Source organism: Podarcis melisellensis (genome assembly GCF_964234715.1).
Source record: "Podarcis melisellensis genome assembly, chromosome: 2".
In the NCBI taxonomy this organism is placed as follows: Eukaryota; Metazoa; Chordata; class Lepidosauria; order Squamata; family Lacertidae; genus Podarcis; species Podarcis melisellensis.
The window spans coordinates 61,662,958-61,806,629 of record NC_138529.1 but is presented as its reverse complement, the minus strand read 5'-3'; the positions used below and the strand labels follow the sequence as shown (position 1 = coordinate 61,806,629).

At 43.6% G+C, this 143,672-nt stretch overlaps 4 protein-coding genes across 11 annotated transcripts; 2 read left to right on the top strand and 2 right to left on the bottom strand.

Moving 5' to 3' along the window:
- Positions 1 to 5,703: 5,703 nt before the first annotated feature.
- DCTN4 (dynactin subunit 4) lies at positions 5,704 to 22,401 on the top strand. 2 transcript variants are annotated; one of them, XM_081892641.1, is made up of 14 exons: positions 5,704 to 5,915; positions 9,860 to 9,930; positions 10,693 to 10,871; positions 11,983 to 12,026; positions 12,854 to 12,961; positions 13,608 to 13,628; positions 15,267 to 15,340; positions 16,988 to 17,100; positions 17,227 to 17,336; positions 17,488 to 17,561; positions 18,108 to 18,162; positions 18,744 to 18,851; positions 19,324 to 19,421; positions 20,117 to 22,401. In XM_081892641.1, exons 1-14 carry the CDS (start codon positions 5,781 to 5,783, stop codon positions 20,328 to 20,330), a joined length of 1,404 nt encoding a protein of 467 aa, XP_081748767.1. In that variant the 5' UTR covers positions 5,704 to 5,780; the 3' UTR covers positions 20,331 to 22,401. The 2 variants fall into 2 exon arrangements, with proteins under 2 accessions (XP_081748767.1, XP_081748768.1); XM_081892642.1 differs by lacking the exon at positions 13,608 to 13,628 and having other exon boundaries at positions 5,705 to 5,915.
- A 2,939-nt stretch (positions 22,402 to 25,340) lies between these two features.
- Positions 25,341 to 34,111, top strand: RBM22 (RNA binding motif protein 22). The gene is made up of 11 exons (XM_081897231.1): positions 25,341 to 25,450; positions 26,191 to 26,244; positions 27,382 to 27,411; positions 27,855 to 27,987; positions 28,497 to 28,597; positions 28,713 to 28,885; positions 29,014 to 29,214; positions 29,366 to 29,530; positions 31,695 to 31,783; positions 32,459 to 32,593; positions 33,128 to 34,111. Exons 1-11 carry the CDS (start codon positions 25,397 to 25,399, stop codon positions 33,256 to 33,258), a joined length of 1,266 nt encoding a protein of 421 aa, XP_081753357.1. The 5' UTR covers positions 25,341 to 25,396; the 3' UTR covers positions 33,259 to 34,111.
- Positions 34,112 to 39,392: 5,281 nt separating this feature from the next.
- On the bottom strand, positions 39,393 to 55,739 carry MYOZ3 (myozenin 3). Of its 3 annotated transcripts, XM_081897298.1 has the most exons (8): positions 55,548 to 55,739; positions 53,089 to 53,232; positions 51,224 to 51,316; positions 49,792 to 49,949; positions 47,159 to 47,230; positions 46,126 to 46,273; positions 44,703 to 44,883; positions 39,393 to 39,730 (listed from the first exon to the last, which is right to left on the bottom strand). In XM_081897298.1, the coding sequence occupies exons 2-8, from the start codon at positions 53,129 to 53,131 to the stop codon at positions 39,562 to 39,564; spliced, it is 864 nt and encodes a 287-aa protein (XP_081753424.1). In that variant the 5' UTR covers positions 53,132 to 53,232; positions 55,548 to 55,739; the 3' UTR covers positions 39,393 to 39,561. The 3 variants fall into 3 exon arrangements, with proteins under 3 accessions (XP_081753424.1, XP_081753426.1, XP_081753425.1); XM_081897300.1 differs by lacking the exon at positions 47,159 to 47,230; XM_081897299.1 differs by lacking the exon at positions 53,089 to 53,232.
- A 5,389-nt stretch (positions 55,740 to 61,128) lies between these two features.
- On the bottom strand, positions 61,129 to 142,429 carry SYNPO (synaptopodin). Of its 5 annotated transcripts, none has more exons than XM_081896834.1 (5): positions 142,320 to 142,429; positions 122,086 to 122,270; positions 121,391 to 121,935; positions 77,322 to 79,660; positions 61,129 to 67,031 (listed from the first exon to the last, which is right to left on the bottom strand). In XM_081896834.1, the coding sequence occupies exons 3-5, from the start codon at positions 121,848 to 121,850 to the stop codon at positions 66,030 to 66,032; spliced, it is 3,801 nt and encodes a 1,266-aa protein (XP_081752960.1). In that variant the 5' UTR covers positions 121,851 to 121,935; positions 122,086 to 122,270; positions 142,320 to 142,429; the 3' UTR covers positions 61,129 to 66,029. The 5 variants fall into 5 exon arrangements, 4 of the variants coding, with proteins under 4 accessions (XP_081752960.1, XP_081752961.1, XP_081752962.1 ...); XM_081896835.1 differs by having other exon boundaries at positions 122,132 to 122,270; XM_081896836.1 differs by having other exon boundaries at positions 121,391 to 121,932; positions 122,132 to 122,270.
- Positions 142,430 to 143,672: the final 1,243 nt, after the last annotated feature.

Genomic DNA, 143,672 nt, shown 5'->3' with positions numbered 1-143,672 from the left:
CCACAGTGATATATGAGCTGCTTTACGCAAAATAAAAACTCTGACATACGCAGACATACACATGTAGACCTGGTGAGAACCCACCATCATAGTAAAGAGTTTGGTGGCACCTTAAAGACCAGGAAACATGCTGTAATGTGAGTTTTCTTAAGGAAGAGCTTACTTCATTGGATCCATTTCTCTCAACTTCCTGTTGCATGGAACATGCACATTTCCCACACTTTTACTTAGTATCAGAGAGTACATGTGGTTTTCCTATGCGGAAGTAAAATGCATTCATGTAGATAAGCAACTGCATAAAATGTGGCCCCAGAATGTGAACATATGCAAGACTTCACTTGAGGTTCAGCACTGGAATCATTAATGTCAGGACTTTGCCCTGTACTGCATGAAAGAATACAGTAATATAAAAGAGAATTGCAGCTTGCTCTTAGTTTTCTGAAATCAACAGCTGTTTTTTGTTTTTTTGTTTATGTTCTCTCTTCACTGTCAGAATTATGAAAATACACGTGCTGGATGAAGTAATGTGAGTCATGGAAGTCATATTTTCCTGGAAGCCTGCTATGGTGTCTGTTTCTGAGAGCTGAGTGGTGCACTCACAACACTATACTGAGACTCTTATATTGCCAGTGATGACTAAAACTCTATTCAAAACAGACAATTGTGCAGTGGGATTGACTAAATCAGGGGCAGTCAACCTTTTATACCTACCACCTACTAATGCATCTTTCTTGATGGTAAAATTTCCTTACCGCCCACCAGTGCTCGATGGAAGGAGGATTCAGCTTGTGCCATAGAACCCACAACCGCCCACCTAGAATCCTGAAACACCCACTAGTGGGCGGTAGGGACCACGTTGACAGACAACCCCTGGACTAAATAGTTAGCAAGCCCTGTACTTGGCAGAAGCATAAGAAAGGGAAATGAAATCTAATGAAATTCACAAACCTCACTCTCAGACACACACATCCCATTTCAGCTAAATCGCACACGCACACACTTTGCGGCCTTCTAACACATCCCTAGGGTTTCCACTGTCAAAGTTGTTATGGACCCCATCCCACACAATGATCTGGGCATTGCTTGAGAGCCAGTGTCTATATCTGCCCTGCCAGAAGCTCATCCACTCCTCCATGAGCAATTCGATTGTTAACTTGTTGCACCTCAAGGCCCCACCCTTCCTGCCTCCCTAAATGGGCAACCTGGGTGGACCTTGGTTCACCTCTGCTAACATCCTGAAGCATTTCAGGCCATGGTGTCAATTTCACAGGCATCTATACATGCTCAGCTAAGTCCTGTGCTGGGGATCTTCAGCAAGTGAAGCTCCATGAAGTCCACGCTGTTAATCCACAAGGAAGGTAGCACATAAGAGAAGCTATTTGCCTAGAACAGCCAGGGCGTGTTCAAAGGGTAAACAATCTTTTCTTCTGGATTTAAATTGACTTCAATGCTTTGTTTTTAATATGTAGTTAATATATAAATATTTTGTTTTATTTTGATACTGTAGAATCAAAATATTGCTCTGTATTCTACATGTGCTGGCAGCTAACGATTCATTGGGCTATTCTGTTGTGGGTTTAATCCTAGTGAAAAAGGTGGAACAGTTAGCTAAACTGGTCTTCCTGTTGACCCCAGAAGGTGCCATGGTACAGACAGGGATAAGAACTTCGTGAAATGCTCCAAGGTACATCACACCCTTTCAGAAGGAGTGTTCTTTGTCCTGATAAATGTCTTATTTCAACCATAGAGTACATTTTAAAAATCTTCTTCTATGCCTTCTAGTGGCTAAGGGAAGGACCTTACAATTTAGGTCTTGTCTGGTGTAGACATCATCCCTCTTTAGAACATAGCTTAAATATGATGACCATTGAAAATAGAAGAGAGCCATCACAAGTTCAAGTGCTCAAAACAAGTGGGTGAAGACCCACTTTGATTGGTGGTAACATTAACAACAACAACAACAACAACAACAACTTTATTTATGCCTTGCCCATCTGGGCGGCTTACAGCATATCTAAAAACATAATAAAAACATTAAACCTTAAAAACTTCCCTAAACAGGGCTACTTTCGATGTCTTCTAAAAGTCAGATAGTTGCCTATTTCCTTGGCACCTGAAGGGAGGGCATTCCACAGGGAGGGCACTACTACCCCAACTCAGGAAAGCCATTTGGTCATTCTGCTTCCTTCTTCTTATGAAATAATAATAATAATAATAATAATAATAATAATAATAATAATAATAATAATAATAATAATAATATCTTTATTGTCATTGCCCCCTCTCAGGGACAACGAAATTACTTGGCTGCTCCATCCACCCAGGTAGGGCACTCCACACAAAATCAAAACAACTATAAAAACACTAATTAAAACCATACAGTATAATACAGCAAGGAAGATTAGATGACTTTCAAAGTCCAGGCTTCCCATTCAGGGCCGAGATCGCTCTGGAGAAGAAGCTGTTCTTAAGACGGCTCGTTCTTGTCTTCATCGTCCTGTATCTCCGTCCCGACGGCAGGAGCTCGAAGAGACAGTGACCAGGATGCGATGGATCTTTTACTATGTCCAGTGCCTTCCTATGGCACCTTGTGGCATAAATCTACTCTACGGTGGAGAGTGGGCAGCCAACAATGCTCTCTGCTGCCTTAACAACTCTGCACAACCCCATCCTGTCTTGGGTAGTACAGCTTCCGTGCCACACACATAAGCCATAAGTGAGCACGCTCTCAATGGCACAGTGATAGAAGGCAAGCAGCAGTTTCTGCGGAAGATGGTTTTTCCTTAGAATTCTCAAAAAATACAGTCTCTGCTGCGCCTTCTTCACAAGCCCCCTTGTGTTGACACTCCAGGACAGATCCTCTTGTAATTCAATGCCCAAAAATCTGAACGTTGTTACCCTCTCCACACAGACCCCATCAATCAAGTGGCTGGACATTGCTCTTCTGTCTCCTGAAGTCCACCACAAGCTCCTTTGTCTTCCTTGTATTTATGAGCAGGTTGTTAGCTCTGCACCAGTCTGTCAGCCGCTCCACCTCATCTCTATAGTCCGTTTCACCCTCCCTTTCAGAGATGAGCTCAATCTGTCTTCGTCAGATGAAACCTGCTAGAAGCACATCCTGAGAGGAAATGATGACTCTAATTGAGCTTGCAGGGTTTGTGGAATTTCTATAGAGGTGAGCATGAGTGTGTATTTGGTTGGGATTTGAAAGAAAATGAGGAAACTCCACACCAAAGTTAATCGAGAAGGAAAAGTAAAAGCCCTTTGTTAAGATCTCCCTGTGATGTGAAATGTTTGTTTTACTGAAAATTCATATTAAGGCATTTCTCAGGATGCCAAAAGAATACCCCAGCCGTGGGAAACTGGATTTCCTCCTTATGGAACATTACACAACAATAGAAAGTTTCTCTTGGAATATTCCACTGTTGCATGATGTTAAAAGGCCAAGGAAATATGTCTATTCTTGGCTGACTTTATTTATTTATGTTTTAAGCAAGCAATAGAAACAGCTGCAGTTTTCAGTGGCCACTTCATACCAATTAGCTAACCTTCCAATATAGGGACATGAGAGCAGCTTGCAAGTGTATAGTTCAGAAATAATGCTAACCCACAGTCTGTTTTAGCCATACTTTTTTTTTGAAAAAAACTATCAGTTGTCCAACAGATGATCAAAAAAACCACAACCTTTCCCCCTGAAATATACTCGGAGTCGAGAGTGGATTTCATGCTCTTTATTCAGCTCATAGAGGTGAGGAGGAATGGAAGTTCCCCCACAATATCTGCTTTATATACATTACAGTGGTACCTCGGGTTAAGTACTTTATTCATTCCGGAGGTCCGTACTTAACCTGAAACTGTTCTTAACCTGAAGCACCACTTTAGCTAATGGGGCCTCCTCCTGCTGCTGCACCGCCGGAGCCCGATTTCTGTTCTTATCCTGAAGCAAAGTTCTTAACCTGAAGCACTATTTCTGGGTTAGCGGAGTGTGTAACCTGAAGCGTATGTAACCCAAGGTACCACTGTATTTACACAATGGGCTGCACGTGATTGGCTAATTCCGGGATTCTCCAGTAAGCCAATCAGGTTGTGGATTCACTTCCACCTGGAGCTGGATTGGGTGGCTCCTGTGGATCAATCATTCTGCTGCATTGTTCTAGGACCAATCAGACTGCTGCATTCTGAATCCTATTGTTCTAGGACCAATCAGACTACTGCATTTTGGATCCTATTGTCCTAGGACCAATCAGACTGCTGCATTTTGGATCCTATTCAACTCAGTACATAACACCCCCTAAAATTTGGTTTTTTCTTCCCAGCTGTTCTTGGCTTAAGGTACTTTTGTAGCTTTTTGAGCATCTGAAATGGGGTGGCCAAACAAACCATGGTTACGGATGGGTGCTGGATTAATATTATGCCAAACCACAGTTAAAACGAAGGTTTGTAAGCCAGAAACAAATGATGAAATAAACTGTAGAAGTATATAATGCTTTAGAATGGATGCTTTAGCTGAGATTCTTGCATAGCAGGGGGTTGGACCAGATGACCGCTAAGGTCCTTTCTAATTCTATGTTTCTATGATTCCAAGGTGCTTCTTTTGACAGGAACCTATACTTATATGGTTCTGATTACACTGTGTAAGATGTAGCATACCTCCCTGCTACACCTGGTACCTTAATCCTAAAACCAGTACCATAGTTCCACTAAGAGTTTTACTGACAAACTTATGGCAAAGCTGCCTGCTACATTAGATAGACTTCGCATACTGTATATGTATTTTTAGTTAATTAAAATGCTGCATTCTGAGAGGTTCATGAAAGCTTACAGTGAATGTGTACACCACCCTCCCCACAGTACCCATGCCACACACAGCAAATAAAACATATCTGTGGAAAGTCAATTTTCAACTCCATTTGGAGCTTACAGCAGAAGAACAAGGATTGGATAGTAGGAGGAGAGGAGTCAGCGACAGGTGGGGAAACACTGTAAATATATCTAAGCTTCCATAAACATTGCTATAGAACTAAGGTACTGGCTAAATGACAAAGTAAACACGAGTCTTCAGTTGTGCTTTTGCATCGTATGAGGTTTTCAGGGTGGACTGTGTCTTAAACAGTTTCCAGCTTGATCATCGGAAGGAATTCCAAAAATTTTATTTAAAGGGGGGGAAAACCATTTAAGAAGATTAGGACTGAGATGTGCTTCCTAATATATTTCTACCTTTCACAGAAATGTCCCCAGGGTGGCTTACAACACAGCTCTGAACAATACAATAAAATATATGGTCAAAGTAATCTCTTAAGTATCAAAATCCATAAAAGAGTAGCATAAAAATCACCAGCAGAGATATTAATGAATGTGTTATATAATTAATATATATATATATATATATATATATATATATATATATATACACACACACACAGCTACAGACTTTATCATGCAGTAAATTTTGTGGATTCTGTACAGAAACGTTAAAACATGTTCTGTGGCACCCATGAAATCAAATTTAAAATTTAGAATCAGATAGAGGTAAATATAATATTTTATATATAAATAAGATATAAAAAACATCAATCTATGTATCTTTCTGTTTTAACCATCCATTTACAGTACAGTATTTCGTCTCCCCTCCCTATGACGTTACACCAGGCGGAGATAAGAGAGCGTCACCCGGAAGTGACCAGCCCACGCGGTTCTCTTCCCGGTCACGTGGCGGAAGTCGGGGCGGCTGGGTGCGGCGAGCGGCTGGAGAGGTTGGGGCTGGTCCCCGTCTTTCCAAAATGGCTTCGCTGCTGCAGTCCGAGCGCGTTTCGTACCTAGTGCGGGGCGAGAAGGAGATCCGCATGCCGCTCTCGCAGCTCTATTTCTGCCGCTACTGCAGTGAGCTGCGCTCCCTCGAGTGCGTCTCTCATGAGGTAAACCGGGCGAGGGCTGGAGAACCGGGGGGGGGGCACATCCAACGCCTCGAGAGCCCGTTGATTGGCCCGTCCAGCTGCCACTCGCTGCTTCGCTTCATTCTGTTGGTTGGGGGAGATGGATGGATTAGAGGGAGGAGAATCCATATCATTCTTTGATTTATATATGGTGTGTGGAGGTAGCGTCGCCCTCTCCCTCATCTCTACCGCAGGATGCCAGTTCTGGCATCACTGGAGTTGTGTTGTTAATTATTGTCCTCCGTAGCCTCTCAGTTGCTTCCTGGGGTGGTGTGAGCCTGCCGGTTGCTCTGTTCTGCCAGAGCTGAGTTTTGCACAGGATAGTTAAGTCACAACAACCTCTATCGCATTCTGTAAGCAGTAGGCGGCTGTTACTCTGTGGGTGGGGGTGGTGGTAATTCCCTTTTTGCCTCCTAAACTGTATATTCAGCACATTAAAATAAATCTCTTCCAGTCTTCTTATTTGTTCTTTTAACAGCCTGTGTGGTGCTTGAGTTTTGTGTCCCATCCCTCCATTTCTATAGCATATTGTGTCCTGTGCAAGTCACAGAAGTGATTACGGATAAAATGCAGCACTCTTACCAACTGATTTATTATTATTATTATTAATTATTATTATTATTATTATTTCTACCCTGCTCATCTGGCTGGGTTTCCCCAGCCGCTCCGGGCGGCTTTCAACAGAACATCAAAAACAGACTAGAACTTCAAACATTAAAAATTTCCCTAAACAGGGCTGCCGTCAGATGTCTTCTAAAAGTCAGATAGTTGTTTATTTCCTCAACTTCTGATGGGAGGGCGTTCCACAGGGCGGGTGCCACTACCGAGAAGGCCCTCTGCCTAGTTCCCTGTAACCTCACATCTTGCAGTGAGGGAACTGCCAGAAGGCCCTTGGACCTAGACCTCAGTGTCTGGGCTGAACAATGGATGTGGAGAAACCAGTTTCTTTCTCTTCTGATTAGTGAAGTCATTTTCTGATTACCCATTCCTATCACAACCTCTAATTGATTGTCTTAAAAATTCTGTCTTCTTTCCCCCAGTTTATTTGGATGTAGAGGATAGTATTCAACTAAGTTTTACTCATAGTAGACTGGTTGAAATTAATGAACATAACTGAGATGGGTCCACTAATTTACTCTGGGTGAAACTTGGTTGAGTACCACCCAGGGAGTTTGACACTGTGAATTTTCTTGTTACACAGAATGGTCATTTATATCTTAGCTGAATTCTTTTCACTCTTAAATCTTTTTCGCCCTTTTAAGCTGTAGAGAATGGAGACAGCCAGTTCATAATGTGCCAACCTGAGTGCAGCTTCTACCTTGACCATAAGATTACCAAATAGGCCTGGACACATGTTTTACTTCGTTAGAACATCAAAATAAGTAAAGTAGCTGTAAAACTTTTAAAAAAGCTATGCTGCTTTGTGGCTTTGGCTTAACAAATGTCTAAAGATTAGAGCCTGCTTCTGCACCTAATTTTGGCATAGTTGGGGGCTGAAGTTGCAACTCTGTTCACAAGTCACACCTGCCTGCCCACACCTTGGTCCAGTGTTCTTTTATTGATAACTTTGACTTGTGTAAAGAACATCTGTATTATTTCACAGTCTTTCAGTATATAAAAAAAATCCACTGCAATAACATTTTAGATGAGTGTTGGTAAGCCTTATCTCTTCTATTCAAGTTTATAAACTATAGATGCCAATGTGATAGTTTGGAATTCATTTGTAAAGCCTAGGTAAGTGGTGGAGCACATGCTGTACCTATAGAAGGACCCAAGTTCAGTCCCTGGCATCTCCAGTTAAAAGGATTAAGTGGCAAGTGATGGGGAAGACTTCTGTTAGAGAAACACTGTTGGTCACAATAGAGCATACAGGCTTAGATATACAGATATCCTTACCTTTCTGTGTTCCTGTGTTTATGTAAAAGATGGAGAAAGACAGTGGCAGGTAATTAGCATATCACTGTTTTTCACCAGTTCTGTATAGCTAAGAAGAATGAGAACAGCATTAGCGTTGTTGATATGCATCAAACGCTGTGACTAGAACAGCCAAAAACCTGCTTTGTCCTGTCATCAGAAAAGGTTACAGAACAAATCATTGTATTGAAATGAATGTGAGATTCCCATACATCAAGTCAGTATGTGGTCTCAGAAGAAAGTGAACACATTTCAGGCCAAATAATCCAAAGGGTATATCTACACGATCAATTTATGGGTTTTATTCCAGTTCTGATTCATGAAAGAATCCTTGGAATTGTTCTTTGACAAGGTTGCTGAATTTTCTCTGCTAGAAGTCCAAAGGTTCCTTTACTGAACTATAAATCTCAGAATAGTTTGGGAAGAGGTAATAACTATTAAATTAGTTTTTTAATTTGTATATGCAGATACATTGTATCCCTTGTATTGATACCCAGTTGATTCAGAGCTGAGTTGGTTTCTTTGTCCTCATTCACACCTAGACATTTCTTCATTTTCATCTATTCTTTAGCTAAAAATTAATTCATTGCTAAATTATGATAAATGATTTCATTTGGGATAATGGAAGCATTCCTCTTTATTATAGGTCTGTGGATGTTGCAAGATACAGGATTCTATATTGAGAATTTTTTGTTTGAATAAAACATTGGATACATGGCTTAAATTTGATGACCTTTTAAAAATATACATAAATGGAACTGATGTTCCGAAAAACTAACATAATTTTATTAACAGTTCCTGATCTGAATATTTGCTCCTGTGCAGAAATCCTTATTTACGCTGGATTTAACTAAGATTATTAAAACTGAAATGTTTATTTTTGAATGCCTTGCAATGCAATTCTATACATGTCTACTCATATGTAAGACCTATTTAATAAGTGGATATTGAATTATGATATGCCTTGTTCTGGTGTATGAACCCTGAGTAAGCAAGGGTCAAGTTGCATGCAAATGCATAAACAAAGCAGAAAAGCTGAAAAACAGACTCGGGGGGGGGTGAAGTAGTCTGTGTATTTGACTGTCCCCAATGACTGTCCACTCAAAATCAGTCTAGTAAATCTGTTTTATTCTTAAGGGTTATGGAAGAAATTAAGCACTCCCCTTCTTTGCTGGTTCTTTTAAAGGTGGGGTTTTATTACATGCATTTGTTTGTAATGTGCCCCTTTCATTTAAATTATCTTTAAAATATACAGTGTCTCAAGAAGTAGCATTGTGTTACTCTGGAAGGACCGAAGGTTCAGACAAGTTGGGAATAAAGTAGTTTAGTGTGAACAAGAAATTATTTGCTCAGTTATTTCCACCAGTGTTCAGAATATATAGATGATATCTGTGAGAGTGGCAGTGTGGAAGGTTGTTAGCACATAGTTCAGCAACATACTGTTAAATTCCATCTGAATAGTAAGACAGTAATCATACTTGGCTTAGTTCCTGGGCATTAGAAAACTGAATATCTTTGCCAGAACAGTTTGTCTGTTGTTTGAAGATTTTTTTTGTGTTTAGGTCAAGAAATTCCCCAGACACCTCAGTTTTAAGATGATGATACTTTTCAGTGTTTTGGGGGGTTGACAACATTTCACATTCCTTATAAAGGAATCTTTGTATTCATTATAACTAGTCTGTAAGTAAAGAGTTATAAGGCTGTGTACTTATGCATGACTTCCTCCAAAGAATCCTGGAAACTGTAGCTTTCCCCACTCACAGAACTACAATGCCCAGCATCCTTAACAAACTCCACTTTAAAACTGAGGTGGAGTGGCTTGCCTAAGCCATCTGATGAATTCATGACAAAGGTAAGAAACAGACTGGGGACCTAATGTCTCATAACTTGAACTACCTACTATACTGCAGCCCTTAAAAAAAATCAAAATTGTGGGGGGTTTTTTGTATTGGAAAAGGATCTGGTGAAGGATAATGGTGCAAAATAAAAAAGACCTTTTTGTATTTTTTTAGGTGGATTCTCACTATTGTCCCAGTTGCCTGGAAAATATGCCATCAGCTGAAGCCAAGCTAAAGAAGAATAGGTAAGACTACATGCTACTTCTGTGCTTCTCACCTTACTCAATACTTTTCTCATGCTTTAATATAGTCTCCCTTCTATCAGTGTATATTTGTCCACAGCACCTTAGTAAGAATCTGAAACAATTTTGAAAATCCTCTAAGTGAGGATTTTATTTACAATGTGATCTCATTGTGATGAGGAAAGTGTTTTTGTGTGTTTGACTTAGCACTCTGTTTATAGTCTGCACTGCTAACTACTGACAGCACTGGAGAAATAGTGTTGCAATAATTTACACTTGAGCACGAGCCTGTTTCTTTTTCACACTCTCAATGTGTTTTTTTGTGAAATCACAAGAAAAGCACACTGTGGAATTGCTGGTGATCTCCCATGCTGCAAGAAGGCTTTCAGAACGAATTTACATCTGTCATACATTGACATTTGTGCTTTTGTGAATTTCTGTGAAATACATGCAGAGTGGATCAGAGCACTTGTGGAATTTTGAATGTTTACTGTGACCAGATTTGAAACTTTGCCTACAGATGTTTTGTGCCCTTTCACAAAGGGTGATGGAAGTGGAATGAAATGGCTTACTTTGTTTTTTGTTGACTGATTCTGTTAAGTCCTTTCTTTCATAGTAACACCTTTGGAAAGAATTTGTTTTTTTAAAACTTGTCAGAGGCAATTTCTGAGTTATAAAACAGAAAATCAGGAGCCTTGAACAGCAGGTATAATCCCTGGTGTACAAACTTGAGTCAAACTTCCATGCTGGTCTCTCTCTGTTCAGGTGTGCTAACTGTTTTGACTGTCCTTGCTGTATGCACACTCTCTCTACCCGAGCAACAAGCATCCCTGCTCCGCTGCCTGATGACCCAGCCAAGACCACAATGAAGAAGGCTTATTACCTTGCCTGTGGCTTTTGCCGCTGGACTTCCAGAGATGTTGGCATGGCAGATAAATCAGTTGGTGAGTGGCATTGGTTTTCAGATGAATATTGCAAGTGTTGTTAGAAAACTTTTTCATGACATGTTTTGCAATCAGCCTTAATTAGAATGTGGAGTGTTGTTTTTGTAATTCAATACTAAGAGCTGGGAAGATAAGTAGGGCTGTGTGAAGAGCTTATAGAGGTTAGCTTCCATTGGTGAATGGTGTTATTATTATGCTACCAAAATAGTCAGAATTGAGCTCTGAGGATGCGTGCCTATGTCCTTGGAGTACTGTTTGCTCACAGGCTGCATAATATAAACTAAGCAAAAAAAAGCAGGTTGTATCCCACAAAGTTGTCCTGTTAACACAAGAACTTCTGCCTATACCAGTGGTGGCCAAACTTTGCCTTCCAGCTGTTTTGGGACTACAATTCCCATCATCCCTGGCCACTTGTCCTGTTAGCTAGGTATGATGGGAGTTGTAGTCCAAAAACAGCTGAAGGGCCAAGTTTGACCACCACTGGCCTATGCAATGGGACTTCTTCATGGCTTTCAGTATAAATATAAGTGGAAATTTCATGTGCTGTAAAATTTTTCATGCAGTAGTATTATTTACCATGTATATATGGTGGAAGGGAGGGTGCATTATTCTCCCCCACCCTGGAAATATCTTCTGCACCCCTAGCTATGTTTCTACTGTGTTTTACCTAGCTGAATTTTAAAACGCAGAATAGTCTGCGTAGGGGAATAATCCTCAAGGAAGGGGAGCATTTGTAGGTGAAAATATGTGGGTGTCAGATGGGTTCAACATCTCTCTCGCCTGTCAGTAATTTCCTACAGATATTTCTCTGTGCCCCTGCATTCATGTTGACCTTCAGACACAAGTATAGAAAACACATCTTTGCTGGTATATTATGCAATTCTGCCATTTTCAGCTTGTGATGCAGAAGAACTTTAAGCTTTTGGTATCTGATACGTTGATACTAATAATACCAGATTTAATGAACCATGGTCTGGGTTAGGTGAGAGGAGGAGAGAAGCAGGCAGTAATTTTGGATATGTTTCATTTTCTCTGTCCAGAGCATGTATGATCTCTCTCTCCCTCCCCCCACACCCACCATCCTTTAAAAAATTGCTTTGTTGTGTTGCAGCCAGTGGAGGTTGGCAGGAGCCAGAAAATCCTCATACTCAGAAGGTACGTAAAAGGAATTGCTTTTTCTTTCATAGAGTAGCCTGAAAAAGAAGAGTCTTTGTGTTGGGTCTGCTCTTGTCTATCTCTTAACTCACAGAAGAGAATCAACATTTAATTAAACTTGAAAGAATGAGTCCTGCATGGTTGAGGCTAGACTGCATCTTTCCCCAATTGATTTAGCACTGTAGCATCAAACTGGGGCTGGGGGTGACATTATGTTGAGGAAAACATACCAAGTAGTCCAAGCCGTTTTCCACAACATGCATTCTTTGAGAAGTGGCCCATCTACATTGACCTCATTAGCTGCTGGAATGCAGTTTAAACTAGCAGTCATCAGGAATTGGCACAGACCTTGTGTCATGCAGAGGTCAGCATCTTTCCCCAGCTCCAATATACTACACTGATTTGAACCTTCTCATACAGATGCACTGCCACTAACATGAATTACTCTGTTCAGAGTAGTTATTTGAGAATGAGAGCTCTATTTCCTGCTGGCCTTCTTATCTGTCTGGCCCTACCTTTGAGATGTAGGGCGTAGCTCATCTCCACCTAAGAGTAGGATATGATGTAATGCAAGCTTCTTTTTTCCGTTTCTCTGAGGTTAGAGCAGTGGGTAAAATTGTTAGGATGTGCATGACACTGCTAGCTAACTGGGTCAGTTAACTGATGTCAGGAGTTGGGCAAGGAGCTGCTGCTGCAGCTCAACTAAGGAAAAAACAAAAAGGGACACCCCCCCCAAAAGTATTTCCACCATTTTGTTTAACCTTTACTTTGGCAGGAACAGCTTTTCTTCCAGTTCACATCTTAAACTGACATTCCTTTCTAATCAGATTAACAAACTGGTCGAGTATTATCAACAGCTGGCTCAGAAGGAGAAGATGGAGAGGGATCGTAAAAAGTTGGTTCGACGCAGACCCTACATGCCCCTTGCTTTTTCGGTGAGCTAGGACAATACAGAATTCTGGAACTCTTGGGCAAAATTAGAAGACAGTTTTTTAAACTTCAAAGGCATAAGTGTTGTTTTTAGTTGAGACTTGTAAAAAAGAAGCAAGCAAACAAAACAAACAAAAATCTTCAGAGTTTATTGGAACTGTCAGATCAATAATCTTCCAAGAACATGTTTCAATCATCTGTGTATGTTTTGCAGTTTATTAAGGGATATTGTCCACTACCCAAATGTAGACACCTGTCACTTGAAATCCCTCAAGTAACCCAGGATTGTATTAAGAAGAGCAAGAATTAGTCAGGGCTGGAAATCAGCTAGGCCGAGATGCTCCTGCTTTCAGTTTTATTATACTGACTAAATATTTGTCACTAAGTATTTGCTTGCCTAGCTCATAGTCAGCACAAACTTGCTATGTGCTAGAAATCATAAGATGTGACAATATTTCATTTCAGTTTTCAGCTGTGCAGCCTGTGTCATTTGAAAGGCTTACTTTTTGCTTAGCTGAATATGTTTGCATATGCTTCCTACCTCTTGGATACCCGTATAACCTGCTTGCTTTGTGCATTTGCTTTTGTCTTTATTGCTGCTTTTTTCTTGTCTCCGTTGCTACCTGCTGCTAATTTGGGGGCTCTCCGCAGCAACACACTATACATGTAGTGGTAAGTCCCTTCAGTTTCTGATAGTGTTAAAACCTTTGAAACCACTTGCGTTCTACTGGTATATCAATATTTAGTGTACTCAGCCTTCTGGTCTTGGATCTGCTTGTAGTACTACAGTTGAAGTCCAGTTTGCATATAGTTAATGAGCTGAGCTTTCAAAGGAAGATTGGTAGACCTATTGCTATGGACTTTGAGTACATTTTCATTGTCCGTATAAAGAATGATGTTTGCCGGTTCAAGTCTCTGCTAACAGAGTGAGCTGGTTCATACATGCTAAGCCTCAGTTTATCTTAAACCATGGTTTAATTGTGAACATGTCTTCCCTTATACTGCAAAAGTCCCTTTGCAGCTTCTCCCCCAACGCAAACCATATTTTGATTTGCTGTGATGTCTCAACTAGGAACATGCACAAGTAGCAAGCTAGAAATCAACTATTCTCTGACTTAGATGTAATATCATAGGTCATACAGGTAGAAAGAAGTACAGTCGAACCTCCGTTTATGTAACCCTCTGGTTACGTAAACTTCAGGATGCGCGTGTGGCAAACCTGGAAGTATTTTACCAGGTTTCGCCATGCACGCATGCGCAGAAGCGGTCCTCAGGTTGCAGAAACCTCAGGATCTGACTGGACCTCTGGAACGGATCCCGTCTGCAACTGGAGGTACCACCATACACCATTTTTTCTCCAAGTGCATGTTCCTTCTTCCTAAAATGACATGCACCACCACCATACAAAATGACACAGGATGTAACAGGACTGCTTCCTGGGAAATTTTCAGTTGAAATCCCCATCCCACGACCCCTACAGCCAATGATCTCCAGAGTAGCAGAGTAGCATTGGCCAAATCTTTGTTTCTCTGTTTTCCTGTATGTTGATTGGAAATCCAGTGACCTGAATTGCAGGGTGGTTATAGGATAACACTGAATCCAAAGAACCTTGAGTGGATGGAAACAGGTGTGCAAATAAATATTTGTGCAAGTCTTCTCTGTTGGGTAGGTTCTTGGTGCAGTGCTCTAGTACAAGAGTAGCCAACTTGGTGCCTCCAGATGTGGTTGGACTTACAGCCCCAGCCAGCCTGAATAGGAAAGTTCAGCTGTATATTCACCATGCTGTTTCTTTACGGTTGATACTGTTCTATATATTTGTTACTAGTTGAATTGTAGCAACTTGTCAGTGAATACCTTGCCTGATGGTAGTTAATCTGAGCTGTAGAGTGTCATACCATTATCACAACTATTTCTTTCTGTCCAATGGTGTCTTAACTGTAGTCAAATATATTTTTGTCACAAAATTATACCCAGTATAATTGTCACAAAATTATACGCAGACAGCTACATTAGCTGTCAAGTGGAGTATACATTGGAGCATCACATGAAAATAGGTCGAGATAGGAGGTTTTAAAAAATAGGGTTGTTTCAGTGGCATGCTGCGTCCGTCTTCCGGCATTTGATCAATTATTTTATTTTATTAACCAAGCTACTAAAAAATCATTTGAACAGAAAGAGAAAACCATATGCATTGCCTTTGTCTGTGCGTGTGTGTGCATACTTGAGTCCTTATGCCCCTCAAGCTGTCAGAAACCACGTGAACTTGTTTCAATCAACAGACCTAAATTTCCTTGCATACTTCTTTCCTAGGACAAGTATGGCCTTGGAACCAGGCTCCAGCGTCAGAGGCCCGGGGCCCCTATCAGTGCCCTCACAGGACTTTCGTGAGTGCTAGGCCTTTTTATATGTATGACAAGAGGTGAAATGATGTAATTTCACAAGCTTGCCAACTGCTGCTCATGTAGGGTGCAAATAAATTGCCTGCAGACTGCCAAGAGTGATCCAGAGTCTCCCTCTGCAGCTTATATTCAGGAAGAGTCTGTTCCCCCCTTTTTTAAAAAAAGAAGAAGTGGTCCATTGCTCAGTTTGGAGTGTGCTTTGGCACTGATGTGTACTTCACAGTTGTGCCTAAACCTTCTGCTTTGTTTTACACAACAGTGTGACTGCTACCAGTCTCTTCCCTTAAGTTTTGCGCCTGAGATTGATTATCTGTGTTAGTGCAGTACACAGCTAGTGTACGGTGGGCGTCATCTTTTCTTGCAAACCCAGAAGCATTTGCTCATTTTATCTCTTTGCTGTTGGCCTTCTCTTCAGAGGAAACAAACTCAGATGCTTTTTGCATATCCACACCATACATTTGGTGCATATTTAAAACACATGGCTTCCCCCAAAGAATCCTGGGAGCTGTAGTTCGTTAAAGGTGCTGGGAATTATATCTACAGTATGTCAAGATTCCTTGGGGTACAGTAATGTGCATTGGATGTGCCTGAAATGTATGGTGTGGCTCTCTTTCAGGTTCCCTGTGCATGTATTCTTGGAAGTAATCCCCTGTGTGCTTAGCGAGTCTGAACTCTGCACGGTTTGCCTTGGGATTTCAGCAATGCAGTTCTGTGTTGCTTGATAAAAGCCATTTTGTGAGGGAAAGGTTGAAAGCAGGGGGTGAGGGGAACTATGCTTAATCCCTTTCTATGTCAACCATTTCCCATTCTAAATTGTTCACTGAACAGCTCACCCCACCCCTACTGTGGGTTGGTTTTCTTTCTTTCTTTCCTAAGTATGTAGGGGTTTTTGTTTTTTTGCTGATTCCACCTTCCCTCTTCAGCTCTTTGTTGCCAGGAGGTTGGGAGATCCAAAATATTATAAGAGGTGGCATGGAGGGCTGTATATTTTTGTAAACTGCTTAGAAGTTCTCTTACAAGCAAGCACTATATAAATGTTATTAACAAAAGAAAAATAAGAGAGAGGAGGAATTTGTGGAAATTGCCCCCCTTCCTCTTCTGTCAGCAGAAGCCTTCTCTGGATCAAGGAGCCTCCATAAATGGGACAACACTAAATGCAATCTGCTTTTTTGTACCCTTCTGTATTTTTCCTTGTTGTTAATCCTCTAATCCCTAGAACAGCTGTTCTTAAGAAGTTTTTTTTAAGGGTGTGGCATTTAAGGATTGCAAAACGAGTGAAAATTAAGGCTAGTGAATGTCGATAACTTTTTCTTTATAATATTTACATGCCGATCTCATTTATGGTATTATCTTAAAGATGGGAAAATTTCAAGAAATGGTTTTGAAAAGCACATCAATTTTCACCTTCACCTGGCTGAGCAAGTTCTCTCTCCCACTCATTCTCGGTAGCCTTGTGTCATTGTTCTAGGTGTTGTAAGGAGGTCTGAATGTCAATCAGCAACTTGCTTACAGTTGCTCTGCGAAAGTTTTAATTTAGCCAGTTATTGTAATATTATTGAGGTTTTACTGTGCTCAGTTACTTCTAAGCAACTTTCTGATTATCCTAAGCAGCTGCTTTCTTTTTTGCCTCAGGCTGAAAGATGGAGAGGACCAGAAGGAGATAAAAATTGAACCTGCTCAGGCTGTGGAGGAAGTGGAGCCTTTGCCTGAGGACTATTACACACGACCAATCAATCTGACAGAAGGTAGTAGCTCTTAGCATGTCTCTTGTGCTCTCCTGCCCCAGCTTAATATGTTCAGGTGGTGGTCACTCTTTCGTATTGCTCAAAACTGTTTTTTGTTTGTTTGCTTACTTTCTGTACTGTGAACAGTGACAACCCTACGACAGCGCCTCCTCCAGCCAGACTTCCAGCCAATCTGTGCTTCTCAACTTTACCCACGTCATAAGCATCTGCTGATCAAACGCTCCCTTCGGTGCCGGGTATGTAGATTTTGCTGAAAAATGTTAGTTTCTACTTCTACTGCTTTTGGTGTTGTTTTTTTTTAAAAATTGTCTCAGTGGTAGCATTTGTAGTTGTACGTTGTTGTCATGCTGTTTGGCCACACATTTTGTTAATGTTTGTTTCCCCTAGAAATGTGAACACAATTTGAGTAAACCAGAGTTCAACCCTACATCCATCAAATTCAAAATTCAGCTGGTAGCTGTGTAAGTATTTTGGATATGGGTGGAAGCAACAATCTATAACACTTACGGTTGGGTCTGTATTCTCTCCTGAGTTGTTCCACTTCAGACTATAGGTGAGAGCTCCTAAAACAGAAATCACAACACATAGCAAACTGGGATATCAGAGAACAGGGACCTAGTCTAGCCTTCCCTCTGACACACTAGTGACTTGTCTTCTACATGCAGGTACATAATAGTCTATGTACAGAGGGCTACTTGGTTTACAAACTCCAGTTTTGAAATGTCATTTAAACCAACCTCTTTAATTAAGTCTGGCCCCATGTTCTCATTTAGTCTCATTTAAAACTTTGGAAGTTGTAGCTAATCTACAGTACAGTTCCCTTTTTAAAAAATTAAACCATGTTGTGTTTGTAGTCATCTACTTTTTAAAACATCACCATCTTAAGAACCCATTCTGGGTTGAAAAGTAGGAAGCCAGATATCTATAAGTGAAAGTGCAGTCAGAAGTCTAGAGATGTTGGGTTCATACTTGAATTTGCTATTTACTTTCTTTTATTTGTATTGTAGCAACTATATCCCAGAAGTGAGAATCATGTCTATTCCAAATCTGCGCTATATGAAGGTTTGTTCTTGTGTATTTTGAACAGTCTTTCTAGAGGAGGGATTTTAAATTAGGGATGGGGACCAGTGGCCCTCCAGAGTTGTTGGGCTGCAACTCCCATCATTTATGACAATTGGCTATGATGGTTGGGGCTCCTGGGAGCTGGAAGTTTTAAAGGTTGCATGTGAGTCAGTGTTAAACCAACTTATCATGGTTTGAGCAAGCTGTAGTTTCAGAAGAGCCGCAATTGATGTTTATTTGATTGGATGAATGAACTGGGGAGATCTTTAATCAACTAAAAGTCCCCCCCCCCGAATAATTGGATGACATTTAAAAAAGCACCATCTTGAAGCACAACTCCGTTTCATGTATATAGGAGGAAATGCCTTTTGCAGTATAATGCTTGCTATGACAAATATAAACACTAACTAAATCACTAACTGAATGACTGGAAGACTAGCTGTTTTTTAAATGTGAGAAATTTGTGAATTTTAGAGGCATCAGTGAAAGGCAGAAACGTGTTTTTTGCAACAGCATAAAAACAGGGTGAAAGATTCTTACTGAGAGTGATCGTTTCCTTTGTGTGTCTGTCATTTGCACAGGAGAGTCAAGTTCTTCTAACTCTCACCAATCCAGTGGAAAATCTCACTCATGTGACACTGAAAGAGTGTGAGGAAGGTGATCCTGATGACACCAGTAGTACTGCTAAGGTACTGCAGCTTCTTCCTAGCATAGATTCTAGGCCATACTTTGATGCTGTGCTGGAAGCTACACTGACTGTATGCTCCTATAAATAGCCATCTGTCATTGAAGACTTAGGGTGGATTTATATGTAGCTATGCAAAAAGAGACTTCCACATGGTATTGGTACCCATGTGGGTGCCATAAGCACTAAGGGGTTTGCTATATTAGGTGGGGTTTGTTTGTTTGTTTTAAAAAGTGTATGTTTGCTCCTCTGGCTCCTTTTGAGAGGAAGGATGGGATATAAATATATAATAAATGATGATCGTAACATGCACTGAAGATGTATTGGGTATTTTCATTTCAGTGTTGTATCTTGCAGTTGGCCACAGGCAATCTCTCCCGCTCCATTACTTGCCGTATATATACTACAGGGAAAGCAGGGTGAATGTTGGTTGGCTACTTGTTGCAAAACATATTTTCTACATAACTCTTTTTCAGGTGGTGGTTCCTTCCAAAGAGCTACTCCTGGCTGGCAAAGATGCAGCAGCAGAATATGACGAGCTGGCAGAGCCTCAAGATTTTCAAGATGATCCTGAGTAAGCTTTTCCATATGTTACAGACCTGTGTATCAATTTGTCATCCATGATTCATTGGCGGTTGGTGGTGTTGGCTTCCGTCAGGTTGGCAACTGATAGCACAGTATTTATTTTCCTCTGCTGTGTAGTTTGGAATTTAGAAAGTAGTTGATAGAAGAACATCCCACCCCCAATATAATACTAGAACTTGGGGTGATCTGTCAAATTGATTGGCAGGGAATTCAGGGCAGTCAAAAGGAAGTGCTTCATGTAAAACAATTAGAGCCTTCCTTTAGAGCCCTTTAAAAGGAAATATGACAGGTTCATGGAGGAGGGATATATCAATGCTGGCATGCCTCTGAATGCTAGTTGCTAGGAAGGCAATATGTATCGATTCTAGTTTCTAGGCTTGAAAGAGGGCTCTTGACTTCATGTCTTGCTTGTGGGATTCTTGGAGGTATTTGGCTGGCTGTTTGAAGCAAGATACTGGATTTTGTGGACATTTGGCTTGATTCAGAAGGGCTTCTCTTACTTTCTGAAAATTCAAATTCAGGCATACCCATGAACTCATCTTTTAGCACTGGGCAAGTCCATGTATTTGGTTAGTTCTGTCTAGCTATTCTAGTTGGCTTAAGCAACTAATAAACTTTCTTAGTGACATAGCTCACAGGGAAGTGTTGTGGAATTATATTAAAACCTCTCTTCTTCCTTTGCAGCATCATAGCCTTCCGGAAGGCTAACAAAGTTGGGATATTCATCAAGGTCACTCCACAGAAAGAAGAAGGAGAAGTTACTGTGAGCTTTAAGATGAAACATGAATTCAAAAACCTTGCCGCTCCTATCCGGCCCACGGAGGAAAGTGATCAGAGTTGTGAGGTCATCTGGCTCAATCACCACGTGGAGCTCAGCCTGGGCCCTGTGCTTCCATGAAACTCGTCTGTAACTGGAACCTAAACGATGGCCACACACTACATTGTGTCACTGTTCTATAGAAGAATGCATCCTGACAAAATGCTGAAGGCACTGCTTCACAGAGGCTCCCATCAGATATGAGCTCGCACACCACAAATTTCAGCCAAAAGATGCAGAGGTCGGATTAGAAGAGAAGAGCCACACTCTTGGATGACTCTCCTCTCTGCAACACCTATGAATTGATGGTCCCCCCCCCCGTCCCCCCCACGCTTGGTCAGCTTTGTAGCAGAAAGCTTGGTGTGCACATTCTGTGGTCATCTTGTATTGCTCCTTGATAAAACGGCATGGAATTTCCCAGCAAACGACCTTACTTGGCGCTCTCTGCATCGGTTTTGCAAAGCTAGTATTACATAATGCCAACATCTCTCTCCCTTGTGGTAGGTTCTGTTCACAGTAAAAATTATTCCAAGGCTGCAGTAGCACCATCTATAGTGAAACAGCAAGCAGCGGCAGCAGTATAATGTTCTCTTGCTTCCACCTTCAATTGGATGTGCCATCTGTTTCAAATAGCACTTGTTGGCCTTTTACTCATGTACCAGAAGTTGATATTTCATAAGATGTTATCTTGTCCTGCATACTTTGTTAAGGAAAGGCTCTTAAGAAAATAAGGCATTTGAATGCTCCTCCCAATATTCTGCAGGTTTTTTGTGGGGAGGAGGGCGGGTCTTCTGCCACTCTTACATTGAAAGATGCAGGTGTAAAAATGGAACAGGTTCTAGGGTAGTTCGTAAATGAAAATGCTGCTGTACTGCACTTATTGTAGCAGGGGTGCCATTGTGGGGAATCATTTGTGTGTTTTTTGTTAAATTATTTATTTAGGAATAGGTTTATGACCAAAGATAGCTGAGAATTTTGATACGTGAGATCACTTTCGGTATGCTTTGAAGTTTAAAATCTCTTGAAAAAGTAGCTACAAGCGCCCACTGTGCATCCTTGCACACAATGTACTTAATACATGATTCCCATACCATTATAAGAAAAAGTGAATGGCTTTCACAAGGCTTTGTTAGTAGCAAATTGAAGAAATAAATGGTTGTAAACTCTAATTCCCAGAGCTTGGCTCTAACCTTCCACCCATACTCAAAAATTCAGCATTGCAGTGTTGCATACACACAGAGACACAAAATGCAGAGATATGTTCCAACACAAACTTCTTGGCTAATATTTTTTGTTAGATTACTGAGAAGAAAAATGCATATGGTGGAACTCGGCTGCTTTTTCTGCTTATAATTCTCAGACTACGTAACAGATGTAGGTGTGCTTTGAATGGGGCTCTGCTGTTGTAGCCTGGGAGTAATGGGGGCATGTGCAGATCACGTGATTGAATACTGTTGTCAGCAGGTGTGCGTTACAATATGAGAGCTTATTTTGTAGCCTCAGACAGAAAGAGGAATGCTTATTTCCATCTTGGATTAAAGTAAATGGACTCAAGGCTGTGGGGAAACTGTTTTCTTGTAGATTGCAAGTTGTTCAGAGGTGTGTCTTTTAAAAGTCTTCATTTGTTTGGCAGCATTTGGATGAAGGTAGCACCTTTTCCAGTTTGTGCAATGGATGTAAAGAAAAAGAGAAGCTTGATGTTCACAAGACCTGCGTAGACTATACACAATATAAAGCATGAGTTTAAGAAGTCTAACCAGTGTTTATTCTTAAATGTGTAGTGTTTAGTGTCTGCTGATCTCAGTTTTTAAAATAACTCAAACTAACCCCTGATTTAATTCTGTCAAGATAATTCTTGGCTGAATAATATTTGGGAACTTCATTTTTGAGAGCTGTTGCTGTGCTGAAGTGATGCACACCCAAAGCTTCTTTGCAAAACATATAGGAAAGTTGGAGCATACATTGGAAGCTTTTTCCTTTTAATCTTTTAGGACTCTGTTCTGTATTACACACTTCTGCAGAAACATCTCACTGAATCCTCACTAGAGGGCACTGGAGACACTCTGCCTTTATCAATAATAATAAAATGACTGTGTTGCCTTATTGTTTTACTTAATGTAGTGAACTTGAAATAAAGAAGCAGACAAAGCCATTTCTTTATTGTGTACTTTTTCTGATAGCACCAATCCTTAGGGTGTAATGTAGAGAACAGTATCTGCCACTCATTTTCTCGCTATGCAAGCATAGTGGTGTTGGACTGGATTTAGGAGTGCAGTGATTTTAAGTGTACCTACTATGCCCTTATATATGGGCAAAACACAAGCTGCAGAAGCTTGGCATGAGGAATGCTGTGGGAGCACTTGATACAGTAGCACTGATGGACCTTAACAGGTGTCGGCCTCATCAGTGCCTGCTTGAGAGACCATTGAGAGCCACACATAAGCTGCTATTGGCTCCTAACGAAGACAGGTGTGTGTGTGTGAGAACAGCTGATACAGCCAACTGCCGCCATAGGGTGAGGTAGATCATATTAAGCTCCTGGAATTGCACTTGAGCTACAGCCAATTTTGGCTCAAGAGAAATGAAAGGAATATTGGAAGGAGACATGGGATAAAAATGGTTTAATGTTTTAATTGCTGACTATGGGGAATCCCATAGTCAGTCTGTGTCCCACTTCATACAAGGTAAAGGCTCATTTACACATTCCTTACTACTGTGAATTATCACTCTGCTTCGTCTGCTCAAGTTCTTCCCCATGAGAATGAGTATGTCTTAAATGCCTTTATCACTCTTGTCTGTCCAATTTTGTAGTACATTAGCATCTTGGGCATACAAGCACTCAAATGTGCTTAGACATTAATAATTAACATTTATATTGTGCTTTTCCAAGTGCTCAAATTGCTTATTTCAGTTATCCTTACATGATTGCTGTAAGGCACTTGGGTTAAGGATAAGAGATTACCTAATGCTTCCTAGTGAATTTGTGACTGAAGTAATATTTGAACTAGAAAGGTACAGCTCCTAGCTGCTGGCAGTGAGTCATCACTTGCTACTGACATTACTTGGTGATGGTTAAATTGCTATAAGACTGCCCCTTTTTACAGCCAATGGTTGCTGCCATGTAATGTTTAAATTGGCCCCATACTGCAAGTACCTGTGCTTAAATTGCCACCTATCGTAATTTTTTAAAAATTGCTATGTAAAGAGCCAATTGGAATCTTTGCTATTATCAGACTAATATTAATTGGGCATAACTCCTAGAAATTATAACCTATAGTTCCCATTTTAGGAAAAGCATCTTTCCTTGTAGACTCATGGAATGTCTGGTTATGAGATGATCCCTGGTGTGAGATACAAATTCCTCCATCTGAAAAGAATGCAAGAGCCACCTAGATTAGGCCAGTGGCCCTTCTAGTCCAGCACCCTGCTCTCAAAATGCCTGGGGAAAGCCTGCAAGCAGAATATGAGAACAACACTGCCCATCTGCAGGTACGATTTCATAGTGGCTCCAGTACAGAGCAGTTGGGATGCCTCTAGGTTCCATCTTGTTCCCCTGTGCTGCTTTAACACCTACATAAAACTGTTGGGAGGACTCATCCGGAGGTTTGAGCTAAACCCTCTTCAGTGTTGTTATAGATTCCTGGGAGCTAGGGTTAAAGCACTGATTATGCAGACTAACCTTGTTTTTCAGACCAGGGCACCACCTAGGTAGGAGATAAGCTGTCATCAACCTATCAATAGGGTGAAACCTGTGTGAGAAAAGAGGGGGGACTCTCATCCAACTGTGTGTGCCAGTGGGCAGAGAAAGAAAATGTTTAGGGTTTCAGACTGGATGATGTAGACCAGGCATGTCCAACAGGTAGATCATGATCTATCTGTAGATCACTGGACGTCTGTGGTAGATCACTTTATAGATCTTTATAAAGATCTATATAGATCTATAGATCTATATAGAAAGATCTTTATAGAACGAGTTGTTCGTTCTCACATTCAATTTAGCTCCCCCAAAGAAGCTCAACAACTTTTGCTCCCCTAAGAAAAAGCTCAACAACTTTGACCTGAACCCCCCAATGGGGGTAGATCACTGCCAGTTTATAACTCTGTGAGTAGATGACAGTCTCTTGGGAGTTGGCCACCCCTGATGTAGACAGAAGTAAAGGTTTGAAAAGAAGATGAGAAGGGAGGGCAGATCTCTTGGTGGGCTGGCTGGGACAAGCTGGAAAAGAGAGGTGGATAGCTGTTTGGCTGCCTTTGAATCCAATGCTGCAAGCTCCTCTTGAGATGTGAATGCTGGAGATCCCTCCACTGTATAAATGTGTAAATGGAACACTTAATCATAAAGACACCACAGTCCCTGCTGTACCTCATGCCGAAGGAAAAGAATCCCTGGGCAAGGGCCAAGTACTCTGGAATCTTGCACTGCTCAGAGTTTGGGGTGACCTGTAATAGTATGCAGACGACTGGTCTGGAGGGTAGGATTTGAACCCATGGCTACAAGAAAGGAGATTCCGACTCAACAGGAAAAGCTTTCTGACAGTAAGACAGTGGACTCTCCTTCCTTGGAGGTTTTTAAGCAGAGGTTGGATGGCCATGTGCCATGGATGCTTTAGTTGATATTCCTGCATTGCAGGGGGTTGGACTAGATGACTCTTGGGGTCCCCTCCAACTCTATGATTCTATGACACAGCTCTACCTCTCACGTCTCGCTTCTACCCACTGGCCTGTGGGGGCTGTAACTGAGCACTTTCCCACTAGGCATTTCCTACTAAACACCACGGAGGGGGGTGGGACTAGATGACCCTCGTGGTCCCTTCCAACTCCACGATTTTATCATTCTATGGCTTCCAGACAGGCTGCAGTCCTGTGCAAACAGGAGCAGGACACAGGACACCTGTGACCTCTCAGTACAGCTGAGCTCTCTGGACACCGGCCATGCTGCCTTGGGTTGATGGGAGAAAGAGGTCTCCCTCCCCTCCCTAAAAAAAGCCTCCCCCCCCCCCAAGTCTGTAGGGCCACCGGTTCCCCGTTGCAAAGGTGGGGCGGGGCACTGCCACTCTACACGTTCTATCTCTATGGCGAGGTTACGTGTGGAGCGCTTCCGGCGTGCCGACAGTCTACTTCCGGGCGCCCCTGTTCGGCGTGCCAAGATGGCGACGTCTTTGGGATCCAACACGTATAATCGGCAGAACTGGGAGGATGCGGTAAATACCCCCCGGGGCCGGGTGGCTCCCTCGGGTGCCGGGACGGGAAGGAGAAGGGTGCGGGGGGAGGTACTCGGGGCTCTTCACTCTCCCGCGGGCAAGGGATCAGCTGCCGCCCGTCCGCCCGCCCGCCCAGTGAGGCGGCTGGGTTTCTGCTTCTTGCCGGGTCAAGGGAGTCGGCAGCGAGAAGCCTCGTGCTAACCACGATTTCCCACCTTGTAAAAGAGACGTTTTTGGGGAGAATGTAGCTTAGCGAAGCTAGTGAGGTGTTAACTGTTGCTGCGCAACAGTGCAGCAGTGGGCGGGTGGGCTGTTCGCCTAATATGCCGAAGTGCAGTTAGGAGGATGTAGTTAACTGCATGCTTTAAACGTGAGAACTCATTGCTGTGCTTTCTTTCACGGGCTGAAGAAACCAGGAGATTTGAGTTGCACTCATTTGTTCTCCTCTTGCCGTTTTTTGCTATTGTGACACAGCACTTAAAAATAAAGCTGATACTGTACACATAAGTAGCACCCAGCCCCAGAAGTGCCCGTGACACTGAATGCTTTACATCAGATCCATTTACTGATATTAGGAATGTCTGAGTTGTTCGTTCTCACATTCAATTTGAAACGTCCTGTTTATAGACAGGATGTTTATAGACATCCTGTTTATAGACGTGTTTATAGACATCCTGTTTATGAATTCAGGGTTGGTGAAATGTGCTTGCAGTAAAATTATTTTCTTTTCTTCTGTGTAGGATTTCCCCATTTTGTGCCAGACATGTCTTGGAGAAAACCCCTATATTCGAATGGTATGTGTTTATTGTGGGCTATTACTAAAGATCAGCAGAATGAAACAAAGATAAGAGGATATTAACTTGCAGGGAACTTCCAATTCTGACTTCATTGTTATAAAGTATGTACTCTTTATGTGATGGATTTTGCTTCTAAGAAAATATTTCTAGACCACTGAGCCTAGGGCTTGCTGATCGGGAGGTCAGCGGTTCAAATCACCACAACAGGGTGAGCTCCCGTTGCTCGGTCCCAGCTCCTGCCAACCTAGCAGTTCAAAAGCACATCAAAGTGCAAGTAGATAAACAGGTACCACTCTGGCGGGAAGGTAAATGGTGTTTCCGTGTGCTGCTCTGGTTCACCAGAAGCGGCTTAATCATGTTGGCCACATGACCCGGAAGTTGTTCCGGCTCCCTTGGCCAGTAAAGTGAGATGAGTGCCGCAAACCCAGAGTTGTCAGCGACTGGACCTAATCAGGGGTCCCTATTGTTCTTGTGTATTCACTTGCAAGAATAAGCAATGTATTGTATTATAGTTTCCTTGGTAGAAGGTTATGCTAAATATATTGAGATGAATATCTTGGTAGGTATTTAGATCACTTGTTTGTCTGTGATTGGAAATTAAGCATTTATAAATCCTTTTAAAATCAGTTTGACTGATCATAGTGATGTGCCTCAATTTGTGTTTGCAGGCTCTCCATAAGAATCATTTTTCTCTGAAGTTATTCTTTACTTATGCTCAAATTTACACTCTGGTGTACATGCACAGCAGTTATGTAACCAGCCATTCCCACAAAGATTTAATGTAAGAAACATTTCCCTTTTATGTATAAAAAAAGACTACTTCCATTGAATCCCTGGCAGGCAGTATCCTTTATGCTTGGAAGGGAGATCAAGATAACATTTCTTGTAGAAATATGATTTTCAGTCTCTTTAGAAAGAGATGTGAGGTCAGAGGTTTTTGCATATTCTTATCAGAGAAAGTGTGAATTTTCTTCTGTTCCCTAGGACAGTCTGAGCAGATAAAGTAACATTCAGTACAGTTAACATATATTGTGGAGATAATTTGTAGGAGTTGACAAGGTAAACTGGATTTCAAAAGGCGTATAATCTTGAGATACAGTTATTTTTTCTAACATGTATCTTCCTTTATTTTAGACCAAAGAGAAATATGGAAAAGAATGCAAGGTATGTTTGTCATTCAAAAGAGAGTATGTTACAGTGACATAATTTTAAAGGGTGGTTGTATTACTGGTAGAAATATTTCCTGACAATTTAGTGTCACAGCAATAAAGGATAAGCATTAAATCTTACTCATGCAGTTGTTTAGTTTAGTTTAGTTTAGTTCAATTCACTTCAATGGTGTCAATAGAACATGTATACAACAGTGTTGCTAGATCTACAGAGCAAAACATATCATTCATTTCCACAATGGAATAATGGAGAACAGCAAAGATAGCATTGCCTAAAAAGGACTAAGCACACTGCAATCAGTTCCCATCCTCATTGAGTCTTCCAATAATTACTTCCCTTGTTTTGAGTTTATGTAGTGTTGACAACTGAAAGTTCACTAGTCATGTGTTCTTCTATAGTTAGATAGACTGCTACATGTTAATGCAATCTTGTCTCAGATCTGTGCTAGGCCATTCACAGTATTTCGTTGGTGCCCGGGTGTACGGATGCGCTTTAAGAAGACAGAAGTGTGCCAAACATGCAGCAAGCTGAAAAATGTTTGTCAGACCTGCCTTCTTGACCTGGAGTATGGTGTGTAGCTATCATTTTACTATACTGTGCAAATACAAAATTAACATATTTTTGCCGAGTATAGAATGTTGTTGTTGTTAAAATTTTATATCCTGTTCTTCATCTCAAAGGATCCTGGAATGCTGAGTGATACAAAATTTAAACATCTAAAATCAATTTCAGTACAAAAACAGATTGTATATGGACTCCCCTTCCACAGTTGGGCCTGCATGGCACATACTAGTGCTATTCCCTCTGCTTGGAGAGTCTGAATTTAGCATCAGCTTTCCAAAGCTAGGCAGTCATTGCTGACATTTTTTAATAGTGGAGATGAAGTTGAAATTGTCTTTTGCAGTATGTGCTCAGCCTGCTTCTCTTAAGGGAAATAACTGGACAGAGGTCCGTGGTTTTAGTCCATGATCTACTTTCAAATGCTCTCAAACTATTTGCTTAAATACTTTGCTTATAACGTTTGTGGTCATTATTGTTTTGCTTTTATATTAATTTTCTGTTTCCTCATTAAATATTAGGTTTGCCTATTCAGGTTCGAGATGCTGGACTCTCGCTTAAAGATGATATGCCCAAGTCGGATGTTAACAAAGAGTATTACACCCAAAATATGGAAAGAGAGGTGAAGTAATGTTTCTTGTGTAATTAGTGGTGTTAAAGTAAATGAACCAGATCACTAAGACATGTGTTTTCCACCTGGTTTTATTGTGTACATCCCTGTTTCTCTGCTTTTGTAGATCATGAACTCTGATGGCACCCGACCTGTTGGTGCTTTAGGAAAGGCAACATCCACCAGTGACATGTTGCTGAAACTGGCTCGGACCACACCTTACTATAAACGCAACCGTCCACATATCTGTTCATTCTGGGTGAAAGGAGAGTGCAAAAGAGGAGAAGAATGTCCCTACAGGTATAATTATGGTGAAAAAGTAAACTTTATCAAGAAAGCAGATGTCTGAGTAATTAAAAGGTTAGACGAGACAGGTGAAATTGGCACTTAACAACAAATGTCATGAAATATTGCTCTTGAATCCTTAGACATGAGAAACCTACAGATCCAGATGATCCGCTTGCAGATCAGAATATCAAAGATCGTTACTATGGAATTAATGATCCTGTGGCTGACAAGCTTCTCAAACGAGCTTCCACAATGCCTCGTTTGGACCCACCTGATGACAAGACAATTACAACGCTGTATGTAGGTGGCCTGGGTGACACCATCACTGAGACTGACCTTAGGTAAGTGCATTTTTGGATCTACTTCAGATGGTATGGCTTGGCAGTGTTGGTTGCATGTCTTTTGGTTGTGGAGAGTATTAGGTTTGAAGCATCTTAGACTTCAGGAATGTGAAAAGGGGCATTTCTTTATTGGAATATGTTTCCTCCTCAGGAATCACTTCTATCAGTTTGGTGAGATCCGGACAATAACTGTTGTGCAGAGGCAACAGTGTGCATTTATCCAGTTTGCTACCCGACAAGCTGCAGAAGTGGCAGCAGAGAAGTCCTTCAACAAGCTCATTGTCAATGGTCGCAGGCTTAATGTGAAATGGGGCAGGTGAGTGATAAGGAAATCAAGTGATGGCAACATGTATTTTTCTTTCAGAGATTCTGCCTTGACAGTTTCTGCAGTTAGCTGAGAGCACCATCTTGCTTATTCTCTTTTTTTTATTAAATGTTTATTAGCATTTTCAATAATAAAACAAAAACAAAACTAAACAAAAAATAACCAACATACAAAAATAAAAACACATAAAATTTCAATTACTTATTTTCTTTTACCTTATTTCTCAGACCTCCTCACACCTCCGCTTCTTGTATTCCAATTTAAATTGTTAGCTCAGCAAATCCTTATTACTTATTTCTCAACCTTAACTTGATAATTTATTTTAACATATTATTATTATACTTTTTCTCTTTAATCCATTTCCTCAATTTATTTTTGCTAACATTATTTTCATTTAATTTAGTTCATTTTAAAAACCAGTTTTGCCTTATCCAAACTTAAACATCAATACTTATACATCAATACTCATTCTTAAAACATTTTTCTAAGATCGACCAATATTCCCTTCCACAAATTTCCCAATTTTCATACCAATAACAAAACAGAATAAAAACAGAACAAATTATAATTATGTCCCCTTTGGATTCCCAAACTCCACCCCCCCTTTCCCAGTTTCAGTCCCCAACAAGTGTCCATCAGTCTCAATCTACTATCAGCCTGGAGATCTCACATCCGAGGCTCTTAATTCTCTCTCAGTTCCTCTCTGCCGGTCTTTTTGATAGTCCTTAATATTGAACACCAAATCTCGGAGAGGCTCCAGCCCAACAGGATCCATGTTTCTTCCAGCCAGACCTCCATACTTAAAAGTGGAGCCTATGGGGTACTCCAAATCTTTTTCTTACTCCTTTCAAAACCAAATGTCCCCAAAGCTCCAACTTCCACCATCAAATTTGTAATCCTTAGGTCTTCAGATCTCCACATAAGGAGATCTTTCCATTTTTCAATCTCCAATTCAGGCCAGACTTTCCACATCAAATTTTTATCTTCCTTTGTTGCCATCATGTCAGGCCTCAAGCTCTCCTTTAACACCTGCAGAATTACAGCTCCTCCTTCTTTTTCTTCAAAAACAACATCTATCTCCTTCTCCAAATTCTCAAAGCTCTCAAGTTTCTCTGTTTGCCCAGTTGAATAGGCTTCCTGATTCAAATCCTTATCAAACTCAATGATGTTGTTTACTGTTAAGTCCAGAGTTGTAACATTTGTAGCCAAAACATCAAGTTGGCCTTGTATCTTTCCCAAGAGAACAAATGCTCTGTCCAATTCCGCCTGGATTTTCCCTCCTCCAGCCATTCTTGTAATGTCCCAAAACCCCCTCTAGAGGGATTTTGGTTCCTTAATATTCCTTTCAGCTCAAATCCAAAAGTCAAGTTAGTTTGTATCAGCTCTTCCTTATTTTCAAATTGTAACAAGTATAACCAGCAGAAACAACAAAAAGTTCTCTTTTTCCGTCTTGACAGCTAATTTGACAGCTGTCAAACTCTTCAATACCTCATCAACAGGCTCTCTCGCGGGGCACTCCCGGGTCCGGGGGGTGACACTTCATCTCCCAAAATTAGTTCTTTATCCTCCAGTAAGATTTCTTATACTGCCAAACTGTGAAATTAAAATCTTTGACCAAAAAAGAGAGAGAGTTCTCTCGACCCTAGTTAGCAGGTCCTTTGCTTTAAATTATTTACAAAACCATCTTGCTCGTGCAGCTTCTCATAGACACTTCTAAGAAAGCTACCCGGTTCTCTTCCTATCTATACAGTGAGGGGGGGGGGTAAGTATTTGATCCCCTGCTAAATTTGCCCGTTTGCCCTCTGATGAAGAAATGACCAGTCCATAATTTTAATGGTAGCTTTATTGTAGCTGTGAGAGATTGATGTGCATTTGATTCCCCCAACAACCAGCCAGATGTCAGGCTACCTGATATCTTCACTCTATGTAACAAGCTGAGATTAGAAGCAGCTACTGTAAGGGAGAGGTCTTACCTGTAATCCCAGCTCGTTACAGTACCTGTACAAAAGACACCTTTCGACAGAAGCAATCAATCCAGCAGATTCCAAACTAGTCACCATGACCAAGACCAAAGAGCTGTTTTTAAAATCTGGAAGTCCAGCATCCACCCAGCTTAATACTTTACCATAGTTCAAATGCTTTGATTTGGTTTCAGGTCTCAAGCAGCCAGAGGAAAAGAAAAGGAAAGAGAAGGAATCACAGAATCCGGTATAAAACTGGAGCCAGTGCCGGGATTACCTGGAGGTAAGGAAAGTGCTCCTTGTTCAGAAACATGGGTTTTCTGACATTCTAGACAAGGTGAATTGCAGAACAATTGCTCTTCTTGTTCTGTTTATTTGGAAAACGGGGGCGCAATAAACATTTTTATTCTGAGAGGTTAAGAAGGTCTCATTTTGAAGTTGGCATAGCTAGAGACTGGCAGAATTAGAACTAGAGAAGGAAACTGTGCTTACGAGAGAGTCTGTGAAGAAGTTTATCAGAAGGGAAGGAGGTAAAAACTAAAGGTAAAGGACCCCTGGATGGATGGATGGAGTTAAGTTATACTTTAAGGCAGAAATGAGGAACCTGTGGTCTTCCAAATGTTGTTGGGCTCTAGCACCCATCAGCCCCAGCCAGCACAGCTAATGGGGCAAGGATGATGGGAGTTGTAGTCCAAGAACATCTAGTGCCTTGCAGATTTCTCCCTCCTGCTTTAAAGGTTGGGTGGTTGAGCTTATTTGAAACCTAATAATATAGGCCTTGGCAAGATGATGCATTTGATTTAGAGTCAGGTAGCTTTGATAGGGAAGGAAATTCCTTTACTGAACCTATACGAACAATAATAGACATTGAGAAAATGGACAGCAGTAGTGCTCCATGGACTTGGCTTGCTCTCGTCTGCTGAAAAAGGTTGACATCAAGGCTTTTGTGTCCCCACAGCTCTTCCTCCTCCTCCTGCAGCAGAAGAGGAGGCAGCCTCTGCAAACTACTTCAACCTACCTCCCAGTGGCCCTCCAGCTGTGGTGAACATTGCCCTGCCACCCCCGCCTGGCATTGCTCCACCACCACCCCCAGGTAATTTTCCTTTGTTTTCTGGGGAAATATGTGGCAGAATGTCTTGTCTTTGCATCTATGGATCTACTTTCTATTGCTTAGTTAATCTCTAGGGCAGGTATAGGCAAACTTGGCCCTCCAGAACATCTTTTATTGGTATTCACTTAAAGAGAAGGCTAGTTGAGCGTGTTTGCTTCTTTATTCATCCCGCTCAACTTTATCATGGCATTTAGCAACAGAGAAGCGATTGCTTGTGAAGCAACATTGTGGGAAATGTAATTGTGGGGTCAGACTATTTTTCTATGGAAGATTTGCAGCCCAGTCTTGTCCTTGATTGCTAGGAAACAGCCCACTGAGTGCCATGTGGCTACCCAAGCAAGATGGATTAAAAAAACAAATAAAATAAAAAAGAAAGAAATTGTGTTAAAGACAACAAAATCAAGGTATCTGACATTAATTAAAGGAGTATGTCAGGTGCCAGTCACAAATTCAGAGAATTTTCTCTTACCTATAAAAGCTTTGATCAAGTGTCAAAGATTGTCCTCTTTTCCGCAGGTTTTGGGCCACACATGTTTCATGCGATGGGTCCTCCACCTCCTTTCATGAGAGCTCCGGGTCCTATCCATTATCCTTCTCAAGATCCACAGAGAATGGGTGCCCATGCCGGCAAGCACAACAGCCCCTAACATCGCAAGATCATTCTCATTGTTTATTTTCTTCTTCTTCTTTGTTTTTTTTATGGAACTTTACGTTGGTAGCATACCACATTCAGTTACAATGTGCAGGAAACAAAATATCTCTCCTTCATAGTCACACGGCCCTGGTTCAGTCCAGCTGTGTTACACAAACAAAAAAACAGATCACTTGTATAACCAAAGAACTTGATACAAGTATTTTGAGGAAACAGTGGCTTCTTTTTTTAAAATGACCTAGAGGAATTTTAATTATAGTAGAACTACAAATCCCATCAGCGTTTTCAATTTTGGATACTTTCAAATAAACTAGTCTTTGGCAACAAAACGAGACACCCTCCTTTAAGACAGTTTGGTAATCCCCAGCTGAAACTACCCAACATTGTTCAGAATGGCCTGGAAAGCCCTTCAGTAGTAATCTGTTTGAATGTCAAATTACTGTGTTGCCATTAAAACTAGATTCAAGTTTCTCTTGGCGCTGAGCTGGAATGGAAAGATACAGGGAGGTCATAGACTATAATGAGGGGCATATGGATGTTGTGCCACTTTCTATTCAACGCTGTTTCCCATCATTCATGATTCTGTCTGTGATGCATGCTACCAAAATGTTGAGGCGGCAGCATTGCATGCTTGTTAAACCTCTGTTAAAGGGGTTGGTGACTCTTTGAGTTGTGACTTATGTGGCCTTCATGTCCATTTGCTACTGAAACTAGTCTGGTTTATTTCCTAACGCAACACTTGATTACTGATGGCTCTTTTAGATATGTGTTTTCGGTATTTACCCTGTACCATCTGTTTTTCTGCATCAAGTCTGTCATGTGTCCTAGTAAAGAGAATCATATTTTTACCTATGTCCAAGTCTTATTACCTTGTGTGCATTTTTTAAAAAAAGAAAATACAGCACTTTGCAGCTTCACTCAGTGATATCTGGAATTTGCTTCCAGAGGCAGTTGTGTAAAAGAAATGGATTTGGCATTGCTTAGTGTTTGCCTCATTTACTAAAAGGATGGAATATAAAAGTGACTGATGAACATTTGCACAAATGCATTTTGATTTTTTAGGCCCCCACACTGGTGTGAAACTGCAGGTGGTATGCTATTTCTCAAAAGTGCCCAAGTCCTGATTGAAGCAATTTGAATGCTTTAACAAATTCTAAAATGACATCAGAGATGAATCTCAAATATTGAAGTGTTTTACCAAATAACCAAGCAACAAGCATTTTAAAATATAGTTCATTTTATTTTCCCACATATTTCCTAATGTAAACATCACTTCCAGTTCATAAATTTAGAACTATTCCTTCACTGACAAGGATTTTGTAACAAATAATAGTCTGATATTTCTACCTATTAAATTGCCTATATGCTGTGTTATGGGAGCTGGAATGGAAAGTCTACTCTCGATGTTCGGAATAGCTGTTGAAGTGCCCCCTTTGGTAGGAATTCGCTTTTAAGTTCCATTTTAATGAGTCCTTCTGGCAGCTAATGTTCTTAATATTACATTTATTTTACATGTTGTAGCCCCTCAATCACTAACAACAATCTAAGAAAAACTGCCTAGTTTAATAGCCACATAAATACCAATAATTTAAAATAGCCATAAAAATTACACAGGAGTTCCACAAAGCTGAATAAACAAAATAATAATAATAATAATAATAATAATAATAATAATAGCAGCAGCAGCTATAAATTAATGGAAGTTGATATTTAAATGAAAACTCTCCTATTACTGTTGGTATGTTCTCATCTATTCCAAGATCTGGAATATGTAGGTCTGCTTTATAAAATGCCTGTAACAATACAGGCAGAGTAGAAAACCAAGGACAGTGTGATCAGACCAGTGGCGCCCACTCACGGTCCGTTTTGGGAACTGTATTAGTAACAGTTAAGTGGCAATCCTTTTTCCTGTTTTAATTTCAGTCCCTTTTTCCTGTTTTATTTCCAGTTTGTGGGTAGGGAGAACTTAAGTTGCAATCCTAGAATGCTGTTTACATGCAATTTCCATTGAAATGGCAAGCATTAATTTACCGCCCTGCTTTCCCCCCCCTTGAGTCCATTTCCCACTAATTTCTCTGATCCTTAAGTTCAAATTTAAATATTTTATATTAATGGGCTTCTTAGACTTCACATATCCTGCTACATATTTAATGAGGCTAAATAGCGAGAACAAAACTTTGTGTTGCTTTCCGCAAGAGCTAATGGGAAGAGCTCCTCTCATCAGATGGCAGAGTTGGCTCTCTCAGCACTAGTTCATTAGCACCATGGTGATGTTGTATTTAGGTTCCATAGCAAACTGCTACTGTGTCCCTGCAACCTAATTTGTCTTGGGCCTTAAAGATATGACTCATCCCTCCCTGTTCTCAAGTTAGATGTTGGGTCTTGTCTCGAATGCAAAAAACTATCTGCAAATAGCTTGTAGGACAAGCGAAAAATGAAGTTAGAAAACAGCTTTCAAATCTTTATTGCTATTACCTCTATATTAATGTGTTTTTTATTGTTACAGCATCTTACTTTGATGGCACCCCGTTGAAAATTCCGGGGTGGTATTTGACACAAACTTGGCATCCAGACTTGTTTTTCTCTTTAGACTAAAGGAAATATAACTCATCTGAACTTGAATGTAGCTTCATGCTTCTCAGAAGGAAATATGTTCTCTTTCCTGAACAAACTAGGTTCCTTTTGAGAGTTAAGCAGCAACCTGACATCTTGGCTTTTGCAGTTCTGGGCTTGGTAGAAGGCCTCACTTCACTGTAGGATCCTTTCAAAAACATAAGAAATCCCAATATGAAGTGGGTTTGCAGGCCGTGCTTGTACAGTTAAATTGTACAGTAAAAGCCCTAGGCAGGAGCTTGTGAAGAACGCATGTAATAGTAACAAGCATAACCTACTATTCCAACTTTGCCTTGTGTGTGAGTACGGTATCTATTCTATGCTAGAGAGATTCCCTTTTAGCAGATATATACAGTCATGGGAAAAACAAAGTGCACCCCCTTTGAATTAGGGGTTTTTACATATCAGGACATAATAGCAATCATTTGTCCCGTAACTGGTCTTAAAATTAGGTAAATGCAACCTCAGATGCACAACACATGACATATGGTGCCATGATTTATTTAACAGAAATTGAAGGAATGGGATTCCCAAACCCCAAAACTGACTGTGCAGGCAGCTTTTAAACTGCACCAAAATCCCCATTTCTCCTTAGCTAAAATGCATAAACTTTAGCCGTTGAGCAAATGCAAAACAAGAACACAGCTCTCTCCCTTATCAGTTTGACGGCAAGACTGGCCTTGACTTTACCAGTAGAACAGACACAGACATATCTTATGTTCTGACCACAAATGACACAGAGACCCAAGTCTGGGACTAACGCCAGAGCATGTTCTCGGAAGTAGTGACCTCTTGCTCCAAGATAGGAGTAGGAACAGGAATATCCTTTTATGGTCAGAAGTACAGGAAGGAAGATGCCTTTATGGTTGAGAGTACCAGAGCAGGACCATATGTGATGTCAACCTGTGTATGTACGCCGACGTGGTTGGGCTCCTAGGGGAGGAGTGAGAGGGTGCCTGGAGGATATATAAACTGCATGAAACCTGTCATTTCTTTGTACTTGCTGTGGACTCACCACACAGGTGCCTTCTGCTATCCGGAGAGCAGAATAAACTCTTTCTTTGAAACAACCTCGGTGTCATTTTGACTTCCTTCCTCCTGTCCCGGAGCAACACAGACCCAATCGGTGAACTCTAATAAGGCTACAAAATGAAGTCAAGATGGAGAAATCATGTGTGAAAAGCCAAGTCTACCCTTACTGTTTCCATAAGAATTAAGAAGCTAAGTAGCAGACAGGGGCTGCTAATCAAATGTCATTGCTTAATTGATGATCAGCATGTGTGCCCACCTATATAACAGGTGAATTTTTAGCAGTTTGTTGGTCTGGAGCATTCAGGTGTGTTTTAACACAATGTCAAAGAGGAAAGAGCGATCCTCAATGAACTGAAGCAATGTTGTAAAGAAGAATGGGCCAAAATTCCTCCACAATGATGTGAGAGAGATAAAGTCCTACAGAAAACAATTGCTTCATGTTATTGCTGCTAAAGGTGCTTCTACGAGCTACTGAATCACAAGGCATGCTTAGTTTTTTACACATGGCTTTTCCATTTTGGCTTTATTTCTGTTAAATAAATCTTTTTTTTTTAATATAATTTTTATTGAATTTTCAAATTTTAATACAAAGCAAAAAAGAAAGAAGAAAGAAAGGAAAAAGAAGAAAGAAAAGAGAAAAAAAAAATAAACACAAATAGATTCTTTCATAACCCTCTTTCATTGACTTCCCCCCACCCCCACCCATGCATCCCAATTTTCAAACTTAATTCAGCAAGTTCTTGTTTCATTTCTTAAACCTCTTCTTATTATATTTAAACTTAATTCCCTTTATTAGGCCCAACTTATTTATCCCATTTTCTTATATACCTTAAATTCTTTTTCTAAGATCGATCGAGGTTCTTATACCATAAATTTCCCCATTTTCATATTAAAATATAAATCAAAATTATAAAACCCAAAAATCATAAACTAGTTTTAAAACTTTCTATTTTCCCCCTCCCTCCTTGTCCGGATATCTGTCCCTTCCTAGATATCTGCCCTCTTATAAAACTCCTAGCCCGGATTCCTCACATCTGAGGCCTCTAACACCATTTGAGTCTCTCTCTGCCTGTTTTGTTGATAGTCCTTCTTATTGATCTTCAAGTCTCGAGGGATGTCTAATGCAGTCTCTTCGCCTTCTCTCCAATCAATCCTAGTTGAAAAGACTTGCTGCAGGGATTCTGCCAGATGTTCCCTTAAATCACGTTCACCAATTCCAGAAAAGAGGAGGAAGTCCCAGTTATATTTCTTCATTATTTCAGCTTCCCATCTATAGTGTCCAAAAACTTCCTCCTTTACTTTTCTCTTTTCAAAATCCATAATCCAATAAACTTCTCTGTCCCCTTGCTGCATGAAGTCCTGTTCCTGTACTTTTTGCCCTCCAGACTCCTTGTCCTCCAACTTCAAAGAAACTTTTTCCAGTTCAGCTGCAGAATCTTTCAAGGTCAAATCCTCAGTTCCATCAGCAGAGTTGCTTGTTTTTGAAATCAAAGCCGTAAGCTGTTTGTCCATAGCTATCTCTTGCTCTTGTAGAATTCCCACGAGAAAAAGGGCTCTCTCTATTTCCGCTTGTAATTTTCCTTCTGCAGCCATTGTAATGTCTCTGGTTTCCCCTAGGGGGATTGCCATTTTTTTCCCCTTTACCAACAGTCTATTACTTTATTATTACTTGTTGTTACTTAATTTCCAGCAACTTCTGGTTAAATGTAACACCTTTGGATCAGAGAGATATAAAGATACAGTTCTTATCTTGATTCCGCTGTTTGACAGCTCAGATGACAGCTGTCAAACTCCCTTTCTTTCAGGCTAGGCTAATGCGGAACACTCCCGGATCCCGGGTGGGGGTTCCCAAAAATTTTCCCCAATTACACCTCTTCCTCCAGCACAACTTAAAAAGACAAAAAAAACCTTGTTTTCACAAATCGATGGAATCTTTTATCAGTCCCAAAAGACAAAAAGAAGATCTTTTTAATCCGATCTTAGGCTTTCGCTCCTTGCTTCAGATCGTGCATGCAGGGGGGGGGGTGCGGACTTCCTTTTGACACAGCCCCCCCGTTCGCCAAATTAAAGAAGTTAATTTCTTTTAAAATCCAAATTTCGTTTTACTCACAAGGGTGTTTGTTTCAGTCCGAATGTCAGGAAGAAAGTTGACGCTCTCCGGCAATGGCTTGCGGCTTCGCTCCACCGAGATAGCGGTCTACTCTCAGCACCGCGCCACTCCTCAGACCTTCTCCGCAGCCTTTAAAAAGGCTCTTCGACTGTCAAGGAGGGCGCTTAAGGTGCCCACCGAGTCACCAGGCCCACAGGTATCCGCACCTGTGGTTTCTAAGGGCCCCCGCGTCGCCGGCGCGGCAAGACCCGTCCTCGATGGAGCCGATTCCCTCCGGAGCTCGGAGGGAATCCGCCATTAAACCGATCGCGTCAACCCGGAAGTCCCCTATTTCTGTTAAATAAATCATGACAGTGTAATATGTCATGTGTTGTTTGTCTGAGATGGTATTTACCAAATTTTAAGACCTGCTAAGGAACAGATGATTGCTATGTTTTCGTGTGTAAAACCACAGAATTCAAAAAGGGTGCTTTCTTTTCCCCCTGATTAGGAGGCTAGCGCGCATTGGCGTTGGAAAAAGTCAGGCAGCAGTATTATAGCAAGTTACAGATCTTCAGATTCTGGCATCGCCTGTATCCAGCCCCGAGGTGCTCTGTTGAAGCTGGGCCTGTTTAACATGAGTTCCAAGCTGCTCATGTCAGTCTGGGCTTCATTCATCTCATACCCAAGGATCACATCATTCAGTAATGGTCCGCCAAATGGGGTTGGGGTCCTGCAGGTACAAAAAGAGAAGGCTGTAGTGTGTCGCACGTGTTCAGTCTTAAGTGGGGAAGAGATTACGGTATGTGTTGGTCCTCCATGGTCATGTATTATTAAATTTATTCTCCACCCTTTGCCAGCAGGCCCCAGGGTGGGTTAACAGCAATTTAAAATTCAGAAATTAAAAACAAGTTAAAGCAAATTACATTCAGAAGAATAGTGTGGGTCCTGACAATCTGTAGTGGTCATTGTGATCGTTTATTATTAAAAGTGGGTTGAAAATAAACGTTTCCCATTATCTGCTGCACTAGTCTGCTCTCAGCAGTTTCAGCTACATTGTTGTTAATTGAATTTATATACTGCCCTATACCTGGAGGTCTTGGGGCAGTTCACAGAGCAAAATCAAGATATAAAACCACAAAATATATAATCAAAATAAAAACAACTATCCAATAACCCCCACAAAAAACCCTCCACATTTTAAAAGGGCACAGGATATCAATGAAATCAACCAAAGGCCTGGTTAAAAAGGGACGTTTTTGCCTTGCAACTAAAGGTGTATAGTGAAGGCACCAGGCGAACTTCCCTGGAGAGAGCATTCCACAGATGGAGAGCCACTGCAGAGAAGGCCTATTCTCGTGTTGCCACCTTCTGGACCTCTTGTGGAGGAAGCACACACAGAAGGGCCTCAGAAAATGATTTTTAATTATGTTTTATGATGCTTTTACTTGCACCTACAGAATTCACTGCTGGCATGTTTCAGTCAAGTTTTCCCTTGATGTTCTTCTAGTGCACACACAATTCCTATAAACATTTGAGTTGCCTCACACTTGTGAAATGTATGCATGTATTTATTTTACAATATGTATTTTGTGGGGTGGGGACATCAGATGGCTTCAGTTCTCTGCTGCTTTGCACAGCTGGTCAGTGTCTGTTTCCAAAATAGTAATAGTGTTGTTACTCTACAGAACTTTGGTCCTATGGTGAAAATCTAATTGCGCTTGAAAGTAGCTATGTGTGTTCTTGGTGTAGCAAGAAGCATGTTACATGGAATTATATCTTGAAAGCAGCACCTGGTAGGCAGATGTGCTGGGGGGGGGGGTTATCTAGAATTTTAAAATGTTAAAGACTAGCATTTATTCAAGTGTATTATGCAAACAAAAAAGCTGTGTAAAACTCGGAGCCAGTTTATTTATTTTCACTTGCAACAGGGCAGTAAAAGCTGAAAATCTGGGTGTATCTGAGAAAATAAATCAGTGCTGTTGGCACTGAAATGAAAGTAATTTTCAAGTCAAAAGGTTCTAACTTGGAATGCTAAAGAGAAGCTTAACCAGAAGAAAATATATATATATTTTTTCAAAGGCCCATCTTGGCACCTACCTTTGAAGACAGCCTTGACTGCCCGCTACCCTGATCCCAATTGCAGCCTTCACTTCATTTACCTATCAACAGGCAGCCATTTTTATTTCCCATAAAGTCTGCTCCTGCCAATAGAGAAGCCTGCATGCCAGTAGAGAACCCTGCATACCAAATGCTGATGCTGTGTCTTCTTGGTCCCCTAATGGCTAAGGTGGGTTTTGTTTTAAATATACAATAAATAATTATTTTCTTCTTAAAAATTTCCTTGTCTTTCAGTCAGGTTATTTGCCTTGAAACATTTGTTTTCTTGAATTGTTTTGAGGCAAGTCATAATCACTGAAACATTCAAATGAAGGCGTGGTAAGCACTGAGTTAAATTGGTATACAGTGCTACTAAGGGTTCATTTAAAACATCAGAGAGAGGAAGAAACCAGGCAGCTATGTGTGTTTAGCATATATGAATGTATTTCTGCTACAGGGCCTGAAATAAACGGAAACATGAGCAGTAACCAAAATTAAAAAAGTCTTTGGAACAGTTCCCTGGTCCAACATATGTTAAAGATATTGGGCCACAGGAAGATTCTGTTTTTAAAAAAGACATTGCAAGACAGTAATGGGAGCAGGGCTGGCCCAGGACATTTTGGCACCTGAGGCAAATCACAGAATGGTGCCTCCCTCCCTGCCAGGGTAGAAGGGGTAAGTGAAGATCTACATCAGGAACTAGAGGAGGAATAAATATCTACATCTGAATTTGCTGTCCCTGTGGATCCTGCCGCCCAAAGCAGTCGCCTCACCTTGCCTCCGGGGTGGGCTGGCCCTCATTGGGAGTGACGAAGACTAGTTGGGCATGGTTTCAGCAAGAATTTTTTTATTTAGATGTGAAGACGCTATGAATTATGCTTTAGCAACATACACTGCAGATGATGAAGTTTTGAAAGTTGCCAATTGGCAGCTGATGAAGGCAAAAATACGAGTGGCACCTTGACTGCATTGTGTGGATCTCTAAGATTAGTGACTGTTTTCATTTGCTAAGCTGTGCTACTGGAGATGGGGGTGGAATTGGATGTGGCAGAGGTTTCTTGGTTTATGCCAGGGGCAAGGTCATGGGGGGAGCTGTGGACAAGGTAACAGCAGCAGTATTTCTGGTGCTGGTAGCCAGGGAAAGGGTCTGAATGGGACAGATTGTGGTCAGGGAAGGAGGGAAGTAGGTCAGCCAAAGATCCGCTGGGTCATAACCTGGGCTAGCAGCTGAGGAGGAGCCCAGTGTTGACTACTCTGTTGTACCAGCTTGGAGCTAGCACAAGAAAAATAAAGACAAATACCCCCTCTTTTCTGTCCTGGCTTGCAGGTGGGAAGCCTACATCAATCCATTCCTGTCCAACAAATCCTTGGTTAGGAGTTAGGATTGCTTTATAGAATCAAGTTGGCGGCACTGTTAAAACTGGGAAGTCTAACTTGCAAATTATTGCCTTATGAGTTGTGGAAAATTTTCTACCATGAACATGATAGGTTTCATTTAATTTCTGTTGCCAGTGTGGCAACCATATTAAGGTGAATGGATTAATACTGTGCTATCAAATCAGAGTATTTCCCCTTGACCTAACTGCATTGCCCTCTTGAATCTTTTCTTATAATATATACCCCCGTAAGTGAAAGACAGCAGTCAGCTAGTGCAGTTTAAAAAGGAAAAGTGCCACTGTTCAAGTACGCATGGAAGCTACACTTTCAGTGCCAGGAGTTAGGGGTGGTTGAAGCATTGAATCTTAATTAATTCATACATGAAATAGCTTTTTAGATAATGATGTATGGATTGAAATTGAGCTCCACAACAGATTTCACACTTCTCCAAATGTCAGAATACAGTTCTCGGCAATTTAAGCATATCAAAATATAGATTTACATATGACTTTGAGAAAAAATATATATTTAGATACGTAATTAAAATAACTTTTCAGTGTTGTCATTTTTTAATTTGCAGATTAATGCAGAAAGGAAACAGAACAGAACTCTTGGTTAAAAGCATGTGAGAGTGGCATGGGGTGTAAACAGAATCCTAAATTGATTCCTTTTCCTCCAGTTCCAGTGACACAATGATGTAGGAGACTTACAATTTCAAGGTTCTGTTACTAGCAGTTGGGAACAAATTCATAAGTGGATGCTGGGGTTGCGAAATTTGCACGTTTGCAATCCGCAGTGTTCGCAACCTGCAGCGCTGCGTCTGCGCACGTGCGGGTTGCGACTCGGCGCAAAGTGCATTTTAGTGCTTTTGTGCATGTGCAAGTGCCAAATCTGGAAGTAAACCGTTCCAGTACTTCCGGGTTTTGGTGCGTCCATAACCTGAAGTGTCTGTAACCCGAGGTATGACTGTACTTACTTTGTATCCCTGCAGAATGGGACTTTTGGAAAAACACTTGCAAGAAGAAGGATACAAATACATTAATAGCGCCACCCACATGTCCTCCGGCTAAGTCCTAGAAGTGATACCAGACTCCAGACTCCAGAGCAAAGCCCTACCTCAAACCAAGCACTGCCTAGGGCAGGCATGTCCAAAGTCCATTTTGGGGGCCCAATTCGGGCACTGCGGCAGTTTACCTCAACAACTTCAATTCTAAAAAAAGGTCAACAACTTTGGTCGGCCCTCACGGCCCTACATTTCATCAAATCTAGCCCTCTTGCTCCTGGGGCAAGGTGAGGGAATCTAGCCCTCCAGAGGATGCTGGACTACAACTCCTATCATTCCTGACCGTTGGCCATGCTGGCTGGGGCTGACAGGATGTGAAGTTCAGCAACATCTGGAGGGCCACAGGCTCCCCATCCCTAGTTGATAGGGATGGGGGGGTGTCCTGCACTTTTTTGAAAAGTTGGTTTATGATTATATGCTAGATTTTCTGGGGCCATCTTCCAACATTTTCATACCATAAGCCATGATGAACTGAAAGTATTAACTTGTGAGAATTTTCCACAAGGTAATGAATGGCAAAGCAGTGGCACATGCAAGCATGTCTTCTACACAATTGCTGTTACTTTAACAGTCCTATATTAACTACTGCTAGTGAGCCATGGTGCTGGAATGGTTGTCTGCCTAACAGAAGAACATCTTGAGACGCCAGCAGCGCTGCAGCTAGGGATGCAATTTGAGGCCAAAGCCTGTGGCCCTGCAGCACTCCTAAATGACCACCCAGAGAGTGGTAGCAGCAAACAGATCCTGCATCAGCCACTTTGGTGGAACAGACCTGCCTCCAGTCACCACAGCATCCTTTCTTTATTTTGATTTTAATTCTAGTCAGCGGGAGGCAGGAATGTTCATGGCTGCAGGTGCTCGTTTTATTATTTTAAACTTACAAAATATATTATCCCATTTTTTTCACAACGAAACAGTGCTTATTCCCAAATAAATGGGAGGAGTTCAATCTTGTGCTAAGGGAATTGTTCCACCAGGGCAAGCGTTTCCCCCTGCGTACAGTTCTACAGGTTCTTCTGACACACACTCTAATTTCAGGGGGTTGTTTGTTGTGGGGCATAATCAGCCATGAATGCTGATTGCATAATCAGCCATGAATGCTGATTAAACTTTATGCTGAACATCCCAGCTCAAAATTCCATACAGAAATTGAATGAGGCCTTACCTATTGAAGCTCCTGACGTCAAAACTATTCACTTTTCTGGGAGGTTCAGGCAAACGGGTCTCATGGTCTACCTGGTAGTCCTCGCTGCTAAGGAACTCCCGCCAGGGGGACTGGTAGCCTTTGGGGATGGCTGTCCTATTGAACTTCTCTGGTGGTACACCAGTTAGAGGTCCAGAATAGCCTGTGGTTCAGAATGACACATTCAATGAAAACATCTTAAGTACGATGGCAGAGAAACCTGAAGTATCTGATTTCAGAGGTCTTGATCCTAGCAGAAACTAGAACAGATGATGTGAAAGAGCAGGCTGTTTCCAGATTTCGGAGGCATTCAACAATATGGCCCTCCTGTCCTTAGTAGAGGATCTGCATGGCATCTAGAAGGTCCCATGATCAATCACAGCATGTCCAAGTAGAGCTAGGAGAAAACTCTGCCTGAAACCAGAGAGAGCTGCTGCCACTCGGTGCATTGAGCTAGTAGTGGGTCAGTAGAAGGCAGCTTCTCCTTGCCTTGGCATGTCCTGTCCTGCTTTTTGTAGATGTGCAGTTCACACACACACACACACACACACACACAAGGCAGCACTGGCTCCTTCCCCAATCATTTTGACAAGCAGGATGGCCTCATCAAAGGCCAGTTGCCATCCTTAGAAGCTCCCTCTTCCTTCCCCTGCCTTTCTATATTTAATGAAGGACACCAGCTTGTCTCTGATGCAGCTGTCCTCTGCATCAGTCTGCTTAGAGGGAACAGGTATTGAGATGTCTCATCAGACATCTCAAGGAACGTTGCTGGTGAAGTGAAGTTCCCGAAACTACAACTAACCTGGAACTAAATCTTGACTCCACCTGCGGTCAGGTACAAATGGCACCTGCTGATGCTAAGGGAGATTAAGAACAAAACAAAACAAAACTATAGCAGTGTCAAGGGAATGTTTGAGATAGCACTGGAGTGGGGCTTAACCTGGCAGCAACTAGGATCCTTCCAACGACTGCTATTACCATTATTTGGACATTTATTGACATTAATGAAATTTAGGAAGCTGCCATGGTCCACCTAGCTCAGTATTGTCCCCACAGTCTCTCCAGGGTTTCATACAGGGATTTTTTTCCAGCCCATTTTCAAATTCTGGGATTGAACCTGGGACCTCAAAGCAGGTGCTCTACCAGATTTGTAGAAGACATCTGAAGGCAGCCCAGTTTAGGGAAGCTTTTAATATTTGATGCAGTATTGTATTTTAATATTTTGTTGGAAGCCGCCCAGGGTGGCTGGGGAAACCCAGCCAGATGGGCGGGGTATAAATAATAAATTGTTGTTGTTGTTGTTGTTGTTGTTGTAGTAGTAGTAGTCATTAAATTGTCCACTTGCACTCTTGCTTTTGTGCTGAATAAGAGTTCTGGCCCCAGTGGTGCTGTGCCTGGATCATACCTGGAGCGATGGCATTGGGATTCAGGGCTTTGCTCATTTGCAAGACTTTGTTTGTTTTCTTTGGCACTTTGGGAGGTGTCGCCTTTCCTGAGGCTGCTTCGTGAAGTCCAGCCTGGTAGTTCTCCTTCCCTTCGGCATTATGGATAGACTAGCAGACAAAGGGAAACAGGCATAGGCTGCAAGATGTTTTCTGTCACCAGAAAGGTCTCCTCAGCATGCTTTCAAGACTGAGGTAGGCATGGAAATTCAGGCAGAAGCAGAATGATAAAAGGGGAATGGAAGAAGGCCAGCCAGGCCCTTAGTTGGATGAGCTTTTTTTATTCACCATTGGGGAAAATAATTTTGCTTGAAGAAATAGAACACATCTCCTACCTGCTTCGGTGAATGGACCACAGTCCAAAACTGCCTGAATGCTTTCTAGTGCTTCCACCTCCTGCTACTTAAGTGCCATGTATTCTACAATGGCATTGTTAGAAACTAGCATATCCACACTACAGCCTTATATTGGTTTCAGAGTATAGAGCTTCCCCCAAAGACTCTTGGTGGGCTGAGACTTCTTGTTAGAAAGCCCTATCCTACCCCTCACAGAACTACAATTCTCAGAATTCCTTGGGAAGAGGCAATGATAATTATACCAGTTGGCCTGTAGTGTAGGTTCCCTCTCTCAGAAGAAAGGTACCAACGAATTTCACTTTTCAAGCTGCGCAAGATATTTAAACCTAATCAGCAAGCACTGAGAGCTACGCTTCCATCACATGCTACATAAATGACAGGACATGCAGATCAGGTACATATTTGGGTGCATGCATGAAGACAGTTACACTGCCCCCACTGAAATATTAACTTGGAATAGTCAGTGAGTCTGCTCCCTATCGGGGAAATGGGTGACTATGGGAAAGAAGTCCAAATGACATAGGTTCAGGGTGAATCTGCCTCAGTGTGTCACTTTTTGGCTTCTCCAGGTCTCATGATGGACCCTAAACTCTAGCCTAAGCAAGTGAGATCTTCCCCATGCAGCAGTCATGCACACTACCTGTCCTTCTGACATGGCAACTCCATCATAATTAGTGTGTGATCCTCCTCCTCCTCCAGAAGCATTTGAGATCTTGCAAAGAGAGCAAGGAAAAGAATATTAATACATGACATGGGCAAGGGCCATGGAGAAGCCCTAAGGCTGAGAGAATGCAGACACTAGTAGATTAAAGCTAAATATGGCCTCCTGTTAGAATTGGCAGTCCTGCGGCTTATTCTGCAGTGGTTCATAATTTTGCCTTTGCATTGTATGCCCATTCCCATAGCAAATATGGTGGCCTCAGTTGTGAACCTATTTTAGAAGATGGGTGTGTGTGTGAGAAGTGGTTTGTCAAATGCATACTATATGAGCCAGGTGATTTAACTTAAAAAGACTACTAGAGAATATATGTGTAGGTTAAATGCTGGGATGACTAGATGTGCTCCAGCTACTCACAGACAGAGGTGTTAACAGTTAAATTACTTTAGGAATGAGTTAAAGAAAAGCCGTCAAAGACATTTACTGTCAAAGGTAGTTATTTGGCCTTAATGTAGCCGCTATATAAATGAAGAAGATCACAGGCCCACCACCCAACTGATCGTGCCTGTATAATTAGAAAATGGGGACTTTTCCCAATGTGAATGCATTCAGCTCTAAGTCTCTGATACTGACTTTTGCTGAGCAAAAGAGACTGCAAAGCATGGCACCGACTCCTCGAGCAGGGGTGGATAAGCCCCCGTTCAGGGGCCTGATCTCTTAAACACTCAGTTTGGGCAGTGGCAGCAGCAGCAAAATGAGGGGGTGAAAGGGAGAGAGGGAAATGCACAACCCTGTTGTGGGCACAGCCCCATGATCTAGCAGGGGTGTAAATTGTCCCCTCACCATCATTTGGTGAGCAGGCAGGGAGCAATAAAGCCCCCCTCCTCAGTTGATCCACAACTGAGAAAGTGAGGAGGGAACTGTGTATCTGCCTGCCTCTATTATATGTACCGTATGTGCTGTGCATGTGTGCCTGTGAGAGAACGACACGCCAGGACATGTGACCCTTGGAGGATTGACTAAGAGTGACTGTGGCCCTCTGGCCCAAATAAGTTAGGCACCCTTTTTCTGGAAGATTCATGTCACAGCACAACAGCTGGTGCAATAAACTTACAACTGGGTTGCATCCAATGCTGGTCCTACTCAGAGTAAACCCACTGAGGTCAATAGACATGGCTATTTTGGGGTCATTAATTCCAACGGAACTGCTGTGAGCAGCATGCAGTTGCATACAGCCCACTAATTCATTTTATTAGCCCATCAAATAGCATGTGAACAGAGATAAGTTGGTAATGGTTTAGACCAGGAGGGGTATTGCTGGCCAAGGAGAGGGTCAGAGGTGACTGCCTGCCTGCCTGCCTGCCTGCAAGATGATGTTGTCCATGCATTGAGTGCATGACCACCATGCCAAATCTTGCATGCCTTGTGAAGCTCAAAGGACAGAGGATAACCTGAGAGCAGAAGTGGCTTGACATCTTGTTCTGTCTGTCATCAGTAGGAGCAGACATGCCTTGGCATCTGTTCTCAAGGCACCCTCTAATAGCTCCTAGGTGTTTAGTTGTTAAAGCCTTTCCCCCTAAACGGTTTAGGATAAGGCTTTTGGGAAGATTGCCTTCTCCCACACTGCACATCCACTGAGGCTTTGCTTCATGTCGTGTGGCACAACCCAGTTTGCCCCCATCTTACTGATATTTTTGGCACATGTTTTGTTTCCTCTTATCTTTAGTTTGGTTTCTCTCCCCTCCTTTTATGGCTTTATGATCTGGCTGCCAATGCTTAGTCCTTGCTTGTTTTTACACTATTATTGGCTGTTGCTTTTAATCAGCAGTAGACAACCTCTGGTCCATGGGTCTCATTAAGCCTGGCAGTGGTTCCAGTTTGGCCCATGAGACTGTTTTCCCCAAGCTATGCCCAATGTCAAATATAATCTCAGGGTGAGGCTCTGATTGGCAGCCCCTAAAAGCCCCTTGCAAGCACTGACAATCAACTAATGAGTGGTGCCTGCAATACTTTGTGCCTGGGCCAGAGCAAACCATCAGCTGACTGGCGGTGCTTGCAGAGGCACAGGCCCACCTGATATCGCCACAACATCACATGAAGTGCTTTTCCTGTGTACGGGTGCTTGCAAAGCCCTGTTCCTCTGCCGATGCCGTTTGATTTCAAACTGTGTGGGCAAATGAAAATGCTTCTCACAGCTGATGGCTGGATCCAGCTCCCTAACTTTGCTTTTAACTGATGTTCCATGGACTATCTTGGGAAATGCTAGTGGGGCAGAAAAGTAGTGTGCAGATATTTCAATGAATAAAAGCAAACAGGTGGAAAATAGAGGCGAGGATGGCATGGAGGCCGTGGATTAAGATGGAACATAGCTTACCCACTACACTTGATGCCAAGCAACAGGGTTAAAGAGGCCTGCCATTCCCCCTACCCATCTCAGCAACCTAACTGGGAAGGATTTGCTTTCTCATTCTTAGGCAGTCAGGGATTCATGGTTGAGAAACAAGAGTCCATTTGGTCAGCACTGCTGCCTCCCTTGCTGCACCTGTTGCTGTGGACCCACAGGTTGTTCTCACAGAGCTTTCTGCCTCTTCCCTCAGGACGGAAACACAACTCACAATTCTGTAGCCCGAAGGATGCTCCAGCACAAAGTTCTGCACTCTCCTCTGCCTCTTCTGGTACAGCCTGGAGCCCTTGTTGATTGGCAGGGAGAGCTCCTCCATCATCAGATCCTGAGGAATGCTCACCTTCTTTCCTAAATCGAGCTCCACCAGAGCTGAGAAAAACAGGCGTATGTCACATGGTGGCAGCGGAAAGGCTTTAATTTACAAAACGCTGGTTGTAAATTAATTAAAGGTGCCCTAATGTAAGGCGGGGAAGTGAGGCAGCTCATGCTGGAGGGGAGAGGGGGAAGGAGGTGTTGGAGGGCAAATCTGCATCTGCCCCATGTCCTGCCCTGCCCACTCCCCTCACCTGCTCCCAACAGCTTGCTCCCCTCAGGCATAATGGAGAGCACTGTCCTATCACCAGTATTGAAGTCTGGTCAGCTTCAGTCTATGGAATGGGGGCACCATTTTGTCGTTCACCTCAGAAAGGTTGTTTACTGAGCGATGATGAAATATACTCAGAGAGTGGATTTCATGCTCTTTATTCAGCGCATAGTGGTGAGGAAGAATGAATGAAAGTCCCCTCAAAGTATCTGCTTTATATACATTATTTACACAATGGGCTGCACGTGATTGGCTAATTCCGGAATTCTCCTGTAGGCCAATCAGGTTGTGGATTCACTCCCATCTGGAGCTGGACTGGGTGGTTCCTGCCGACCAATCATACTGCTGCATTGTTCTAGGACCAATCAGACTGCTGCATTCTGAATCCTATTGTTCTGGGACCAATCAGACTGCTGCATTTTGGATCCTATTGTTCTAGGACCAATCAGGCTGCTGCATTTTGGATCCTATTCAACTCAGTACATAACAGATGAGAAGAGCCATCTAAGCCCCACTTAGGCGAGGCTATAGGGGAGGAGGAGTTGGACTGAGTGAAGGCATCTCCTGCTGAGCTAGCCTCCCACTGCCAGTGGAAGGACACAAGCACTAAAATCCCCTTCCTGGCAACTGGACATGCTGACAGGAAGGAAGCCTCTTGGTGGTATCCTACTGACAAAAAAAGCACTTAAACTGTTTGTTCTTTGGGTGGGTGAGAGGTATGAACCAGACTGGGATCTGCTGGAGCCTTAGCCAGTCTCATTGCCCTTTGCGTGACATTGGGCCTAACCTGGAAAAAATTATGGAGCCAGCCTGGAGCTTACGGAGGGATCCAGCCCTATTGTCCTGTTCCTGCTGCTACAGCCACCATGAGCTGCTGGCTATGAATGCAGTGGTGGATCCACCTCTCCTTAAAGGGGGCAGGGGCAGTCTGCTTGGGACTGCAGCCTTTGCCTTTGTGAGCTAGAGGCTGTAAACGAAAAGCCCAGTGAAAACAAGCCAATGCACGAATCCTGTGAAGGTCAGCAACCTCTGAAGATGATGGCAGTTGAGGACAGCTTACCTTCTCCATCTGTGAGCTCTCCCATAATGGTCTGGACCCGTGTCCTCGGCTCTCTGCTGTGATCTGAATGAAGGAGGGGGAACATTTTCTTGACTGCAAAGGAAAGCAAGAGTTTATCAGTCTCCATACAAGCTTCATTAACATTTAGAGGGGGATCCAAAATTTTGGGGTCACACATTAACGAAGCTCTTCACACACATCTCTCGTGTGTTGTTGTTGTTTCTACATAGTATTGCCTAACAACTGGCCCTACTTGGGATGTTTGTCTTTGTAAATTTGCTCTTTCCTCTGATTTTGAAAATGCTGGAAATGTTGCCACTGTCCTGGGCATGAAGCCAAATACATTTGTGCAGTAATAACAAATGTGCAAGTGGATGAGAGACTAAAACTGGCTTTCTAGGTTACAGAAATGAGCAGCGAGTCATTTGGAGGACGAAACGTTTTAAGACCTTTCTGCCATTCAAAGCTGTTGTGCTGCCTTGGAACGTGGTGGAAGTTTTAAAACAGAGTTTGGATGGTCATCTGTCTTGGATGCTTTAGCTGTGATTCCTGCATTGGAGGGGGTTAGACTTGATGACCCTTGGGGGTCCCTTCCAACTCTACAATTTTATGATTCTATTATATTCCACCCATTTTTAGAAACAGCCCATTCATTCGGCTTGCTCTCTCCATACTTTGAATTTTAATCCAGTTATGAAGCCCTAGAAACAACTGAACTTTGCTCTTGGAGGTGGGAACCTAGTTGTCTGCAGGAGACTTGTCCCCCTTCCTTTCTCTGGTATCCATTGAAGAAGGGCTGTGGCTCAGTGGTAGAGCATCTGCTTTGCATGCAGAAGGTCCCAGGTTCAATCCCTGGCATTTCCAGGTAGGGCTGGCAATGTCCCCTGTCTGAAATCCTGGGGAGCCGGAGCCAGTCAGTGTAGACATACTGAGCTAGATGGATCGATGACCTGAGTCAGGAGCATAGGAACCTGCCTTCTGCTATCTCTTTTGTGACCCAAGCAGATCTTAATAAAATATTATTATTATTATTTTAAATGTCCAGTAGCACCTTATAGACCAAGTTTGTTCTGGGTATAAGCATGCACACAAAAGCTTATACCAGAACAAACTTAGTCGGCCTATAAGGTGCTACTGGACAATTTATTTTTTATTTTTTATTTCTCCCCCGACCGTGTCACTCTAACAGTTTGGGTACAGGTTGGGGTACATTTGTAACAATGTGACTGATAAAATAAGCTCGGTATACAATGTCGTCTCCTGAAACCTCTCGGTTCCAGAACCAAACTGCAATTAATGGTTGTATTCATTTGGTTTGTATCTTCATGCAGAATTATTCTCACTTAGACAATAAAAGGAGCCTTGCTTTTAATGCCCTTGGGTTGTAAACAAATGACCTTGAGGATATTTAAAAAAAAAAAAAGCTTGAGCTCAAGCTGTTTGAATGGAGCACATTACAGTGAGCAAAGTTCAGCTTCTCTGAACTACATAGTTCATGCAGGGCTGTGTGTTCCTCCTCCGTGCTGCTAGAGAGACTTCCCTATATCAGCAGCAACTATTTTAAGTTACTGACCTGGGAGGATTGGGAGATGTAACCCTGATCCTTGGTCTGTGAAGGATGGAAGCAGGCAGGCAGGCAGGCAGGCATGGATTTCTGACATGATGATCTCATGGGAGTTGGAGGTGGACAAAAGTACTTAGCCCTGAGATTTCAAAGGGCCTAATATTGCTAGGGGTTAAGCTGCGCATGTACACAACCACCAGGTCTCCAACATCATGAGCAACCTTGGTTTTATGAGCAATAGGGTGGCAGTCCTAAGCCCTTTTAGCTGGGCATAAGCCCCATAGAATTCAATACAACTTACTATTGGCAAGGTTAGGACTGTGGTTTTTTAAGGCATCATCCATTATACACCCACTTCAGCTGGCATCATTTTGCAAGCATGCCATTGGCATAAACGGATATGCTCTGGAGAGTGGGGGGTGGCATTCCTGTCATTGCAGCATGGCTGAAAAAAATTGCTTGTAGATTATCTCCAAACCTGGCCTCTTGGATACTGAGTTTGTGCCATGTATATTCACCAGGCAATGAGTCAAAATTCAGGATGGAAATGCAATTTCCATCATTGCCGGTTGCAGAATCATGCTCTCACTTCCTTATTACTGCTTCCTGAAATCCTTTCACCATTAGCTCTCTTATCCTTCAATCCATTTAGCAGGTCTGAAATGTTAACATGTCTCACACATCTACTATGTATTTTTTTAAAAATTTCTCCATCTGTTTTCTATGCAGTTGGTCACCTCATACAATACAGTGGTACCTCAGGTTATGTACGCTTCAGGTTACAGACTCCGCTAACCCAGAAATAGTACCTGGGGTTAAGAACTTTGCTTCAGGATGAGAACAGAAATTGTGCAGCGGCAGCAGGAGGCCCCATTAGCTAAAGTGGTGCTTCAGGTCAAGAACAGTTTCAGGTTATGAACAGACCTCCAGAACGAATTAAGTTCTTAACCTAAGGTACCACTGTATTATAACCATACTTCACCTGATGGAGGCTGAGATCAAGGGGCAGGTTTTTTGTCTGGATATGGACATAATTGGATGCCATTTTGATCAAGATGGTGGAATTAGCCTTTCAAAAATGCACAGGTTTTTTTGGTTTCTTAGAATTCTCAAGCAGCACCAGGTATGAGGCGACTAGTCTGATATAAGCAAACTGGACTTGGGGAAGTTGGCAGGATATAAATGTAAGAAAATACACACATATTCCTGCCTTTTCCACTGTCCTTCTCCATTCATCTCCTCCTACTCTTTACCTTTCATGAGCCTTGGAATCAACCCAAATAGAAGAGTTGCTTAATTAATCAAGCAACAATTGCAATCCTGAACATGCCTGTTCACATAACAAAGTCCTGCTGAATGCTACAGGGCCAGCTCCCTGGTAAGCAACCATAGGATTGCAGCCTACAATGCCAGCAAGGTGTTCAGACTAATTTTGCATTGACCTGCTATCCAGCTATCACTTAGACACACTGGCAATTTCTTCAGTCTTGAACGTGGCCTGCATCTGAAAACGTGATGTGGAATCCATAAACGATGATAGTAGGAAATTGAACTTTGTGGTCACATCCTCCCTTATTTGAGAGATGCACAGACAATGTTGGCTGGGTGAGAAAATTTACTTCCCCCTTGCTAGTTCCAAGCTTTGGCATATATAACATCCCTCTTTCTTGTCCTGTTTCTTGGCCTCTTTCAGGCCAAGCCTCTGGCTGCAGGCTGGAGCAAGTCACATTATGCCCCATAATTCAAGAACCAGAATTGTTTGGCAAATTTAAATGGCTTTACCTCTCAATAGGAAGCCTTTTAACCATCCTATGCTACTTACTGCCACAGGACAGTCCAAAGAGAGACACACTGTGACATCTGCAGAGCGCATTAGAAACTGGAAAGCTAATTATCGCTTAGCCGACGGAGCTAATGTTACAGAGGCAAGGGCTATGTTTTGCATGGCCTGACGAGATTGCCAGCTTGGACTGGGAGCACATTTCCATGCTTTTGCTCTGTGGGGGCATTCAGCATTCTTCCATTGCAATTTTGTGTTGGACAGGGTTTCCTAGAGCAAATGGTTAGTCCTGATCATAGTCTTATGATTTCCTGTGCCAGAAGCCATTTTCCTTTATGGACTGAGCAAACACCCATCAACTCATGTTCTGGGGCTAAGTGCTAATATTTGCCCTGTGGACATTAAGCTGGGCTGCCTAGCCGTTGCAAAGAGTGTTTTCTATATGGATACACTGAACAGCCACCAAGTCTCCCTTTCCCCTTCTTCTGCCCTCCTAAGTGACCTTGCAGTAATGATGCCTCATCTAGCATGCTCCCTAGCATGGGTTATCTGCTACCCACTTTGTGTCCTTGGGGAACAAGCTTTCACACTTATGGCGCCCCAGTTGTATCAGAGAAACATCACATGGCACTAGAAAACAGATCTAACGCCCTTTCATGCAGTAGGGATGGATTTGCTATCATGTACATGCTCTCTGCTGCTTTCCCACATCAACAGCTGCTGGAACATCTCCTGCTTATTAAAGCCCCAAATCTGCATTTTAAAAGGGGGAAGGAGAATGTCCCAAGTTTCAACTCTACAAGGATCTTTTTGTGCAAGATATACCTGCTGCATAGTCTGTTCCTCAATAATATAGATATTATCCAAGTCACTAGAAGACATTGTCCAGATTACCAACATTTTCCTCTGACGTTTCCTCACAGCAGCCTCTCCCTTCTAGCTAACTACCCCTTGAGTCCAGAGAAAAGATTCCCCCATACCTGCTTGAACCCTTCCTCAGACCGTAAAGCCCTGTGGTGAAGTCTTGAGATGGCAGACACTTCCCAGGTGAGGATTAGAGCCCACTTTGAGTTTCCCCGACCCCTTTTCTCGCCCAAGAGCGTTCCAGCTGTCCCAGGTCTTGCCCCCTTGTGTCTTTTTCGATCTCCTGCCGCTGAGATGCCAAGACCCTAATCCTCGTTACATCAGACATTTATTTCTGGCTGAGAAAAGGGGCGTGGTCTGAGGAGAGTCTTGGTGAGCTGAGCTGGTGGCAAGTGTTGAAAGCTAGGAGTTGTTTCTTTCTGTTTTCCAAGGCATTTCTTATCAATTAAGAAAAAATTGGTGCGGCATGAGCAAGTTTTTATTCTGAAAGTGTGGCACAGAGATAAAAGTCTGAGAACTGCTGATTAAAATACTCCCCCCCCCCCCCGCTATTTAGGATGACTTGAAACATAATGAGCTGTAAGTTGAAAAATACAATAGTAGAACAATTTAGGGCCTAGCTCATAACCATGCATCCTATGTTCGCTTAGTGGTTCTCAGCCTCTTTCCCCGCTCCCAGGTGAACCAAATGAAAATTGCTGGTGTTCTTATAAATAAATCGAGTGTAGGGTCAGTGCAGATGATCTCAACTGTAAAGGTAAAGGACCCCTGGACGGTTAAATCCAGTCAAAGGTGACTGGGGTTGCTGTGCCCATCTCGCTTCAGGCCGAGGGAGCAGGCATTTGTTCACAGACAGCTTTCCGGATCATGTGGCCAGCATGACTAAACTGCTTTTGGTGCAACAGAACACTGTGACGGAAACCAGAGCGCATGGAAACACTGTTTACCTTCCCGCCGCAGCGGTGCCTATTTATCTACTTGCACTGGTGTGCTTTTGAACTGCTAGGTTGGCAGGAGCAGGGACAGAGCAATAGGAATTCATCCCATCACACAGATTTGAACCACTGACCATCCGATTGGCAAGCCCAAGAGGCTCAGTGGTTTAGACCACAGCGCCACCCGTGTCCCTCTCAAGTGTACAGCACCTTGTCCACCTGAATGGAGCTGGCAGACTACCAGACCACCAGTGCTCTACAGAAATTCTGCACGCATATAACAGTGCTCCAGAACACTTAAAAAGAAAAACACAAAGGATTCCTGAAGGAGGAATTTAGACCAGATTGTATCCCCAAGCTGTTTCCATCCTGTAGGGCTCTGGGTGTGTTTTTACTTATTAAAAAAAAGATTTTGGGGCACTGTTACATGCATTAGCATGTCTTGCTAGGCCTATAATCATAATCAAGGTGGGATTTATTTATAAAATTATTGATAGGCTGCCTTTTTCAGCACAGCCCATCTGTGGGTTGCTTACCTCATGTAAAAAACCCCACAAGAATCCAAAAACTATTTCAATAGCAGCGGTGCAAGAAATTTAACACAGGCCATTTAGAATAAATAAAGCAGCAAAAGGGGAAAGGAGAGAGTGTCTCTCTCTGCTCTGCGTCCCAGGATAATCAGCCAGGTGTTTCAGACAACCACTTGGCACACCCTTTGTAAAAGATTTGAGTTTGTTTAGTGCACAATAGACCCATTGAACATTCTGTTATCAAGCACAATTTAATACATGTTCCAGAAAGAAGTCTACGTCTCTCCTGAATATGTGTATTAAATTGTATTTAATATCAGAGCACTCAGCGGGGCTATTGTGTTATAAATGAGATGGCAAACAAATATTTCATAGGGTGTGCCAAACGCTTGTCCTAAATGCCAGCTTGACACCCCACCCCATGGGGTGAGAAAAAGGCAAAATACAGGGTATCTCCCTGGATATCAAGAAGGGAAAGTTGGTGTGAACTTTCAGGACAACAGCCTATGTTCAAATGTGAAAGTCCTGCTGGAGTCACTTGTCTCCAAGTGGCCCAACAAATATGTAAAAAAATAATAAAAATGCAGTTCAATATTTCCCTTGAGCACTGTGATACTGGAGTGAAACTGGTGGACAGCATTTTATATCTCATGTTCAAACCCAACTTTAACCACTGAACCCATTTTGAAGAGGGAAGGGTATAAGCAAAACCCGTGTTCTGCTTTACTGTGGTTGCCATCTTGTGGTCATTCTTCACCACTGCATTCTCAGAGGTAGGATAGAAGCTTCAATTGCATCCTTTAATTGGTATACAGTACTTAAACGTTAAATGGTTTTCCCACACAGCTTAGTCTGAAATGAGAAGGCACCCGCTCCTTAAATGTCACCCCCTGCCCCTCCATTACTGAATTACTAGGGGAGGAAGCAGAGGATGCCCCCCCCCCCCGTAGTCATTGTTTTAAATGGCTCAGATTATGGGTTTGGGGATTTCACTGTTCCATCGCCACCACATAACACAATAATTTTCACACTGTAATAATGACTCAGGACTGCAATGGGGTATGCAAGGTGGAAATTGTTTCATTTATCTATTCATTTTCATCTTAAAGCTGCAATTTCTTTCATTTTCACTTAGTTGAAATCCATCCTCTTTCCTTTTAAATCTTTCATTCATTTCATTTTTCTTTGCACTGCACTTGCCTCATTTTTCATTTATTATTGGCTCATTCATTTTCAACTTTCACACATATACACCAAATCACATAGCCATATTCTGAAAGCAACTTCAGTGTTTTCTGTCCAATGATATGGAGCTTTCAGGTGTTCTGCTATTCACTCAAGGCATCATACCCTTCAAACTTGTGTCTATCATGTATTTTATTCTGTGAGCCACCCTGAGATCTTATGATGAGGGGCAGGATATATAAATTTAATTAATAAGAAGAACAACTTCATACAGATTGATAAAAAGGGCTCCCCACTGAAGAGTCCATTGATCTTTCCATTGTTTTGGGAGGTAGACCCAGCCGTATTTCTCCTGCTTTTAATGTCTGTGCTTTACAGCATATTTGCATGACATTTTCAAGTATTCTACTACTCCTCTAAAGCATCAGACCTGTCAAGTTCCAGGTAGATAGGTTCTTGGCTTGGAACCTGATGTTGAACCTGAGGCTGGCAGGCAGGCAGGCAGGAGTCCACCGAACCAGGTTTCCCAGTATCAGGGCTGCAGAGCTGGAGCCAAGACCTTCATAGGCACCTTCCCCTGGGCCTGAAGAAGTGTGCCTCCTTTAGTACCTCACCAGTCATGAAGCACAGGGAGCATGCCAGGCAGGAGGTCATGGAATGCAGGAAAGGAGCCTGTCAGAGGGCCGGCCCTTTAAGAGATTTTTCTGCAAAAGGGGGCGGGGCCAATGAGAGGCAAACAGGGGAGGCTGAGGCACTAAGGGCTTCAGTTCACATCCAGCTCCCCTCAGAACAAGTTGCTGACCCGCCTTGCTCAGAGCAAGACACCCTCACTCAAAGAGGTGTCCTGAGGCTGCGGCAGTGCATGCAGCAGCAATATCGCCTCATATTCCTACTCCACATTTTCAGCAAAACCTTTGACCATCTCTCTCTCTCTCTCTCCTTTGCAGGATGAAATTAGGCTTTGCTTGCTAGAGGGCAAAACAACAACAACAGGCAGAGCAGCTTGTGTTCAATGCAGTGATAAGCCAAATGTTATGTCAACACACAGATTTCTCTTTGTGCAGCAAAAGGTTCTCTCCCTATGTGAGCTCACATTCTGTTCTTGGGGTTCCCCCATCACCCTGGAATGGATTTTGGGGTGAAATGTGTGTGAGGCAGGGAGGAGGGTGCAAATCATGTCCTGTTAGTGCTAATCCTCACACCAGTGCAGGAATTTAAACCGCCCAGTCTTCATATCCTACTGAGAATGGAGTGTAGCAATTCAAGGATGTGTTTCTCAGCCTCAAAATTCAAACTCTGGTTTTAACCTGAACAGAGACTGCCTCTTCTCCCCCCCCCCCCCGTGTCTCAGTGGATGTTTTGATGCCTGTTGTTGGCGATACAATCTCTGCATCAGGTTCAGAAGTAAGAGCACAAAGAGAAGTGGTTTTTTGGTGACTGATTCTTTCCTCTCAGCTGACTTGCCAAAGTTTGAGCCTGAATGCCTTTTGGAAAGGTTACTGCAAAGGTTGCTGTTTGCACCGGGACTTTAAATCCGAAAAGGGTGCGGCAGTTTCAATGATATTTTAACACAAGGCTGATTCTGCCTTGCTAGGGGAAGCCGAAGCATTGCTTTTGTTATCTTTGGGATGGAAAGGACCATGAAGCTAAGTAAACACATTGGATTAAGAAGAAACACAAACACTCTTACTTCAACAGAGTCTCTCCCCCACCCCTGCCCCAGTGACTGACCTCAGCAAGCTATGTTCCTACAGTTTCGCAGCACTATTATTTTTATTTCCAACAGCCATTTTTGTTGTCAGCTGATAGCCACCAGAGGCATTAAGATCATTCCCCTAGAATACAGCTAAACGGATACAGTGTGCTTTAAGCAATGACTTAGCTGTGCAGTGTAACTGCTCTGCCCTCTCCTTTCCCTGCGCACCACCTAAATCTGCTCTGGAGAGTTTCAGGGAATCCTGGAGCGTATTTTGGGAGGGCATGGGGGAAGAGAAGGGGACTTCAGTGGAACTTCATTTGGATACTGCCCCTTCCCAGTAAAAGAAGATTATTTCTGAGATTCTGAGGCCCTTCTTCATGTGCCTCCTCCTTGAGAAGTTTGGAGGGTGGCAACATAAGAATGGGCCTTTTCTGCAATGGCTCCCTGTCTGTGGAATGCTCTCCCCAGGGAGGTTTGGCTAGTGCCTTCATTATACACCTTTAGGTGTCAGGCAAAAACTTTAACCAGGCCTTTGGTTGATCTGATTTACATCCTATGCCCTTTTAAAATGTGGAGTTTTTTTTGAGGGGGGGGGGGCTACAGTGGTACCTCGGGTTTAGTACTAAATTCATTCTGGAGGTCTGTTCTTAACCTGAAACTGTTCCTAACCTGAAGCACCACTTTAGCTAATGGGGCCTTCTGCTGCTGCCATTCCGCCGGAGCACGATTTCTGTTCTCATCCTGAAGCAAAGTTCTTAACCTGAAGCACTATTTCTGGGTTAGCAGAGTCTGTAACCTGAAGCGTATGTAACCTGAAGTGTATGTAACCTGAGGTACCACAGTATTGGGTTTTTATTTTTATTTTTATTATCTATTTTGTGGTTTTATATCTTGATTTTATTCTGTGAACTGCCCTGAGACCCCTGGGTATAGGGCAGTATATAAATTTTAACAACAACTATTATTATTCTCATTTATCACTACATTTATCACTACAACTGTATCCCACCTTTCCTTGGAGTTTGAGATGGAACTCAAAGGCGGCACACACAATTCCCGCCCCCCTTTCCATTTTATCCTCACAACCCAGAAAAGTAGGTTAGGATGAGAGATAACTCGCCTGAAGTCACTCCATGAGCTTCATGGCCAAGTGGATATTTGAACCCTGATCTTCTGGGTCCTAGCTGAATGACCCCTACACCACGTTATGTGTCTATGGAAGTGAACCCATGGAGACTGCATGTAATCATGGGAGAGAGAGGGAGAGGGAGAGAGAGAGAGAGAGAGAGGGGCCTCTTTTCTTGTGGCTAATAATTTGGTTCCCAAATAACACGAGATGACCAGGCCATGTGGGCTAATGTATTTATTTTGGAGTTTTGTTATACAGAGGCATGGTGCAGTGCTAATGCAAAGAGCATCTGGTGAAGCGACAGCAAGCCCAGTGTGTTCTTGGTTATAGAATTTCAGAACAAAGACGTCCCACAAGCCAAAAAGTCATGAGTCGCCCAAGAGGCCCCCTAAGTGAGACACTTGCAATATTTAATTAACAACATCTTTTCTCCTCCAGCAATTCCTCTGTGTTCCTCTTGAATTGAGCTGCCAGCTCCCGCCATGGCAGTGTGTTACAGTTGGGATAGTAATACATCCTTCCTCTTGCTCTTTGTTTTCTGGGAGAGATGCCCAGGGAAAGAGCAATACTAATAGAAACTACACATCTGCTTTGCATGCAAAAGCTCTTGTGAAATGGGAATCAGTTTTGCTCATAAGATCTTTGGCATATATCCCTATCTGGGACCTTTCAAGAACAGGGAGGTCAAGGCTTCTGCTGTGAATCTGAGTCCAGGTGTTTGCAAGGAGACCTGACCGCTGATTTATAAGCAAGGGATTTAAATTTAGGCTCGATGCTTAACTGCCCCATTGAGTTCAATGGGGCTTACTTCTGAGTAGCTGTGCAAAGGTTTGCACTGTTCAATGTTGTGCATATTGTCCCTGATTCATCTTGCTTTGTAACTTACACGAGGGGCAGGTTTATGTGAAACAACGCATGCTTGATAACTGATTCCCTAATGGGAAATAAACATTATTTTTTTTATAACAGATTATCAAAATGGTTTCTTTGCATTGAGTGAGCAAGTAGGAAATGGTTAGCTGTGCACATTCTCTTGCAGAGTGGATATCATACAATGTTTCAGAAGTCGTTGCTACTATTTAAATACAGTATCTGTATACATTGTGTGTGGGGGGGATTCATTGTCACTATTTTGAAGAGGGAAAAAACTTACAAGGCTTTTAAAAAGCCCATTAGGAAAAATGGTATCCCTTCATCGATTAATTGTTGTGGTTTGGTTTGTAAAAGCAGGGTAAAAATTCTCATTTCTCTTCAAAGGAAATCAGCCTTCAGATTGATTTAGAAGGATTATCTTAAATGTAAGAAGAAGAATTATGCTACTGAATTTGAGTCCCTGGAGCTTGATAATACAACTTAGATTTCATAGTTTATTCTCACACTCCCAAAGGAGGTTGGATCAATGCAGTCACACTAGATCAGACATCTCCAAATCTGCACCCATGAGGGCTAGCTGCAGACATCCAGCCCGCAAACACAGGGCCTCCTCAGAAACGAGAAGCACCTCACACACGTGGTAAAGGTGAAGGCAGAGCCTGTGAAATCAGGGACAAGAGGGACAAGCAGATGCTTTTAAACCTCCTCCTCTACCCTAGCAGAGCTTTAGCTTTTCTTAAACTCACTCAATTTTTCTTTAAATGCAACATCACTAAGCAGTTCTTCAAAAATTGCTTGGAAGAGGGCTTAGACCTGGAGAGGGAGTTTTAGAAGTCTGTACCGGGAACCAAGGATACAATCAGTTTATTCTTTCAAATATAACTTTGCTTTCTTTTCCTTTCCTTTCCTTTTTAATCCCTCTCTCGGGGAAAGCAAGAGGCTTCTTGTCTCTCAGGAAGTTCAGGGATGTGCTATTACTGATACGGTTTGCATCTCATGTTTTCAATTTCCTTATCTTAGCTTCCCTCGGCTGCAAGCAACAGTGTGTTCTAGAGGTTGCCCGCATGGCTCAGGGAACAACAAGGAGCCCTTTAGAGACTCATGGCATCTTTCAGCACCTTCTCCCAGATCAGTGCCTCCCTCCCACACACTCAACTACATGCAACGCTTCCAACTGCTAACTAACCGAGACCTTCTTCCTGGAAGATCCAAAGCTGAGCTTTCTCTCTGCCACAGTGTTCTCTTTGTCAAAAGCTCAATCAACCGCTGTTGCTTTTACACTCAACTTTCCCTTTTTTCTCTTGTCTCTACCATGCTCTCGGGAGGAGTGAAAAATCTCGTAGTTGATCCCACGAGCCTCTAGAGGGCATCAGCAACCTTTCCTTGTCCCCATAAGTCCCTGCCCTCACTTTGCTGCTGCTTCTGCAAAGGACAAGTTAACTGGCTAGAGAGAGAGAGAGAGCTAGCTAGCTATCTGAGAACGGTACCTGATGTACCCATGAGTTCCCTGCCTGTGGGACTGAAATTTATCGCTTAGGCCTGTCAGTCACAACAGAGGGCCTCAGCGTGGGATCCAGTGTGTGATATGCTCTTCTCCCTTGCCATTCCTCCGGTGAAATTGGAGCAACAGCAAAGTATCTGCTTGACCTCCAAGCCTGAGCGGCCAAGCAGCTGCAGAGAAGAAGCAAACATTTTGTAGCACTGGGTGTTCTTACACCTCTCCATGCTGAGTCAAGGAGGCAGAACTCAGGTTCTCATGGCAGCAGCAGCAGAATCTCTGTTTTGGCTTCCCTGAGCCCCTGCCATTGCTGACTACAGCAAGCGGAGGCATAAGGGCTCCAAAGTTGGGTTGACAGGTTGATGGAAATAAGTGTCAGGGGCAACGGAGGGCAATGGGTTAAGGCAGATATGTGCAGGTCCTCTTCCCTGAAAGAACCAGATTCCATTGGTGGATCCCCTTTATAATAAGTCTGGAAACACTATGTAAGAGCATTAGAAGAGCTCTGCTGAGTCTACTCCATCTACTCCAGCTTCCAACAGTGGAGGTAGAACAAAACTATTGGGGCCGGTAGCTACTGATAGCCTTGGTGGATGGAAGCAGTCCAATTGTTCTTCGTGGTCCTATATACACAGGGCTTGTGAGCTCCACATGCCTCCAATGGTGCCTGCTTGAATCACCTGATGGTCTGCCCTACCCTGCTTCTCCTTGTCCCCACAAATGGGAGCCTTTGACTAGGGGGCTCTGCCATGAGTCTGCACCACCAGAGCAGCAGAATGGCGACAGTACATCCATGCCACGTGACAAAGCTGGGCTGGCTTGCTCAGCCACCTTTCCAAGGATCCCACCGCTTGAAGTCTCCCCTGCCTGCTCTCCCCCATCGCGAGCCATGCATGATCAGAAGGAAACAAAGACGGGGGCCTAGCTTACTCGTTTCTGGCTCCCCTTGAATTAACACCTAAGGCATGCTCCTGTCTTTAAAGGTTAGCGGGATAAAAATAGAGGATGCCTGCAGAATCAAGGGCAAGTGGGGCAAACATCTGATATGGCCCTGCCCATGCCAGTCAGAGTATCGCCTACATGGCAGCGCGTTACACAGGGAAATGGGCTGGATGTGGGTGGCCAGATTCGAAAGGGAGCTTCTCTGGGCAGCACAAAATTAAAAAGTCAATTTATCAGGTCCTTGATGGTGGTGGCAAGTGGAAAGGACACAGAAAGAAGCAAAGTCCAGTCAGCCAATTCCAGTCCCAATCAGCCTCCTTTTGACCTTTCCATCACACAGGAGGCATTCCTGACTTTGGCCAAACAAGGCCCACTCGCCATTTATTTGTGGTTATTCATGAACCCATTGGCAAGGCCCACTTCTGCTGTATCCAGCCTCTTTTCTAGAGGAGCCTAACCGAAGGAGTCTCTTTCTCTTGGAGTCGTCGTCCTTGCACAGTCTTATACAGTCTTTAAAATGGGCCTCCACCTGCTGATATTGCTGGCATGAGAAATATAACTGATTTGGGAGTCAGTTAGCTGCCTGTCTTCCAAGTCCTAGGTCAGCCCTGCCTCTCTTCCCAACCCCTTCAGGAGATCTGCAGTCTTAATGGAGTCACACTGCACTACTCAGAGTGTCTCAGGCCTCCCATAGGAATACCTCCAGGCACACAGATTCTCATCGGAACAGGCTTTATAGCAAATGCTTGGGTCCCCCCCCCCCAATAAAGAGGGTGACCAACTTAGGGCACATTAGCCTTGATATAGTATTGCTGAGGAAACGTAATCTCCATCATGCTCTCTTGTAATGCTTGGCTAATGTTCCAGGCATTTATCAGTTTTGGGACCCAGATAACATTTGGACATTGGCTGCAGGGATGTCATTTTTATGTTGAGTATTTTGCCTTTGCCTTCTGGACTGAGCAGCCACTCCACCTGTGCTGTGGTGGAATATTCCACACCTCCGCCCCAGGATACAGGATTGCTTGGGTCATATCCCAGTGTGGATTTCCAGCACCCTAGAGCCCATGAGGCTAACTTCTTTGGATACACAGGGCTTGTGTAAAGCCAGGCCTTCTCTTTGGAGCTAAAGCTACATTGCACAGATCAGCCACCAGGGGTAACTGCTGACTGGGATTCTTGGCCATGCCTCACCTTCATGTCCAGCCCCCCTGGTGTGAGGGCAGACTAGCAGCCACCGTCAGAATAGAGGGAGAAAGCCAATAACAGCTATCATATGGAAGGCAAACAAAGCTGTTGGCAGGCCTCTCCTGTTCTCTCGTGTTGACAGTCTGCCGGGGATTATGCTGCAGGCTGTGTGTGTACAATTGTCCTCATCCCACAGGATGTTACTGCGTGACAACAAAAGCAGCCAAAGCCTCATTAGACTCCCTTGAGCGAGGAAGTCACTGGTGGCTCCAGTCTAGCAGAGACAGATGAACGCCAAAAAAGCAGGCAAATGCTGTGAGGATGGAGCCCATGGCGATCTGGTGTGTTGGTGGGTAGAATCTCAGCCATGTTTCGTTCGGTTTGAGAGTACCTCTGATCTGAAAGGTCTTCCCCACAAACAAATGGGCTCTGATCCATTCTTCTAAACCTCAGAAAGGAGCAGGCTTTTTGGGAAGGGATTGCATCTGTGCAGGCCCAGCTCCTTCCTCCTGATGCTTAATGAGGTGGGTGGGATTAAGTGGCTGTAGCAGGACTTCATAATATTTTGGCAACAGGCAACTTTGCAGGTTGTTTCTCCTTCTCATCTGCTGTCCTAGGTTTAGGAGGTACAGGGGGCTTCTGCAGGGAGGCTTCCCCGCTTCAGCCTCAGGCTTCCATTCCAGCCCCGGGGACAAATGTTGAAGCTGCGGATGCTGGGCGACTTGATCCCAGAATCTTCCGAGTCGAGGGATACGTCTGAGTTGGTGGGTGACAGGGAGGTGAAGCGCTTCAGCGGAGAACGGACTCCTACCATGGGAGACTGCAAAGGGCTTTTGATGGTGGGGGAGCAGGTGCCCACATTCTTAGGGCTGGGACATGATGATTTCCTGGTTGTGCTTCCTGGAGGTGTGAAGATCCTGTGACTCTCCACGATGGAGGGTTTTGGAGACTGGGCCACAGAATAGGTGCCTCCTGTTCTCAGGCCATTGTTGGATGCCGCTGCGTGGCAGAGGGATGCCCCAGTGCTGGCAGGCATGGTGAAATACTTGTTCCCATTCATCCGCACTGCTTTGGGAGACTGCAGTGGGCTCTTGTAGGTTGGGGACTGGCTGCCTAGCAACCTGGGACTGTTGTTTGAAGACGCACTGGCATGAGGCGGTGCGGCAGAGAGAGGAAGAGACACACGCCTGTATCCGTCCGCCCTTGTTGGCCTGGGAGATGGCAGCGGGCTTGGGGAATGGTTGCCCACACTCTTAGGACTTCCGCCTGAGGGAGTGGCAGGAGGAGTGAAGGGCCTGAAGCTCTCTATGGCCACAGCTTTGGGAGAAGAGCTCTTCCTCTTGGCAGCGTTGATGATGTTTCTGGCCAGCAGCACCTGCATCTGTCGGCTGGACTTGGGGTCAGCCTCTTGCCGAAATGGGGACACAGATCTTTCGCTCCAGGATGGAGACATGGGCGGAGGAGGTGGGGTCATGACACTGGCTACTCGAAAGGCCTCTATAAGCCCTTCCTCGGGCTCTGGAGTTTGGGCTGGGCTCACCCAGCCGTCTAAACTGCTAGGTGGTCGGCGCAGCAGTCGGGGAGTCCACGTCGGGGAAGCAGGGAGGGACATCTTCCTTTCCTGTAAGGGGAACAAAAGATGAGGTCAGTGTCCTGCCCCTTTGACATCCTTCAAGCTACGTTTATCAGTGGAAGGCTGGTATATTTGGCAGTCTCAAATGGTCACTGAAAGAGGAAGTATGGGTCAGAGAGCAGGACCTCTGAAATTCCTTTCCCAGCTGTATCAGTTTCTCTATGGGTGACATTGGGCAAGGCACATGATCTCACAGAATTACCATTTCTCAATGAGTTCAGTGAACAGAATATCCTGCTGACATCACTGTAAGAGGGACGGGTTCCTATGTGAGAACTAATCAGAAAAACCTTGAAAACAGAAGGTGGATAGAGAGAGAGAGAGATTCCAGAAAATGACATACAGCTTTCAGCCAGACACAGGTAAGTTCCTAGCACAAACACTGCGCTTCTAGAACCAGTGACAGTGACACACCTGTCTGGCTTCCACTTGATAATATCCCCCACCCAAGCATTTTATACCTGCTAGAATAGGGTTTGGGGAAGGGAATGGCAAGAAAGAAAAGCAATGCATGGGTCTGCAGGGGATACAACTAAAACTTTTATTTGCTAACTGATGGCTTAACTAGCTGTGGAACATGTTGCTTGTTTTTAAACCATCATTTCCCTTTAAGCTGAAGGTCTTAGGTGGCTCACACACAAAGTCATAGGCACACACAATTTTCTCCATCACATGGGCAACAATAGGAGTATTCACGTCCTATCCCTGCATATACAAACAAATAATAATAATAATAATAATAATAATAATAATAATAATAATAATAATAATAATTTATTTGTACCCCGCCCATCTGGCTGGGTTTCCCCAGCCACTCTGGGCGGCTTCCATAGAAACCAAAAATACACTAAAATATCACAGATTAAAAACTTCCCTGAAGTACGGTAGTTTAAATCTCCTCTGTCCTTATAAACTAACCCAAGGAATTCTGAAATACTTACTTGTATTAAGCAATGGTTTTGCCAGAACCATTAAAAAAAAAGGCTGTATATTTGTACTTTGAGCCAACCACTTCTGCTACAGGCATTTGCACAATGGAGGGGGGACCCTAATCAATGAATCTGGATGTTATGAGACACTCAGCTTTCCCAAAACAAGCACAGGCAGGGATATCTCAGATCCCTTCTCTCCCAGCTGTGCCAGTAAAGAGGTAGGAAACTGCAAGAAGGGTTTGGTGAATGAGCAAATGTGACTGGAACCTACCTGGAACAAAAGTCCCACACTCTAGGGAAGAAGGAATGCAGAAGCATCCATGCTCTGACATGCAGGTCTGTGTTGCAGCCCTCAGTTACAAGGAGCAGCAATTACTTTTTGATAAAGGACCCAGGTATCCTCTGTTTCTGATATCTCAGCAGAATGGAGCTGTGCATTTTTGGACACTTGAAGAACGCATCTCTCTCTCTCCCCATACCAGAATGCAAGCTCTAAGAGCTGGTTATGCATGCTACTGTATTTCTGTTGGATCAGGCACATAGATGGTTTAAATGAAGTAGTTCCTCACCACTTAGATGACTGCATGTGGCAAATCTCCATTCAACTGCTGGTGCACATAAGGTAGATAAGCCACCCAGCAAGTTTTACTACATGCTGCGTTCACAGCATGAAGTTCTCCAAATAAACATGAAAATCTGTCAGAATTTTGTGTGAATTTCTCCTAATAAACACGCTTCTTTGCAGATATGACCCACGTACCTATTTTTTGCAAGCAATCTTCCTCAATATTATGCATGCTGATCTCACTGATATATGCATCTCTACGCACACTTTTCTCCAATATATGCAATTTGGCAAACAATGGCTGGAGTAGTGTGAATTTGGAAGGGTAGCTGTGCTACGGTTCTCATACTGTTTTGGAAAATGAGAAGTAGGTAGGTTCATCTTTAAATGTGAACTGAATCAAATTTCTCTCTCAACCCAACTCTCTCATCCCATTAGAACCATGTACGAAACCTATGGCTTCCCACATGGTTCTAATACATCATGCTGAGCAAGAGTGGGCATTTTTCACACTTGCAGAATGTACTTTGCTTTTCCCTAGAATACTGAGGTCCTCAGACCAGAGCCAGGGGCAAAATAATGACTTGAGGGAAGAGCCAGATGAAAAATGCCAGCTTGTGGGGTGGAACCAATGAGCAATGAGCCATACACCGAGGCAACCTTCAGACACTAGTATAGCCTGCCCAAATCTGCTGTCTTCCAGGAGTTTTTGGACCACAAGTCCCATCAGACCCCTGTCGGCATGGCTGTGCTTGCTGGGGCTGATGAGAGTTGTAGCCCCAAAGAGAGACTGTGGCAGAGACTGTGTTAGGACAAATCTACATCTGAGTTACTATGGTTTAGGAATTCTAGCAGAAAACTTTGCAGCTGGCCAACAGAGCTACATAAAGACCTGATCAAAGACAGTAAGTGAATGCTCTTATTTTATAAGTGAGGGACACTGAGAGATAAACGACTGGCAGGAGGCCAACCAAGGCAGAATTGCTATTGTTCCTTTTGCCTAGGTTCAATGCATGTGCTACATGTTATAAAGAAAGGCTGGGATGTTAAGCACAGGTTTTGAGGATCCTCTGTTCACTACTGTACAATTTGACCTGCTGGCAAGCTGGTCAGGGGTAGCCATTGAACTCAGAGCATAATTGCTCCAGATACTGCTAGGGGTACTAGTGCGGCTGACCCAGTTTAGCGTATGAACCCAGATCAGGAGAAGTGAAATTCATTAATGAGTGTGTTGTTCCTCTCATTTATGTAGAAGAATGGCAAGTGGTTCTTTGTTTTTTTTAAAAAGAAACTAACCAACACACACAAAAACCAAGGTGCTGGTGGTACTCGTATCTTGATAAACGTGCTGTGGGTACCAGCACAAAATGGTTGCCATGGGCAGCAAAAGGCAGGCAGGAAGGTGAGAGTACTTTGTACCAGTGAGTACTGACACAAAACAAGCACTGCAAATAGCACTTGCTGTTTTGGGACAACTAGCGATAGAATAAGCAGTATAAGGCCATGATGGATCACAGGTGGGGTGGTGCTGAGTCTGACAACAATTGTGTGACCCCTTCAATGACTGACGTCACGGTTATTGAGACATTATACTGGGTCAGATCACTGATCCAAATGGCTCATATTGTCTACAGGACAGCCAGAGGCTTTCTAGGGTTCCAGATAGAGGTCCTTCCTAGCCCTGCCTAGAGTGGCAAGGGATTCAACCTGTGACCTTCTGCATTCATAGCATGTGTCCTAGCTACTGATCTATGACCCTGCCAGCCTACAGAAACACTCCAAACTGCAGTGGAACCTCGAGTTACAGACGCTTCAGGTTACAGACTCCGCTAACCCAGAAATAATACCTCAGGTTAAGAACTTTGCTTCAGGATGAAGCTTCAGGCGGCAGCAGGAGGCCCCATTAGCTAAAGTGGTGCTTCATGTTAAGAACACTTTCAGGTTATGAACAGACCTCCAGAACGAATTAAGTTATTAACCCGAGGTACCACTGTATACCCTGCCAACCTAGCAGTTCGAAAGCATGTCAAAGTGCAAGTAGATAAATAGGTACCGCTCTGGCGGGAAGGTAAATGGCATTTCCGTGCGCTGCTGTGGTTCGCCAGAAGTGGCTTAGTCATGCTGGCCACATGATCCAGAAGCTGTACGCCAGCTCCCTCGGCCAATAAAGTGAGATGAGCGCCGCAACCCCAGAGTCGGCCACGACTGGACCTAATGGTCAGGGGTCCCTTTACCTTTTACCACTGTATGTGATTTTCCAAGTCATATCAGCAGTTGGGCAACAAACATTACAAAGAGAAGTAGAATCTCCCTCTCTTTCTCTCCCTTTCTTTGTTCTTCCTATCCACTGCATGAACCTCTTTCATTTCCTCAGTGTGTTCCCCCGCTACCAACCATTTCACTGTCTGCCGCTAGCGGAAATGCTGACACATGAAAATAAGTGGTTTGCTTACATTTCTGTGCCAAGGATTACAGAGGTTTAGTTCATGCTCTGTATCCCACCCATAACTTCATCACAGCAGGAACTATTGGAAAGAGTGCTTAAATTTCCTTTGCTTCCAGTACCCTATTGTCTATGGAGGCTCTGTTCCCTCTCCACTGTTGCGATGATGTTTCAGCAAAGGGAAGGGGATCTAGACGTGGCCAAACAGAGGAAGTTTAGACATGAAGCATCTGCCAAACCAGATCCATTTTGCAGTCACCTCCCATAGGCACTGTCTAAGAAGACCCATAACAGTGGCCCAAGGGGTCACAAAGATGGCCCCCATGAACACCCATGTGCTTTAAAGGTATAGCATGTATACAGCCTCATTTTCACATATTTCCAATCTTACAATTCAGTTCTCCAAGTTTCCATGTCAGTTTTGCAATTTTAAAAAAATCCTCATGTAAATTCATCAGAATATTTCTCCCAGTATAAAAAAATGGTTTGTATGCAATTTTGCCAGTGTACAGATTTTGGCAAAACAATTTCCCCTAATATCATACTTTTAAATGTTATTATTACTAATAATATACAAGGTAAAGGTAAAGGACCCCTGGATGGTTAAGTCCATGCATTTTTAGGTACACTTTAATCTAGCAGTCACATTTGGGGGGGTATACATTACTTGGCTGAAAAACCCCATTACAAACTTTGGAGGAACTGCAGATTTTGAAGATTGGTTGTATTTCAGTACAGTGGTACCTCGGGTTAAGAACTTAATTCGTTCTGGAGGTCCGTTCTTAACCTGAAACTGTTCTTAACTTGAGGTACCACTTTAGCTAATGGGGCCTCCTGCTGCTGCCACGCCACGATTTCTGTTCTCATCCTGAAGCAAAGTTCTTAACCTCAGGTACTATTTCTGGGTTAGCGGAGTCTGTAACCTGAAGCGTATGTAACCTGAGGTACCACTACACTTTTTTGAAAAGTTGTGCAAAGAAGGTAGGTTGACCTTTCAATAGGAACTGAATCAAAATTCCCCCCTGCCATATCCCTTTTCCAGGCAACAAGAGCCCTTGTCAATACCATTCAAGGGCACACTCCAGCTGGGCAAAAACCCTGGAGGAGAATGTGGAGAAGGACTGTGACTTGGGAGGAGGCCTGGCATGGGGCTACACCCAAGAGTGTAGGAAGTGCTTAGGAAGCCACATTTGCTTCCTGGACCTCAGGTTCCCCACCTCTGACCTAGTTAGTTCTCCTTAATACTACCATTGCCATCACTGCCACTGCTTTGGGGGAAAGCGGGTGAAGGAGAGAAAAAGCCTTCAGTCATTCACTTTGTGTGGGGATGGCAAAGGTGGTAGCAGTGCTGAACAGGACTCTCTGTTCTGTTTGTTTACCTTGGAGGCAGGGCACTGTACGGTTTCAGTACAGAAACCTCATCCAGCCACATTTATTTTTCATGGGAGTGCTGAATCTCAGCAAGGCTACTCCCATTTCTCTGCAGCGACACCCTGCCATTTTGCAAACCCTCTGTTTTGTTTGGGTTTTTTAATCCATTCTTTTTGAGGTTGTGCATTCCCTCTTACCTGTGCTGGAGCGCACAGGCAAACTTTCTTTTTTTAAAGGGGACCAACAGAGGCAAGTCTATCCTGCCCCATCTGCTCTATTATGTGCAGCTGGGATGCCAGGCCTTTGTGGCTGTGGGTGTACACCGGGCAAAGGCTAAAATGTGGTTGCAACACAATACTTAGGCTGATTCAGAAGAAAAGCCTCAGTGCAATGCGAGCTTATGGATTTATTTTTTTTAATGCTATGTAAAAATGTAGAGTGGTTTTTAAATAAAACCCACTTCCCTAAGTAGATGTGTTAGCCTAGTGAAAGAGAAACCTGCTCCTAGTTTTTGCTCTAGCCTAACTTAGGCATCTTGCAATCTTATCCTAAAAGTTTCCATTACACTTTAAAAACCCAACTGCTCAGCAGCAAAGGGAAGGCAGTGAGCTGAGGAATGCTTCCTTGCTGCTTTGTTTCACAGGGCGTTGCCTTCGATGGCCTTTTGTTACAAGGCAGACTTTGGTCGCTCTCCCATCCCTTCCTCAGGAAGAGACTGTGAACCCCTCCACATTTATGCTGCTGGAATCTCACCCAGGTGCCCCAGTAGCAAAAAGCTCAGGTTCTGAGCTTCCTGCCATTGCTGTACTGGCCAGCAACTTTGGAGGTAATATAAGGTCCGTATTTCCCCAGGGCTACGTGACAGAAGAAGAAGATCCTATATGCCTGACCTATTTATATGGCCACCTCTAGCACTGTCATAAAGAACTGTTAACCACTGGCATCATGAATGAAGGCAGCCCTGTGGTGGGTAGGAATGAATGAATCTATTTTGATTCCTCTCAGTTTCCAATTTTAAGTTCACTTCTCCACAATCTTTAAGCTCAGTTCTGCATCAATAATTTTTTTAAAAAAAAAGTTCTCATGAAAATCCATCAGCATCTTAAGCATCCATTTCTCCTAATATAGGAATTTATGAATGCAGGTTTGTCTAATATAATGCATTTTTGTACGTTGCCCTCACTAACATATGCATTTTTACCCACGCTTTCCCATAATGCTTGCACATGTTGTTGTAGAACTGCATTGCAAAATTCAAGAAGTGCAAACTCGGAAGCACATTTTGATTCCCGTATTGTTCTGGGTCGTGCAAATTAGGCGGGTTTGCACAAAATGGTGACCAGACCAAAATTCCCCCTCACTTTCTCTAAAGATGGGTAACATCCCGCAGAGAATTTAGCATTGCTTCTGCAAATGTCTGACTTTCTCCAGACTTGACCAGAAAGTTTTAAAAAAACAAAAACAAACTCTTGTGCTGTGTGGAACCATTTAAAATGCCTTTACAGGGAATATTGTTTGTGTCACACACAGCAGCCTTTTATTTCTTCATCACTAGACTATGAGAAATCTAAAATTTGCACACCCGAACACCTGCAAATGCACAGTGCCGAGTTTTGTTTTTCTCTTCTGAAGAGGCGGCAACACTTAAAAGACAGAAGAGCTTAGCAATGGTTTGGTCTCCTCTGATAGGGCATGTGTTTTCATTTTATTGAAATGCAATTGGGATGGAGGTGAAGAGGGCCTTACTGGCTCCTCATCAGATCAATGCAACTTCCATGCAATTTCATTTAATGGTGTTTTGTGGTTTATCATTGAGCACCTCCCTGGAATTTTATGACGTGGCAGTGCAGAAATACTTTTATAAATAAACTCAATTGTCAACATTGGTGGAAACGTCTATCAAACTGGCTAGAGAATTGCACAAGTATGCATAAAGCTTTCCATCTTAACTAACGCCCCAAGGATTCTGTCAGACATTTCTGAAGGAAATGGTAAAAAAGACTGCTATACCTCAACTACACTGCAGATATCTGTGGCCATAAACAGCAGTACCCTATGTGGACATGTAACTTCAGAGTTGATGGCAAAAGCCTTTGCTCTATAAATACCCAGCTATCCCATAGCACTTATCCTGTAATTTTCCTGCCATCCCTGTAACTATCCCATCTTCTCCAACCTATGTATACTGCTCCTCCACAGGCATTTGCCCTATAAATTCCCTAGAATTACAGAGCTACTCCACATGTTCTCCTACTGGGGACACGACCTACAATTGCTAGTTAGTTAGCTCTGCCGGAAAGTAGCCTACAGCAATTGGCACACTCGACTCTAGGGCTGAATCCAGATTTTAGTCCTGCTTCGAGGAGACCCCTTGAAATCAATGGACTTAATAATTAGCTACTGATTTCAATGGGCCCACTCTTAGCATGACTGAGTCTGGAGCCAAACCCAGGGGTCAAGCTTGTAATGTTCTGTTGTTGGGAATTTTCACTTGTATGAAGCTTCGATGCACGGTACTAATTTTGGCCAGGGGTGAAGATGTGGAACTGAACAAACACTGCCATGTGGGATTTGCATTTAGTGCTACCAGCCAATGGAGGTTGTTGGCTCACATGTCTGATTGGTAATTCTACCTGGAAATGCTTGATTTTTTAACTCCCTTCAGTTATGTCCTCACAGAAGGATTTGTCTGGCAGCCTTGTGGGATCACAAAGAAAAGACAGAGATGTATAGAGAGACAGAGAGAGATTCAGAGACAGAGAGAGAACTAGATTGTGTCCTTTTGTGGCAATGGGTTGAGTAAATACACCACATCTACTTTTTTAATTTATTTGAGCTGGCTGATCCAAACTGTCACGGGATTGGGGAGAGACTGACTATAAAGTACTACACGTTAGATTTAATGGAGGTTTGGTTGCTCAACATGAGCACCTGGTTTTATGGAGCTTGTCTATTCCCAAAGGGCAGTCTGTAGTTAGCTTCCTTCAAGAGACACTTCTTAATGCCCAAAGTTAATGAACGAATGAAATCCATTTGTACGTTCTGTATGCATGACTTTATTGGCCTCCCAGTTTTGCAACTAATGCATGGCTCCTCGTGGTCTTAATGCTACCCCAGGATGTCAGCTGTATTATGTAATGCCTGGTGTGTCTCTTTTGAAAGAAAATGACAGGTGCTTGATTACTCTGCACAATACCAGACCATAGACCCCCATAGACGATGCTATGCTGAAAGACCTGCATAGCTGACTTCAAAGTCTGTGTGGAAGTAGAACACTGCCGGCCACTAGCCTTTGAGTGGGGAGGGTGTTCCTTACTATCCAAATCCCAGGAGAAATAAACCACCTGGAGAACTTCAGTTATTGGGAAGTACAAAAACGCAGAAAGTACCTAAACTTCTTTTTGACCAGTGTGTTGGTGGTGCTGTCAGCCCCAAATACTCAGTACTCTCAATCAAATCCATGGGAGGTAATGAAAGAGCAGTAAAATTAAAAGAGATACTTTGAGGTTTGCTTTATTTGCCTTCTGGTCTTTTCAGAGCACATTCTGTGCTTCCTCTGCCCTCGTCCAACAGCCATGAGGGCCAGAAACATATTTGTTAAAACTAAACAATTAAACAATCACAATTTTATGCAGAAGATACTGCACCATGGGATCATATCCCGCACACCCCTGATTTCTGTTAGTATTTGCAAGAGTGGACAATTTTGCCTCTGCTGTGGGGCAACTGCAGAGTCACTTTGAGAAATGCTACTGATATTCAATCTTCACAATCATCCTATCGTCTGCTGTATAAAACTTCACTATTATATTCACCCAGGGCTAAACAGTGGCACTGAGCTATATGTATGCCTGTGCCTCAGTTGTTTAGAAGCCTGCTTTTTGCCAACTTTAATATGAACATTATCTTAAATATGTCTGGGTACAGATTTCTTTGTGTAAGATAACAGCAGCACACCTGCAGAAACCTCTTTGGCCACCAAAGGAATAATTTCAAATGTGTCTTTAGCCTAGACCCTTCATGATGGGTGGGGTGGGCTGACTAGTGTGTGGCTTTCCAGATCAGCAAAACAGAGTAAGTACATCAGCATTGCTGTGCAGTACAAATGGGGTGCTTAGAGGCTATTTGCATCTTCTCTTCACCCTGAAGTGATTCTCAGTGTTGTTGTTTAAAGGAGACAATGAAAGAAAAGTAGAGAGTGGGGAAATATACAAAGCAGAAACATATGGGAAGCAGAAACAGGTATCAGTGGAAGTGACATTGTCCGAAATCAAAGATGTTCGAGTGGGGAAAGGAGCACATGCCTTTTGGCGTCAGCAGAGAGCAGAGGTTGCAAGCAGGTCATGGTAAAGTCTCCGGATGCATAGAGAACAGAGAAACAAAAGTCTTGCAGAGCAAGGAAGAAATTCAGAAGGCAAGGCGGAGAGATGAAGCCAGAGATTTGATGCTCCATAAAGTTTCTGGGCAGCAGAAGAAAGAAGGCACCAGACGCTCCTCCTGTTTCAGTCAAGCTTCTGCTAACGATCTTCTAGGACTCCTATGCTTGGACTACTTTTATGCTCCTACTGTGCACTGCATTCACACACTCTTTAGCTCCCTTTGGAACTTAAATCTGCACAAATGTATGGATCCGATTCCACAAGTTCTGCTAGGCCAAGGCATCCCAGGATTATGTTAAACTGGGCTTCCACCGACCGCAGACCTTGGCTGCAGAAATGCCTGAGGGGAGCACCTGTCTGCTCACTTGAGCTCAGTTTCCTTAGTGTAAACGTTGTCTGGCCCATTGGAGTTTGAGATACGGCTATATTGTATGCAAATCCTATTGGATTTGTAACCTGCAAGCTGTCTTCATTTTGCTTTTTTTGCCTTTTTTTTGCACACCACCAATCAGCAGCTAACGATGACACTGGCCATTTGCCCAAACCCCTGTACAGATACCATTACTTGTAGTAAAAAGGTCTCCACACCTGAGGCTCAATTCCAGCATTCTTGGTGGAATAAGAAGGCCTTGGAGCTTGGAAGACTCCTTTTGCTCTCGGCGACAAAATTCTTGAAGGGTATTCAAAAGGCGGCTCCTGCGATGCTTCCATGCTTGTCTGGACATTCTGAGGGGCAAGCGAAGTCCCGGGTGACGGGGCGAAAGGAGCAGGATATGGTCTGCCCTGGCTGAACTGGGCAAGTGGATGAAAAACAGGAGAAGGAGGCAAGGGAGATGTTGGGCAAGAGGCCTGTCTCATATACATGGGCTCAGCAACCACAGGCTTGGGTGGCGGTGCCCCTTTTGGTAAGGACCTCACGGGGTCTTTGGCTGGGGAAAGGATGAACAAGGAGGACTGAAGCTGGTAAGGCTGCTGCTTGGAGATCTCTAGCTCCTTTTTGGAAATCTCGCTCTCCGACATGTTGCTGTTGTACAAAGGCATAGGAGCAGCTTTGGGAGATCTGGCTGGACTTTTGGGAGGGGCCTGGAATGTGACTGGGGAGAGATGAGTTTCTGAAGCGTATTTCCAGGAGGGAGGGAGGGACATGGTAGGAGAAGGTGACCTGCCTATGTCTGGGTGTGATGGAGACTCAATGACATACTTCTGCATCCTTGACTGCCTTCTGGCAAATAGTTCTGCCCCCTTTCCTCTTGCCTCTGATAGGCTTTGGTTGGATTTGATCATCGGCTTGGGTTGTATTCTTGGTGACCTTAAACACGAAGACCACTCTGGGGCATTATCTGCAGGAGCCTGGGCTGGTCCTTCTATTGATCTGTTTTCAGGCAGGAAGTTAGAGGCCTCCGCGCCCAGAGCAAATGGCTCCTCTTCCAGACTGGATGCTCCTCCTTGTCCTCTCCCCTTTTTCCTATTATCTGCTCTCTGGACTAAATTCAAGAGATCTGGATTAGGAGCCACTTTGGGCTTCTCGACAAAGGTGAACATGGACTTCTTTGTTGCTCTGCGGGCTACGGACTCCTCCAGAAGGCCTGTTTTGGTTGCTGGTGACTCCCTCTCCTCTCCTCCAGGAAGAGATCCTGGTCTGCTGTCCACATACGTAGCCTCATGGGGAACAGGAGCTTTCTGTTCTTCAGTAGGATACAGCGCAGAGTAGGCCGGAGGTGACCTGACCCTAGTGACTGGCGGAGGGCTGGAAAATGTCTCTGCATAAGTGGGTGGAGGAGGAAACTCAGCCACAGGACTCTTCTCTGCTGGCGCCTGAGCTGCAGCCAGCAGTCGAGTCCCAAATGGTCTTGCAGTTCGGTTCTTCACAGGCAACGGTTTAGACAAAGTCAGGCGTACTTCACAGTACTGCTTATTAGTGTGTGTCACAGTCTCGCTGGGCTGCGTGTCGGTAGCTAGCATGGGTTTCTCTTCCTCAGCAGCAGGCGAAACGTCCTTGTCCTCAATGATTGGTACATCCAGCTCCTTGTTGAGAATCTCTCCGTTCTCCTTCCTGTCAATCACTGGTTGACTCATTGGCTTGTCAAGAAAAATATTGTTTTCCTGATCGAGAACAGGTGCATACAGCACCTTGTCAGGGATGTTGTTGTTGTTATTCTTGCTGTCAATATTTGGCAAATATGGTTCTTTATCGAGAACATTGTTTTCCCTGTCTGTATGCAGTACACATGGCGCCTGTTCAAGAATGGAGCTGTTATTCTCCCTGTCAGCGACAGGGACAGCATCAAAAATAGGCAGTATTTTTTCCATATTGTCAACAACTGGCACTTGCTCAGTACCTAGTGCCTTTTCAAACTCGTTGGCGATAAGTTCATGCATTCCATTGGTGGAGGCTGTCCCCGTAGTTTCCTTCAGGTACACGCTGAGAGGAATTTGCTCAAAGTCTTCAGCTGGGATTTCCTCAGAGGACAACGTGGCGTGAATTGTGGAAATGGCCTCCTCACTTCTTATTTTATGCCTTTGAGAGCCCTGTGTGTTATCTAGAGTCTGCTCCAGAGCCAGGCTTTTCTCGTATTCTTCCATGCTGCCTTTTTGCCCCCGCAACTCAGAGTTCTTGGCACAGGATAATCCTTCCGATGCTCTGATGTCTATTGAGGCCTGCTTCAAATGGGGCTCTTTCCCATGTCTTGGGCTGCTTTGGTGCTTATGAGTAGCTCTGGGGATGCGTTCGGCCCCTGCTTGCTTCGGGCTTGTTGTCTTGGGGGCTTCTAAGGTAAAAGCATTCACCCGCTGCTTGCGCCGGTGAAACAGAAGGACCCCTTTGGAGTTGGAGTTGGGTGGGGTTGTCAGCTGAGCAGCAATTCTCTGGCTCCTGGCTTTCGCTTCCTTCAGCTCTTTCTCAGAAAGGCTGGCACTTCTCGAAACATCTGAGGAAGAGAAAGGATACAGGGGACAGTGTTAACTCAAGAATCAAAGAGTCCCAGAAAACACACATACATACTACACATCTACCCAACTGGAATATGATTAATTTAAACTAAAACTTGTTGGTCATAACCCAGAAAAAAGCACCTGTAAAGAATATACAGAAAGCAGTAACTCAAAGCCAACAAAATCACAAGCCACAGAAGTATATAGTTGTCAAGGCTTTTTTTTATATGCTAATGTATTTCGGCAGATAACTACCATTGATACTAAGTTGTAATCATAACATAAAATTAAAAAATGACATACTAGACACAGCTGGCCAAAATGAATATGGTTGTCATTGTTTTAAATGCCAGTAATAGCTGCATAATTATTGCTATTAATAATAAAAAGTGGACAGCAGTACCCTGTTGTACACTCTGAATACCAGTTGCTAGGGGACAACAGCAAGATTCGTTGCACTAGGGCAAGAGAGGGCTTTTAACTCACTTTAATTGCTCTAGCTTAAATTTCTGGTATGCAGTTGAATCCCATAAAATACGGGCAGCCTGGAGGCAGTCTTTTTCATTCCTGCAGAACGCTTGCTAGTTATGCTGCAGGTGGCAAAAAAAGTTGTTTGGAATACAGAAGCCCTGTCCCCTATCCTATGGTTACCAGATTTTTTTCAATGAATCCGGGGGCATTTTTATTTATTTATTTTTTGATGCTGAGTAGCAACAGGGAGTCAGTAGTGGGGATGGTGAGGCAAAAGACTCTGGGCCCAAGCACACATGCATATTGTATAAAGGTGCAAAGCCCTTATTTCACACCCTGAGAAACAAATGCGCAGAGTTTTTTTAAAAATTGGGCAACTCTCAAGCCTCTCCCCATCAGTCAAAACAAAGGGGGAAGGAGATCTGTACCGCCGGACGCCCCCAGTTCCCCTTTGGCAGTAGTGGCAGCAGCGGCAGTCAGCAGCCCAGAGCACAAGACATACTAGACACAGCTGGCCCAAATGAATATGGTTGTCATATGGGGACTTCCGGTGAGGAAAAATGGCGGGCGCCACAGCAGTGAGTAGCTCCTGAAGCCAGCCAGGGCCAACTGCGCTACCAGACTGGCTCCAGGCTGCTGAGGCTGCCGCTGCCACGTTTCTGGGGGACACATTTGCAAATCTGGGGACATTCCAGGGACAGAATTTGTCCGGGGACAGATTTGCAAATCCGGGGACTGTCCCCTGGAACCGGGGGGCATCTGGTAACCCTACCCTATCCATGGGTGCAGAAATACTGGGTTTTGATGATGCTCTTCAGAATACTGTAGACTTCACCGTGACCCACTGTGTCAGAGGGCAGAAAATGCTGGGGTGTTTTTCAAGTGCATTTCGGATCACTCTGTATCACTGTTTAGAACTTTTGGGGACTGGGTTTCTAAATGGGTTTGAGAAGGAATAATGAAAGCAACAAACAAGAGCAGCAACAACAAGAGCAATAATAACAGTCCACATTGTTTTTCTTCCACTTTCCAGAAAATTCAACTTAAGCACTATGTGAATGTTTTATGAATTCCTACTATACATCATGTGCCCAGCCTTAAAATCTGTCTATATCAGATCTAGAAAATGGGTCCACAGGACAGCATACATATGATTTTCAGGTAAATGCCAACCAAAGTAAATTGAAGCTATTCTGGCCTTTCCTATCAATGAAGTTTAATGTAATTAAAGCAGACATATAACAGAGTGGGCAGTCATCCCATTATTTGGGAGGGCTTGGAAGTTAATCATTGATTGCAAGAATTGGGAACTATTTCCCCATCCCAACCTTGCATACAATTTTTTCACTCTCCTTAGTGAATTATGTGGACCTTCCCTCACACCTCAAGTCCCTGCTCCCAGGACCATTGCATATGTGTATAACTGCCTTCCAGCAAAGACATTCTAATGCTCCCCCCCTTTTTTTTACAACGGAAAAATCCCAGGCATTCTACTCTCTTTATTTTCAAGATCAATTTTTTCAAGAAAAAAAGTCACTGGGAGATTGTGTCCCTGTTTTGTACACAGCTTTGCTTTGTGATTGTAAATGACTGCATGAAAAGGAATTTATTGAAAGACTTCAAATGGTTTCAGGTTGCAGTTCACTTGGTTTCAAACACCCTGTACAAACATGCTCCAAGCAGGAAGTTGGCCAGCTTGAAACTGTCTCACAGATCTCCCCTTTTCTACAGAGGCTTGGCCAAGCACAATGAGCCAGGTTATCACAAAAAATAGAAAAATAAACTATTGTCTCTGAACCCTGCTGGAGGCTCACCTCTTGCACAGCAGATGCACAGTGCCGGCCTAATAATTTTGTTTGAACCTAAACACAAGATGGCAGCGTCTGATAATAAATTTGCAACATTTGGGGCCTTTCATATGATTCCTAACCAATCAGGGATTGAAGCTAATTAGCCAACGGCTTCCTAGAACAGAGTCCACTTAGCATCTCATAAAAGCATGAAATATAGGCCACTTGGGTTTCTCCTAACTCACCTTAACTGTCTAGGGGAGGTGGGGAGCTGCCAGCTTTTAAAAACTGTCTGGCCATGGGTCATGGCATAAGTGGCTATTAGCAACGTTCCAGAAAGGATGTGGAAGGACACAGAATGCATTTTCTCTGGGTGAGCCATTTCCTATGAGCAACTTTTCTGAAACTCCCATGATTTCATACATCTGGCAAGAGGAAACATCAGAAACAAAGGGCAGTTATAAAAAGTTTACAGGCCAACCGCTGACATTCCTACTGAGGACGGTGGCACGAGGGAGAAGCAGGATGGCTTGCCCAGGCAAAGGATTCTCCCAGTTCCCCTTTAGGCTTTCTGGCTCACAGCTGGGGTCAGAATCATGCTACTTGTTGGCGATTTTGCAGTTTCTAGTGAGGGTCCTTAATTCAAATTAAACACCATAATTTTGAATTATGAAGAGAAGACTCCCTGGAAAAGACCCTGATGTTGGGTCCCTGGAAAAGACCCTGATGGAGGGCACGAGGAGAAGGGGACAACAGAGGACGAGATGGTTGGACAGTGTTCTCGAAACTACAAACATTAGTTTGACCAAACTGCAGGAGGCAGTGGAAGACAGGAGTGCCTGGCGTCCATGGGGTCATGAAGAGTCGGACACAACTAAACGACTAAACAACAAGAAGAAGTGAGGGTCCTGTGAAGTTTCTTTGAGCAGAAGATGACATATTCAATTATTTCTGATTAGGTTGACCACTATATAAGGGAACTGATGTTAAAACCTGCCTTCCACAAATAGGCTGCATAAACACCATACCTTTCAAGCACATTTAAAGGACACAGGTCATAGAGTTGGAAGAGACCACAAGGATCTTCTAGTTGGGAATCTTTTGCCCAACATGGGGCTTGAACCCACGACCCTGAAATTAAGAGTCAAATGCTCTACTGATGACTTCCCCCAAAGAATCCTGGGGACTGCAGTTGGTTAAGGGTGCTGAAAACTGTCGGTCTGTGAGGGGGAAACTACAGTTTCCAGGATTCTTTGGGGGAAGTAATATCCTTTAACTGTATGGTGTGTTATATTAGATTATTCTGACTGCAGCAAGTGTTGCTCATGGAGAATTAACACTTTTGTTAATTGGTGCACCAGCTCCTTCCTTCATAAGGAATATGATGAGAACGTAGGACTTTAGCACAGACAGAGGGCAGAGAGTGATTTACACACACAAACATATACCCTAAAAATGAAAGGACGGAGAAGAGGGAAAAGGGTGAATGTAGAGGATAGGAGGGTAGGAAGCAGAGGATAGGAAAGAAGACTCAAAGGACCACTGAAGGAAAGAAAAAGAAGAAAGCCAGGGCATTGTGTCTCTTTTTCAGTTGTCCCAGGGTCACATAATATCTTGGAACTTGCATCTCAAAGTCTTGGGTTCTGTGACTGAAGTCTACCCTCAAAGTTCATAGCTGGAGGTGAGCAAAGTCAGTGCCTGGCAATGGTTGCTGCCCTCTTTTACTACAATCTGAATCATTGATTGCAGGGTGATAATGATGATTAACTTCACTTATGAATTGCTTTTTATGAAGCATCTCAGAGTGATTTCACAATACAATAAAAGCACATATAAAACAACTGTATCTATTTAAAAATCTATTATATATATATATACATAATCCCCCTCAAACCAAGCAGAACGTTGGCAAATAGAAATGTGGAACTGTGATAGGAGGGTGGGGTTTTTGTGTTCTCATAAAAGGCTGACATTTTCTCTCATTATTTAGCATTCACATAATACAAATAAGGCCTAAATGCCTTTTTTGGGAAACCAAGCCAGATGGGCGGGGTATAAATAATCTATTATTATTATTATTAATCTTTCCAAAGAGAGGGGAAAACTTCCATGAAACATTTCATGCAGACATCGCAGATCCAAAAGGATTCATTCAACTGTTGTTTTAAGTTCAGGGGTTTAAGCAGGAGAGGGTTAATAATGGGGTAACAAGAGCCACTTCAGTTGGACAAAACCTCTGGGCAGGTCTGCCTATACCTTCCTTTTGTTGGGGAGATTTCTAACTAAGTGGCCAGGAGATGATCTCTCTCAGTTCCTAAGGAAATAAAGCTGGAAGTTCCTGTGACATGCCTTGCACACTTCCCATTTAAGGATGATGCCAGGAAGATATGCGTGAAAAGAAACAAAACAAGCTGCAGTTTTAGCACCATACTAGATGTGACACTCAAGGTGTAAGTAGGAAGCCTGTCCACTGTCAAGCTTTTAAAAAGTTAATAGCATATGTAGGGAGAGGGTGGGGGATTTTCATATGGGCTGAGGGGGTTAAATCATTTCATTCGCTGCCTCTTCCCTGGAGCAGTAAGCTGTAAACCAGTGTGGTGTAGCAGTTAGAGTGTTAGACTAACACCTGGGAGACCAGGGTTCAAAACCTCACTTAGCCATGAAGCTCACTGGCTCACCATGGGCCAATCCCCACAGAATTATTAGGGCCACTTTGAGCTCCTTTGAGGGAAAGTGGAATATAAATATAAATAAATAAATCACAAGAGTGGGTTTGACCACCCCCACTCTCACTTGCAAACACTTGTGTGCGTGCGCACACACTGAGGGAATCACAGCATGATGGGTCTGTTTTATTTATTTTCTCTTTTTGACACCACCGCCAAAATTGTTGGGATTACGGAGGGGGAAAGTTTACTTGGAAGCTGGATCAGGCCCTTGGACTGAGGGAAACCAAACTCAGATAAGCATTGCCCCTGGAACTTCTGGAACCATAGGCCTTTAACACAAACCTTCAAGCAGTCTTCATGCTCTAAAAGGGCAGATCTACACCATATATTTAAGACACATCTGCTTCCCCCAGAGAATCATGGGAACTAATGTGTGGTGTGGATCTGCCCTAATGACTGCTTTAAGCATGGCAAGTTTACTGCATGGATAGCACTTGTGTACAGGAAAAGTGAGTGCACGGCAGACATGGTGTGGTCATGTGTTTAGGTTTCCAAAAGAATATGGAAAACATATTCCTTCCTGACCCCTCTCCTTATTGCTCCCATAGGAGATGCTCACATTAAACATTGGCTGGTTCAGAACCAACCAACAGGAAATCCCACTTCATGCAGCAGAAAGAGACACAATCACAGGAAACAATTGACTCCTGACAGCAAGGCAGAACTAATACAAAACGTATTGATTGGTTTATATGTTTGTAGTCCACCCTTCCATCTAATAGATCCCCATGGTGGTTAACATCAACTGCAAATCAAATAGAACCTCTTAGAAAACAGAATTAACAAATGACGAAAAGACGTATCAGGCAACCGACACCAACAGTGGAATATTGATCCTGCATCTTGCAAACTAAATAGAAATGTTAGCAAGTGCGGTGGTCCTCATCTCTCCTGTTCTCTTCTAGCCAATCTAGTAATATTAAGCAGGTGCTCTGAAACTCTTCAGGTCTTACTGCTTCAAGATCTGTCCAAGGAGATTGCTTAGGAAGGAAGCTTGCTATGCCACACATCTCAAGAGAAAAGCACAAGAAGAGAAGGAGTCTGGGTAAGTCAATGGTGGGCAAGGCAAAACCAGGCAGCTCAACTACCCCAGATATTGGTCAGACCCCATCCTTGGCCAGGTCATAAAACAGGGGTAGTCAACATGGCACCTTTCAGATGTTGTTGGACTACAACTCTCAACAGCCCCAGCCAATACGGCTGATGGTCAGGGATGATGGGAGTTGTAGTCCAGCAATGTTGGCTACCCCATACACACCCTGAACTTCTCACTGCAATAATTTTCTGATAGGATGAAACGTACCAAGACTAAAGAGAATTCTTCTATCCCATTATCCCTACCCAGTAGGTTTTCCCACCACAGAAGGCTTGAGCCAAGTTGGGGTTCCAAGAGAACTTTGTTCAGTTCTATGAGCATGCACTCCCTCCATTGTGAATGTTACATGCTAATTTCACTGGCATCTATCTGTGATCTCATAGCCTTTTATTATTTCAGCCTCTGGTATAAGGGAACCACTGGGTACTTGATAATATTATACTGCCAAGATGGTTCAGGAAATTTGTTACAGAAAACTATGATCAGAACTGGGTCTACTAACCTATGGAACCATTCCGCTATCTCCTTACCATTGGCATAGCTGGGCTGTGTCAACAGGCAACAGCTCCATTTTAATTTGCCCAGGCATGAAGTTATAAATTGCTCTACACAATACAAAACAGGGAGCTGGCGGGGAGAAGCCAGGCTAAGCTATGTTGAGGTGCAAGTTAACAAGCTGTTAGTTACTACTAGGGAGAAAATAATGCACAGATTAAATAATGCTGTAGGCTGGATGTGGCCTTTTCTTTTCCCCTCTTGACAAGATAAAGCTATAGATTCACAGATACTTTGGGATTTGCAGCGATAAAAGAACTGCAGGTGTGTCTACAAAGGATGACTAAAGCAGATATACCTTTTGCTTGCACCATGCACATGCTGTTTCTTAGCCATTCCCTGAAGCCAGAGGTCTGACAACTCTTAATTTTACACAAGTCATTTGAGAACAAAGCCTGGCTTCTCCATTGTCCACCTAGCTGTCACCATTGCTACATGTACTCATAGATTATGCATTGGGAAAGATAATAACCCACAGTCTTTGAAGCTTGTGTGATGAGAGATATTCTTGGGAATTTAAAGTATTTCCATCTCCTTTCCTTTTCTTTTGACCTGCAGTTTGCCAAATCTATTCATGACAGGTTTTAACAGCATTTGCCTCCAACAAGTGAGTTTATTCAAAGGTAAAACCTCAAAGAAGGAGGAGAAAATTGCCAAAAGGTGGCCAGGGGGCTCTGGGGGACCATTAGTAAATAACCAAAAGTTCCACAAAATTATACACTGTAAGGGCATTTACTAAATTTAGAGGGGGAGAAAGGGGTGCCATAAAAATACATTCTTTTTGAAAGGAAGATTCACAGGCATGAATAAATACAGTGATACCTCAGGTTAAGTACTTAATTCGTTCCGGAGGTCCGTACTTAACCTGAATCTGTTCTTAACCTGAAGCACCACTTTAGCTAATGGCGCCTCCTGCTGCTGCTGCGCCGCCAGAGCACGATTTCTGTTCTCATCCTGAAGCAAAGTTCTTAACCTGAAGCACTATTTCTGGGTTAGCGGAGTCTGTAACCTGAAGCGTATGTAACCTGAAGTGTATGTAACCTGAGGTACCACTGTAGAACAGAAGAAGAAGAAGAAGAAGAAGAAGAAGAAGAAGAAGAAGAAGAAGAAGAAGAAGAGGAGTTTGGATTTGATATCCCGTTTTATCACTACCCTAAGGAATCTCAAAGCGGCTAACATTCTCCTTTCCCTTCCTCCCCCACAACAAACACTCTGTGAGGTGAGTGGGGCTGAGAGACTTCAGAGAAGTGTGACTAGCCCAAGGTCACCCAGCAGCTGCATGTGGAGGAGCGGAGACGCGAACGTGGTTCCCCAGATTATGAATCTACCACTCTTACCCACTACACCACACTGGCATAAATTGGACATGCCTCCTATGAGGTAGCTTGATACCCAAAGACATGAAGGAGGTCATTCAAAAGACTAAATCATATGCAGGTTTCACCAACAGGAGATTGCAAAGAACTTGTGGTAGTAGTAGGCCTTGGCAGCTGCCCAATGATTCCTTCTCCTGACACACCCTTGAAAAGTAATGTGAAAGTTTACCTTTCCTACCTTGCCAGAGCACCACGGCTGAATCAAGGAGAGAACAGCATGGTTGTGGATTAAGAGAAACAAAGGCTTAAAATGAGCAAGTCAGGAAAGAATGATAGAGAGACCTGAGGAAGCCCAGTACTCACTTGGTTGTACAGCCCTGGTGGGAAACCACAAATCTGAGGGGTAGGAGGGAATGTGGCCCTCCAGGTCTCTCTATACAGCCCTTGGGATTCTGACCTAGGCTGGCTGCCCACCTAAGCCTAAGATTGCTCCATGTACTCCTCAAGCGCTTTTGCCTGGCTAGAATGTGTCCTTGAACTATAGTAATGCTTCTTGCTTGCCAGGATGGAAAGATGCATTTCTGCCTGCATAGCTCAGTTGGTAGAGCATGAGACTCTTAATCTCAGGGTCACGGGTTCAAGCCACACATTGAGCAAAATGCATGGGAATGGGTGAACTAGATGAGACCCTCGTGGTCCCTGTGTGTGGCAATGTGTCTCTCAGACTGAGAAATATTCCCCACCCCAATCCATGTTGGGATCATCAGTGCTATTTAAATTAGCTTTTGTGATAGGTAGGTAGATGGAGATGAAAAGTGGAGACCAGGAGGGCAGATTGTTTTTGTTTTGTCCTGGGAAGGGGAGGTTAGTTGCTGGAGGAATTTGTACAAATGCTCTGCAACTCCACCTCCTTGCATCAGTGTTTGAGGACTCAGGACAATCTCAATTAAGTTAGCATTGTTTAATTATGTGTTGTTGCTTAAAAATGTCATGGTGGTGGGGATGGGGAGGTGGGGGAAGAAAGAAAGAAAGAAAGAAAGAAAGAAAGAAAGAAAGAAAGAAAGAAAGAAAGAAAGAAAGAAAGAAAGAAAGAAAGAAAGAGTAGCACATTCTACAGAGCTGCTAGGTATGCTGTGGGTTGTTACTGCCACCGATTCCACCCACTTGGAGCTTGTCTAACTTTTATGCATTTAATATGTTTTTCATTTTCTTGCCTTCTGTGCTGCTTGGAATCTTTCCAGGGTATTTTTATCAGTGGTTCAACCCCTTCAATGTACCAGCAGCAGAGAAATGGAATTACTAATTCAAAGCTCTTCAGTGAGATGGAGGGAAAGAAAGAAAGATTTCTTTAAGGGAAAGCCTATACTGTATTGAGCTGTAAATTTCCTCCCAGACATTCTTTCTCTTCCAGGACACCCTCCAGCAGAATATAAAAATCACCAACACATCAACAAAAAGTTTTGCACGGAGATTCCAGTGCGAAGCCCCTGAGTTGTAGCAAATTTGACAGTGTGAAACTTGGGCTCAGCACAAGCTGGAGAAGACTAGCTGTCTAACTGAGAGAGGCATAGAGTCCTCTAGTCCAAATCCCTGCCAGTGCTGGCAACTTGCCACTACAGCATCCCTGACAGGCTCCTTGCAGGAGTGGAATGAGCATGATGTGGAACTTGTAAAAAGTGATCAGAGATCCATAACAGCTTCCTAGGGCCCGGTATTTCTCAAAATCATCTTTAAAAAATAATCTCAACTATTGTTTTCAAAAAGTCATTGCTGCGGTGATGTCTTGGTGGTTTGAGGGAGGGGAAGAGGAAAGAAAAGGTGGTCGCATAGAAATTGGTGACACCTGTCCCAATGGCTTGCAGTTGCTGAAGAATATTGAGAATGAAAGTAAAGATCAACAATGCCATTTCAGGCTACATCAGAGAGATGGGTCATAGCAGTCTGGGGACCTCTGCTCTGAGTCTGAACCAAACCTTTATTAAATAAGCTATGAGATTCATGGCGCATTCACCAGCAATACTGTGTGACACAACCAGGTTCTGAATCAACTCAGATAGCCATATAACTAACAAACTGGAATTGGCAGCTAGAATGCTAGTGAGCACATGTGCTTGCTCCTGGGAGTATAAAGGCTTTCATGTTCTTTCAATACAATTCAATTCTTTTTACCCAGCATCTCAGTAAAGGCACATAAGGCAATTGACCTTCACTGCCATGCCTCCTGCTTTCTAGCACCACACTCTGAGCTGCAGGGGGAGGACATGGGACCAGCTGTGAAGCTTCCTCCCTTGGGATTTCTATGTACATCTCATCTGTGGCTCCTTTCCAAAGACCCTTTCCTGTTTGATCAGCAATTCCACCGTCATAGACTTCCTCTTGTCCTCACTTAACACGCAGTGTAGATAAGGGGATGACGACAATGTGGCTGGGAGACCCAGTTCCATTTTAAGAACAGCAAATGTGCTATCCACCTGCACTGAGAACAGTGAAGGTGCTTCTAGGCAGTAGTAGAAGAAGAAGAATCTGAAGTCAGTTTGATGAACCATCATGATACCAGCCTGCAGTTCAGAATTTCCCACATTGCAGTGACAATGGTAATAGCATTGATGTTACTGTTTCAGAGCGCTAAATCTGGCTGGTTCCAGAATGTTGCAATTTTGTGAGGGCAATTCAGTCACACACTGGCAAATTTGGGTTGTGCAATTAAAGTGGATTTGGTGTTCTTGTGCAACAAACCTACTTTTAAATAAACAAACAAATCGGAACTTCTGTGGTAGGGAAAGTAATGGGAAGATGCACAGGAAAGTGTGGGATCAACATAGCTTGGCGCAACGTCAAACAAATCAGAACAAAAGCTCAGAGAATAGCAGTCATCATACAAGTTTCCCACAAAATTTGTGCAAGCAAACAAGGAAGAGACATACTGTATAAACAGGTAACCTGGAAGCAATCACTCAACCCCGACTGGGAGACAGTACCAAGATGCAAACATGATCTTCCATTATTTGGTATCACTGAGAGCAGTAATATCTCAGCCATCCCTGCCATTGTAAGTGTTTACTTTATATGTCTGTTAATCCATGCCCACACCTTTGTCCCTTTTCTCCCTTAACTCTGCAGTGAAGTGGAGCCTGACACTTCCTGGCAAGAAGCCACTCCATCAGAAGAAGTTGTCCTCATTGGACAGCAACTGTAGTGTGTGTCTCATTTGCCATACTTCTTATGGGAACATGGCTCTATACCCACCATACATTTAAAGCACCTGGCTTCCCCCACCAAAGAATCATGGAAGCTGTAGTTTGTCCCTCACAGAACTTTGTGAAGGGTGCTGGTAAGTGTAGCTCCGCAAGGGGCAAACTACAGTTCCCAGGGTTCTTTGAAGGAAGCCAGGTGCTTTAAATTCATGGTAGGTATGCAGCCCAGGCTCATTCATCCAGCCGCAATGAACTGCAGGCAAGTTGGATATTTTCCCACCTGAAGCAAAATCTCAAAATGGCTCCCTCCCATGCTCTTTTCTTTTTAAGCGACACACAGAAAGGAAGGCCAGAGACAAGAAAATAGCATCCCCTGTGGAATCCGCTGCCTGAAGCTACAGCTTCTTGGGACTGTCATTTTGTGGCAGAGCTCTCTGAGCCGGAGTTACATATTTCATGCCTTGTGAAGTTATTCAAACAAAGTACCTTAAGTGAATCAGGACACCCAAGAGGGTTTACATCATCTGTATCATCTAAGATGATCCAGTTCAGAATTTTCAAGCTACTTGTCAGCATTCCAGGAGATTGTGAGTGTTATAGTGTTCCTCACTTTGCCATTGTAATGTTTTAGTATAGCATTTCATAGCTCTGTAGCGCTACTTAAAAAAAAACCCCCAACTATCCTGGATTCTTTTTATATTATCTTCTCTTTTCACAGATGTATTGTGTCATATAATGCAATTTTAATACTATCACCGCAGTGTCTGTTATGTCACTTTATGACCTTTATACAACTAAGCAGTTTTTAGTGGCAATTTGCATATCTCTTTCTCATGGTTGGGACGCGGGTGGCGCTGTGGGTAAAGCCTCAGCGCCTAGGACTTGCCAATCGTCAGGCTGGCGGTTCGAATCCCCGCAGCGGGGTGCGCTCCCGCCGCTCGGTCCCAGCGCCTGCCAACCTAGCAGTTCGAAAGCACCCCCGGGTGCAAGTAGATAAATAGGGACCGCTTACTAGCAGGAAGGTAAACGGCGTTTCCGTGTGCTGCGCTGGCTCGCCAGATGCAGCTTGTCACGCTGGCCACGTGACCCGGAGGTGTCTCCAGACAGCGCTGGCCCCGGCCTCTTAAGTTAGATGGGCGCACAACCCTAGAGTCAGACACGACTGGCCCGTACGGGCAGGGGTACCTTTACCTTTCCTTCTCATGGCAGTAATGCAACATGCATATTGTCTTGATGAACCTGAAGGATGACAAACTATGCTCTTAATGTAGCACAGAGACCCAGGATGTCCCAGTGAACACAGGAAGCATCAGGGCAAAGTAAGACGACTAACTTCACAGAGAGAGATCAGTGAATGGCAGAAGTCAGACCTATGTCAGCAAGGCCCAGAAATGGCTGTGCCTGGGCAAACTGAGGGCATGCTGAGGGACAGGGAACAGCCTGCATCTCCTTTATTTCCCTCTCATGTAAGGATGGGTGAATTTCAGTTCCTCTCATTTTTTCTGGTCTTAAATTTGAACTTCCACATCAGTTTGCATTTTTTTTTAAAAAAGAAGTCCTCATGAAAATTCATCAGGGAATGTCTCCGAATATATGACGTTTATAAGTGAGTTTGCCTAATACATTCATTTTTGCAAAGGCCATTCCTCCTAATATAACACATTTTGGAATGTTATTGTCACAAATGCATACATTTTATGCACTTCCCCCTAGCTTATGCATTTTTATACATATCCCTTGGCTGTAGACGTGCACTGCAAAATCTGGAAAAGTGCAAATTTTGAAGGATGGCTGTATTTCGGTGCGTGCATTGTTTTGGAAGGTGCAAATCAGGTCGGCTCGCCTTTAAATGTGAACAGAATTGAATTTATCCCATATCCCTACTCTCATTGTTGCCAACGGGAGAGAACATTATATATGAGCATTCAGCAAGCCTTTCTTTCTCCCTCCCCCTCCCCCTCCAACCCAGTTTTAGGATTGCGGCCTCAGTCTGCAGTGTTCTAATGCAGTTACCTTCAGCTTGATAATAATTTTGTACTTGCAATTGTGGGTGTTAAAACACAGCTATATTTAGCTTCTATGTGCTTATAAACTTGCTTGTAGTACATTATTATTTTGCCATCACATTTTCAAATTAAGAATTTCAGCGTTCACAAAGACCAAAAATATATAAGAGATAGAGAGCTGGCAGGGGTGGCTGGCAGCAGACAGCAGGGAATCCCAGGTTTTGAATTAGATTGAAAACAAAACAAAACAACCAAAATAAATAATGACCCATATTTCCTTTATGTCCCTCCCACCCCCAAGGGGTTTCGTCTTAGATAAAGTAATTGTGGGTCAGCAGGAGAGGGAACCGTTATACCCTTTCATTTAAGGAATTTGTCCACTCAACAGCACCCCCTCCCTTAAGCTGCTTTTCTCTCTAAGAGTCAAAACAAAAAAAATTCCTTCCAGTAGCACCTTAAAGACCAACCAAGTTAGTTCTTGGTATGAGCTTTCGTGTGCATGCACACTTCTTCAGATACACACTGAATGTGCATGCACACGAAAGCTCATACCAAGAACTAACTTAGTTGGTCTTTAAGGTGCTACTGGAAGGAATTTTTTTTGTTTTGACTATGGCAGACCAACACGGCTACCTATCTGTAACTAACACTTCTCTCTAAGAGGTTATTATTATTATTTTTACAGAGAGCTCTTGGGATAACTTGGGGTAGAGTGATTAGAGGACAAACAGCTGAGAATGAAAAGGTTAAACTTTTCCTGCTCCCTCTTGCTGCCTCTTTGCTTAACCTGAAGCCACACAGATACAGTTTGTAGTCCTTGGGAACAACTATCACCCAATACAGACCAGGTTGTGCCTTAAAATCAAAGGCTGTGGATTCAGCCCATTCCTATTGAAAGATATAAACATGTTGGGCAATGTATCACAAATGCGGGGGGGGGGGGGGAGGAATACGTCTAGTCAATAGTGGAGTATTTCAGGCACCATTACATATTGGTGACCATTCATACTGCATGTTTATACCAAGCCAGTGAATGATAACTGCATGAATAACAATGGGAGAAGGGACGTGCTTCAACCCACCATATCTTCTTGAAGGAGGAGCGAAAAGAGGGAGAGGAGCAAAGGAAAGGAAGCCAAAGTAAGAACACGGCACTCATGGGACAGGAATGTGTTAAGTGTGCTTCCTGCGAAACATTCGTATCCCATGTGCTTTTGTCACATTCCGTTTTTATGCAAGGAGGAAACCACACACACACACACACACACACACACACACACACCCCTGAACTCTAGCATAAAAGGGCAGCTTCTTTTGGAGACAGACATCAGTTTTTCCATGGCAAATGGGAAATCGGTGGAAACAAATAATGGAAATATACATGTTGTGATGAACATGACTTAGACTGCGTTGTCTTCCCCACAGCCACATCACCACAATTGTGTCATAGGAAGCCACGTCACCAGGGACTGGACTTTTGCACTGGTGTCAACAGACTGGCTCTCTATATGTTCCCCTTCACAGACATTATACTGCCACAGGATACATTAAAATTAATTATTTTTATAACCCACCTTTTTAAAAAAGAAAACAAGAAAGCACCCCCCAAGGGAGCTAAGAAATATTGTTTGAATAGCAGAGCAATGTAAATCCACCTCCCTTACTTGAAGAGGACTTGATTAGGCAGAGTCAGCCTGCAGTTCAGCTCTCTTGGCTCAGCTGATCTCCCACTCTCTGCCAAAGATGGAGCAACATGAGCCCCACTCTGTTGGTGACAACCTCCCTTCCCAGCACTGGATGAGCTGACAGACTGGAGACCCACCAGTGGGATCCCTGCTGTGGAAAGCCAGAGGGTAGCCCTGACATAGGGTATTCTAAGGGCAGAGCTCAGTTAGCTTGGGATCTGCTGGATCTTGAGTTGATCCCACTGCCTTTGTGGGAGCTGTCTCCGTGACTGGTCCTAGACAGTGTGGATCTTGCTGACTGGTATTTTCTGTTAGCATTTCACTCCTCTGTTGTTGGATGTGTGATTGTTACATCACATCTCTGTGTTTACTTTCCAGGCTTGGAAAGTGTGAAAACGGAAGCTAGTCTTATCTCTTCCACTCTGTTGTACTTTTGTATTACTTCTCTCTCTCTCTCTCTCTCTCTCTCTCTCTCTCTCTCTCTCTCTCTCTCTCTCTCTCTGAAGAAGTGAGAGGACGCCATGATTGCTTTGTCCTGTATATGTTGCTTAATAAATACTTAAGATGCACACACCAAAACTCCACTTTGTTTCTGCTATACTCTGCTGAGTGAGCGTGCACATAGTCTTCTGATATGTGGGACTGAAGATTTATGGACGTCCCTGGCTGCGCTGCATCAGTAAGATGCCTGGAGAGGTTTGTCTGATTCCGGGGGCTGCGTGTGTCCCCAGGTGTATTCCAACACTTTCTACAATGGCTACAGGGCAGGAGGGAGTTTTGATTGCACCCTAAAACATTTACTATATATATTTCAAAATATAGAATAAAAATGCCTGTACAGAAGAATTGTGCAAAAACAGCAGGGCTTTCATACAGAGTTCTGTGCCACATGAAACACTCAATGGAAGAAGTCGTTCATTTGCGGTGTAGGAGAAAGTCAGCAGTGATAGGGGCAGATGGATCCAGGTCATTTCAGATATCCTGCCATGACTGAAAAAAACCTATCTTGTGTATTCGCCCACCATACATCACATGGACCTTTGAAGATTATTTAAGTATTCAGGTAGGTACATATAGATGGTCTCAGATCATTTAAAGTTTTAAAGATCAAGACCAGCAGATTGAATTGGGCCAGAAAGCAAACTGGTAACCAGTGAGCCAAAGAATGGCTGTAGCTTCCATCTAGTCCTGCTTTTACATAAATAAAAAGAAATAGGTTGCATTTGTTGGATACTAGAGGATAACCAGTGTAGTTGCTGCCTATGACTTCTGAAATACAGAGTTTCCCCATCTATGAATAAGAACAGGCTAGGGCTAGCTTTTTTGCTTAAGCCTGCATGTAACACACATGCCCACATTGCTGCACATCCTATGGATGATTAAACCAAATATGATTGTGCCCACACAATACAGTCAACACTACAATTTATAGCATTTTGCTGTAGACGCTTTCTCGTCTTTTGCCAGAGAGTCTTTCCACCATGTCCCATCTTAGAGACAGTTGCCTCCTCAGAAAGCAATATCTTTTATCTCCTAAATTACTAAAGTCTAAGAGCTTGCTTACTTAAGTTCACCAGTGCTTACTTCCCAGTAAGTATGTTTAGGGTTAACAATTTAGGAGAACAGCGTCTCATATCAATCCCTCCAAGGAAGGCCTGTGTCTGAGCATAAGCCACTGCTATATTGTAGATGCAGGTGCATTGCACACCCTATACCATATACTGCCTCCAGAAGCACTCACGCAGCATTCCACATTTTCTGTTGATTTTACATGTTTATTTGAACTTTTGTAGCTTTTCAAAAATGTCGAGCTGGCTACGTAGCAACTCAAAGTTCCTTTCCTTTTACTACTAAGTGAATATGTATCGTTTTTTGGGGGGGGGGTTAAAATGCTCTTTATCACAGGAAGGTCTATTTATTTCAATTTACTATTTCCTGCAACACAGACAAATGAACAAAATTGCATTCCAATAATAATAATAGCTTTTTTAAAAAATAACGTGGCTATCTCTGAAATTTTGCAGAAGTGATGGCAAAGAGCCACCCCATTGGTTTACTGGACAGAGGCTCCAGGAATGCTCCTCGCTTGGGAGCATTCCTCCGCCTACTGACTGCAGTGGTAAATTATGACTTAGCTGTAGCCTCGTGATCTGGTCCCTTTTAGAAGGAGTCAACTGAGACTCAGCAGTGCCTGCCTGTGCATTCTCAAGACAGTGGTGTCATGCAGTCACATGGACAGGCACTGCTTTTATTTTGCTTCTTTGGACAATTGCATTCCACTTTCATTTTCTGATAAAATGTCTGATATGGCTTTCAGAATAATTGTCATCGTCGTCCTCATTAATGATGTATAGATTTATACAGTGCTTCCCCCCCCCAAAGAAAAATAGGTGCCGGTACTCGCCATGAAGTTGTTACAGTAAGGGCCACACTTTTTAACAACAACAAAAAAGAGGTGCCAGTATTGCGTACCCTTGAGTACCCCCGGGGGGGAGAAAGCCCTGGATTTATACATCCAAATAAATTTTATATAGAGACTTACATAGAGACAAAATAGACTTTAATATTATTCAAAGCAAGTGAAATGAACACAATATCAGAACAAGGAAGACAAGATAGATAAACATCAGAGAGCCATGGATAATAAAATCAAGGTGAAAAGCCTGGCAAAACAGCCTTTTTCCCCCCCCTCTGGGCAGTTACATATATAATCAAGATGACTGCTAACCAGATTGTGTGTGTGTGTGTAGTCTAGATACAACAACAGAGAGGACTCGCAGCATTTCTATCAAGAACAGTACTTCAAATAGTGGCCAAGAAGTTAAAAAGGTATCTGAGTGGATGGAGAGGCTCGTCTGGAAAGATGGGAAGTCCTAAGCCACTGAAGATTTAGGTGATTAACATGCTCCAAACCCTCATCTCTGGTCAAAACTTTAGCCAAAACTTTTGTACCAGCTTTTCAAAGGCAGTCCTACGTAGAGCATCTTGCAGCAATCCAGCCATTATGTAACCAACAGCAGGCATGTTTGTAAAACCATCAAGCTTGTCTTGCCTACTTTAAATGCTTTAGCTATAAGCCCTTTAAATGTGTTTTTGGGGAGGTGGAGATGGTTAGGACCTGGCAGTCTGCTACAATTTAGGGACCGTATGCAAAACATGGTCATGCTCTGCTCATGTTCCTGTCCCCCCCAATGTCTGTCCACCAAGTTCCATTTGCATAGCACATTGTCCGCCACAAACATTTCATTTCGTCTACAGCGCAATGGGAACTTTTGAGCAGCATGCAATAACACACCACTCATTCACATTAAACCATCATTTGTTTTAAAACAATGGTTTAATGTGATGTGCAAACCAAGCCTACGAGTCCCAAAAATGTTGTATTACCAACGAATGTTAGAAACCATGGCATATGTTCAAAATTTTAAACTGTTTCATCAAGAATGTGGGGGATATTTGTAACATGAGCAAACATCTTCTTGTCCCCCTCTGAAGGTGCTTTTCATGAGGAAAAATCAGCCACCAATGCTTCTTTGCATTTAAAAATGACTTATTTGTTGCCACATTGGGGAAGAATCTGTTAAAGAAGCTAAGATCAGGTGTCAAATGTGTGGGTTGCTGGCTACGGAGGGATATAAGAGTGTGAATGGTCATATGTAAAACAGCAGGTCTAGACCTAACACAGCAAAGAGAATCCAGTACAAAATATTCTGTTCTTTTCAATCTTAAGTAACATTGCAGTTCTCTTTTCCTTGGCAACAGCACAGAGAGAAAAGTTTCCTCAGTTGACCAGAGAGACTGACCCCACCTGGAGACGGGCCAGAGCAGGCCTGAGTTTCATCCTCCAGTGGGTCACCCTTTCAAGTGTTTATCTTCCTAGAATGTGGAAGAAATATGGCTGCAGGATGCTGGTGGGACTATTAAAAAACAAACCGCAGGGGCCAGATGATTATGAATTTCAGGCTTAGAAGCTGAAACACTCTGAACACACATCCAACATTTTCCCCCTGTAGTGTTGAAGGCTGCTTGGGGAAGAAAAATGAAGCTCTTGCAGGAACTGTTTCTGAATACTATTATTTATGCTTCTATAATATCTATTCTGTGTTCAGAGTGCCTCATAATTCTTCTTATAACCACCCGTGAGGCAGGTTAGGCTGTGACCTATCCAAGGCCACCCAGTGAGTTTCATGGATGAGTTAGGAATTGAACCCAGCACTCTCAGGCCACTGCACCACGGTGTCCCAAGAGGGCCCTTCAGAGCGGGTTTGAAGGACACCACTATTAAATACAGAATTATAGCTTGGTCAGGTCATCTGCCAACCTCAGAAACCTACCTGGCTCCATTTTGGCTGATCCTACATTGAACACACTCCTGTTGAAACACATCTGGGACACAAGCATTGTCATTTTTGTCAGCGTCATATAGAAACATCCCCCAAACTATATACCTAATGGAACACCCTGCCACTAGAGAGTCAGCAGGTGTCCTTTGTGCCAACTTGTAAACGCCCGCCGAAAACTCTTCTGTTTCATCAAGCCTATGCCGGCAGTTAAGAGTACATACCCACCACAATGGTCTATTTATGTTTTTTCTAATTTCTTTTTGCTTTTAACTTGTTGTAATATTACTGTTTGGTTTTGTGGTTTTATATAATCACATATCTCTTTACTACCCTACACATCTCTGCTCTAGCATCAGGATCTTATTTTTCAAGAATCTGTATCCTGTCAACTGCCAAGCTCAACAAAGTGCTCTTCACTTGCTCATCCACTTTGCCCTTTTCCCATACCTCAGAGTCTGAAATGGAATGTGGCATTTTAACTTGTCTTAACATTCCTATCCCCTATAGAAGAGGAGAGGGGTTCCCCGCCTCACAGACCCCACTTCCCCTCAGGAGTCGCTAACTGGTCTTCTGCCTGCTACAGGCAGAGCATTCCACATGACCCCAATGTAATTTTATTCTTCATTGTTACGCTTCATTAAGATCTCTTTTGCCCAAGTGACCTGTCTTGTAGGATTCTCCCATCTGCTTTTCACATCCTACTCCATTTGCCTGACTTACTGCCCCAGCGAATGAGCTCTTAATCCCTCGCTTGCTATCTCTGACAGGTTGGGAGCATCTTGGAGGCTTTAGGTTTCTCTCACCTTCTCTCACCTCTTCAGGCTTAGCCCAGAATCAAGGAAGTGTGAAATAAATAAATAAAAAAACAGAGAGGGAAAAGGAATGGTGTGTGGGCCCCATTCACTTCTTGATTTTTTGTTTTAATGCAGATATTTCTGATTAAAAAAGAAAAGGGGCTCACACACATCACAGCCAGAATGCAACATATAATCAGTTGACAGGCTTTCAAGAAGTACCATAGCGTGGATCCTCAGAGTTTGGCTTATTCAGTATTACAGTCTGCGCCACAAATAAAGAAACCCAAATTATTTCCAAGGAATACCTGCATTGTACCAATATAAGTACAACTTTCTGTAAAAGCATTAGTAAATGCTAAAACATCCATTCAAAAAAACACACACCCAGACTTTTTCAAATTCCTACAGGTGAAATATAACTTCTAATTCCCGTGGGCAAGAGCCGAAAGAGTCTCTTTTACAGGAAAATTACTTCTGGTTCCCAAGTCTGCTTCAGTATGCAAGACAAAGCTGACTGAGACAGTATTATAAGTCCCTTTCTGGTAAGGAGGCATTGCAGGACGGCAGAGGCTTCTCTGTGGCCCCGATGAGGGAATCGTTTCATTGGAGACCCATTCGGATGGGGGCGTGAGCATAAGCCCTATCAGAGCCAGATCCACCTATCAGAAGCCAGATCCTGGCCTGCATCCCAGAAGGCTGGGCTGGGGGGCGGAGTCGACGGAGCAGGAAGGCTTCCCTCAGGACTGCTCCCTGGCTATTTAAGCAGCCTTCACCTGGGGCTCTACCTCCTTTTCCCTTGTCGGGTTCCCTATTTGATGTAAATCTTAGGACTGACCTACGTGACATTTCCGCTGGCGGGCCAGAAGTATTTTGATTGCCCCATGCCCAAGCCAAACCTTTTTCATCTGTATTCAATAAGGTTGTGGCCTGTTTTGATTCAAAGCAGCCTATGTGGTCCTTTATTTGTCTGTGGGTTGTGGACTGCGGAGCATAATGCCTAGATCCGCAACTCCACTGGCCCTGGGAAAGAATTCTTATAACGTTATTTGGGTCCTTTTCTTTGCAGCAGTGGTGTGGCTAGAGAAACAGTGCTGCCTTCCTGGCATTCACTGAGACAAAGACGAAGCAGAGTAGGTGGTGGCAAGGCCACCCCTGCCAACTCTGACCTCACCACTGCCTCATTCCACTCCATCTAGGAATAGCAGAGAAAATGGATTCAGTTCCCATTTAAAGGTGAACCTACCAAATCCACCCTTTCTGAAACATTACACAAACCAAAACATTTTTTGAAATTTGCCCTTCTCCAAATTTTGCAGTGTGGTTCTCCAGCCAAGTAATGTACCCAAAAGTGCATAGAGTAGGAGAAAGTGTGCATAAAAATGCATATACATGTGTGTGTGGTTTTGGTACACACACACACCTGTATATGCATTTTTATGCACACTTTCTCCTACTGTATATATTCTCCTACTGCATAAATACACACACACACTGCATTATACGTGGGAAATTGTTTTGCCAAAATGTGTAATCAGGAAAAATTCTATACAAAAACGTATATATTAGGAGAAATTTGCACTAAACTGCTAAAGAACTTTCAGGAGGTTGGTTGTTGGTTTTTTTAAAATGCAGACTGGTGTGGAAATGTAGAGAGATGAACTGAAGAATGGGAAAATGAAAAACTGGAAGAAACAGTCAGGAGTTCACCACTGCTGCTCAGACACCCTCTCCAATCACACGCTGCTGCTGTTACTTGTGCTGTAGGACTCTCTGGTACAAGACTCTCAAAGGGTGTATTTTTTATCTTCAACTCTGCATTCTGTCATCGAATCTTAAGGCCAGATAAGCTAAGAAAATACAGCTGACGGGCCTCCTACCCGGCCTCAAGACCAGTATGTCCCTTTTATGCCCTCAGGTCGTTTGGGAGACGCTTGCTAGCAAGCGAACCTCGAACCTCCTCCCTCGTGTCAACAGCATCACGGCCTTTGGCAGAGCGCTCATCTTATTGTGAACCTCAGGTATTCACTGAAAGAGCTGGAGCACAGGTTATGCTTGCCTGTGGGCAGAGTATGGAAATTCGTAATATGGTGTGCCCAGCCCATGCAGCAGACATTTCCAAATGCAGAGAGGGATGGGGGAGTTTCCACAGCTCCGGGAAACAGGTGAAGGGCTCAGCAACAGTGTGAACAGATGCCTTGCTAGAATTCTCCTGTTAGCAGATAATTCCCAAGCATGAGTCCATCAAGTGCGAATGAGCAGCTTAGGTGCAGGGGAGGTGCTTGCTAAAGTGTCTGTAGCAAGGAAGAGTTCTTTGGCTGAAAGGTGCATAGTAAAATGAGAGATCTGCCTGTGTTCACGTAGGAAAGGAGAAAACAACAGAACTTTTGCCCACTGCTCTTAGGTCTCGTCAGTGTTTTTTTCTCAGGGGTACACAGTCCTGGCACCTCTCTCTCTCTCTCTCTCTCTGGATTAAAAAGTGTGGCACTTACTATAACAACTTCCATGGTGAGTACCAGCACCTATTTTTCTAGGAAAAACGCATTAGGTCTTGTGGTGTGGCACTCAGGTCCCATAGCTGTTTGGTGGGCTGCTGTGAGAACAGGATGCTGGGCTGGAAAGGCAACAGACTCTTTATGTTTTCTGTTTCAGCTTATATGGATGTAAATATGGGGGTGGCCTTCATCCCTTTTCCATTGGCCCTTCATCCCTTTTCCATTTCCAAATAAGTCTCTCATTAAAAAAATAGTTGTCAACAGAGGCCTAAGATGTCATTTAATCCACTCTCACGCTGAGATGGTCTTGCCAGCAGGGTTGCCAGCTGTCCTGATTGTCACTCCATTACTCTGAATTTTTTAAAATATCATCCCTCTTCAGGACAGGGGAGTCTCTTGTGCAGATTATTACCAAAAATATACTCGATTTTGTGAGAGAATGCTGCTTGCTATACAATACGCTGGTGCTACTAACACAGACCAGTTGGCACATTCTTTCCTCTGGGATAGATTTGGGTGCTGCTTACATCACATTTTAAATGGTGCTGATATCATCAGGCATGGAAGCAGCTACAAATTCTCCAGTCTGCTGAGTTCGTAACCACAGTCTCCATCACTCGAACTGCCCCTCTCCCTGCTTCCATTGGGACTGGAAGTGAATTCCAGAGGGCAAAGAAGAGAGCAGGCAGAAGCAAGGGGAGTCAGGATGAGAACATGAAGAGGCTCTTTGGCCCTGTGCACTCAGGTGCAGAAAGATGTAGCAGCTAGAATTTCCTGTATCAAGCTCAACAGAACTGCTTTTCAAGGGACAAAATCCAGCTCTGGGTCTGAATCTGATTTCATATTCCGGGGACATAGCCTGTGATAGAGTGAAGTGCCTCGCCCCTGCCTAAGCAACAAGTCACTTGATTTCTACAAATCTATGAAATGCTGACAAATCTGAAGGGCTCAAAAGAGGAAAGGAAAGGCAATCTGTCCCAACAAGGATGTGAGAAAGATACTGCTTGTGGGTTTTTTTGTTTTTAAAAAGAGGGTCTCATTTGACCACCTCCTGTTGGCCTTTTGAAGCAGTTCAATGGGCCAGTTTATTGCACAGTGGGGAATACACCTATAAAGGACTAAATGAAAATAGGCGAAGAAGCCATAAGAAGAGAGTCTCCACCCATTTAATGTTCATTTCAGACTGAGGGAAGCAAAATAAAGGCTTGTTTTGCACCTATTCATAAATACTTGTGCCCCCTTAAAAATAAGCCTATATTGTATGACGGCTAAACCTCCACACATGATTTAAAATACAATGCAGAAATGACAGGCATTTACGGCCAAATTGCTATAGTGATTTGGACTGCTGATATTATGTTTATGTGTGCCATCTATTATGTGAAACCTCTTAATGGAGAAGCAAGTTGTGTTTTCCCACAGTGAATAATGCCACACACACACACTAATGTTAAGTTTCTTATTGAGGGTGAAGAGGAGTGACACAGATTTTCAATACGGCTACTTTGAAGGTCACCATGAAGGAAGGTGGGAAATGCCTCTGCTCTGTTGCCACTGAAGGTAGAAAATGAGGCGAAAGATTTCAGACCTAGACAGAATATTTGTAAGCTTCAGAAGACATTGTATAAATGTTGACCTCCTTCGTTGGAGGCATCACAAACATTACCTGGGTCTGTAGAATATGGCTGCAATGAACCCAAAAGTGTTTGTGACCTTCCACCTTGGCTTTCTCAGAGCTGTGGCCACTTGTGAAAGAAAAGTGTCAGGGGCAATGAGCATCCCAGAGATTGCCCTTTGCTAGTAGCAAGTCTGACTGAGGGTAGACGTATACTGCAATTTAACGGCCATGACATAGACTATAGCAGAGGGAGCCAAATGGGTGTGGCCATTGTGGAAAAATTAATACCGTCTAAATTCATTTTTAATTAAATGCTGAATACACAGAATATGTTAACTCTCCCCTTCATCCCCTTCCTGGCATTTATCGCATTAATGATCCCTTCCCTTCATTAATCCCAAACTCATGTTAAATTCTTTCCACCCAAAGCCAGTCCATTCCCTTCCTTAATCCTCCCAAACTCATTCTATTTACATTTTATTTTACTTTTTAAAACTTCTTTTATTTAATGCATTTATGATGATGATGCTATGTATCCAAAGTGAGGCCATTCCTTTCCTTATTTCCTACCGGTTATTTTATTTTACTTTTTTTTTTAAAAAGGTATTTAGTTTAACTGATTTTCCTAATTAATATTATTTTTTTCAAAGTTCTTCTTCCCTCATCCTAAATTCCCCTAAATGGAAAGGTGGTGAGTGGTTTGGTTTTTATGAATGCATGCATGTATGCATCAATCAATCAATCAATCAATCTTTAACTTGTCACAGAAACATGGGAGGACGCACCCAAAACCTCTTGGAGGGCTATATATGACCCATGGACTAAGGTTGCAACTCCTGCTCTGAAAGAATCCTTGGAATCATAGTTTATCAGTAGTGTTGAGGGTTTTCTCTATCTTCTTAAGCGGATTTTCCCTATCCTCTTTTGCACCTACAGTTCCCAGGTTGCCTGTGGGAGGGGATAACTGCTAGATCCGTTTAAGGCTGCAATCCTGTCCATGTTTACTCACTGGAGCACTGCAACTGAGCACAACAGAAATAACTTCAGAGAAGAAAATGCATAGGATCAAGGTCGACGCGGGAATGTTTTAGTCACTAAAATTTAGTGCACTCTAGAGTTTTATGGCAAGAGTAGAGTCAACCTGTTTCTAAAAGGAGAGCCTTACAGCCCTAACCATGTTAACTCAGATATATATTCTACTGAGCTGAAGGAGGCTTACTCCCAGGTTATTGGAGTTAGGATCGGAGCCTTAGTTATCAAGTTAAAGTCAGTGATATGGCATGGAAAGGGGGAGCACCCTGAGAGTTCGCCATAGGATTGTTTAGCAGCCAGGGTTACGCAGAGTCAGGAAAGTACTGCCTCTTAGTACCCTGAAAAAAGAGTGGCTAAGCATAAAATCAACAAAAGAAAGTAAAAGAGAGAATGAAAGAGATAAGGGGAATAATGGAACAGACCGGCTGGACAATTGCCAGGATTGGGAGGGGTTGACATCACAGCGTATTTGTCCACACTAACCGCAAAAAGGTTAGTACCTTCTGAATAATGTACCAAGAGACCTGAAAGCCGAGCAATAATCAGCGTCAGTAAACAGACTGTGGCAGAACCCTCAAGGTCTTCATGCTATTTCTGTTGGTAAATCATGCCAAAATAAGCTGCTGCAGACTTACCCAAAGTGCTTTGCTGCTGTTTACTTTTCTACAGTGGTGGCCAAATCCACACAACAACCCAATCTCATTCCCCCCACCTCCAAACTTTAATCTCCCTGCCCCAGTCTTGTTCTCGGAGGCTACTATTTTATCCACACTTTAGCTGCGCTATGCTTGATCAGAGAATTGGAACATAATGGCAGAGGGATGGTAAATTGCCTCCAATGTCTGTGTGCTTTCTGCCCCCTGTGCCCCTTCAATGGATCAAAAATTGTAATGGCTGAAGATGATGGGCTTCACTTCTAAGTAAATATGTTTAGGGTTGCACTGTCAGTGATTTAACATGCATCCATACTGAGTGAGTCTGAAACTGCCCGCTCCGCTCAACAAACTGGTCACAAGTGTGTCGAGCCACCCTATCAAATCCACCTGATACTTTTAAATATATAAGCCAATGCAACCCGCTGTGGATTAAAAAGTGAAAGTTGAAAAACAAGGGGGAAATTAGTTGCCTGCACAGCCTCTCCGGCGGTACGTCGAGAGAGCATTCAGTAAAAATGGTGACAGGCCCAGAGCTGTTTGAGAGCCACTGGAATTTATTCCTGCGCATTTGTCACTTGACAAGCTCCCTGGATTTCTAAATGTCATGGTCATGACTTCCAGTTACATCCCTGAAACTCAAAGCTTCACATTTTCTTTCCATGCTGTCAAAGTCAATCCGTTATGTGGCAAGGACTTCCACTCCTTTCTTCAGAAGCTGAGTGCCAAAGATAAGAGACAGTGTTGGTGAAAATAAAAAAAAATTCTAGGATGGGAAGGAATGTAAAAAAAATCATTACACTTGACCTCCTGAAGTAAGAATGTAAGAAGTGACTTGCTTGACCAGACTGAAGGCCCGTCTAGTCCAGCATCCTCTTCTCAAAGTTCCAATGGGAAGCATGCGAGCAGGACCTGACTGCAACAACACTTGAGTTGGACTAGTGTCAGGGGCTGGACTGAGGAGGAATGGTGGGGGTTGCCCCCCCTTCTCCTGAACCTTCCTGAGAACAGGAGGATAGTATAGATTTAGAACAGTGGTTTGCAGAAGGGCATAGTTCAGAGGCTGCAGAGAGGAGAAGTTGGGAAATATTGGGAGAGGAACAGCAGGAAGAAGAAGAAGCACCAGGGGAGGGACAGCTGACAGACTTAGTGTCCTTGGAAAGCATTCCTGACCTCCATCCCCTCCCAGAACCAGGCGGGCATTGAGGGTATTAGAACAGAGAGGTCAGAAGCAGAAAGCTCAGATTAGTGGGCGCAGGAGTGACATCTAATAGGGGAGACGTACGGGGGTGGGACTTTACTTGGAGCAACACCATGATAGAGAGAGAGACCGCAATCCTTTGTCTCTCACTGTAATTATTGAATAAACTAATTGGCAAGAACTCTTCTTTTTTCTCTGCTTCTTTGCTGCCACCGTAGGGGGATCCTATTCCCCAAAGCCTAATAATTAGATGATCCTCAGGGTCAGTTCCAACTCTGTAATTATATGATACTATGATTCCAGTTCCCAGGAACTCATATATAAAGGAGCACTGCCTCTGAGAGTGCAGGCAGAACAGCAAAGATATAGCACTTCTGAACTCAGGGCTGCTTATCCTATATTATCTACTGTGCCCACCAAAAACAAGACTTGGCCAGCTGCAGCAATGCTCTAGTGCCAGCCTGACATATTTTTGTACTCAAAAGGGGGAAGTCCACCTCTCTTTATCCCTTTAATGCCACTGGGAGGGGTTGCTCAAAGTATTTGCATAAGGCCCTTGATCAGAAATTGAGTCCAGGGTGATTCATAGTAATACAATCATTACACATATAGAGTTAGGAGTGGTAAAATGCCCCATCTGGAATTTGCTGCCTTTGGAAGGTCTACTTCATATTACTTCATGCATAATTCAAGTTTTGTTTTTGGAGTTCTACTCTGATTTGTACAGCCAATAACTTTTTCAGGGAACAACTGATTCCGTTAGCACTATGTTATTCATATAATACTACTATAACGGCAACGTGATCGCTTCATGAATGTTAGAAGAATTGCAGTGAGTGTGTGTATAGTGAAGGTTTTTCAAACAAAGGAAACCAACCATGGGTTAGATCCAATTGTGGGAGACTGCTTGCACAATGGAAATCTGCTTCTGCAAAGGACTTCTAGATTACCTTCTCCCCCAACTCCCCAGAACCAGTTCCAGAATGTCTCCCAACCATCCACAGCAGATTTGGGGCATGTGCAGGGGTCATGGAATCATAGACTCATAGAGCTAGAAGGGACCCCAAGAGCCATCTAGACCAACCCCCCTGCAATGCGGGTAAGGGGTAGGCCAGGAAGGAGAAGCACTGTTGCATGAGCAGACACCCATTCACACTACACTGGATCTCACCCTCTGGAGTAAAATGATTTAGTGGGCTGAATGGCTGCATATTGGGCTAACACTTGCGCAGCCTGATCCTAAAGATGCTAACTTGGAAATGGGGATTTGCATCCATGGAAGCATAGGACTGAAGCCTTGAATGAACAACAGGAACATGAAAATGGTTGGTAATTAGATCTCTCTCAGTCACTTATTTCCTCACCTGGTAAAATATCTAAAACTGCCTCCTTGAAAAACCATGTACCACTAAGGTCACTGACCCAGCTCCTAAAAAACTAAAGGCAATTAGAATTTCACAGTTATTGGATACATTACTGCACCATCATCAATCCCAAAGACAATTGTTTAACAGTCATAGGATTTATTTTTAAAAGAAGTCCTCCAGCTTTAATGTTTATCAGCTAACTCAAAAACAAAATATTGGCTGCAGTTTTTATCTGCTTTGTTGCTATAAGTGTTTTATTTGTTCTTTTTTATTCTTTGAGGGATTTCAATAGCTAGCTAGAAACAGACAATGAGAGGTACCAGATAGTTCATAGCGGTTGGCTATATATTTCTCATCAAAGCTTTTTACCCTCTTTCACATAGTAAGAGAAAGAACTGCTCAGATGCCCAGAGGATCTACAAAGCTAAAAATAACCCATGAGCTACATGGAATCAAAATAAAGTATATCATTTCAAAAAATGCTTTTCGAAAACCCTGTTTTAAGCTCCCCAGCTAATCCCAGAAACCAGAGATTAAAGAATGCAGAGGCACTGTCCGATGGACTCAAGGAAATTTAGCACCATCCAGATGGATCCACATGTGCAGAAGGAGGAGAAAGGCACATTCTCGCTTAATATACTGGGCCCATCATCAAGCAAAGAGCTGAAGTCCACAGGTCTAAGCACACTTCTTCTTCCTGCTGGATTCTGGCCTCCTTGTTTTCATTCCAGGATATTGTGAGGGTTAAAAGAAAATGAGGTGGAGCTGGCAGGGTTATTGTCTCCCCCTCGTTCTAACAATGTTTTCTACCGAGCCTTTGGTAAAAGGTACTCACCACCAGACAATGCCAGGCAAGATTATTGTCTGGATTCCATTCCGGTAGCAACATGACTGTATCTGGTGTGAGTTACGGCTTTGTTCAGGCTAGGTATATTATGTTAGGAATGTTATCCAGTGTGGCTGAATGAGCTTATGGTAGGGTTTGTCAACTTCAGTGGTGAGGGAAAATGAGCCAGGCAGGGGTGGATTGAGTCAGCTGAGCAATCTCTTTGCAGGTGAGACTTTCTTCCTTTCTTTGTTTCATGGCCAGTGGCAAGCCTACAAGAAATGACCCCAAGACCTGGTGTGTGTGTGTGTGTGTGTATGCATGTGTGTGCGCACGTGTGTGAATGCGCACAAACAAACACACATATATTCATCCCATGTAGTGATTTAAGATAAATAATTTAAATACATAATGTAGCATCCTATATATAACCAGAGAAGGAAAACATTGCATTTTCCTTCAAATGCTTCAGGTTTTTGACAATAAAGAAATAAAGACAGGTTTCTTGGCAAGACAACTGACTGGCTCTTTGCCTTAGCAACAGCTGTGTGGGATATTCCCCCCCCCATCCCCCATGTTAGGCAACATACAGTACGCATTTGCTTGTCCGCCTATGAAATTTCAGACTTTTGCTCCCACACATCAAAGCTCTGCATAACACAGGGCTTGCAGTTCCATCTGGTCCAAGTGAAACAGGAACCCTGATTCCTCTGAGGATGTTGCACACTCATTGACCCTGGTGGGAAGACTTTTCCCTTTATGCGCATTGACTTGTGATGGAGAAGGTATTCAGAGAACTTGTATCATTGTGTAAAGCTCTCAAAAAGTAGTCTTCGCATTGCCATGCTCTTCCTGTGGGAGTGTGGGAGATAGAACAGTGGGGGCAAAGAACTGCTTCTTTTAAGGTGAGCCTTAGCAGGTGTAAGTACTGCCACACCTGCCAGCAGCTCAGCAATGACCCAAGGCCTACATACACAAACATAAATGGCCCAAGGTAGAATAAATAGTGCCCTGTATGACCAGGAAAGGAAAATGTTGCCCTTCCTTTCTTCCCTCCTCTCTCTCTCTCTCTCTCTGCAATTTCTGCATGTAGCTGATATATGAGAGCTACTAAGCAGCAATCTAGAGAACCCACAGTTACTTTTATCAATTGCAATGTTAATAGAGTGGAAGTAATTGCCACCCCTGCCCTTTCCACTTTGCTACTTCTTGGTGGCATCCCTTGCCATACTGTCCCATCTGCTCAAATGAGTAGCACACAACTTTATCCTAGAGCAGTTAGCAGCATAGACAGCTACAATGTCTACCATTGCATCTGCTGGAAAACATACCTTTATCAACAGCGAAAGGTAGGCTCACCAGCTTGCAGCCTGGCAGCCCTGGCTGATGTACAGATGAAATATAATGCCTCACTCTTATAACTAGTACAGAAGAACCTCAAAAACAAATGGTCTCTAGATATTGCTGGTAGGTATCACATTCCAAGTAAATGATGGCGGCTGCCCAAAATTGGGCAGATCCTTTTGGAGATTATTTGAAATATATATTGTAAGCATATTAAAAAGTTAACAGTAACAGAGCAACACAATGGATGTGAACTTCTGCAGATTACACTGAAACACAAGCGATGTCCTAAGGTTATTCAACCTCCCAGCACTAGGCAATACCACTACAACCTGTGATTTTGAACCTATTTTTAATGGCATGTTGTGAACAGTAAACAATGAGAGTCAGAGCAGCCTTTGCCAGCCGCAGCAGCTGTAATCCAACAGTGACTGGAGGGCACCAGGTTTGTGAAGTCTGGGTTAGAGGGCAGAAGTTTTAGGGTGCTTTTCCTTGAGATCTGCTGCCATCTTGTTGTTCTCAAAGCACAACCCTGCAGCCAGCACATCTCACAGCATCACAGGTCCAGGTAACAAAGCCTAGTCTGAATTCCTTTCAAACTGAAGAAGTGTGACTTGCTCTTATCTGTTCATTCTTAAAGGAGTAGAACGGACGTCTCCACTAGACCATGAGATCAGAAGATGGTATCGTCCGCTGGAAACAGCCTGGTGATACAGATACCTATCTGGCAAAGGTTGAACTTAAGTTTGTCATTTCCTAAGAATCTGCAAAACCACAAAAAAACTTCCTCCCAGAGCATTCTGTTCCAAATAAAGAGTTCCAAGGAAGTCATAAACTTCCATAGCTTCTCTCATCAAAAAGCTACTGTTATTCAGATAAATGTTCTTATGGAATGTTGCTCTACTTGAAAGCTCTTTAAAGGACAGTTGCCTTATCCCTTGTGGAATATCCAAGAAGCCATGGAAGCTGTGGAGCTATTATCTCTGAAAGCAAATTTTCCCCAACACAGCATGTTGGAGGCTGGGGCAGGACTCAACTAAAGAGTTCTGCGAAGTGGGAGCCAGCACAATGAATCCTGCTAGCACAGCAGGGCTTTTCCCTCTCTCCTTATCCAAATCAGCTCAGGGTGGGGGGTGTCAAGAGAACCCCCAGAACAATGCATGGGGGGCGGATGAGGAGAAGGGAGATGGTTCCATCTGGCAATCAGGAATGTTTGCTTTGATGGAAGGATCATAATAGTGCAACACTGAATTCCTCCTGGGGAATGGTTCGTACCATCTCCACCATTGAAAAAACAGCACATGGATAAAAACCATTCACAGACCCTGTTAGCTGGGACTCTTGTGATGAAAATACACACTTTAGTGAAGCCATAACTGCAATCTGAGATAAAATAAAATTTGCCAGTGGATTGTGCCTGGCCTGACACCTAGTGAGAGGATCAACAAAGAGAGTCCATTTGACATACAGCAACACAAACCATAGATGATGAGCAAAGAATCTGAAAGGGTATAGATAATCACTGACAACTCTGCTCAGATCTCCTGGGCACCATGTGGGAGATGGCATTTGTTTCCCAAGGAAGATCCAGTCCAGTCTATGCATGTCACTGAAGCTCACACATGGCACCACCACAAAACCAGCCAAAGACAACTATCATTTGCGCAATACACCGGTATTCTAGGCTGACTTCATGATGACTCCTTTGCAATCACAGGCTGACCCTTTTGCCCTGAATAGTCACTCAGCAATTTGCCAATGCCAGAGCAGATCTGTAGTTACTGAGAGAGTAGCCCTGGGCTAATTTTGTCATGTCTGAATATGAGTTTAAAGGAATGCCAGATCCCAATGACTGGAGAATTCTAGAAAACTGAACTCATCAGCATTTGAAGCTGCTCAAAAAGCTGAAACCTGTACCCACCAAGAATCATCCTAGTTTTGAAGAAAAGAAAAATCCTCCATCGATCTCTGTCTAGTTCTCATTTTTGTAAATCATGCATTACACCTGCCAATTCTTTGCCCTACTAGGGGACTTGTTGGATGTAATACAAATCGGCAACAGACTCACCACTGCTTCCACTGTGGTCTTGCCTGTGTGGCATACTCTGGTTGAATTGCTGAAGTCAAGCTGGGCTGGCCCCACCATTGAGCAAAGTGAGACAGTCAGCTTAGGCAGCTGATTTGGGGAATCATTCGTGAAAGGGCAGCAAATTGCTAGCTATTCAGTTATTGCCACATTGCTGACATGGAAAGGATATGCTTCCTGATTTTTCTGCCTTGGGTGGCAAAATAACTTGCGTGGCCTTGGGTACCATGTATCTTGACTTGTGGGTGCAGCATTTGCTACTTCACTCAAGGAAGAAAGCTGCTGGGCTCACACTTTGGGAGATTAGTGCTACTAGTTGGCTGTAGCAAAATATCCGCTCCAGAACCATAGAATCCAGTGGCACCATAAAGACTAATGACTAGCACATTTATTGTGTCATAAACATCCACAGGTACTCTTTGTAGCTGTAAGTATGAGTGTTCAACCTGCTCATTGCTCAGGGATGAGACTGAGCACTCACAAAATCCTTTGCACAAACATCCTTCCAGCTTCCAAATTCTAGAAAGCTATCTTCTAAATTCCTATCACTCAAGACCTGACTGGACAATGCAGGTGGAACCTTGAGTCAATGTGATGGGTGAGATATTTGATTGTTCAGGCAGTTTTGAGACCCCAAGCCCCGGAGTATTATAAAAATTCCTCAGAAAAAGGACATTGATTTTTTTTTACTATAGAACAAAGCAGTGGTTTCTGAGTGGTTTTTATGAGAGGTCCCTCAATGAGAAGGCCCACAGCGCAGTGGCAGAGCATCTGCCTTGCATGCAGATGTTCCCGGGTTCAGTTCCTGGTACCGCCAGTTAGGGCTGAGATTGACCTAGGGCCCGAAATCCAGGACACCCACTGCCAGTCAATGTAGACAATTCTGAGTTAGATGGAGCCATTAGTCTGACTCAGTTTAAGGCAGTTTCTCATGTCCCTCCATTCCTAAGAAGCCCATGTTGACCAATGACAATCTTTTCCTGTATTTCAGAATTCCAGCAACACTACTGGGTACATTTTAAAGTATGTTCTGAGTATATGCAGGGCTTCGTGCAGATTGGCCTAAGTGATGTGGAGGATATAGTTTTGAATCAGGGCAAAAAATAACAACATTGATGACACCCAGTGGCCTGTTCAGCACTCCTTCCAGCATGCGCCAGACTCTTCTCTAACACAGAGGGGTGCTCTGTGCAGACATTTGGGGTTTTCTCATCTCAGAAAGAAACTCCATTTTTAAACGGTTCTTTTTAAGTGTAGAAAGTTTGAAAATTACTGGCAAATGGAAAAGCAAGGTGACTTGCCCAGCGTTGTGTGGCAGCCTAGTGGGCAGGACAGCTACAGCAACTAAACTTTCTGTGGCTTCTTGCCCACATCTTTCAAGAGGTTTCATCTGATTTAGCATTGGCAGGAGAATTGTTGGCTAGACACAGAGAAAGAGACACCATAGAGGTGGCTCAGAAGTATTCTTCTCCTTGGGTATTTTTACTGCAGTGACTAGAGTGATAGACTAGGACCAACCATGATGTTCACCTTGGGCCAGTCACCAACCCTCCCCAACTGTTGTAAAGATAAAATGGAGAAGGGAAAAGCCATCTATGTCACCTTGAACTCCTTGGAGGAAAGGTGGGGGATATACATATGCAATAAATAAATAAGTAAAGTGACAGGTAGCTTAAGTATTCTAAAAATATGAATGGTGGATCCCTGATGCATAGAAAGCTTTGGCTGCAATGCCTGAAGACCCAGGCTCTGAGCAAAGGACGACATGGCTGTGAATGGACTCATCCCCCAGAAGTGCTCTCCGGTTGGCAGATTATTTTTACTGACTTATAATTTCTATTTATACTCCCTCCTTTCTGCCTGTTGGGTTTCAAGGTGATAATAGATGGAAGGGCAAAACTAACCCTGAATGACAGGCTGAGCTGAGAGGGGAGAGTGAATAACATGATGCAAGACCTGATGACCAAAATATGGAAGATGTTCAGCTCCATCACATCCCACAGGATTCTCTTCATTGTTCTCCTCCTGCCTCTGCTTTCAGGCACCACAATATACAAATTTGCAAGTCAACCCATTCCTTTTTGACCACCACATGAAGAAGGTCTGCAGAGGCTAGAGGCCAAATGTATAATTAAAGGCTGTGTCTACACTCCCATCCAGTGCTCTCCCACCACACAACATTAGCCACAGTCCATGTCTCTCCTGCCATTTCTTATGAAATAGTGCCTTTTGATGCATTTCCTCCCAAAACCAGCCTCGATCCGAATTGAGAAAAAGAAGCCTCACTGCATTTTAAGCTCAAGCAGCCAAAGAGACCCACGTGCCTTTGGAATGAGGTCATCCTTCCTCATGGGAGCTCCCAGTGCACTCTCTGTTAGTGCAAATCCCGAAGGTGTGAAAAGCACTACCTGGAATAGAGGTACTGGGAAAGGGCCTTTCCCCTCCATCCCTCCCAAATGCCATTCCCAACACCTGCTGCTGCTGACCATTGCAATTCCTCTATTCTGCCATGCCAGCTACTGGTGACACCAGCAAGGCTGCGGGCATCATCGTTGCCCTGCACGGGGGAATCGGATTCTCCAAATCAATGCATGGGGGGGGGTGGACATGCAGTAAACCCCCTCAACCCACAGAAAGTGCAAACGTTGGGAAAGAAGCAGAAGGAAAAGCAGCAGCAACCTCAATCACCCAGCAGGTCCGTCATCCTGCGGGCGTTTATATACTGATCGATGCCTTATACCAGAGGTTAAGTCCTACGGATGGGGAAGACCCTTAAGGGACGCTTCCCCTCCAAGAGCGGCTGTCCTTAGACTTCTCCAAAAGCACCATCCCCACCCAATATGCGCCCCGACGCGCGTGGCAGCTCTTCCCGAGGGAAAACAACCCCCAAGAGTTTGTTGAGGTCGCAGCAGGAGGCGATCGGATCCCTCTCTGGCAACAGCTGGGAAGCTGGGCGGCAATCGCTGGACTCCGAGGGACTTCTTGCGAGCGAGCGAGGAGACGCCAACACCGCAAGCCGGCCAAAGAAGTGACATCAGCTGCCCCTAGGCTAGCCCTCCGCGAGCAACAAGTAGCGCAACCAAACAAGCGCACCGGGTGGGGATCCCAGGAGGTTTCGCTTGTTGGCGTGGGGGGGGGAGAGGTTTTACCTGGGGCCTCGTGGGGCAGGTCGCCTTGGCACGCCCCTCAACTCCCAGCCCCGCGGCTAGTAGCCACCCATCCGGCCCTCCTTTCAGCTCGCCCGCTGCTCAGCATGAGAGCCCATCCGGCTGGAGGCGAGGAGGGCAGGCGCAGCTTTCACTTTCCTTTCTGCCCGCCGCTCCCCCGCAGCCCCTCCGCCTTCCACGCCCCCGCCTCTTACCTCCGCTCCGGACCCCGCGACTCCCCGCTTTGCCGCTCGCCCGGCTCCTCGCTCTCCTCCAGGCGCCTCCTCCGCCAGCCTCTCTTTCCCGCTGCCGGGGTTGTTGTTTTTTTGCACAGCAGCTCTGTGTTTGTTTGTCTGCTGGCGGCGGCGGCGGCGGCTCCCTGGGCTCCTCCGAAAGGGAGATCGGGTGACCCGGCTTTTCGCAGCAACTGGCCGTGTCTGTCAAAAGGGAAAAGGGGTGGAGAGCCGCCGCCGCCACCCCAAACCCTTTCTCGGACTCCCCACGGCGAGCAAGGATGGGCCAGCCGGGAACTTGACTTTGCCCCACACGCTCTGGCTGCGTGTGCAGCGGCGGCAGCCAGAGAGCCGGAGGGAGTGCGCTGGCCTCAGCCCGGCTGACTCACTGGGACTCGCAAGCTTAGTGCCTGCCGAGGTGCTCTCGCTTTTTATTTATTTATTTCAACGCTCGCTCGCTCCTTCCCAACCCCGATCGCCACGCGCACTTTTTTCCTTTTCTTTTTAACTCATCACACACATTTCTCCCCATCAGATATATAGCCCTTTTGATTTCCTGAAGCATTATCCGCCCCCTTGCCTTTTTTTAAAAAAACAACTTGTCAGTTCCCTAAAAGGTGAATAGAAGTCGTACCTAATAGTAGCAAACGCAGCTTAGGCGTTGTGCAAGCGCAGAGATCAAAACAGTCGCTCCTCCGCTCGGTCCTCAGGGCGGCTACTGGAAATCCAGGCACGCCCCTCCTCGATCCGGAGCTGATCCCAGGAGGAGGGGACCGGAGGGCAGCTGAAAATGGCCCTCGGCCTCAGTTTCATGCAGGTGACAAGGTGGGAGGAAAATGTGGGGGATGGGTGCTCTGCCCGCTATAGGCATGCAGCCCCCAATTAGGGATGCCAACTTAAATAAAATATTGGGAGGAGGACCAATAACCCACCCCCACATAATCGACCACAAGATGTGGGGCATGCACAATGCCCATCAACTTGGGGGGGCAGCCCCCTCAAATATTTTATGGGGAGGCAAAGGGATCTCAGCCCCTAGGAGTTGGGTCCAATGTCCCCAACAGGTTACCAAGGCAATGTGACTCTCTATTTCTATTTATATGTTCTCCATCCTCTCTAAATGAATGAACAGAAGTCCCAGGGATGAGGAATCCCAGGTGAGGAATGATTTGCACTGTGCTGGCCTCTACTGAGAGGTAACGTTCGTGCCCCATGTTTTTGGAGGATAAGGGGCAAAGGGTCATATCTGGTACTGCAAGCTCTGCTGACGCAAGGGGGCTTCCATGCAGACAGTGAAGCACCCTGTTCCTCTCCTGGGCCCTCCGGCTCCCCACACACCCTCTACATCAGCTTGGGGATGGGGGATTGCTTTGGAACAGATTTCAGGGGATGCAGGGAGAGGAGATGATACATCGGAGACAACTAAAAAATGGCTGCTTTTCATGTTTTCCAAGAAACTATGCTGTTTAAGTCCACCTGTGTACCAAATTGCAGAGTTCACACTATTGTGGCAGTAGCTCAATCTTTGGGAGCCCACATGTGCCTTATTCTGAGGCAGAAAAGTAGAAATGCAGTGGCGTAGCGTGGGTTGTCAGCACCCGGGGCAAGGCAAGTAATTTGTGCCCCCTAACCCGTGGATTTGCGCCCCCTAACCCGTGGATTTGCGCCCCTAACCCTAACCCCCAGATGTTGCGCCCGGTGCGGCCGGCCCCCCCTGCACCCCCCACGCTACGCCACTGTAGAAATGTCCCATCTGCAGACATCTCTAGTACTGGGATATTTTAATGTGCATGAAATTGTAACTTTTCCCAGCTGTTTTGGGGATATATTTCAAGAATCTTTTTTTGAGTGAATTCTGAAACCAAATACGTTTAAATGCACCTGTCTTTGCCTTCCAGTACCAGCCTTCCCCAGTTCAAAGATCAACTGTGAACTCCCTAACATCTTTCTATTATAATGCAGACGGCACCTTCAGTTCATGTTCAGTTTGTCTACCATCCCCCTCCTTTCCCCCCCCCTAGAACGTTAAGATCCATCACTATGACTCCCATCAGCTCCAGCCAGCTGTGGTGGCTGGGCTGATGGAGGTTGTAGTCCAAAACCTCTGCACCTGGTGAGGTGGGCGAAGGTTACCTTGATGTCTTCTCTACCCCTGGATCTTACCCTTTCTTCCCACTTGCACTGTCCACCAGTCTCTCCTCTCATCCAAGGCCTCGGTCCAGTATACCTGAAGGAGTGTCTCCATCCCCATTGTTCTACCCGGACACTGAGGTCCAGCACTGAGGGCCTTCTGGCAGTTCCCCCACTGCGAGAAGCCAAGTTACAGGGAACCAGACAGAGGGCCTTCTCGGTAGTGGTGCCCTCCCCTGTGGAAAGCCCTCAAAGAGAACAACAACTACCAGACTTTTAGAAGACATCTGAAGGCAGCCCTGTTAAGGGAAGCTTTTAATGTTTGATGTATTACAGTATTTTAATATTTTGTTGGAAGCCAGCCAGATGGGCGGGGTATAAATAATAATTTATTATTATTATTATTATTATTATTATTATTATTATTATTATTATTATTATTACTACTACTACTTCCCTGTTGGTCTTTGCATTGTTATCTCTTCCCTTCCCAGAGTCTCTGTTCTGTGGTACATCTGTGGCAAATGCACAGTAAATCAGTGCAACCTGGGGGGCCCAGCCGCAGTAATTCATGCGCCAGTAAGCTCAAGACTAGATCATTGCAAATGCTTTATCCTTGCGCCTAGTCCAGAAAGCTCCAGCTGGTGCAAAATGTTGTGGCGAGACTTGATGGGAACAGACTACTGCTAGCATATAACATTGGTGCTTAAAAGCTTGCACTGGCTGCCCATGTGCTACCAGGTGAAGTGCAAGGCTCTTGTATTAATTTACAAGGCCTTTAGTAACTTGGTTCCATGGTACCTTAAGGAATGCTTGATGCCTTAGATCCCTGCCCAATCACTGAGGTCTTTATGGTCTCCCCATGGCTTGGATGCATGACTTGCGTCCACCCAGAGCCAGTATTGTGGGTCCAATTCTGTGCAACTCCCTTCGGACAGACTCCCTCCTATCAGATGTCAAGGTAATAAACAACTATCTGACTTTTAGAAGACATCTGAAGACAGTCCTGTTTAGGGAACTTTTTAATGTTTGATGGTTTATTGTGCTTTTAATTCTGTTGGGAGCTGCCCAGAGTGGCTGGGGAAACCCAGCCAGATGGGTGGGGTATAAATAAAAAAATTACTATTATTATTATTATTATTATTATTATTATTATTATTATTATTATTATTATTATTATTATTTTCAAACTTCAGGCAACTGGTGAAGAGTTTTCAGCAGCCCTTTTAAGTGAGGCTTTCTGACTTTTTAATTTTAACTGATTTTATCCTTTGTAACATTTTTTTGTAACTTCATTATACACCACTTAGAAACTATGGTGTTAGGTGGTATAGAAATTGCTGAAGCAAGTAAATAAATAAACCCATAGATTCAAGTAGTGCAGACACTGCCTCCGAGGCAAGAAGACCCTTATCACCAATATCACCAACTGCGCAACAGCGAGGGCCCATTCATAGATTAGTTTGGTGCACAGAGGCTTCCTGAAACCTGTCAAGCAAAAGCAGATTACACAAGTGGCAGCTGTACACGAGGAAGGGCTGTAGCTCAGTGGTAGCAGAGAATCTAGTTTACATGCAGGAGGTCCCTGGTTTGATCTCTGGCATCTCCAGGTAAGGCTGGGAGAAACCCTAGTTTAAAATCCCAGACAGCCATGCCAATCATTGTAGACAATCCTGTGTACGATAGGCCTTTCAATTATAATACTGGTTAGCTTTATGACGGGTGAATGTCAAAACAGCAAAGGCGCCAGATAAGCTGTTGCTAATAAGCTATATCTTTCAAGTTGTCCCTATAAAACATTACAAAACTAATCAGTCAAGTTTTAAAGTCCAAGCATCTCCAATCACTGGCCAGTTTTGAGAACTCTAGGTGAAACAGTTTAAAGTTTATCATTAACAATGTTGGCAAGGCAAACCTTATATTTCAGGGCAAAGCACCACATACGTCTAATTTCTATATACTATAATTTCTATATATGTCATAGCTTTGGTTTATGTAGCAGCTCTGCTATTTAATTGTCATTTTAAAAAAGGATCCAGGAACAATTGTTTTTCACTTTGGGAAATAGTCTGCAGTCCAACCTGGACTCTTAAAGTAACCCAACAATTTCTGGAAATGGTTTGTTGGTAGGCATCATAGCATATGAAAGGCCATGCTGGATTAGCTAAAAAGCTCCACCCATCTCCGCATTCTGAGCTAAGGGCAGCTTTTCAAGATGCCACAGTTTCATCAGTTTCTAATCCTAATTGGTTCCCGTGAGACTCAGCAAGTCTAATCATGGGAATCCCAAAGCAAGGTTTTTAGACAAACATCCACAGATATATACCGGTATACGTGGCTTTATAAAGATGAAAGATTATTATGTGAGATTCTAAGACAGACAACCATATTGTCCCCTAGACCAGTGTTTCCCAACCTTGTGTCTCCAGCTGTTTTTGAACTACAACTCCCATCATCCCTGACTAGCAAGACCAGTGGCAAGGGATGATGGGAATTGTAGTCCAAAAACAGCTGGAGGCACAAGGTTGGGAAACACTGCCCTAGACCATGACATTATGCTGCTGTTTTACCCTGCACAGAGCATGCTAGCATCAAAACCTGGGGCAAGAGATCCTACATACTATGGAAGAGAATAACTGAAGGATAGAGTTTTCATGGGCACCCTTGGCTAGGTGTAAAGTGCAATCAGGGTCGGCCCACTGGGACTGAGGCAGATGCCTCAGGTGGCAGAATCCCATGGGCCAGTGCCCTTGAAGGCACCCTGCCTTCCCCTCCTGCCACCCTGAAGAAGCAAGACTCACATTAACCCCCCAGGTTTTAAATGTACAGTAACCACATTTAGAAAAATTATATACATGCACATGAGAACACGCTCTCTGCACAATGAATGGCACCTAACATGTTATAAGCCTTTTTCAGTTGCTTTGCTGGGGCAAAATCTGCTGTTATCGTGGACCTGGTGTAATGCCTGGTCAGGCCCTTCAGTATATTCTCCTAGCACAAAAGGTGGCGGAATGTAATAAAAATTAATCATTAAAGTAATCGAGAAATAAAAAGTCAAAGGGAACTCAGATCCAGCTGAGCTGATCTCTGTCAACCACTAATCAGGTGAGTGCAGTACTGGCTAAATAATTCCCATCTCCACAATCTGTTCTGATCTGCACCTTTTGTGTGTGTCATACTGGAAGCTACTTCCAGCTAATCTTGCATCCTAGGAAAGTTATGATCACCATCTCAGCCTCATAATGGCCAAACAAGCAGCTACTTGCCTTACCCACAAGAAAGAGTGAGGTTGTCCCGTCCCCCTCCCACAAGTGATTAGCTTGCTGCTCTAGGCAGTGTGGCAAGAACACCCACATGAGAAGGAGAGCAGGGGTGAAGAGCCTCACCATGACGGAAAAATACCAAATGATACTCACAGGAGTGGGCGAGTACTGGCTGCTAAACCATACATGCAGTGTGATTCAGGAGAAGCAGCACTGAATCTTAGGGGATTTATAGGCAAGTAACTGAGCACAGGGCTGCACCATCAGTGACCACATGGAACGTATAGTGTTTTTCTTTCTTTCCCATGACAAGAATCAGGGCTGGGAGAAAAAAGTAGGGCCGCACTTACTTGCTTTCCTAGGTTCAGCCACAGGAGAAATAAGGACTCGCTTCACTTTCACCACTTTCCATTCTTGACTCGGGTCACCGTTTTTGCTAAACCCAGGCTGGAGCAAGTCCAAAGCTGGCCTTGGAGAGTCTCTCGTCATGGGGCACTCGCCCCCTGATATCAGCCTGCTGCCATCTCCCTTGAACGGTAGCATATCTCCACTGGCTTTCCAAGATTCCTGCAAGAAACTCTTTCTTGCTGACTCTTTTATCTCTTGCTCTGCTGGGCGATTCTTCCCAGCTGGGAGACATCTTTGACTGCTTTCTCTCTCCTTTCCTTGCAGGCCTTCCAAGCAGCCATGTCCATCAACCAAGTCAGGCTTGGGCTTCTTAAAACCGTATGGATTTTGCTTTGCTTTGCTGGTCCCAGCGCAGCTGGATTGAGGTTGGAGACAAGGTTGCCGTAAGGTGGCCTCTAGCATTTTGTCCCTTTCTGCACTCTTACTGGGAAGGGTTCAGACAGTGCTTCATTGATTGGGTGTAGCAAGGACTAGCCTTTGATTCCTTCTAAGGGAAAAAAAAGATAAACCTCTACAATTTTGAACACTTGTCCAGGAAAGAAGGTTGAGTAAATAATTGCCAGGATGCTTTAATGCACTAATCTTTGCCCCAGTCTGAACAAGAAGATATTGAATGCAGGAACAGAGAATAGGATACCAAGTGTGGGTGTTGCACTTCTTCTTTTCAAAGAGGAATTGCAGACCCTTTGCTGTGAATTATTCTCTGGGAATCAAGCTGATCTTTCTGATGCTTCTTTATGGCCTTTAGCTGCTCAAGATGATCAAAGTGGAGCATCTTATGGATTTCTCCTTGTCTACTGCAGGCATTCAGAGCAAACAAATCTGAAAGGGAAGAAATGTACAACATTTAAATTTTAAACTTTGTCTCTTGCAGGAAAACATGGATCTCCATAGGCTACTTAGATGTGTGGCTATACTGTTATATTTTAATTAACGAAGGGTGGCTTTGCACTAGTGAAAGCATTTCCACACGTGCAAGGCAGGGCCTCTGATTTTCACCAATTGTCCCCTTCTCACTGCAAGTCTCCCCACACCAGGCAGGCCTTTAAAAACTAGTCCTGGGGGTTGGTAGAGTCTGTAGAACAGTGTAAGGTACCATACACAGGACTGCAGCAGGTTGGGAGGGTGCATGAAAGGGTGCCACCAGGCAGAAGTGATGTCCGCCAGTGCAGATGTGGCCAACCTGTGCTCCTCCAGATGTTGTTGCACTAAAAATGAGTTTATAACAATACCAAATGCATATCCATATACAGAGATTTTTCTGAGTCTCACAACTTCCCCCTTCCATGAGTCCTATTGCGAACATTTTCAACTGCAGATTATTTCATAATCTATATTTTGTATTCATCCATATTAACCATAGTACCTGTTACATTACAAGTGATATTAAAATTCTGCTAATGTTTTCATCTGCTTACAGTGGTCTCCTAAGTAAATTATAAATGTGGACATAGTACTTTTAGGCCACACACATACATTTATGGGTTAGAAGCGAGCTATAGTGTTACAGAAATGCTTCTTTTTTCTCATACAGCCTCGGCCCAGTATACCTGAAGGAGCGTCTCCACCCCCATCGTTCTACCCGGACACTGATGTCCTGTGCCGAGGGCCTTCTGGTGGTTCCCTCACTGCAAGAAGCCAAGTTACAGGGAACCAGGCAGAGGGCCTTTTCAGTAGTGGCACCTGCCCTGTGGAACGCCCTCCCAGCAGATGTCTAAGAGAACAACAACTACCAGACTTTTAGAAGACATCTAAAGGCAGCCCTGTTTAGGGAAGCTTTTAATGTTTGATGCATTACCGTATTTTAATATTTTGTTGGAAGCCGCCCAGAGTGGCTGGGGAAGCCCAGCCAGATGGGCGGGGTATAAATATTATTATTATTATTATTATTATTATTATTATTATTATTATTATTATTTACTTGAAATATGATGTATTGTGCATAAGAGTGTCAAATTACAAATACTACACTATGAATGGACAGTCAATAATGTTTGGCTCTAAATTTTAGTCTCAGATTTAAGTTAGATTCTATTACATGGAGAATAAAAATGTGATCTACACTTAAAACTGTGGTTACATATATCTAAGCATCTGGCGAAAGCATTCCTCTTCTCCCAGGCCTATGTATTTTTGTGTTTTTATATTGTAAACCACCATGTGATCTTTGGATGAAGGGCAGTATAGAAAATTAAACAACAGCAGCAACAACAATACCATCCTGTCAATATCTATTCAACTCATTTTAATTTTGTATTATTGTTTTACACATGTATACCTGCTTTACTGACTTTGTGGCTATAATGCAGTGTAAATAATATGTTGTTCTAGTTAAAGCTTCCCCATTCCTTTGTTGTGTTTGGGTGCACATTTGTGGTCTTTCATCCACATGCTAGAATTTACGTGGGGTGGATTAGAGCAGGCACCATATGGGAAAGGAAGGAAAAGAACTCTATAAAGTGATGGCAGTGAAGTTGCTCTAAGCCAGGTGTCAGGAACCTTTGTCCCTCCAGATATTGCTGAACTACAACTACCATCAAACTTGGCCAATGGCCAGGGATGATGGGAGTTGTAGTCCAGCAACATCTAGGGGGTCAAAGATTCCCCACACCTATTTTAGGTCAATGAATAAATAGAATTTAAGGCAGAAACAGAACAGACTTTTCTTACTGAGTCATCCCTGTAGTACTGAGATGACTACATTCCTTAACTGTCGCCCAAGAAATGGTTAATTTTGCTTCTTCTCAAATATATGTGATTCATTCATTTTTGGCTTTGTGTTGTTGTTTTTTAAAGAAGAAGTGATGATAAAACACCCAAAGGGGCTTCTTTGATGACTCAAGTTCGCTGAAAAATTCCATACATTCTGGGATGGCAGTCTTAATCTCCCTGACCTGGGAGTTCACTCTGCTTCTTCATCAAGAGTCACATCACCAGGCTAATATTCAAAGAGGGCCCAGACAGAAAAGAATCTGTCGAGTACAAGAGAAGAGATGTGGTAGGCACAGGCAGGTGTACAAACTCTTGCTAGCTGGGGCCCTTGCAGCATATCTCTTCCTTTTCTTCCATCTCTGATTTTCAGTTACAAACAAAGATGGATACAATAAACTCCTGCTATAAGCAAAGACAAAACAATGGAACATTTTAAAAAAATAATCTCACTCTAACTGATCCCAGTTATATTGTCTAAAGCCAGTGGGTGGTATTGCCCCCCCCAGGGGGGAGGAATGGGATTACCTAGGAAGATGCCAAGAGCCATGAGGATGGGGGGGGGGTAATGAAATGGGTAAATAAAAGCTGGCATCATTCAATCAAGTTCATCAATTTTGCTGAATTAATTAAACCAAATACAGTGGTGCCTCAGGTTAAGTACTTAATTCATTCTGGAGGTCCGTTCTTAACCTGAAACTGTTCTTAACCTGAAGCACCACTTTAACTAATGGGGCCTCCCGCTGCTGCCGCGCCGCCAGAGCACGATTTCTGTTCTCATCCTGAAGCAAAGTTCTTAACCTGAGGTACTATTTCTGGGTTAGCGAAGTCTGTAACCTGAAGCGTATGTAACCTGAAGCGTATGTAACTCAAGGTACCACTGTAATTTTAATTGGCTTCTGACTAAACATACCTTTGTAAACTGTTTTGAATTTTATTTTATTCCTTCCAAACATCTGTTCTGAATAATGCTTTTATAGTATAGGGTCAGGGATGCCAGCCTGGCCCCACGATTCTGGGTGTGCATGGCCCTGGCACTGAAATTTGTGGATGCCCACCCCCTTCATGGATAATTTTGTAGGTGTCCGGGCACCCAGGGCCCCAGGGAGCCAGCACCTATGGGTAGGGGTAAAGTAGGGGGAACTGGGGATGAGTTTATAGAACCAAGTGGGTGGAGGCCCAAAAAAAGTTTGGGAACTGCTAGCCTCTGTATGGCCCTCTATGGCACAGCTCTCCTCATTCTACTGTGTCCCACCTGAATAAACCTCACAGAACTTTGCCCACCAGGTATATATATATATATATCTGCTTGTGACTTAAAGCCTGCAGTATCTGTTGGCTTGAGGAGTGGCAGGCATCAGTTTCAAGCAGCAGGCTGGAACTCCCCCATGAAAAAACCACCCTCCTGCCATGCTCCTCAGATAGGAATGGCTCTGTTTCAAGAGGCTTACTGGGGAGAATCTACTGATGAGTGAGTAACAAACACACACACACACAGTTTGAAATGGAGCAGGCAGATGGGAGTGCTTACTCACAAGTAATTTGTCTGCTGTTCTTTTGCAAGTGTGAGCTGGACACCCACTGAAGAGGAAGAGGAAGAGGCGGCAGTGTTGGGAGAGCTTATCTGTCTTTCTCTAACAAGGAACCTCCCAGTGTAAAACCAATTTAAAGGGCCAGTTTCCTCCCCATTAACCTGCCTGATTCATGCCTTATCAGCTTCAGAGGTCTTGTTCCATGTGTCAACCGCCTCCAGCCCTGCCTGCTGCTGTCTGCTTTGAGGCAGCAAATGACAGGAGAGACCTGATCATGCAACTTATTCCCAAGGGAGATTCCTCTGAGTCTTTATTTTCTTTTAGATACCACTTTCTTTATTTGCTCAGAGCTTTCTGTCCCGTGTTTCTTTAAAACCAACTGCTCAGCTTTGGGTATTTTTACCATGGTGAATTTCTTTGTATTTTGATGTTCTTTGTTTGCCATAGCTAAAGAATAGCAAATGGGTATTTCAGACAAACCAACAACAGGTTAAACTGAGCAATTTACAAGGATGGTAAAGAAATTTGATTCAGCTTGCATTTAAAGGAGAACTTTCTCAGTTTGCACTTTCTGTAACAATAGGCAAACTGAAATTTTGCAATCTTACAAAATTCACGCTTTTACAAATTTCTCCAACCAAGTAAGGTGTACAAAAATGCATGTACTAGTGTAAAGTGTGTGTACTAGTGTAAAGTGTGTGTATAAATGCATATATTACTGAAAATAACACAAAAACACTTTGCAAAAAAATATGTATTAGGTGAAAATACACACAATTTGGGAAAATTTTACATACAGCAAAAATGTGTATATTAGGAGAATTTCCACTGAAATACTGGTGTATTTTCAGGAGAGCTTTTTAAAACAAGAACAACCCCCACCCAAACTGATTAACATAAGAAATGAAGTTAAGATTGGAAAAACGAGTAACTGAGAAAAACTAAAATTGACATTTTTGCCCATCCTGACATGCAAACAAACTTCAATGGTTGCTCCACAAGTGGCCCACAAGGCATTGTTCTGTGCACAGCAGACATAAAACAAGGAGCTCTGAAACAAAACTGTCTAGCCGAAGAGCCCTATCCACAAAATAGTTATATCAACAGCAGAAGAAGGCTGATTTTATTGGGATGCAAGCTTTATGCATATGAGTGCAGAGAGGGTAGACTTCTATCAGGGGTAGGGAACTTTTTCTGGTCAGTGAGCCAGATAGTTATCACACCAGCCCCTGGCAGGCCAAATTTGCAAATGGGTGGGTGTGCCCATATGTCAATCACCTGACATCATAGTGACACCAGGTGATGTTGTGCTTTGAAGGCCTGATTGTTGGTACTTCAAAGCACTGTGCTGGCTATCTGAAAGCCCTTTGCAAGGCGGATTGCGAAGGGCTTTCAACCCAGCCTGCTTGTTTAAACCCTCAAGGTTTAAGAAAGCCTGAAACTGATATCTCCTCCTCATGCTGTAAGATCATTATGGACTGATTCACACATGCACTGGAGTATAGTACATCAGAGCTTTGCTCTGTGTCTTCCATCACACAGAACTTTGACCAAAATAAAAGTAGCTATGCCACATCAGCCTTAGGTATATATTGTTCTGTGCTGCATGGCATACAGTGCCATTGGTACAAACACTAGCGTCTCCAGAAGCACAAATAGAGGGCTTATTCTGGATGTGATGGCTGAAGTCATTATGAATGTCAATGTGTTTTAATAGCAGCTTTAAAGAAGTGAATTGGATTAGGGCCCATGGCAAAAGTGGTGAAGGGGAAGGGTTGGATTTCCCCTCTGACTAGACTGCTCTGATCTATATATCTTCACCTGCACATCCCATTTTAGCAAGGGGGAAAGATGTCACGAGTGTTAGTGGCAAGGAAAAAACTAGGTATAAAAGGAGACCTCCTGGATGTCAAGATCCAAGTTTGGGGAAAGAACTCTTTGGTGAGAGAACCCTAGCAGAGATTTAAATTAAATTTAAGTTTCCCTCTTCCCCCAGTATAGAAATATGATCACACATTTGTTCAATTAAAAAACGGTTCACTTACAAACTCTTCAAAGGTCAGGTTCATGTGATTTTCCGTACATCAGTTGGAAATGTTGCACAGGCAGTAAAACTTGGCTTAGTTACAGTCCTGAAAGTTCTTAAATTATTGGTATATGAACTCAAGAGTGCCTTGTTACAGCCATGCTCTTCACACACAGAGCATCCCTGGTAGACTGGAAGGGAACAAAGCTTGTCTCTAGTCCCTCCCAAAACGAGCTAACCCTGGCAGGACAGCTTACTCTATGCTCTTAGCCTCTTCTTGCATTAATTAGATGTAGGCATGTTGGTTATATGAGACTAGTAGTCCCACAAGAGTGAATGCATTAATTTTGTGCATTATATCATATTTACTTAGGCCCTGGTAGGCACCTGGAAAGTCCTGGTAGGTATTAGGTAGGCATCTAAAGGCTATGTTTAGATATCTAAATGTGGCTTACATCTCAATGGGTGTGAACATACAGCAATCTCTATTGGATTTCCTAGAACCAGATTTGGAAGTCTGCATGTGTACTAAGGCTGGGAGATATCAACTTTTCAAGATCACAGTGTATCACCAACCAAACATGGCAGTTGAAAAAACAAGATGCATTGACCTCTGCCCACGGGGTTGGGCTGGGACAATGCAGCTTGTTTGCACCACTCAGCTGGGGGAAGGAAACACATCCCCCCCCCCAGCTGACACAGCCTCTGTGCTCTCGCCACTGCGGGGAGTGGAGCATCAGGGGTCCTATAACTACAGGTACTCACTGCGGGGAGTGGCAACCACACTCTCTCAACTGAGCAGTTTCACATAAACCCCACCCATATGAGGGCAGAGTGGGATGGCAGTTTCACTCAGCGATATATCACTGGTGAAACCACCACCCCTCCTGAGTCCCTCTGCTAGCAGCGCCCACTGAAGGAAGAAACTCTTGAGTGAAGCCGACTTCACAGTTTGCTCCTCATATTGGTCCTGAGCAATATATCAATATATCTCCGAGACCTAATGTGTACATTTTGCACTCTGCAATTTCTAGTCTCCTGGACTCAGAAGTATAGAACCTACCCTGTAAGATTCTGTATGCTTCCAATATCATGCAGCATGACCTCTGAAACCAGGAACTGCCAGCTTTTTGATAATTTAACAGTAATGCAGTAATTTCCTTTCAGAGAACTGTAGAAAAAAACCCTGTATCAAGCTCTCCCCATGATATAGGTTATTGCATACTCATTTTGCATTTTATTTGATGAAAGGGATGAATACGCCCCCTTCCAAAAGGAATACTAAAGTTAACTTTCCACCTCCTACACAAATATGTTTTGGCAGGCACGGCTCTCTTCAGCACTGTCAAACTGAGGAGAAAAAGGGCTTTGAAAAAGCTTCTTATTCAGCTATCCCCATCTGGTGGGGAAGGTGAGTGCTTCAGCAGCCCAATTCAACCATAAATATTGCAACCCCCAAATGGGCAGGATAATCCCATAATATGCCTTAGGCAAACTCAGTGTTTCGGCAACCGAGTATTATTCATGCTGCGCAAGCTCATGCAGCGTTTGGTTTCAAAAGCAAGTTTCTATTATTGGCCGCAAAGGTAGGTAAAAGCGTGTGAGCAATGTCTGGGGAAATATCGGAAGCTCTGGGAGGAAGGATGTTTGTGAAGGGGTGGAGTAGTCGAGGGTGAGGTTTCACTGCTCTGTGTAGCTTCTTGTCCTTCCTCAAGACTGCCATCACCATCATACACACAGGGTGCAAATATATCAAAGCTAGTATATTTGTGTGATGTGTGTACAATGTTCAGCCTTTCTTGGCACAGACTCTGGAGTGCGTATGTGTGTGAACAAACATACCCACAAAGAATCTGGATCATCTTGATACAGAGTTCTGATATTTTTAGTGCAGGCTGCTGTACCAAGCCCTGCTTTAAGGTTAATGAAAATGACCACACAATATGAGAATCCTTAACATTTGTTCCCTACTCAATAGAGCTGTAAATAAACATTACATAATCAGTGCTAGCAGCAGCTCAGTAAGGGACCTCTAGCAACAGGAATAGTATGCTGCCTCTGTTTTTAAGTCTCTTTTACAGCAGAGATCCCAAATAGTGGGTGTATGTGCCTTCTTCCAATCCCACGTACTGTGGATATTACTATCTACGGTCTGGATATTTGCTGAAACTGTAATTTCTAACTGTGTTAACCATGTAGTTTACCAGTTTTCATTGTGACGACAGTGAAAGTGATTCCCTCTCTCAACCAGAACCTCTTTGTTGGAACTTGCAATCCCAACCCTCGGGTCACGCTCAGCTGGTTGGCCAAGACCTGTCAGTGAGTCATGGGAGTCTTGCAGGTTCCCAGGAACAGTTGAGGCATCAAGGATCACAAGGTCAAGGAGTGGTCTGACCAACAAGAGCACCAGTTTGGCCCCTAACAAATCTGAAACGTTCATGGTGGGTCCTTTTAATAAGACCTAGAAGCCTATCCTGTGAGACTGTGGGTAGCAGCAGGATCTTTCTCAGGGGAAACTTCTGGAATATGAGATGGGAGTCAACTGAATTCTCCAGGGACCACTTCTGAAATATTGCATTGGAAATACTATACCATGCCATGGGAAAAAAAGCTCGCAGATGTGCATAAAGTGACCAGGTAGCTGAAATGGGTCCCTTTTTGAGCTTCAAAGCAAAAATACATTTAAGAGGCTGCATGAAATGGAATAAGGCAGCCTTGGGGGGAAAGAAGTTCTTGGGACCCAACCAGACCAGAAAACAGAGATCCATGAATGGCTTTTCTAAATTTTGGCAAATGGTAGCTGTACAGGGATGGGTGGGACCCATATCAGGACTGAAGTGCTGGTGGCAGGGGTTAACCCTTTTTCCATTTTCCAAGTGAAAATGCCCTCTCCGGTTGCTCTTAGTCCCATTAGGAAAAGAAAAACATGTATTAATAAGCAATACATTTAAGTTTGGTGAGCAGGCAAGATTTTCATCACGGAACCGGTACAGGAGGGGGATGAACCAAACAGTCTTCCCATTTCTCCATGTTATTTGTGAATGACAAAACTGAGGGAACCATTTCATCAAATATTCTCCTCAGGACATTAGACTTTCACATCAGTTGCGGATGGGTGGCAAAATAAAATATAGCAGAGGGCGGTTGACAGCCTCACCGAGTGCTAGAAGTCACTTCAGAAGAGCAGCTAGTCAATTCAGAGGTCAGGAGAGTGAAATGCTACCTAAGCCTAGTGATGCAATCGTTGATACCCAAGATGCCATTCCAGGTATAGCTCTGGATAAGATCTGATGCATAGCCAGAGCTGACAGGGCAGCCCTAAGTACTTTGCTTGCCATCTGTTGCAGTCTAATATTGCTCAGTCAGTGAACTGGCATAAAAGGTCCCTCTGAGCTTCTCTGCAATATCTCTCTTGCAACCTTTTCTTATGGGGAGAACTTCCAACAACATTGTACTGGGGGACAAATAATGGATGGAGCCACCAGAAGAGGGATGAGGAACTTGTGGCCCTGCAGATGTTGTTGGACTTTAATCAATCCCATTCTACATAGCCAATGGTCAGGAACTCTGGGATTCGTAGCCTGGCAACATCTGAAGGGCCAACATTTCCCCATCCCTATACTAAAATATAAACATGCTGGTTACTAATACAGTAGGACTGAACCAAAATTTATATATATAAAAAATATTCTGACAAATTTTAGGAAAAAAAATTGAAGTACAGTATTCTTGATTTGTTGAAGAATTTAGTCTCTCCTTTGGAGGCTTTGCTGTGAAATTGCCTTCCCAATTTCCCTATTCATCAATTTTGGGTGCAGCTGTGGATCTAGTTTTCGTACCAATCAATATTCCTTTAGTGTTCTTAAAGGAAGTAAGGGGCTAAACTCTTCTTTCTTTCAGTCCTCCTGTCTTAACCTATTTCTTCTTTCATCCACCAGTACAAATTTGCAATAGCATTTCATTTGAGGCTGAGCAAGCCAAAATGTATCCGAAAACAATATTCTGAAGAAAAGCTGTCCAATAATTCATCTACCCACCCTCCCCAAATATGAGGCAAAATCTTGCTGTGCTTCCTGGACCTCCAACAGGGATGTTCTGCATTGTGCAAAACTGTGTCGATGCTTGTTTTTTGTTTGTTTAAAAAAACATTCCGGCCATTTATTTATTACCTTTTATAAAAGGATACCATATTCCAGATGCCTGTCCAAAATCTAGCCTTTTTTTAATAAAAATTCTGTCTGTGATTTGTTTACTGCTGCTGCTTTCCTTTGCTTCTGCGTGGTTCTAGCCAAGCAGCAGAGGAGTTGAGGCTTTCCGGGTGGAGACAGTGTGGGATGGGGCAAAGGGTGCCCCATAAAAGAAAACTAATGGGATGGAGATGATGTCTGGCTTGTGTTGCATTAGCCCCAAGATGCACTGGCTTTCATTAAGCCTGTATGCTTATCCAGTAATGTGATCTGAGGAAGCACTCAGTGTTGCTTTTAAAACTTGGACAAAGAAAGAGTAGAAGAGAGGAGAGGGTTTTAAAACAAAACCTCACTTTTCTGTGCCTTTTACAGTCTCTTACTGCCTTGCTCCAGGTGCTTTTGTAGTGAACTAGAGACTCCTGCTCTCTCGCACAGCCTGCTTTGCTGCCTTTCTCCTCCCCTCCCACTCCTTTTTGACCATCCTTGACCTTCTTGTATCTTCCCATAAAAAGCCGCAGGATGCATTTGAAAGTCTGGAACATCAAGACAAACTCTAGGTGGAGGAGGGAATGAGACATCAAGACCTTTCCCCACTCCCACTCAGACTTCACCCACCCACATCCATTCATCACACACAGACTCCCTGAGTGGAGAAGCTGGCCTGAGCCCAGTTCTTCCTTGGCCTGTTCTCAACAGCAACAGCTTCAGAAATGAATAGGCTAGCAAGTAAGTGTGGGTGGAGAGTTCCCATGCATCACTGAGACTATGACAATTTTGTTGGGAGAGGGTGAGGAAGAGATGGGGAGCCGGGACTATTTATCCAAACCCAACTCTTCCCAAACTAAACAGGAGAAGGAAGTGAGGAATGCTGCCCCGTCCCAAACCAGAAGTTGTCAGGAAGTGACCCAAGCATCAGCAACAAGACCACCATGGAACTGATGGAGTGATGGCTCTCCTCCTGCTTCCTGTATCAAGTCCCTGGATCTTTGATGGATGGAACTTTGAAAACCTTATGTGAGGAACTCTGCTTCACATCTGCTTCTCTGATGGAACAATCTCCCCTCTCCTCCCCCGCCATGTGCTCTTTTGGAGGTTCTCCAGACATCCCCCCAAAGCCAATTTGGGGAGGCATGGGAGGAGGAAAAGCCCCATTGTAGAAGTCTTTGTATGGGCTTCTGCAAGCAGGACCAACTTGCTAAATCTGGCCCATTCCTCTCATCCCCATAACCCTAGATCTGCCTTTGGAAGGTGAAGGAGGGACATTGCTCTATTGGTGCTTAGTACACTTGATGTAAACGCCCACTAAATGATGCTCTTTACATTCTTCATTGAAATAGGTGGCCATATGGGAGGCAATACATAGGTGCATTCAGAGCTGGGAGGCCTAGTTGCACAGACAAACCAAGTTCCCCCTCAAACCAAGCCTCAGTCCAGCAACAGTGGGCCTCTGAAGCCTGGGACCCTCAGACCAAAGACTCTGACATAGAGGTTGCAGCTTCTGAGCTAAATACCACTAAGGGACCAGTACTGTTACCCCAAAGTCTCACACTCCACAAAGTCCAGTCACCACTGTGGACAATGTTCCTAGTGAGAGATAGAAGAAAGGCAATGAAAAGCTAGATTTAAGGTAAGATAGGAACCCCTTTATGGATCTCCAATCCTCAGTAAGGGGGCAGGATGGAGGTTGGAAAGAGAGTCCTGCTGACCAAATTATTGTCTAAAATGTACAACTTCTTACTAGAATGGTACACAAAAGATGAACAGACAAAGGAGGTGATGATGAAATGGGCAATGGATTTTGGGTATAACATCGAGTATGATAAAACTGGGTAAACTGGGTAAAACTGTGGAGTATAAAATTTACAGCATTTACCACCTTAAGAGAGAATATAACGAAAACGATGTATCCCTGGTATTTGACACCTGTTAAACTAGCGAGAATGTACAGGATGAACAGTAAGACATATTGGAAATGCAAAGATAAAGATGGAGATTGTTACCACATGTGGTGGACGTGTGAGAAAATGAAACAGTTTTGGGAACAGATTTATAAGAAATTAAAAAAGAAATTTAAATACACTTTCCCAAAAAAGCCGGAAGCTTTCTTGCTAGGTTTGATGAGAGAGGAAATAGAAAAAGCAGATCAAAGGTTATTTATGTATGCTACAACTGCTGCCAGAACTTTGTTAGCCCCAAAATGGAAAGTACCAGAATTACCAACAATAGAGGAGTGGCAGACGAAGATGGTTGAGTATGTGGAACTAGCAAAACTGACCTGTAGAATCCGAAATCAGGAGGAAACAAAATTCCAAAAAGATTGGAGTAAATTTATGGAGTACATAAACAATAACTGTAGAAATTTGAAGACTCTGGCAGAACTGAAATAAATCTTACGATGTAGATAGGATTGGATGCAATAAGAAACTGTGGAAAAGTAACTGACATAAGAAACCTGTTGAAGGGAGGGAAGGAAGTCAATGCTCAACAGAGTGTGGGGAAAGAATGTGGGTAAATGATTGTTGAATTTTACTTTATTTTGTTTGTTTGTATTAAATGAAACACCAATAAAAAGCATTTTCTTTAAAAAAAGGAAAGAGAGTCCTGCCAATGACTATATAAGGGCATTTCTTTGAGAATGTGCTACACTCAGTGACCTGTCCATCACTGTGAAAGACCCCTTGCTCCCCAGGTTTGCTTGCTTGGTTCATTCCTGATCTGCCCAACTGCCTGGGGTGGACTCAACATGTCTGCTTGCAGCTGCTCTCTCCTCCTAACCTAGATTTGCCACATCTGCTTCTTCACCTTCCCAGTTGGCTGTGAGATCAGCCTCACCAAGACCAGGCAGGCTTGGCAAATTGGTGGTGGTGGTGGTGGTCTAGACTGTTTGGACTGGATACATATTTTATACATAAAATCAAGCCATTGTATTATCACAAAGTCGCTAGAACAGAATCATAAGCATTAGAATCACCTCTCCTCTTATGGCTAGTCACCATCAGCAAGTCTAGAAAATAAAAAGTGTTACATCATCTCCATACAAATCATCAGCCCAATTCAGAACTGCATGCCAATATTATGTGTGCACAGGGGTAGAGACCCCTCAGTTAATCTCCTTCTTTCTCACAGTACCTGCTATTTTTGCAAGTGTAACAGACAGACTCAAAACAATGAGATCCTGTCTGGCCACAGAATATAAGGAAAAGCCATAGTGCTAGTCATATCCCTTGCAGCACTGGGTGGGGAATTAGTATGATGCAGCCTTTGCGTTGCCACAGGGTAGCATGACTGAGCAACATCTGGGGCAGTAATCCAGATTTCTCATAAAGCACATCAATCTTGAAAGAAAGCTCTCGTCCAGTGCTATTGCATTTCAAAGCAAGCGCCCTGGCTTTAAAGTAATTACACATTGTGTTCCCCGACAAATAGATGTAAGGGTTGTGGCATTGGTGATGACTGATATGAGATATTTACACCTTCAAAAGGAAAGCTTGGGAAATGCCTGAACATGTCTTTCACCTGGGGGAGGGGAGGAAAATCTGATTCTACTTTGTCAATCCAGAGTCTGGAAATGCTCTAGAACAGTGTTTCCCAACCTTGGGCCTCCAGATGTTTTTGGCCTACAACTCCCATCATCCCTAGCTAGCAAAACCAGTGGTCAGGGATGATGGGAATTGTAGTTCAAAAACAGCTGGAGGCCCAAGGTTGGGAAACACTGCTCTAGAAGACGTTCTTGAAATACAACTCCCATCAGTCTCAGCCAGCATGGTCAGGGATGATGGGAGTTGTAGTCCAGCAACATCCAGAGGACACCGGGTTTGGGAAGGTGGTCTAGGGGATAGGATTGCACACAGGTGTTCACTGTGTGAGTGGAAGAGGGAGGCTGTGGCAGGAGGCTCTGCCCCTGTCATGTGACCACCCTTCTTATGCAATGGTCAGAATTGTGCAGACTACAGAACAACCAATGTATGGCCAACTCCAGACATTCCTGAATCAACATGGATAATCCCTACCCATGTTGGTCTGGCTGCTGGGTAGGTTTTTGGACTGAATTAGCCTTAGTTGCTTTGGTGGGCAATGTACACCAGGAGCTGGGGGAATGCAACACATGGGTTCTTCTGGACCTTTCAGCAGTTTTTTATGCTAACCACCATGGCATTTGTCTGGTTTGAGAATTAGGGACAGCACAGTTTGATGGTTCTGCTCCTATCTGGAAGGCAGGTGCTGGTGGACTTGTCTTTTCGTTTCATTTTGTTTTGTTTTTGCTTTATTGGTTCTTCACAATTCTGTTTCAAAGTGCTTCAGAGTTTATTCCCACACCACCACATATTGTTTAATATCCATATGAAATTGCTGGATACAGGGATTTGGGCTCAAGTGTCACTAGAACTCTATTTCGGCTTTTCATCTAATCCAGATGTAGCAGTGGATGTCCTGGACAGATGCCTGGAGTTATAATGGACTGGATTGGGGTTAGCAAAATGAAAGTCAATCCAGAGAAGCTGGAGGTACTGTTTGTTCTACGATCAGTAGGTCCACACCATACCTTTAAGGTACATCCAATGTACATTTAAAGCACATGACTTCCCTCCAAGAATTCCAGGAACTGTCGTTTGCCTCTCACAGAGCTAGACTTCCCAAAACACTTCCCAGAATTCTTTGTGCTTTAAATGTATGTTGGATGCTCTTTAAATATGTAGATCTGCCCCATGGAGATTCTTTGTGCTATAAAGCTCCACATAGCCTAGAACCAGAGTTTCTGGAAAACTACCTTCTCCCACATGAACAAATCCATTATTCAAGACCCTGCTCTGGGTGTCTTCAGAAGTGGTGATGACACCTGAACTGTACAACATTCTCCCCAACATATTCAGCATTCAGTCTTTTATCCTTTGGGCACCAAGTGAAAACGGTTCCATTTTGTTCAGCCTTTTGCAGAGTAATATGATGTACTATACTTTATTGCTGTGACTAATCATAGCTCAGCGTGTGCTTTGAGTCATTTTAATTTTAATTATTTAATTGTATGACCTTTTAATTATTTAATTGTATGTTGAACTGTAAACTGTCTTGAAGAATGTGTGATGGAAAACTGGGATATACGGTAAATGTTTAAAATACGCTTTTAAAAAAACACAAAAACAACCTGCTTAGATAAAAATTAGCAGGAATAGGGAAAATACAACCTCATTCCAACCTCTGTGCACCATGGTCTACATGTGTAGTCACCGCACACGTGTTCTAGCCAATGCATGGATGATGGGCCCAAGTCATATTCATACCATACATCTAAAGCAGTGTAATAATATATTTTAAATAATCATGGTTTCCCCTAAAGAATCCTGGGAGTTGCAACTTGCTAAGGGTTCTGAGAGTTGTTAGGAGACTCCTATTCCCCCTTCCCAGTGAAAAGGGCTTGATTGTTAAGCCACTCTCAGAATCATAGCTCTGACTGTTTCAAGTGGTATAGTGCTTTAAATGTATGGTGCAAAAATGTGGCCAGAGTCACATTTCCTCCTACGGATGAACAGATGTGCAGGCTTGCATCTCACTCTCTCTTTTCCTGTGTATCTCTGTGCAGCTGATAACATTCAATGAATTCAAATGTCTGGATCCATTTCCCCACAAACACTCGAGGTGAATTGGAAATGCACACGGCAAGGGCACGTGCAAGGCAGCACAAATAGCTTCTGTCAATCATTTCATGCCTACACTTTGTGTTTTTCTTCCTTTTCTTACTTTCCACTATCCATCCTCAACTTCTTCAGAGCCACAGAGCAGCACAGGCTTCCGTATATAGGCATAATTGCTCTGTCACTAACTAAGCAACATGGAGAGAATCAAGCCAGGACAAGGAGAAGGGCCATTTCTTAGAAATGGGGTCTACAGTCTGAGAGCAGAGCTTGTCTTGTGGCCAAAAGACAACAGGGGTCCAGCACAGACTCTTAAGGGCATAGCTGCAATGTGTTACCTGAGTGGCTCCATTAGGAAACTGCCTGCTGCATTCAACACAAATTTCTGAAATTCATCCAGGGCATCCCCATGTAGCACTCACTACCATTGTCCAGCTAGCTGATGGCACTGGGAGCCACTATAGTGGGATGAATTTGGGCTGGAGACACTTGCTTTCAAATATAGTGGTACCTCGGGTTACATACACTTCAGGTTACATACGCTTCAGGTTACAGACTTCGCTAACCCAGAAATAGTACCTTGAGTTAAGAACTTTGCTTCAGGATGAGAACAGAAATTGTGCTCCGGCGGTGCTGTGGCAGCAGGAGGCCCCATTAGCTAAAGTGGTGCTTCAGGTTAAGAACAGTTTCAGGTTAAGAACGGACCTCCGGAACGAATTAAGTACTTAACCCGAGGTACCACTGTAGATGATCACTGCAGATGGTGACAGCAGCCACGAAATTAAAAGACACCTGCTTCTTGGGAGAAGGGCAATGCCAGGCCTAGACAGCATCTTGAGAAGTAGAGACATCACCTTGCCAACAAAGGTTCGTATAGTTAAAGCTATGGTTTTCCCAGTAGTGATGTATGGAAGTGAGAGCTGGACCATAAAGAAGGCTGATCGCCGAAGAATTGATGCTTTTGAATTATTGTGCTGGAGGAGACTCTTGAGCGTCCCATGGACTGCAAGAAGATCAAACCTCTCCATTCTTAAGGAAATCAGCCCTGAGTGCTCACTGGAAGGACAGATCCTGAAGCTGAGGCTCCAGTACTTTGGCCACCTCATGAGAAGAGAAGGCTCCCTGGAAAAGACCCTGATGTTGGGAAAGATGGAGGGCACAAGGAGAAGGGGACGACAGAGGGCGAGATGGTTGGACAGTGTTTTCGAGGTTACCAGCATGAGTTTGACCAAACTGCGGGAGGCAGTGGAGGACAGAGGTGCCTGGCGTTCTCTGGTCCATGGGGTCACGAAGAGTCGGACACGACTAAACGTCTAAACAACAACAACAACAACACCACTGTAGATGGTAACATCTTTGCTTACTTCCCTGGGCAACCTTGGGCAAATCGCTCTCTCTTGGCCTAATAAACATCTGAAGGTTGTTGGACGGATTGAACAGCCATTGTAGTGGAAAGAGTGCTAGACCTATGCCAGGGGGGTGCAGGTTCAAATCCTTGTTCAGAGATGATGACCCTATACATGACATGCATTGGGTCAGGGCGACCTTGAGCCAGTTGTCCTTTGTCAGCCTAACCTAAATTGCAAGGTTGAGGGAACCTACCGTACTTTAATAGTAAGAATAAAGAGGGGAGGGTTTCATATAGACCACCTTGAGTCCCACAGAGAAGGGGTAGGATAAAAATCTGCTTTGAACAGAAAGTGATAGTCCTGTGTAGGTTGCCCCCTGCTCTCCTTTGAGGAAAATGGGGCAGGCCTTCCAAGTGTCCCTATTTTCCAGGGACGTCCCTGATTTAGAGAATCCCAGTTTCTGATTTGATTCCACAATGTCCCACTTTTCCTTAGGATGTCCCTATTTTCACTGGAGAAATGTTGGAGGCTATGGAGTTATCTGACCCCTGAGCTGTTTGATGGCAATCTTGTATAGGGAAGGTTTTTCTATGTTTAATGTTTTATTATGTTTCTATATATGTTGAAAGCTGCCCAGAATGACTAGGGCAACCCAGTAAGATTATGGAATGGGACGTCCCTATTTTCATAGGAGAAATGTTGGAGGGTATGGTGGGGTGCAGTTGTGCTAAATAAATAATTGGATTTATATTAAGACAGGGGCAGGGTATACAAGTGTCAAAATAAATATAATGCATTTATGGAGAGAATTGCTTGGAGTGGGCGGGAGACAGCCGTGGCTGGGGAGCTGGAATTACACAGCTGTAAGAGAAAATTAGATTGCGCAAAGAATTTACAGCCTTTGAGGCAAAAGTGGGGAAAGGAGAGAGGAAGTTGAACACAGTCATGCAGAATAAGACGACTATAAGGACCCTTTGGCTTCCCAACCATTCTAGCAGTAGAAACCATTTAGTCTGAATCTGAGGGTGACTGTCTCCAAAGCTCACTAGGGATGGGGGGAGAAATTTGGTCCAGTTCACATTTTAATGCAAATCTATCAAACTCCCACTTCACCCTAAAAATGGGCAGACTTAACCACAGCCATACTTTCAGATCCACACTTGTTGCAATTTTATGATGCAGTCCCCCAACCATAAAATGGAGGGGGGGCGGAGAGAATGAATATGGGGTAACTGTGCTTGCATCCTGGTGAGAAAATGCTGGTGAATTTTCATGGTGTATTTATTTTTTAAAATCACAATCTGATATGGAAATGTGACAACTTGAATTTAAGATTAGAAAAATGAATAACTTAGAGAAACTTCCATTTAAAGATTCACCCAGTCCTGTCTCCATTCCATTCCAGCCCACGTCGCTCTTAACCCTGTTATTTTAAATATACCACTTTTTATTCAAACCTTGGATTGGTCTACACCTTTGAGAACACACTGTGATGAATTTGTGGTTGGACTTCCCTTTAGAAACTGTTGTCTTCCTTTAGATCACTGGTTCCCAAACCTTTCCCCCCTGGAAATTGTGGAGGGTCTTGGTGGACTGTTTAATGCTTCTTCTGTTTGTTATAATGCACTATAATAGAGGTTGCATGATTCTAAATTGCATTTTAATTGCTTCTTTGATTTCTTATATTGCATTGTATGATGCCATTGTATTATAATTTGCAGTCCATAGATCCAAGTTGTATTAGGATAGAATACAAGAAACAAAAGAAACAACAAAAACACAATTAAAAATCCAGTTGAGTATTTAATGCAGGCATGCCACAGATGATCTGAATGAAGCTTTCGCACCACTGGTGGTCCAAGGACCACAGTTTGGAAATCCTTGCTTTAGAATCACCAGTATCAAATGCATTGTTATGCAGTAATGGCAAGAAAAGGCAGGACCAAGGGACAGCAGAATATTCAGAATGTGCCAAATCTTTCTTTTTTCGCACTGTTATTTCCTTCCTGACTTTTTTTGCTTACTCCCTTTACCCTCCTCTCCTCTTCCGTGCAGCTCTTCACCACTAACAGCATCTCCAGCATGTTGACAGGACAGACAAGTCAAAGGACATTCTGTTGATTTAAGGGTGATCAGGAAGGCCTTTCATCACGATGGCAGATGTCAGCACCTTCAGCTATCCAAAAGGCAAAGGGAAGAAAGTCATGCTTTCCAGGCCCACACAGAAATTTGAGGACCTTTACTGCTAAAGTACCCCATGTCTGTATCTGTGTCTGTATGTGTGCGTTTTAAAGAGAAGGAGCTCATCCAGATATCCACTCGTCCCACTGCTTTCCACTGGGAAAACCTGATCTTTACCACAGAATCAGAGCCAGGCCTTTTTTTCTCAGTCAGAACTCACTGGAACTCAGTTCCAGCACCGCTCAGGTGGGCACCATTGCCATTATAAGAGAACAAGGGAGACATTCATGGTGAGTTCCGGCACCTCTTTTTCTAGAAAAATAGCACTGATCGGAACAAACATCCATTGAGTGGGTTTTCCCAGGGAAAACGGCAACAGAAATAGAAAACCATGCAGACCCATGTGTAGAAAGCAAGTGTGGACGACCCCAAGTTGAATGTAAAGTTCAGGCTGCAATCCTACACTCTTACCTGTAAACCCCATTGAATAAAGTAAAGATGCATAGAATTCCACTGACTGGATGATTTTCAGAACAACACAAAAATAGTCAGTAAGTCATTACAATTTGCAAAGTCTGAGGGCCCAAATGAACATGCTGGCCCCCAAAGCTTCTTCTTTTAATTTAGCATGAGCAAAGGAGATTTTGTGCATAGTTGTGTGAAGCTGAATTCATGCCTGCAGCTCACTAAGGATGAAACACACACACACACTTCCATTCCATCAGGTAACGGAACCCAGCGAATGGTGCTGATTGGTTTCCCCAAAACCACGTGATGCTCCTGTACTTTATTCCACCACGCTTGCCTAATGAAAGGCTCATTGTTAAATAAGAACAGGAAAGGGATGATATACGTGTCCATTTCTGGAGGTCCATATCGGCCCTTTGGCTCTCAGATACCAAAGGGCAGACAGGTCAGTGTCTTTAAGCAGTCGGGACAGGCTTCCTGATCCTAGGAAACACTCATGATCTAAAGGAAGCTGCCTTGCTGAGAGAAATGCACAAATCAAACTGGAGTGGCAAGAAAAAGACTGTGCCTCACACAGATGGCAAAGCCAAGCCTGTGGAGAAGGAATCTCCTTGACTCTTCCATTAATACTGAGGGGAACATGCCAAGTTCTCGGTCCCTTGACCTATACATGCCACTTGTGAAATATACCAAACTTCTGATCACTGTTTGGCTTCATCATCCCCCATCCATTTCCAGCCTACAGCCTTGAGTAAAGTCTGCCCTCCGGCCTCTGCTAGGCCCCCTTACCTGCAGCAGTAAAATGATGCTCTCCCCCCGGCTACCATGCCAGCCAGCAGATCCTGTCTTCTCCATCCACCTCAGCCTGCATCTCAAAGCAACTGGGTTTCTCCTCTCTCTCGCTCCCTCCCCTCCTAGTTGCCTGAGCAGGAACAGAGGAAGGAAGGGTGAAAGGGGGTGGGGGTGGGAAGGGGGAGGGAGGGAGGGAGGGAGGGAAGGGGAGCGTGGAGCTGAAACTTTAATAGCACAGAGCCCCTTTTGTTTCACAACATATGGTATATTTCGTACATACTGAAGACATTAGCCACCTATATTTTTTAAGAGCTTACTTCAAAAGTATACATGGAGCTCATGCCCGGCTCTCTGAAAACACACTCTGGGAAGGGCTGGGAGCTCCTCAAAATCCAAACAGGGGAAAAAGAAAGAAAAAGAGAAAAAGGAAAACAGTCCGCACTGAGATGCTTTGAAAGCCAACTCAGTGTTTTCCCCCCCTTTCTTTTTTTAATTCCAGGGATACATGTGCACAGCTTTATATACAAGCCTTTGCGGACGATCTGTGTTAACCAAGTTTATTTATTGCTCATCTGGCTGAGGTCTCAGTCCAAGACACATTTACACAAAAGGCAGGCGTGTTCTCTGTAGATTCTGGGGCATGGCTTGGTGCTGAAAGAGGACAGTCGTCCCATTCCCCCCCCCCCCCGGTCTCTGCACTACTCCACACTTCATTAGCCCCACTGGAATTGACCCCACTCCAAACATTTGCACATCACTACCAAATCCTAATGAATGGGTAGCGGGGGCAGGGGGAGAGGTGTCCAATGAATTTTGGAGCACATAAGCTCTAACCCGCATGGGACATGATGCAGTGGCAAAGATAAGAGACTCCACACATCTGGCAGTGGTTTCGAAATGCATAAATATTTATCTTGAGTCCCAAAGCCTTACAAAGCCAAAGAAACCATTTGAAAGAGCCTAGTATAGAGTCACAAATGGTAATTTTTCACACAGCCCTCGTAAAAAAAGAAAAAGCCAAGATAGAAAAGCACTTCAAGTAACAATGTTGTAAATGACTGAAACTAGGTGATACTGAAATACAATATAAATGTTATTTATTTTTGGGTCTACAATAACGTTGCCAGCCTTTAAGATTCTGGTACCTGGTTGAGACCTCAAGGATGAAGTCTAGGATCAAGGGACAGAATTTTGTGGTCAGACAGAGTCCAATGGTAAAAGGATGTGAAAATACAATTTCTCTAAGTTTTTAAGCTGTTCCATGTGTTCACAAATCCCCTCCTAGCAAGGGATACATTTGCGCGTGATATCAGGCCAACCATTTATCCATGGAGGCTGTCAGTTTCTAAT

Coding starts and splice junctions, on each gene's coding strand:
- MYOZ3 (XM_081897298.1), bottom strand. CDS start 53,131: ATGGATGATGCCTTAAAAAACCACAGTCCTAACCTTGCCAATA. Junction 51,317..53,088: donor CAGTCCTAACCTTGCCAATA/GTAAGTTGTATT, acceptor TTTCCTTTGCAG/TCAAGAAAATGTTCCCCCTC. Junction 44,884..46,125: donor TCCCAATGCCATCGCTCCAG/GTATGATCCAGG, acceptor TCTGAACCACAG/GCTATTCTGGACCTCTAACT.
- SYNPO (XM_081896833.1), bottom strand. CDS start 121,850: ATGCTAGAGGCCACCTTACGGCAACCTTGTCTCCAACCTCAATCCAGC. Junction 79,661..121,390: donor GGCTGAACCTAGGAAAGCAA/GTAAGTGCGGCC, acceptor TCTCTTCCTCAG/ATGTTTCGAGAAGTGCCAGC. Junction 67,032..77,321: donor ATGCTGGAATTGAGCCTCAG/GTGTGGAGACCT, acceptor TTCCCCTTACAG/GAAAGGAAGATGTCCCTCCC.
- DCTN4 (XM_081892641.1), top strand. CDS start 5,781: ATGGCTTCGCTGCTGCAGTCCGAGCGCGTTTCGTACCTAGTGCGGGGC. Junction 15,341..16,987: donor AGTGCCCTCACAGGACTTTC/GTGAGTGCTAGG, acceptor TTTTTGCCTCAG/GCTGAAAGATGGAGAGGACC. Junction 17,337..17,487: donor AACGCTCCCTTCGGTGCCGG/GTATGTAGATTT, acceptor TGTTTCCCCTAG/AAATGTGAACACAATTTGAG.
- RBM22 (XM_081897231.1), top strand. CDS start 25,397: ATGGCGACGTCTTTGGGATCCAACACGTATAATCGGCAGAACTGGGAG. Junction 27,988..28,496: donor CCTTCTTGACCTGGAGTATG/GTGTGTAGCTAT, acceptor ATTAAATATTAG/GTTTGCCTATTCAGGTTCGA. Junction 29,531..31,694: donor CTTAATGTGAAATGGGGCAG/GTGAGTGATAAG, acceptor ATTTGGTTTCAG/GTCTCAAGCAGCCAGAGGAA.